Raw genomic sequence first — 144179 nt, 5'->3', positions numbered from 1 at the left:
TTATAATATTGCCTAACGGAAGCATATATAATGTGAACAAAATAGGTCTGAGCACTGAGCCCTGTGGCACTCCATGGCTAACTTTGGTTTGCGTGGAAGATTCATCGTTGACACGTACAAACTGAGAGCGTTCAGATAGACAGGACCTAAACCAGCCTAAAAAAGTTCCCTGTATGCCAACTAAGTGCTCTAATATTTTCAATAAGATATCATGGTCGATATCAAATGCAGCACTGAGATCGAACAAAACAAGAATAGAGACAAGTCCCTTGTCTGAGGCTATTAGAATGTCATTTTTGACTTTAACCAGAGATGTCTCTGTGCTATGATGTGTTCTAAAGCCAGACTAAAAATCTTCAAATAAATCATTGTTTTTTAAGTAATCACACAACTGTTTTGCGACTGCTTTCTCAATAATTTTTGAGAGGAACGGAAGATTAGAAATAGGTCTATAGTTGGCTAAAACCTCTAGACCGAGGTTGTGCTTTTTACGTCCCGACACTTCAAAATAGTGTCGGGAGGATACAAAATTATTTTGGTACGAATTTGGGACGAGGGTTAAAATAAAAATACCCTGCTAACTACAAACGGCGATGAAAATGAAACCGACTGCACGTTTTGTGTAGCACATTAAACCTCCTTGTCAACATAAACACACACGCACAAAACATTTAGAAACCCGCGAAATACACACACATGTAGCTACAGCTGTGCCGCTAGCTGTCAGCCAGCCGCCCAGCTGGCTGTGCCCGCGAATTCCTGGCCCGCAAATTCGCGGGTCTAGCTATGTACTGAGTGTGTATTTCGCGGGTTGAGTGATGTACAATGGCATCCCGTGGAGGAATTCTGAAATGTTTTACCGTTACATCACAAAAACGCACAGCAGAACCAGACCCTGGAGCGCCGGCCTCTTTATTTACTTACTCCTCTTCATCCCCTATGGGTAATAAGGCTGAGATGAGAACTCTCCATCGTATTCAGTCCTTAGCAATATGCTGCGCCTCTCCCCATGTAGGGATGGGTACTGAGCCCCGGTATTAAACGGGCCGGAATTATTAAAGACAGTGGTAACGTTAAGCTCTGACGTTATCGGACTTGTTATCGGTACTGGAGACATTTAAAAAATATATGTCATATGTATTATTGCTACATACACATTATATTGCAGTTTTAGTTTTACCAACTCCGTTTCTAATATGCAATAAGACTACAACATGCGTCTATGATGTATTTTCGAGCTTTCCAATCCAGACGAGATCTCTCTCTCCCGTCTGTGTGCGAGGGGGCAGTTTGTAAAGGTCTCCTGACTGTGTTACAGACTGTCATCCTTGTTAGTGGTTACTCTGGGTTCTGTCTTCAGGACAGTGTTGGATTTTTTGTTAATTGGATGGGACTTGATTGGATTCAATATTAGAGTAATTTTCTCGTTTGTGTGTTTGTTTAAATATATTTGGCCTTTGTTTATGTTATTGAATGATTTACTCAAATAAAAAGGTTGATGAATTATCATCTAATGATTTGTATGATGTTTTATTTATGTTAAAGGTCACTTTGAATGATTTTAACTAATGATCATGTAGAAAAACTAACATTTTATATTTGGGATGGTCCACATTAATTTCGGGACGGCTTAGATTGTATTTCGAGACGGTTCCGGGAGGATGGGGAAAAAAGTTAGTCGAGAGCCCTGGGCAAGCCCTGAAGGCTTTCACTCTCTCTGCTGACAGGCGGGCTGTAAAGAGCACCAAATGCAGGCGTAGGCCCAGGAAGAGTACAGTCTGGGCTGGGGACAACATGCTCTTTTCTGTGTTTATTACGAAACCCAGATCGAGTAGGTGTTTTACGAGGACATTCGTCTGCGTAATAGCCTCTTGCTCCGACTGTGCGAGAAGGAGCCAATCGTCCAGATAAGTTGCCAGGTGAATACCCTGTTGTCTTAACGGGGCTATCGCGGCTTCCGTACACCGTACAAACACTCGTGGGCTGAGAGACAGACCGAAGGGAAGTACTCTGTACTCGTAACAGACACGCTGAAAGGCGAACCTCAGATATTTCCTGTGTGGATAATATATTGGGATGTGGAAATACGCGTCTTTCAGGTCGACTGATGTGAACCAATCGTTTTGACACACGAGACGCAACAGAGATGTGTGAGTGAGCATTCTGAATTTGTATCTTTTGAGATATTTGTTGAGCCCTCAAATCTAGTATAGGCCGAATCCCGTTCCCTCCCCGTTTGGGAACGAGGAAATACTTGGAATAAAAGCCGCTCTGACTCTGTTCGGAGGGTATTATAGATATAGCCTTCTTGTCTAGGAGCGAGAGGATCTCCTGCTCTAGAATATTGGCCGACTCCCCGGGCTTGTGAATGCAGAATGCCCGAAAAGTGAGGGGGGGTGACAGCGAATTGGAGTCTGTAACCCCGTGTTATTGTCTTGAAAACCCAAGCAGATACTGTGAGCATCCTCCACTTTTCGCTTCTCAAAGCGAGTGGAGATGTCACATCCCTGTCATCTGCCCTCTGTGTCTTTATTTGTTGTGTTATGGGGCTCTCTAGTGTCTGAACACGGTGGTACCCCAGGTTGACAACCCCGGTCGACACTGCGCATGCGCGTGGCGGTGATGCCTTCACAGCCCCGTCCATCGTCCGCCTTCTGAGAGAGGTAGCAGCCACTCTTAGAAGGGGGGTTTATTGTTTATTTGTTGTACTGTCTTTCTTTTCATTTTAATTGACTGCGCCGTTGGCTTTAAGCCTGGAAACGACAGTGAAGAATGATTTATTAAAAGACAATAGTGATGACATGTGTTTGTGTGACTTAAACGAGCAGCGGAGCTTGCTGTCGTTGATGTTAAGTTCATTTCCCTCATGGCGCGAACTTGAGGATGACGTTCTGACATCACTCGAGGTGGCGGGAAGATGGGGGCATGGATGCACCCCGGAAACACGTAAGCATCTAACACTGGAACGTGTTCTGGAGCTGGAGAACAGGGAACTTCCAGCTCCTTTATCGAGGAGAGGAGAGGAGAGGAGGCTGTCAGGCCGCCCTCTTCTTCTTACTCGTCTGGTGGCTGAAAGTCTGGGCCGGCTGTGCCTGAGCGGCTGCTGCCGGAACCGGAGACTTTCTTGGCCAGCTCGTCCTCGCCTCGTGTCTTCTTCGAAGCTAGAGCGGAACCAAATATGCCATCGGGAACAATAGGCATGTCCAAGACGTCCTATTTTTCCCGGTCTGGAAGGTTCGTCAGGGTAAGCCACATGACTCTCTCCTGTACCACCATTACCCCCAGGGCTTTGCCCGTGGCTTGGACAGCACAGCGCTGCACACGGAGGCAAATTTCCGCGATCGCTGCGATTTCGTCCCACACGGCAGGCTCAGGTTTGATCGTCATGTCCTCGCAGAGCTCCGCCTGGTAGGCGGTCATCAGCGAGGAGACGTTGAGCGCCCTGGCGGACAAAGCTGCGGCTTTATAGGCTCGTTCGGTCATTGACTGGAAGCGGTCTGCCTTTGCCGGTAGCGTGGGGTTCCTGCTCGGTGCTGAAGCCAGACGCGGTTGGAGGTGGGCTGCCACCAGCGGTTCCATGGGCGGCATGCGGAGCAGGCCGAGCTTCTCCATGTCGACACAGTCCAAAGAGGAGGCACCCTGGATTGGGGCCTTGTTGCTGAAAGGGCGGTCTCTCCACGAGACCGACACCTCGCCCAGCATCTGCTTCCTCATCCTCGCTGCTTGGGGCAAGTTCTTCCCCTCATAGCGAGATCTGGAGGTCTCCTTGGCCACTTCAGGCCAGGGGATGTCCAGCCTGGATGCAGCGCGTTGGCACACGGTCTGCAAGTCCATACTGAGACAGGGCGAAGCTGGTGTGCTTTCGCCCGGGGGAGCGGACATCGCCTCCGGCTTGGCAGCCTGGGCAGATGAAACGAAGATGTCATCTTCGTGCTCATCCGAGTCGGATAAGAGGAACTCAGAGGCATCCTCTTCATCCTCCTCCATATAATCCAGCTGTAGGACATCCTCCGCGGGTGGAACCACGGTGAGGTCCAGTTGGGAGCCCCAGCTTGACACAGCGGGGGGCTCTGCTATTGCGGCTCTTGCCGCCACCGGGCCACAGCCTGACACCGCGCGGGGCTCCGATTCCGCGGCTCCTGCCGTTGTTGAGCCCCAGCCTGACACAGCGCGGGGCTCAATCTCCGCGGCAGTCGCCACCATGTCCCGATTGCCGGCCGGCGAATCAACGGACATGAAGGGGTCCTGTCCCGACAGGCTAGCTTGGCGCGCTAGCCGTCGGCGGAGGCTCTTGATGGTGATGCGGGCACAATGCTCGCACGAACCGGGGGTATCGATAGCTTGCTGGGCGTGGTCCAGCCCAAGGCAGGACGAGCAGACCTGGTGTGAGTCCGTGCCCGAGATCCTAAACCCGCAGCCTCCGAGCCGAGCCTCCGAGCCTCCGACTCCTCTGGTGTGAGGGAGAGAAGGGTCCATCCTCGTTTGCCGGGGTGTCGGCGCAGAGGGACAAGCTAGTAACAGGTATGTTACCGAAAAAAATCCAACCTTATCGTTATTCCGAAAGGAAAAAACAACCGGGTAGATTTTTCTTTAACAAATATTAACTGGTGTGTTAATATCTTTCTTATCTCCGTCTCCTCTGGTGTGAGGGAGAGAAGAGTCCGTCCCCGCTCGCCGTGGTGTCGGTGCGGAGAGATAAACTAGCAACAGGTATGTTACTGTTTGAAGAAAAAAATCAAACCTTACCGTTATTTCGAAAGAAAAAACGGCCAGATTACAATATTAACTGGTGTGTTAATATTTGTTCAATTCTTCTGCAAAGCAGAAAAGTAACCGGCAAGCGCCCGTCGACCGAATGTTAGCTTGGGTTCAGTCTGTGGACCGTTAAGCTAGCCCGGCTACTGATATTCGAGATGTGCTCTGAAGCGAGAAGAGGTGTTTGAATGATGCTGCGACCTAGCGCAAGCTACTTAAAGGGTGGGTGGATTCCCTGACGTAGACGTCAAGATCACCAGCCAATCAGGATTGGCGTAATGAGATTGATAATTATGTTTGCATACGCGTTGAGGCGCATCCCATAGTGAGACATCGAACGGAGTGTTATGAATGAGAACTTGCATTATTCTTATTCTCATCTATTAATGAAGAGTAGTAGGGTGCACTCGCTTTACGCAGTGCTTTCTTATATTCATTGAGAGTAATATGCCAAATTAAATGAGAATTTGTCTGTCATAATCAAAAGTTATTCCTAGGTTCTAATAAAGGCTTGATATAGTTTAAAAAGTTACATATAAAGTGTGTGCAGTGTGTGCCATTAACTCTAATATAACCCTACATGATGGGCCACTGCTCATCTTCATACTACCGGATTCATTTCATTTTTTGCACACTGTTTATTTCTGAACTTCAGCATCCTTATATGGCAACTATTAAAGCCATGGAATCTTTCTAATCAAGCACAGCTTTCAAGCAATTACTAACATATTATGGGATGCAGATTAAGTAACATGTAACTGCAATCCCCAAAGAACAGTCTGTACATACTGCACAGTAAATATGCAGCCTCCTGTGGTGCAGCTTCCCGCAGAGGATACCTCGAAGTCCCTGTTTTATTAAGAGGTTCCTTCCCAGCATGCTCTCTGCTGTCAGTCAGCTACTGCCTGAGGGTTCAGATTTATCTATTTAACTTTGCCAGCTCTGGTGGACAGCTGAAAGCGACTGGGAGCTCAAAATGGAGAGCAGCGCTGTGATTTGCCAGCAGATGTGAAAGATTCATGATCTTATCTACATAAATCAATCTAATCTCAATACTTGTCATGGCATGGTTTTAAAATACACTTACAGGCCTCACTTTGCCTTTTACTGTACCATCCCATGATTATATTGTCTTACATATTGCCATGCACCTATGTTCAGTAAAGCATCTGAGTTTTGCGTTCATGTTATTTTTTATTTATTTAGCATATTTCCATCCTCAGATCACAAACAAGTCAGTAACTCACTGCTCAGTGACAGGAAGTAGAGAATAGATCTCCATAGTGGTACCATTAGCATGCCTGAGCAATTACAGCATGTGTGTGTGTGAGTGTGTGTGTGTGTGTGTGTGTGTGTGTGTGTGTGTGTGTGTGTGTGTGTGTGTGTGTGTGTGTGTGTGTGTGTGTGTGTGTGTGTGTGTGTGTGTGTGTGTGTGTGTGTGTGTGTGTGCGCGCACAATTGTGTCCAGCACGGTTGATGTTCGTCAGAATCCCATTGGTGGTGATGTGGTTGTAGACTAAGTGATTTTTTCCCCTACTGTTTCAACTAAGTGCTTCTTACTGGTGCGATAGTCTCATTACTACCCCTTACTCTCTTTTTCAAAAATAGGGCTACATTTCCCCTATCCTCTTGTAATGAGCCCCCTAATAGAACATAGACGTATGTTTATCGTCTTTTCTCCCTTGCTTTGGGATCCTTTTTGACCTACCGTGTTTATTGAATCATGTTGAAAATTGCTGAAAGCTGACCTGGGGGTTCCAGAAAGAGTGATTTACACAAACTCTTACAAAAATCCCAAAAAAATAATTGATTCAGCCCATTTTCTTATGTAGACTCAAACATTTGAGTCTCTAAAGGTTGCTTGTGTCTGGTTTTCTGTTTCAGCTTTGCTTCCACCACGAGGCAAAAGTGACTAAATGTTTTTAATAAGGCCCTAGCTGGTTAAATGTTGTATCTTTAGTGATATGTTAAAATGGGGAGATAAGCAACACAAGGCAATAACGTGTGGGAGTGTATTCAAATCAAACTGAACACCTACACGTCTGCATAAGCAGAATCAATAACAAGCATTACTGTTACTGACAGCTTGTATGATGAGGGCATGCACATTTTTAATCGAAGCACATCAATTAAACTTGAATTTATTCATAATAAGAGATAACATTGTGAGTTTTGGTAAAAAGTAATTCTGGAGAAGTCCTGTTGAAGACGAATGGTCAAAGGTGTTAGAGGGCAGAGGTCTCCAGTGCGAGCCAGAAACCAAGAGCTGAAGAAGTGAGAGCACTGACGTATTCATGTCTTCATTAACTCCTACATGACTACAGAGTTCTGTTGAGATTTAAATATGTCTTAAAAACAGTCCGTCAGACGAGTAGGAAAGAAGAACAAGACATGCCGATTTTCATATGACCCTAACCATTATTTGAACGTTCCTCTGTCTACATCAACTATTACTTCCCTTTTGAAACACAACTAATATTATAGTCAGGGACAAGAGGAGAGTTGGTAGTCTACATATATTAACACATACACACACACAGACACACACACGTACGTACACACACACACACACACACACACACACACACACACACACACACACACACACCTGCAACAACGTTATCACACATTATTTCACTGATTAGTTGAAAACTTGATTCTTATTGGCCGATTTTTTAATTCAGAGAAACAGCTCTTTTCTTTTCGGATAGCAGGCCGTTGCTAAGGACGCCCTGATCATGGGTCCATGTGCAGTCATATCAATCGGCAGAAAGACGTCCAGTTAATTGAATGTCAGAGGTGGCCAGAAAAACACATACGTTTTCTTCTATCAGAAAACACAGAGGAATGCTGTTTGAATATTCATTGTTATATTTCTGGGGAGCATGGAATTTGGATTGATGGTGGCTAAACTGTCAACAGAATTTTTTTTAAAAGACAACTGTAAAAAACAGCGCAAGAGAAGTAAGAGGTTAAAAGAGTCAGAGAGCTGGACCACATAAATATGCAGAGGAAGAATACACAATAGGGCAAACCATTAGTCAGAATGGCTATTGGAACTTTTCCTCTAAACATTTCACGTATGTAAGTACATTTGTCCAACGAGTTCACCCAAACACACACACACACACACATTCATATGCAAACGACCAATAATGCATACTTTTTTTTCAATTGTATTCCCTATTTCGCAGTATGTGTTCTTGTACATGTTTTACATGTCCTTTAAAGACGTTATTACACAATAGAAAAAGAGAACAAAAGGTTAGTATTCGTTTGTGCATAAATAGCGTCTGTAAATACGTAATAAGTAGTGTCTAATATAATGTATATATTCTATTGTTGTCAGAAATGGACTTCAGATGAAAAGAGAAATGTGGAAGAGTGTTGAACCATTTGAGTCTTTAATAATAGATGTAAAGCATCTTTTCCAGGTTATTACATCCATGTTGTAAAGGATGCTTTCAGTTAGCATTTTTCATACATTGTTATTATCTTAAGCCTACAGTTTCTTGATGAATGGTTATCAATATGAAACAATAGTTTGACAAAATCAGCAAAACAACATGAAAATCCAGCATAAAATGTGGATGCCTGTAGTGAAAAGTGATTTCATTTTCAGAACTCAAATACCAGTCAAATTAGCACCTTGTTTGCCCTTAGTGTTTCTGTGGTTGCCATGGTTAGCTGCAGCAGCAAGTTGAAATAGAGTCATCATCATCTCATAGCAAAGACAAAGCAAAGAGCCACGTTTAAATGGTTTCATGAGGCTCGTCTCGCTCTATGAAGCCATCACAACAGATATCCACAGATTAACGCAACCTCTCAAAAAGTGCTCTGCAGCTGCTTTCTGCAAATTGCCTTTCGAGGCGGTTAAATCAGGTGGACAAATTGGCACCATATGCAGCCTGAAGGCGCCTCGCTGTGGGATAATGTGTAGCGCCTGTTGATACGTTGAATTACATCCAACATGCACTTTGTATTCGCTAATGCCCCTTAATTTTTAAACGCGGCCCAGATTCTTCGGTGATCTGTGGTAATGTGAATCGAAATGAATGATAATGATGTCATCATCGGCATAGAAACTGTCTCAGCATTCTGCCTCGCTGGTTTTATCTATAGCAGTCTCAGCATGGTGGCACTTCCCCTGGTGCCTTTGTACACCATGAAATTGAAGTGTCATCCCATTGTATTTGAAACTCAGGAGGCCTCAGACAGAATATTATTCCAAACATCACTCAGACCCCACTTCACTGCTCCTCTGTAGTGTTGGCTCCGATAGTCGTGTTCCTGTCCTCCCTGCATTGGCATATGTTCAACCACAAGACAACAAGGGAAATCTCGTTGAAAGGCTTCATTTATTATTTTCTCATCGCTGATTTGGCAAGGGTATGCAACGGGGGCATAATACCAGTGTGTGAGAGTTATAACAGGTCAAACAGCGAGGCTCCTCCTCAGCATGTCTGTTGAAGGCTGTGAAGGCAGAAGTTGTTATTTTTTCCGGAAATGTTCCAAAGCTATACATTCTATTAATATAATTCCCAGCAATAAGAAATGTGAAAACGTATCGGCACCACTGTGGCACAAATAGATTCATGGTGTCGATCGAGGTTGTACATGTTCCAACACGTACATCTGCAGCATGATAATTAACTTTCCTCTGGGGTCTAGGATCATGCTGGGATTTCTCTACATACTTATCAAACTCAATAAATAAGACGAAGACCTCACTTGAGTTTCAGTGTAACTTTTGTTGTCATACTGCATATATCTTAGCAACAGAAAACCTTGGCAATGATATAAATAACTGAACAGAACATGTCAGTCGGTGTCTCTCAGTTTCACTTTTGTTTAGCACTTAATAAGATTCAAAATGTACCTTTCATACTTATTTAAGCATATTTTGAATGTACAATATATGAATGTAATTAAAGTGTTATTTAGGTATTAATGTGTGCACATGTAAAAATGTGTCTTTGACTGTGTATATAGGCTACATATTTGCACACATATTTTACATATTTGTTTATGCACTTGTTATTATATTGGGGATTGTGGGAAACGGTATTTCGATCTCTCTGTCTGTACACAAACTGGAAGATTGACAATAAAGTTGACTTTGACTTTTGATTTCTTCCTAATATTACCTTACGGCAGGGGGGTCAAATTCAAATACACAGTGGGCCAACATTTAAAAATGGGTACTAGTCGAGGGCCGGACTGGTTCAATGTTTATTGCAAAACTTATTGAAATGAACTTATTGCACATATTAAACCTGGAACTAACAAAGCTTAAATGATTGCCCATAAAAACAACATTAAACATTAAATAATCAGTTGCATATATATATCTGTTGTAATTTATTGTCTTTTATTGTGATTGTAGTAATGTGTTTTTTACATGTACAGCACTTTGGCTCGACCAAAAATAGCTTTTAAATATGCTATATAAATGTGCTTTATAAATAACATTTTATTTGATTTAATTTCTTATGGCTCTATTTGCAGATTTTCCAGAGTCATTTCTTATGATCAAATTTTTCCACAGGCCAACAACAGCTTCAAAAAAACTATTTCCCTCTAAGAAAAAAACAATCATGCCCTGTTGTCGCAAGAAAGAAAGTGCAGAAGGAAACATCCATTGAAAGTCAGTTTGCTGCTCTGTGATGCTAATTCAAGCCAGATACTTGGCATCTCATCTTGGGTCATCAATGTTTGGGGTCAGGCTCTGAGCTGAGGAAACCCTCAGGATTGAGTGAAGGTGTGCGTGCAATATACCGGCGGGCCAGATCTAAAAGAAATTAAAAATTATCCTGCGGGCCGAAATTAAATCCACCAAGGGCCTGATTTGGCCCCGGGCCTTGAGTTTGACACATGTGCCTTACGGTAAGTCCATGCTGCTTGGACAAGCAAAACATGGTTAGGTGTTTTGTTTTGTTGTTCAGATTTCCAAGCAATATATTCAACTTTTACAAGAGAAATGGTTCATAGGTTGAGGACTAACCAGTTTTATTGGGCAAACCACACAACATCTTAGTAGAAGTGTGGTGGGAAAAGATGTACATTTACCCAAATCCAGTGAAGAGCTGGAAAAAGCTGCCAATGTTGCCATAAACTGCATTCAGGATCATGATTTACCAGCACTGTGAGATGGAAGGCTAGAGGGTATGTGTATCTTAATCTTAATCATGGCTTTCCTTTACCTAAAGTGTAACCCTACACAGTAATGTAGTTAGTAAGAGAAATGCTAACTCATTCCCTTGAAAGCGGTGGCGGCGCCAGAGATTTTCTCTAGGGGGTGCTGTGGGGTAGCTTGACGTTTCATAGAGGGTGCTCAACATTAAGGGTTTCCCATTAATGCACCAGCGCTAAAGTTGAATTTTCTACTGCAACACTCCCCACACACACACACACACAGTGTACCCGCAACTGTTACAATGAAGGCTTGATAATCAGCTCACGGCATATAGGTGTAATCAGGGGTAAAGTGCTATTTTTCAAGTGGGGAGTGGACCTCACGTCCTATAGGAGGGTCCTCACCTCCTCTAGTGGGGTCCGGAGGCATGCTCCCCCGGGAAGATTTTTAAATATTGAAGTTAAAAGCATCAATCTGGTGCACTTGGAGAGCAAAATTAAGAGATCTATGGATACATCTCTCAACACCCATGAAACAGAACTATGAACAGATTTTCTATTTCTTTATAGATATTTTAAAACAAACCGTTTGAGACCCACTGAGATAACTAGACTAAAGTGAACTATCTAAACACTGAGAGAGTCCTTTACTTCACCTGAGGCTATCTGAGACTCTCAGTCTGACAGGAGAGAGTTCTCCCTCCACCTTGTTGTTGAAAAAGCTCCTTATACCCATTAGCTTGGCTAGTTAGCACCAGATGCTAACCACAACGATCTCCGGTAGATAGTAGATACCCACACCGGTGCGTAGGGTTGCCAACCGTCCCGTATTAGCCGGGACGTCCCGTATTTGAGCCAAAATGGGTGTGTTGGGACATTGTTTGTCCCGGACTCCGGTGTAAAGGAAAAAAATATATATATTTTTCTGTTTGCGCGCAATTCAGTGTGTCTGGCTGCGTGCCTGTGTGTTTGTGTGCTGTATGAGAAGGGCACTAGGACCGCTCAGTTGACAGGGCAGGCACAATGCTTGCACGTGTGTGTGAGATTTTCTCCGGTAGGCCACGGGCGCGGCATCATTGTTTGTGTGGCATGTCAGCCTGTTCAGTGTGGGGAAATGAGCGCTGCCGGTGGAGGAGGTGATAATGAAAGAGGAGAAGAGAGAGAGGATGTGGTTCTGGGCCCTGGCCCTTCTAAAAAGAAAAGACCTGTGTCTTACAACAAACAGTGGAAGAAAAACACAGTTGGGTTAAGCCCGTGAGTGGAGATATGTCTCGGGTCTTCTGCGTGTGTGAGAGAGTCAGTCAGCTGATTGATGGGAAAATGCTGGGAAAATGGTTGGTTGAAGGATAACATTAAGTCTAATAATGATGTACCGTGCATGTTCACATCATGTATACTTTGCATTACTTAATACCATTTTTCAAATATTTATTTTTTAACATTTTGGACAAAATAGCCAATTGTACATCGAGGTGCCCAGATGTCCCTAGTGCCCACCTATCCGATTTGAACATGCTGATGTACAATGTGATGTAGTAGCCTAATGCAGCTGTAAGATCATTGTGTTTGTATTGTGTTATAGGTATGCATAGTTTTCTATGCATTTTGAGGGTTTTGGGGGGTTTGACCCCTCGAACCCTAGGAGGCTGGCTCCCCCAAAATAATTAAATAACATAACCCTAACACCGAAATAAAGTAACAAAAAAAAGTAACTAAATCCGCCAGAAACCCGAAAATCTTCGCGCGCGTGCAGGGGACACATGCATGTGTCCCGTTTCTCCATTTCTGGAAGTTGGCAACCCTACCGGTGCGCGAGCTCTCTCGCTCGCTCGCTCACTCGCGCACGCACACAAAATGGCTCGTGCCACACACACACACACACACACACACACACACACACACACACACACACACACACACACACACACACACACACACACACACACACACACACACACACACACACACACACACAGAGCAGAGCTTGAATGAAACCCAGAGACCCAGAAGTAAGCTACAGGGCTCTCAAGTTTTGAACAGAGTTCAGAGTGAGATTTTGGCAGCGGCGGGGCTTTGGGTGGGGACCGTGGTCTTATCTGATAAATGACACATAAATTCATACAAATAAAAACATATTTATTTCATTCTTAGTGAAGGGATGTGTGTGTGTGTGTGTGTGTGTGTGTGTGTGTGTGTGTGTGTGTGTGTGTGTGTGTGTGTGTGTGTGTGTGTGTGTGTGTGTGTGTGTGTGTGTGTGTGTGTGTGTGTGTGTGTGTGTGTGTGTGTGTGTGTGTGTGTGTGTGTGTGTGTCAGTGTTTTTTGTTGTAGGTGTTGGTGGCAGTTGTTGAGGCCTTCAGCACTGGGGTTGGTGGTTCCCATCTGAAACAGTTTGGTTACAGGCCTGCCATCTTCACTGTCATGATGGAGGACAGTGTTCCATCTAGGGCCAAGCTGTTACTAGTTTTTGTCTTGTTCAGTCCAACCATCGAGAAAACCCTCTCCGCGTCGGCATTAGAGTGAGGGAGCACTAGAAGAAGTTGAGCTATTTTAGTGAGCCTTTAAAAAAAGGAACCAAGAAACTATTACTCAAATGCTTTGCTTTTGATTTCAATTGATTATGTGTATGTCATGTGGTGCCAAATATTTCTTACCTTGCACTTGATTGAGGACATACTCCCCCAAAACTCCTCAACATTAAAGGTGGTGGGATCTTGGGGCATGGGGATATCCATCAGCTGATATTCCAGGAACTCCTCACACACCTTGTCCTGTTCCTCCGGCCCATGGAAAGGTAGTAGTTCCTGAAATCTAAAAAGAGCATCATGTGTAAATAACTGATTAATGTATTCAATCAAAGTATTGAAATCCTGGAAAATGTGGAAACCCTTACCTGTCTATAAAGTATAGGGCATCTTCCACCCCACACTCAGTCCTCTGCTGCACATCCACAAATCTTGTATGCCTCAGAAGAGCCTCCATCAGAGGGAGTGTATTGATGCCATACTCCACAGCCCTGACCAGAAATGCCAGTGCTGCCTGTTGGAATAGCTGCACCTCCTGAGGTGTGATGTCTCCAGCCTCAAGGAGCCTATTGAGGGTAGCTCTGGTGGTGAAGCCAACATGTAGTTGTTCTCCTACCAGACAGAGAACAGAACGAGATAGAGAAGCAAATTAAGTCCAGGTAGTTTCAACAATATGCATCAGGTAGAGACAGGGATTTCACTTGGCAATTTAACTCAAAACTAGATAAACAGTCAGTGTATAGATTCAGTCTGTCTAGTTTTGAGCACTATGTGCACAATAAGTGCAAGTGGTTGAAGGTATTCTTCCATGTAAGCATACAATGTTACCCATAAACTACACAAGCATGGTATGCCTACACACATTTATGCTTTTTAACAGCCATAACAGAGATATCACCCAACTCGCCCAATAACAACAATCTTCCCAAAAAGTATATTTGAGGTCAATGAGAATACAGGTGTATCTCCTTATATTAAACTTTTACCAGTTGGTTTAGTGGGTCCTTGTAGAGGATGTCATGGACTTGTCGGCCCTGTAGTGCTGACGGCTTCATGAACCTCGCACACAGTTTCTTGATGAACTTTGTCATCTGCAAATGTGTAGTTCATAAAACATTTCCATGTATTACTTGAAAAAGGACATATCAGCCAATTCAAGCAGACATACTGTATTTGGCAACAGGATGGCCTAACCCTTGCATTTTACCTCTCCGTGGAGCTGAAAGATGGAAGACCTTTCTCTCTGGAGGAGGAGGTTCAGTAGGGTGAACACTGGCAGCGTCGCTTGATAGAAGATTAGGTAGACTTCAGTCAGGGGGTTGGAAAATGCATCCACCAGCCTTCTAAATCTTGGTTGTTTCTCATCTGTAAATAAACACAGTCAGTGCTTAAAAGTACACATTTAGTCTGGTGTAATGCACCTGTATTACTGTCAATGAAACAAACAACATACTTAAAGACTTAAAATAGCTGGTGGTGGCCCATACTGTCGCAGAATTCGTGTGATGCACCTCTCCAGGCTTAACCATCGCACTGAAATGTGCAGCAGCATTTCCATGTACTCGCTCTCATGGAATTCACAAAATTCTGGAAAATATAAAACATAACATCAACAGTAAACAAATAAAAAAATTCTGCATTTTGTTGTATAACAGTAGAGCTGGTTGAATCACAAACCTGCCAGGTAACCTTTACGGTTGGTGCTTCCTTTAAACCAGTACCCAACATCCACGGTCAGATCCTCTGGATCAAATCCGGATATCTGCAATACATGAATTCAAGTATCTATTGCAACACTATCAGCAAACTGTATTACATTGGGCTTAACGGATTGGTAATATAGAGTGTACATGTTTGAACTTACTTCTATAAACTTCTGCCCCGCATGTTTGACAGTGGTGTGGATGATATGACAGGGGCAACCATGGATGTAAATACTGCCATTTTCCTTCAACATTCTGGCTGAGATTGAATTTCTGCCACCTGTATTTACAGGGGCATTGTCAATAGAGAGACCTACACCATTTCTCCAAAGGATGTCATGTTCCTGCAAGGTGTCATTGATTTTTGTGTAGATCACTTCAGCGGTGCCACAGCTCCGCCCACTGGTGGTGCACATATCAAGGAACCTGTGCACAACTTTGTTGGTGTCAAAAATGCTGACAGTGAGAGGATTCATCTTCTCTAGACCTGTAACAATAAGGACCTAACTAAAACAATATGTTGTTCAAATTGTATGAGTGCATGTAGAAATGGATACAAAATAAGTACTAATTACTGATAGAAGTTGTTAAGCACATACCAGTATCATTCGAGCCATCTGTGACAAGTGTGAAGGGATTCTCTCTCATCTTCATCACCAGTTCCTTCTTAAAATGAGGTGCCACTGCTTCATTTATGAGGCACGTTATTTTTGTGCTTGCGCTCTTAAAGCCCTGAGCTGTAGCGGAGTCTCTAAAACATTCTTTGTACACGGGGCTGAAATGGTCAGCAACGGCAAAGGGAACATTGTGCTGCACCATTGCAACAGCAACCTTCACCTCAGCCCTCCTGGTCTGCAACAGAAACAACTGATTACATACCTCATAAACTTAAATACGTTTTCAAGGTAATATGACCATCAATTTGAAGAGAAATGTAATTCATCAAATATTGCCGCCAGCTGTTTGTTTACAAAATTGCGGCGCAACTTGGTGGGCGGTACCCTGGAAAGAAATATCTGCGTGAGAAATACAAGGTGTGGCGTGTGAGCGTGTGAATGGAGTGAAATGCGTGTGTCTCACGCCAAATGCGTGAGACTTGAGAGCTCTGAAGCTACTTGTACTCACAAAGCATATTATGTGCAGAATCCCTCTCACTTTCAGGTGGTTTTGATGGAGTATCCACACATGGACGTTTAAGGACTAAAAAATTATACATTTTTCACTTTGCTGTTAGCAAATAATTTGGTGCTCTAGCTAGGAAGTCACTCAAGTGTCAAAAAGTAATTTAGCCTATGGATAGGTCAAAAATGTAATGGGTGCTGGCCATTGGCCTAATCCAGCGCCATATAGACTGAGAGTTACGTCATCTCCGTTCACTCCAATGGACCACTTTTTTACAGCAATGGCGGATCGTGGAGCCTCTCAATCGTTCCCCGGAAGTTAGCGCCAAGGCTAGCAGAGCTGTAGAGTTGCAGACTTTTAAAGATAAGAATAAGTTTAAAGATATATATTGCGGATATTATCAGGACATCTGATTCAAATTAACATGTGTATTAAAGAATGTCAGTGGATTATCCCTAAATTAGTAGATTTAGGGAACGTTTACAGATAACAGATTAAGCTAGCATACCGAAGCAAGTTAGCAACACACGTTGAACAGCCTTTTAATTGTAAATTCCGTTCTCTTAATGTCATTTCGTCCAACGTTGTTGAATTAGAGAAGAGGGTTTTCTAAACGGGATTGTATGCGGGGGTGGAGGGAGTTAAATATTAGATAAATATAACTTTGGTGCGTGTAGTGAGTGTTTTTAGCAGATCCATATTGTGTCCTTGTGATTATGTTGATTATTACCTGTCTGTATAATGTTGCAGCTCAGCTGATTTTGGATTGATGGCAAAGGGAGAGGGACTTAAGTGAGAGTGAAAACACAAGGTAAGTTTAATACTACTGTTTTATATAAGTAAGCATACTAAACATGTATTCTATCACTGTATTATATAAGTAATCTTGTTACATTATTACTAGGGCTGTCAAACGATTACAAATTTTAATCAGATTAATCACAACTTAAAAATTAATTAATCATGATTAATCACCATTCGAACTATGTCCAAAATATGCCATTTATTTATGTATATTGTTGTGGGAATGAAAAGATAAATGAAAGCAGGCGGATATATCCATTTAACATACAGTATGTATGTTTATTATAACATTTTTCTGCATGTCAAAATGAAAGACAACCCACACACCTATCGATCATCAAACCGTGGGGTCTTAATTCATTACGTGTTGATTTCTATCAACGGGGAGTACTTCAGGAAAGTCGACAGAGGGGGGGGGGCGCTAGTGGAGTACTTCGTGACCACAGAGTGTGAACGTTGTGATCAGCTGTTTTAGCGCAGTTCTCCAGTGATGGGGGAAGTCTCCCTCCGCAGCCGGTTGGCGTAGTTTTGGCACAGTTCCGTTGTACAGACCGACGTTAACAGCAGCCCTGTATTTGCACACGGAGACCGACTCTGTCGTCCGGTGATCTAACCGCCTTCTGGAAAAGCTTCACAAGTACGTCGGTACGCAAATGCGCTTTGTGACACAAGTGACGGTACGCATTTCAGATTACGCACATAACCTGCGTACCAGTTATGTGCACCCCTGTACCAGAGCCATATTATTACTATTATATGGCTCTGCCCTTTACTACAGCAAGGCCCTTTCTCATTTAATCAAATCCCCCTCCTCGACTCCTCGACTCCTCTGTCCTCCGGTAGTGACCCGGAAATGAATTTTAGCGCGCCATGTTGAAGGACATCCCATTTCTCTAAATGCACGTCGAGGACCGAGCATCGAGGAGGCTCTCTGGAGGAGCTCTAACCGAGGATACACTGATGAGTCCTCCATGGTCCTCCACAGCTCCTTCGCGGATGCATTCCCGGGAACAGAGATGTTTCAAAGAGTCGTGACGCACGGCCGGACTTATCTCAGCCAATGACAGCTCTGCATGCATCCCCTGGATATTATTTTAGAAACTGCTTTCATCGCGACGCGATGTTTACAGAGAGAACAGCTGTGAGGTCCTTGCAGAAAGCAGAGCAGTGTGTATAATATATATCGCTCAGTATAACAGGCCTACTCTCTTTATTTGCTTTAGTTTAGTAGTAGATATCTACAAACAAAGAGTCGATATTTTTCTAAAACCATTCAGTGCTTCACAATAAAATACACAACGGCTGTAGCCTGTTTTAGGAGCTGTATGTGCGTGCGTGTGTGTGTGTGTGTGTGTGTGTGTGTGTGTGTGTGTGTGTGTGTGTGTGTGGTACAGTGTGTAGGTGTGTGTGGTACAGTGTGTGCGTAGATGCAGCGGACAGACAGGTCTGTTGGTTTGGTGTCCTCTGCTTACTTTTAATACTTGTAAATACAACTTTTGGCCCGTAATTTATTTTCCTCATTGTAGCGACCAAAGGGGAGAGGGGGGGGATATATCCAGTCTCTGATAGTATTACGAGTTATGAGAGTGCTCTGTTTGATTCTGAAATTGTATGTATTTATATAAATATATACACATATATATGTGTGTGTATGTATCTGTAGCCTGTTATTGTCTCATTATACCGCACTGTGAATGAATCAAAGTAAATATATAAGTCATCATGAACACATCTGTCCATCAGACAGAGGCTGCTGTGCCTTCTGTCATCATTAATGGACGTCTCTTTAAAATGACCGCTCAGAGGAGAGGAGTTCTCATTTCTCTAACCGCCTGCTGCTTCCCCTCCTCTCTCCTCGGTTCCCCTCCTCGGCTCCTCCGCTCGCATCTCCTGTGAGCGGGACTAAGTATCGAGGATAGGAGTCGAGGAGGGGAGTCGAGGAGGGGAGTTCGAGAAATGAGAAAGGGCCCCAGAGTATTCTCCGTCGGGACTTCCTGCAACAACACCACGCCGTTATCAAAGATGTTCTATTGAGAAGACGATCACTACGTGACAAAAGTTTTCAAAACCGTGGCTACTGAAATCAATCTTACTAACTGCTGTCTGTGCAATTTACTCCGCGCGAGTTGGCAGACTTTATTTTGCTTACTTTAACATCATTTTTCATGGTGGGGCTAAGCCATTTCTTGGTATGGGTGTAGCCTATTCCAGCCATATCCTGGCGCGCCACTGGTGGCACGTATGGGGCGGGCCATTCTGCACATGCGTTAAATGCGTTAAATATTTTAACGCAATTAATTCAAAAAATTAATTACCGCTGTTAACGCGATAATTTTGACAGCACTAATTATTACATTACATTACATTGCATTTAGCTGACGCTTTTATCCAAAGCGACTTACAATAAGTACATTCGACCAGGAAGACACAACCTTGAAGAAAACAGAATCATATAAGTACATCAGGTTTCATAGAGCCAAACATTTCAAGTTCTACTCAACTGGCTATAAATAAGCCAGTCCTTTATTAGTATATAAGTGCTCTGTTAGCAGTTCTTTGTTAGTAATTATATCGCTCGAAGTGGAGTCGAAAGAGATGAGTTTTCAGTCTGCGCCGGAAGGTGTGTACGCTTTCTGCTGTCCTGATGTCAATGGGGAGTTCATTCCACCATTTTGGAGCCAGGATAGCAAACCCACGTGTTTTTGCTGATGGGAACTTGGGTCCCCCTCGCAGCGAGGGTGCAGCGAGTCGTTTGGCTGATGCAGAGCGTAGTGCACGCGCACTAGGTTAGTAACCTACTGTATGGCAGGTGGAGGGGCAGTAATGTTACAGGTGGAGGAGCAAAACTGCAAGACTGCAAACTCACAAGACAGAGAAATCAAAGTGTGTTCTCCAGAGAAGAGGTTGATTTCACTTCAATTTTTTATTTCATATTTTCTAAAGATGTGGAAATGGCAAAAAAAAAACTTGAGAGCTGTAACCAAGACAACTGTAACAACATGAGTAGAGAGCCACCAAGGTTTTTCAAGTCCCTCTCTTACTCCATTTTGCCAACCCAAACTTCCAGGTACATGACGGGACACCTTGCTTGTTTTTGTTGTTTGTGCTCCTCTGGCTGGGTGCTGGCAGGTGGAGGGCAGTGATCCCTTCCCTTCTTCCCTCAATCTTTGAGACTAATGTAAGTAGAAGACATGTTACTGTACATTTTCGAACATTTAAAATATTATACCACTTAAAAATAAGAAATATTACTTTTGTTACTAAGAGTTCATACTTATTATACCTGTGTCACCTTTCACTCTATAGCTGTGATCATCAGCTATGGGCTTTGTAGATACAGGGGCCCTTCTCTTTTTGACCACAGGGCGATGCACGAAGACGGTGGGTATAGCCTCTGCTCTCAGCCTAGTCTTGCCCTTTTTTGTCTTGACGAACTGGTCTGCATCAAAATGTGCCTGCGGAGTGACTTGAGTTACTTCACACACAGAACAACTCAGTTGTGTCTGCCCACATACATATTCCATAGTGGTTGAATACACAGTATTAGGAAACACTTTATACTTACTGGACATATTATACTCATTACATACTGTACATAAAATATGACCAAGAATGTGAGACAACTTTATAGAAATTCATATCACATCTGTTACTGATGCCATGTCATACTTTGTTAAACTCACAAATAATAAAGTTCCATAACAACAAAGACCACACCTTATCTCCCCAAGGCAATTTCCCATCCAATAGGTGTGCTATATAGGTGTGTATAACGGGCATCGGTCACGAGGACGTCCCGCACAAACATACGTGGACGTACTCAAGAACGACGCAGGAGCACAAAGTACCAATGAACTGGCCAGATGTATGGAGAACCGGGATGACTGGAAGCGACGATGGAGGGCTCGTCTGAGGACGACCTAGAGAGATAACCCTTTCTCCTGTCTGTTACTCCCTCTTTCAGCACAAGAACCAGAGGGGGATTCAATGGAGCCTGAATACCTGCACTGAGACCCTCACCCTGCACCCTGAGTCTCAACTCTGTGTTTTTCAAGCCTTTCCCTGTTTTTTTGTATTAAACAAATCATTAAGCTTTCCCAATGGTGTGGTTTTCGTTTTGTGAAAAAGTGCAAATGCAGTGTTTGTATATAATTAGATCACATATTTTTTTGCTGTTGGTCGTGAAATAGCTCCTGCTGACTTGAGCCAGCCATTTTTTCCTCCGCTCTGTGTCAGTGGGGAAGCCGTACATTCATACTCCTTTCTCGGAGCGATTTGAGCATCCCCAGGCAGCACAGCAAACCATGGTGGCGACTAGGAGGCAGCACAGCAAACCAGGACAACACAGAGGCAAAGGCACAGACAAACTGCATGATATGCTATTCAATGTTTATTGAATTCCATGTATTTGCAATGGATGTTCCTAAAACAACACATTTAACATCATCATCATCATGCTGCTGCTGCTGCTGCTAGTCCTTTGATAGTCACCTGTCGGTCTCCTGTCCTTTCTGAAAGCCATAAAGATGAGATTAGTCATTTAGATAACTTGTGTCCTCAATTACCATGGGATTACTGAAACTACCATGAATTGAAAAGAAAATGGTAGAAATTAATCTAATCTGAATTTTAAAGCATTACTTTAGATCCCCTCCCTCTAAATATATCAAACATTAGAAAGTGATGCTCCTGACGACCATACAAGTTTGAGAAGATAATATTGGTTCTATTTCATCCCTACTGACCGCCAGAGGCGGTGCTTTAAGCACTGGATATGTCCATCGCGCGCATGCGCAGCTCGAGTACCAATAACCACAAAGTCACCTGTGACCCACGTGACACCGGCTATATCAGCCGGTGTCGTCAGAGGATCTGTTCTTTTCATCTTCTCGCTGCGCGAGGGTACCGTGGCTACATTTTTGTAGCCTACAGCATTCAGGTTTGAACGTTTGATCCGAGGGATTTCTCTGCAAGCAGCTGGCCGCATGCAGCTTCGCGACTGACAGTCGGAGCTACGGGTCGTTAACGCGTCCTCCAGGAGCTGTGGCCGGCTGTGCGCTGTGCAGAGCCTCGACAGACAGGTTTGTGTCAGCTTGTTGCTGGTGATGGCTGTGTCCCCGCACCCTCTCCCAGCCAAGTTGTCCTGATTGCCGTCTTATTTTTTGTTTGGCTTAGACTTTCTGGTGACGACAGTGTTCCCGCTTCCTCTCCCATAAAGTTGCCCTTATGCTCTTTTGAAAGTTCTGCTTGTGGCGTTGTGCCCGAGCTATCATTAGCATTTGAGTCCCAGCTTTGGCTGCGTCCCTCATTCAATTTACTATGGAAAGCCCAGAGTGTCATACTTTAAACCCGTTTTCGTTTAGATGCAGAGAGTAAGGTAAGTACTTTCTATTTCTTAGAAGCTATTATCTGGTCTTAACATTTGTGTTCTGACTTGGTCGCTTGATTGTTAGCAGCAGCCGCTTGGCTAACACCTTGCTGTTGAGCTTAACTATTAACTCAGGGCAGTGCTCCCGCTCCCGGTAACGTAGGGTTTGATTGCAGTAGCACTAGATCGTTGTATTACTGCTCCTAGTACTAGACTCCTAGCACTAGGATGATATGCAGAGAACATCTTCACTGCGTGTGCTGTGTGCTCGGCATGTGCGGTTACTACTGTAACCATAGCCTACGGTTCTATGTGGGCTGTTCTCTTTCTTAGAAGCTAATTATCTGGTCTTAACATTGTGTTCCGACTTGGTTGCTTGATTGTTAGCAGCAACCGCTTGGCTAACACCTTGCATGTACTGTTAAGCTTCATTATTTAACTCAGCCGGTGAGGGCAGTGCTCTCGCTCCCGCTCCCGGTAAACGCATGGTATGGTTGCAGTAGTGCTATATCGTTGTATTTACTGCTCCTAGTACTAGACTCCTAGCACTAGGACGATATGCAGAGAACAATCTTCACTGTGTGTGCTGTGTGCTCTGCATGTATGGCCATTAAGGAGGATTTCATCCTCCCAATATTATATTGTCTAGTGGGCAGCCGTTTGGCTGACACTTTTAGGCACCGGCCACAGTTACTACTGTAACTAAGGTTCTAAGCCATAAGTACTGGCCATAATTACTACTGTAACTACGGTTCCAAGCCGTGTAAGTACTGGCCATAGTCAATACCGTAACTACGGCTCTAGGCTGTGTAAGTACTGGCCATAGTTACTACTGTAACTACGGTTCTAAGCCTTGTAAGTAATGGCCATAGTTACTACTGTAACTACGGTTCCAAGCCGTTCAAGTACCGGCCATAGTCAATACCGTAACTACGGCTCTATGCTGTGTAAGTACTGGCCATAGTTATGACTGTAACTACGGTTCTAAGCCGTGTAAGTACTGGCCATAGTTACTACTGTAACTACGGTTATATGCCGTGTGAGCCCTGGCCATGGTTACTGCTGTAACTACGGCTCTCTGCTGTTCTCTTCTTGAGAAGCTAGTTATCTGGTCTTAAACATGTGTGTTATTTGACTTGATCTCGCTTGATCGTTAGCAGCAGCCGCTCGGCTAACGTCTTGCGTATACTGTTAAGCTTCTTTATTTTACCCAGCTAGGTGAAGGCAGTGCTCTCGCTCCCGCTCCCTCTACCGATAATGCGGATGTAGCTACATCCCTTTTTCTGTTCGGCGAGTAGTAGCACCGCTCTACTCTTCCCGTTCAGCAGGTAGCTGGTGAAGGCTGTGTTCCCACACCCGCTCCCGGTTACGCTGCATCTGGCATTCGTCTCTAACTCAACCAGTGAAGGCAGTGTTCTCGCTCCCGCTCCTGGTAGACGCTGAACTGCCTCGTTTTTTCGTTAAGCAGGTAGCCGGTGAAGGCTGTGTTCCCGCACCCGCTCCCGGTTACACTGCATCTGGCATTCGACTCTAACTCAACCAGTGAAGGCAGTGTTTTCGCCCCCGCTCCTGGTAGACGCTGAACTGCCTCGTTTTTCCATTAAGCAGGTAGCTGGTGAAGGCTGTGTTCCCGCACCCGCTCCCGGTTATGCTGCATCTGGCATTCGTCTCTAACTTAACCAGTGAAGGCAGTGTTCACGCCCCCGCTCCTGGTAGGTGCTGAACTGCCTCGTTTTTCTGTTAAGCAGGTAGCTGGTGAAGGCTGTGTTCCCGCACCCGCTCCCGGTTACGCTGCATCTGGCATTCGTCTCTAAAGGCCCTGACACACCAAGCAGTCACCAGAGGACTAGCCGACGCTGAAGTCGGCTGTTGCCTGGCCGTGTTCTCCTGCGTTTTGGCCATGTGTCGCACGGGAACACACCGCACCGACTTCAGTGCATGAGTGGCAATAACTCTCCTTACCAGCAGGCGGCGGTAGTGTGTATTCGTCATTCAAAAGAGGCAACAACCGGAAGACAGAGAAGAAGAAGAGTATCTTTTCTCCGTAATATCATACAGAGCTGGCCTCTCCTGGATCAAGGTGATGAGCAGGTCTTCGTTTGCATCATTCCAGATCGCCATGATGAGATGAAAATGAATAGCAGTCTGTGTGTGCCTTCTTAAATCGTTTGTTTACGTCCCTCACTTCCGCTTCGCTTCTCATGCACTGATTTTCTAGCTGAACAGCCAATCAGAGTGATTATTTGGTCCGACTGCCAGACCCGATGCATGGCCGATTCAACATGTTGAATCGGCCATGCATCGGGTCTGGCAGTCCAAATAAGGCGTGTCACGGTCGACGGTGCGGGACACACCAACCTGACTACGGCGCCGCGAATGCCCGACAGCCTCTGACGGCCTCTGACTCCCAAAATCGGGTTGGTGTGTCAGGGCCTTAACTCAACCAGTGAAGGTAGTGTTCTCTCCCCCGCTCCTGGTAGACGTGGAACTGCCCTGTTTTTCCGTTAAGCAGGTAGCTGGTGCAGGCTGTGTTCCCGCACCCGCTCCCGGTTATGCTGCATCTGGCATTCGTCTCTAACTCAGCCGGCAGTGTTCTCGCCCCCGCTCCTGGTAGATGCTGAACTGCCGTGTTTATTAATCCAGCCAGGTGAAGGCAGTGCTCTCGCTCCCGCTCCCTCTGCCGGTAACGTGGGTGTAATTACATCCCTCTTTCTGTTCGGCGAGTAGCAGCAACGCTCTACTCTTTCCATTAAGCAGGTAGCTGGTGAAGGCTGTGTTCCCGCACCCACTACCGGCTACGCTGCATCTGGCTACCTACAGAATGGTTCATTCATGTCGCGCCTGTATGGCTTCTCTTGAGCCCGAGGACGGCCACAACCGCTGCCCCTCCTGCCTCGGCCGCCTCTGGCGGTCAGTGGGGACGAAATTCGAGCATCTGAGGGAAGTTCTCACGGTAAACGCCTGCATGAGCTGTAGCTTCATGCCTCGGGCGCTCAGAGTGGCTAGAATCACTGAGGTGGAACGTCTGGCAGCAGCCAACAGACACCTCTCCTTGTCACATCCTCCTCCAGATCAATTCGGCCGTTCCCGGCGACTTGAGGGAGCGATGGCTATGTGTGCTCCCCCCAATAGAAGGACTAGAAACAGGCTGTCCTCTAAAGTGGATCGGCTAGCTGCCGATAGGGGCATGATGAAGTCGCCTCTTGGCCCTTCAGCCTGAGCCCGGTATAGGGGCTGCTAGCGGGCCGCCTGTCCCCCCCCCCTCCTTCGGTTGGCGCCCCTCCTTTGGTTGGCGCACCTCCTTCGGCTGACGCACCTCCTTCGGTTGACGCACCTCTGTATGAGGACGCCTTGTCGCTGGTACAGACTCGTCGCCAGGTTTCGCTGGCCCAGTCACCACTAACTGAGGCATGTAGGAGAGTCCTCCGTAGCGTACCAGTCGAGCCAGGGGAGCTGTTTAGGTCAGCTGCCCTGGAGGCACTGGAGCATGCCGCCCAAGCCAGGCAGACCAGGCAGCAGTACTCGGGTCTTCGCAGACCTGTGCCAACACCCAGCAGGCCCAGAGGCCGCTCTAGCAGCCGCACTCAGCCGCCGGATTACAAGGGTGGTCTGCAGAGGTCTTAGCGGCCCACTCAACCGCCTCCCAATGACTTTTGTGCCCCAGGTCGCCCGCCTTCCAGGCGGCCTCGTGCCCAGAGCCCCAGAGCCCCCCAAGAGGCTCCGGGGTCCGGGGGGCTGGGCCCTGAAATCCCGGGGGCGGTCGTCGACTGCTTTCCCAGCAGCAGCTCAGTTACTGGGTGGTCTGTACTTCTGTCCCTTGGGTGGTTTTCACCTTAACCCAGGGGTACGGACTGCAGCTCCGGACCCTAGCCTTCGGCCGGGTCTAATTGACAGTTGTCAGCGATCTGGCAGGGGCCCTAGCTCTGGGACAAGAGTTGTCCGTCCTTCTGTCCAAGGATGCAATCATTCCAGTAAGACCCTCTGCTTATCCCAGGGGGTTCTACTCGGCGTTCTTTCTTGTGAGCAAGAAAGTCGGCGGATTTCGCCCGATCTTGGACCTCAGAGGAATCAACAGATTCCTGAAGGTGCTGCCATTCTATATGCTGACCACTGCATATGCACAGGTGGAGTGGTTCTCAACCGTGGACTTGAGGGATGCCTACTTCCACGTGGGCCGGGCAAGAGGGTGCCTTATATTCAGTTCCTCCGGCCCTTGGGCAGACTGGCAGCTGCCTCGGCCGCTGGGCCCTTAGGCCCGCTGTCGTTGCGCCCCATGCAGATGTGGCTGAACAGCCTTCACTTGGACGCCAAGTGGCACAGGCACAGGGAAGTCAGGGTGTCGCAGCATTGCCTCCACTCTCTGTCACGCTGGAGGGGCAGGGCCTATCTCCTGGTAGGCGTGCACATGGGCGCCATCCCATCCCGCCAGGAGACCATCACCATAGGTGCATGTCTCTCAGGGTGGGGTGCAGTGCGGCAGGGCAGGACCGTTCAGGGTCAGCGGTCTGCCCAGGAGAGTGCGCGCCAGGTCAACGTGCTAGAGCTTCGGGCTGTGCAGCTTGCACTCACGCTAGGGGTGTAACGGTTCACAGAAGTCACGGTTCGGTTCGTACCTCGGTTTGGAGGTCACGGTTCGGTACGGTTCGGTACAACAACAAAAAAGCAAAAAAAAGTCCCAAATGCATAATTCCAGGTTTGTTGTTATTTATTTTTTAACAGTAGTGCAAGTTTCAGTTTAAAAATAAAGAACTCTGACATTTTGAATAATTAACTGTATTAACAGTTAAAAACAAACCATACACAGTACACTCAGATGGCCATATTATCTATAATGGCTGATGTCAAACAAAAAGGTTTCATCAAGCTGTAAAACTAAAAAGGATGTCTTGAAAATATTACATCATAAATAATAAGAAAGTGTTTCCAGAGCGCAAAGTCGTTGAAAAACATATGCCAAAAGCTTCAATTATTTATTTTTGGTCTCTCGGCTCTCATGTCTATTGGCTTCTTAAAAACAGCGGGGATCAGCTGTTGAACTGCTGTTGTCTTCTGCCGGGCTCCGTGATTGGCAAATCTGGGTGATGCCTTCTGATATGATTTAGCATGTTTGGCGTGTGTTACCATTAGCATACCGCACCGCTGTAGAACAACGCCGACACACCGTCCTCGTCTGATCCATCACTCGCACACTTCATCGTTATTGTAGTCCACAGGGAACCCGAAATGTTCCCACCCAGCTGATTTAAAAGAAGCAGGTGGGTTCTAGCTCCTGTGTGTTATCTGAACTCACCATACTAACTTTTCTTCTTCTTGTATTTTGTTCGTTTTGTTGTTGTGTTTCTTCTTGTTCTTCATTTGTTGTTTAAGGGCGGCTGGCAAACAGCTTTTAGGCGCAATACCGCCCCCTGGATTATATATAGTGTAGTGGATACTGCCCTGAATTACTTTTTTCCCACTCGTAAAAAAAAAGGCGTATTCGCCGTGTGACTGCATGTGCCGAACCGTGACGGTACGGGACGAATACGGATACCGTTACACCCCTAACTCACGCACTTTGTACCCCAACTGGGGGGCAAGAATGTGTGTGTTCCTTGGGGACAGCATGTACGTTGTTGCTTAGACAACAGTCCCTTCTAGATAGTGGATGTTCTCACTCCACTCTGAATGTATGTGGCTGCGATTTCTGCCCGACATGTTCATTCGACGGCGCCACGGCGGGGTGCCACAGGTCGGTGTCCCTCATTATGAGAGGGGCTTACGGCAGCGTCCCCCGAGCACCCCGAGGGCTCCGGCTTGGGACCTGCCCCTGCTGCCAGATGCCCTATCATCTCCTCCCTTCGAGCCCCTGGCCCAGGTGGGGCTTAGGTGGCTGCCTACGAAGTTAGCAGGGAAGCGAGTCAGGGAGTTGCATGTCCTCTCCATAAACAATACATGCCCGAGGTCAGACTCTCAGGCGTTGCCCTTTGGGCAAATGTGGCATTCCCGTCCGGGGTCCTTCCACAAACCCACTTCAATCAGCCTGCCCAACTGCCACGCTTTGACATTCAGGAGTACGGCACATCGAAGTTGCTGTGCCCTGGGGGTGCCCAAAGGGCGTATATCAAGGCTACGGCCCTTATACGGCAGTAGGAGCAACTCTTGATTTTGCCCTGGCGGCACTAAAGGAGGTTATGCCCTCTAACCAGTGGCTGCCCCACTGGGTTGTCGATACAATCTCACAGGCTTACGGAGCCAGTGGCCGCCCCCTGCCATCAGGCTGAGATGCCACTCTACAAGGAGCATCTCAAAATATTGGGCTGCCCTGAGAGGGGTGCCCCTGGAGACCATCTGCGCTGCGGCGTCGTGGGCGTCTTCTGGCACATTCTGGTCCTTTTGCCGAGCTCCGCTGCTTCCAGTGGTGAGCAAGGGCTTGGATTCTTCATGACATTGTTGGTATAAGTCATCCAGTGCTTAAAGCACCTCCTCTGGCGGTCAGTAGGGACGAAATAGAACGATAGTTACAGCTGTAACTACGGTTCTATGAGTCCCGGATGACCGCCAGAGTTCCCCGTCACTCAGAATTCTTGTGTGCTCGCGAGAAGATCCTCTGATGACACTGGCTGATATAGCCGGTGTCACGTGGGTCACAGGTGACTTTGTTGTTATTGGTACTCGAGCTGCGCATGCGCGCGATGGACATATCCAGTGCTTAAAGCACCGCCTCTGGCGGTCATCCGGGACTCTTAGGACCGTAGTTACAGCCGTAACTATCGTTTTAAAGCATTCAAAGCTATAAATAAACAGCAACAGGCTCTTTAACCAAGACACTGTTAGCCTAACATGTAAACTAGTTGTTCACACTAATCCTAATATTATCACTTAATATTAGCAAATTCTATTTTATTTTTTAAAACATATTGATGTAAATACATACACATATCGATTTGTTGTATACATATTGGAAATCAAAACCTTAATTCACTAATAACTACCAAAAATCGTAGTTCTGTAGTCCTGTTATCAATGCATTCACATTGCCCGCCATGAACTTCCGGGGAACGATCCTCGTCTACATGAATCACGTGACGATAACCGTTTTTGGACTTCCGTTGTCGTAACTCTTCTATCTATATGGCGCTGGCCTAATCATATCACCTGAGTTGGCTTTATGTTTTTGGTCAAACATTTGTTTGTTTCACATTTGCATTGATGTAATCAATACTTTTTCTAATTTAATTTAATAAAAATAATAATAATAATTTTAAAAAAAAACATTTCTTGGGGGTCCTTAGGGGGTGCTTTGGCAATCCTGGGGGGTGCTTCAGCACCCCCTAGCTCCCCCCTGGCGCCATCCCTGCTTGAAAGTACCAGCATTGCTCTCTTATCAATGTAGGTTACAAGCAAGTTAGCCAAAACTGCTAAGGTTTCCTGAGTTTGTTAGAGCAGATGAACACACTGTTTTTCTTATCTTTTTCCTTGTGTTTTTCAAGAAAGCTGGTCCGGGTTGCGGGACCGCCAGTGTCCTCCTATAGTCCCGAGGGGACGTATCGTATACCAGTATGTATACAGGGGGGTACACGCCAGGCTCTGATGGACACGGGCTGTAATCAGACGATGATCCATCAGCGCTTGGTTCGGCCGGGGGCATTGGTTGAAGCATCGTGGGTGAAGGTGAGGTGTGTGCATGGGGATATTCACCAGTACCCAGAGGTGATGCTGGAAATATCTTATAAGGGAAAAAAGCATAGAGTCAGAGCTGGAGTTAGTACTCGCCTTACGCACCCTCTGATCTTGGGAACGAATTCGCCGGGGTACACCCGAACGCAGCACACACTCACCCACACTTTACTGTGATTAGGGATAGGCTGTATCATGTGAGCCGTGACACACAGACAGGAGAGTTAAATACCCAGTTGTTTGTACCAAAAAGCCGTCGGGAAATGGTTTTCGAGGCGGCTCATCATAACCCCATGTCAGGTCACATAGGCTAGGGTACGACAAATCACTACACCGGATAATGGCCGATTTTATTGGCCGGGCATTCACGCAGATGTGAAGCGGTGGAGCCATGACGGTGTAATCCATCTCTCTGAAACATTCACTCGTATTTCACACTTCCCATAAAACAGTCCGTGCTATATATAGAAATATTTATTAATAACATCTGAATAGACAATGTACACATTCGTCCTTAAGTTCGTAATATATCTTGTGTTAACAATTTGATGAGTATCTCAAAACAGAAGATAGATTTTAAAAATGATTTACAGAAACATTATCCATGCACTGTACCTACGAACACAGAATAAATTGTCATTGTTATTTGTGACAGTGTACAATATGTACATAAACAATACTGGCATTAATCTGAACTTTCAAAAAACAAACACTGGCTTATTAAAACAACTACAGGGTGTGGTCTAAATGAATTAGGTCCAATACCATTCGTTTAGGGCTGTTGGAAGTATTTTTTTCAGAATGGAAAACAACACAATCAATTATTTAAATGAAAATTAAATACTTGACAGGATTCTAAATAATCATCGGAATTGTTTTGAGTGGGGTTTAAACTTGTACAAAGCTTTCGTCAAAATAGGTATTTTCCTCACGTGTTAGGGTGCGTTCACACCTGCCTTGTATAGTCCGGTTGAATCGAACCCTGGTGCGTTTAGTCGCTTGGTGCGGTTCATTTGGGTCGATGTGAACGCAGTCCGAGACCTCTTAAGTGAACTAAACAACCCAACACACTCTCACTCCCTAAGCGTCCAATAGCGACGTTTGGTCAGTGTCCGTGGCGTCCAATTGTGACGCTCCTAGGCTCCTTCAGCGTCATAAAGGGACGCAAATAGCTTTCAACTGATTGCAATGTATTCCCATCTGCGTCGGGATTTGACGCTCATGGAAGCACGGCATTCGTTTATGTCGGCTGCCCTTAAAGGTAATGTGAGCGTCCATTCCCAGGAGTAAAGGATGGCAGAAGACACTACACTACCCAGAATCCCCAGCTATCGTTTGGACTACACCATGTGCTCTTGACAAACCCCGTGATAGTCCTCAAGCTCTGTGATTGGAGAGTGTGCTCCGAGGGTTAAGCCGATTCTCGAACAGCACTTGAAATGGGATGGAACCACGGCAGACTGTCCAAAACTGGATTTGAACGGGTCCACCGTGTTCTTTATTTATTGATTGTTCAATACCTGACAAGGCTGGAGATGAAATATCTACATACATCTTATAAGAGTAATACATTATGTATAATATCAGTTAAAATAAGTGCTTCAACATAGTTAACATTGCTGGAGGTATGCACACATATTGATAGATGTCTTGTAATGCACTATTGAGGAACCTGCAACCCAAGTTTTTCATTCAGTGCAGAACTACACCACAGTTGTTTAGGCCTATATGATATGTCAATAAACCTTAGAAAATCTTGAAATCTTGAACGGGATGTGCAAAATAGTCATTACATACAGTCTTTAATTAACAATTAGTAGAGAATAACGAGTAATGAATATACTTTATAGGGATCGTATTAATATCTAATAATAAAAATATTGAAATTCAATAACATGCTTTAACCACCAGGTGTCCCTTGATATCAGCTGTGCACCTTTATGGTGTAAATACAGCCTATCTACCAATTGGATCAAATATAAAAGTGAGCCGAATTAGTGTTGATACTGCAAGGAGACGTATTGTGTGAAAAGAAATGTAAGATGTTGTTTAATGGCTGATATATTTATGATCCACGTCACGTTTTCAGTTCCTCATGTTTGTCTTCTCATCAGGGCTCTATAAATACAGAACTACGGCAGATATGTAATATGTAATGCAGCCGAACCGTGTATTACAATGCCGTTATGTGATGACTTTCAAAGAGAAAAGCAAGCACACTCCGAATAAGGTATTATTATTATTTTGGTCTGTTTCCGGTATTTGTTAATGACGATGTGCTCTGAGATGTGAGACTGGAATTGCACAGGGGGGAAATAACGTAGGCTATCTTTAGATGCGGATTTTGTTAAACTAATATGTTTAGGCTGTGGACCAACACTATACATTGACGGGGAAGGGGGTAGCAATAAAGATAACACCATTAAACAGTTACACAACATAACAGAAATAATATCGATAGCAGCGTCCCTAGCAACCACCTTGGTAACAATGAAAACGTCGCGATTTCCTGAAGTAATCTTCGTAATAACTAGCAAACTAAAGATCATGTACATCCACTGCACACATAATCTGAAGTAACAACTCATATTTCTCGCATCAAATGACATCAAAACGTATTTTAATGGCCAAACTAACTTTAAAATAGCCATTTTCCACCTAGAATAAAACGAATTTCGGCCATGTTTTCTTTTTCTGCAGGGAGAAATTTGAAGATCACGTGACATAGACGCCAGCCATCGGAATGAATGGTGAAAAAAACGGGGTTTGTCAAACAGAGCACATGGTGTAGGCCAAACGATAGCTGGGGATTCTGGGTAGTGTAGTGTCTTCTGCCATCCTTTACTCAGAAAACATATTTGTTTCTCCGAATCGAAGGGGAAAAATACAAAAGCATTGCACACAATTTAAACCAATCAATATTGTGTAATTAACAAGGATAATCTGGTGTTTTTTAGTCGATGAGTAGTGCAGATATCACTGTAAAATCAATCGACAGTAAGAGGAGTACTTACTTCCGGGTGTAAAATTCTCCGTTATCCAATGGGAATGGATGCTCACATTGCCTTTAAGGGCAGCCGGCATAAACGAATGCCGTGCTTCCATGAGCGTCAAATCCCGACGCAGATGGGAATACATTGCAATCAGTTGAAAGCTATTTGCGTCCCTTTATGACGCTGAAGGAGACTAGGAGCGTCAAAATTGGACGCCACGGACACTGACCAAACGTCGCTATTGGACGCTTAGGGAGTGAGAGTGTGTTGAACAACCGGACTCTGGTCCTCTAAAATAGGTGGTCTCGGACTACTCGGAGCGCTTGCTTGTGAACTCTGGAGCGGTTCATTGCTGGTGTGAACGCAGTCCGCACCAAAACATAGGAAGCGCAGTATTTACGTGTCACAAGAACGCGGATATCTTCAAAAATCTTTAGCAAAAGAGTCTTTCAAGACATCCGCGGTTGTTTAGTTAAAGAGTAAAGCAGAATTAAGTGTTGAACAGTGTCATGTAAAGTAAAAATTCTCCGTCAGCTACATAAAAGTAAGAACACCTGTCGTCGGTGAAACGCCCCTCCTCTGCAGAACGTCTCTCATGGATAATGCTGCACATTTTCCCGCTTATTACATGGCCACATTCTCAACAACGTAACGACATGACTCCCAATATTAATTGAAATGCTTTTGTGGATTTAGAAAATGATTTTATTGGTTTAAAAAATAGTTGTATTTAAATTGACATGCATCCGCTAAGAAAAATAGTCCGTTGTTACTGTTTGAACTAACGTAGCAATGGCAGGAACTGCTTCGATAGCGTTTTTGAGGAGCTTTTTGATTACAGATTTGAAAAAATCGTTGCTTGCTTTAAAAGTAGCAAAATTCATTATGTCAAACCTTGGGAAGTATCTAGATATCCCTGCCCTAATGCCAAAGTAACTGGCAACTGAATATGTGTCGCCGTCTGACCTATGTCTGGACCGCTGCGTAAAAAGGAGGGTTTCTGCCCGTTACTTCTCCGCTGTTTTCTTGTCGCTCTTGTCTTGTCAATTAGTTTCAGCCAAACTGTATACAGTTAAATCGAACGGACTTCTTTGTGCAGATGTGAGCGTCCTTAACAACGGTCAATAAATCCTTGACAGCGGTCTGTCTGTTCTGGATTAAAAACGTGTCACGTGTTTTGAATTGACCAATCAGAATCGAGTATTCAACAAAGCCATGTAATAATGTTTTTTAACGGACGTTGTCTGATTATATAATCATATGCGCGGGCCGCTAGTGTCTGTTGATCTCCAGACTAACAGCAACATGAGAATAACCTGCCGAAAGTGCCGATGCTCCATGGCGGAGGCTCCGCTAGAAATTGCCGGGATTTGCGTTTGTACCCCCTTAATGTCTGACCAATGGTTGAACAGCATTTCCGAGCACATGACTTGTGTTTAAAGTTTATAGTCCGTTTGAGTTTTGCCCGTGTGAACGCAAACCGAACCTTCTGAAAAATTAAACAATGTAACAAACTGTCGTCTGGTGCGCACCAGAGGGCGGACTATTAGGTGTGAATGCACCCTTCTTGGTGTTAGTTCCTTAGATGTGTCCATAATATCTATCAGTTAAGTCACCAGAGTAATTCCCAATATCTAAAGTAGTCATGTGGGCTGAAGTAACAAACAGACTATCAGAGAAGCTAACACTTTAAACCTCGAAATCTAAGGTAACATTTTAACCGTTAACCATTTTAACTGTTTATAATTGACAGTTTAGGTTTAGGGTTTAACTTTTCTCTTAATCCCCTATCAACCCACTATATAATACCCAGTGCACAACAAACAGCTGACAAAGCTAGTGACTATCTAATGAACATAGTGAGCCATTTTGAGACAGACATTCTGCTTAAAAGTTGGTGGAGACCCAAAACAGAGCTCAAATAAAATCTTCCCCCTACCATTGGAAATAATATATATTATATTATTATAATATATAATAAGTCCAAAATTACAATTATACAGGTTTGGAAGTAACACATGCATACATCTACATTGTAACCCTAGAACCGATGTATGCTCAGGCTGCCAGCGTCTGTCTTTAGGGAAATCATTTATTGTACGATGGACATGAGGGCTTGGTGGTGTTTGATAGTGTGATGTTTTTCTGCTTTGTTTTGTTGGTTTTTTTCCACAGCAATATCCTCTTGCATTATCATGCAGCGAGAATCATGAGCACTTCCAGAACATGCCCCTATAACTGCCACCACCAAAACTTGTCCTTTATTTTGACCACACCCTGTTAACAAATAATGACAATTTAACATGCAGTTAATAACAAATGTTATGTTCCCTCTGTAAGCGACATTTCCCGTTCTTGGTGAAAATCCTCTTCAATTTATCTTTGCAGGAAGTGTTCTGTGAGAAAGTCGCCCATAGAGGTAAAACTAAGTCTTACACTAAGAATCTTCATTGTTAATTTCTTGAGTTTAAGCAATCCATGAGAAGTTTGAATGTTGGCCAAACTATTGTTCACAAGAGCTGAACATGTGTCGATCTTAACAGAAAGTGCACTCTTAGTCATTTCTAATTATGTCTAACTCTTACTGCATCTATGATCACACAAAGCACTAGTTAAATCTCACACATTGGCATATAAGTTAAAGATTTTGGTCCATTTACTGCAGTTTATTCAAAATAATAATAAAGCTGGACCTGTTAGATAATCTCAAAACGTTTAAATTGTGAGACACAACTTAAAGTAACACATGAAAGTACAGTAGTAGTACAGTTGGAATGTAGTTAAGTGATTTTTGGTTGTGAAGGTACAAAAGGAACTAAGTAGCGTTGGTTAGCTTGCGCAGCAGTCCTAGCACACTTTAGCCTTGTTTAATCTATTGACACAGCAGTGTGAGTATAAATGACGTTCCTACTGTTAGTTAGTCAAACGTTGTACTGTATGTTTCCACATTTCAATTGGACTATCTTCAAGTCCATCCCTATAGTTCTACCAACTTGAGGCCCTGTGTGTGTGTGTGTGTGTGTGTGTGTGTGGTGTGTGTGTGTGTGTGTGTGTGTGTGTGCGTGCGTGCGTGTGTGTGTGTGTGTGTGTGTGTGTGTGTGTGTGTGTGTGTGTGTGTGTGTGTGTGTGTGTGTGTGTGTGTGTGTGTGTGTGTGTGTGTGTGTGGGTGTGTGTGTGTTGTGTGTGTGGTCATGGTGATGGTGGTGTCTTCAGGGAATTGGTGGATCCTCTTTGGCTTCCACTCCCCGTCACTACCGTTCCGACCCACTGGACCACGTCAGGGAAGAAATAAAGAGGGAAGGAGAGAAAGAGGATGAGGTTAGAATTCAAACAGAGTAAAACAAAAAACTTAGAGTTGGTCTTATATGTAAATTGTTGTCCTAATATGAGAGCCAATAACATACTGTTCCATTATGCCTAAAAAAAAGTCTAAATTACTTAATTCTTTATTGACCCTATATTAGTTCTATGAGGGTCCAACCCAGTCTCATAAAAAAACGTGTAATAACTACGTTGGTCCACAACGTAGGACGTAGTATTTCTACGAAAACCCCTCTGAAATTGTAAAATGCCTACGTTTTTTTTCACCATTCATTTCAATGGTTGGCATCTATGTCACGTGATCTTCACATTTCTCCCTGCAGAAAAAAAAAACATGGCCGACATTCGTTTTATTCTCGGTGGAAAATGCCTATTTTAAGGTTAGTTTGGCGATTAAAATGCCCTTTGATGTCATTTGATGCGAGAAATATGAGTTGTTATTTCAGATTATGTGTGCAGTGAATGTACATGATCTTTAGTTTGCTGGTTATTACGAAGATTACTTCAAGAAATTGTGTCTATACAATGTTTTAATTGTTACCAAGGTGGTTGCTAGGGATGCTGCTATCGACATTATTTCTGTTATGTTGGGTAAAATGGTGTTATCTTTATTGCTACCCCCTTCCTCGTCAATGTATAGTGTTGGTCCACAGTGCAAACGTATTAGTTTAACAAAATCCGCATCTAAAATTGTGGCATAGTGTGGTGCCGAGAGATGGGAGTCGGAGGCGGGGTATCAAAGGTACAAGCTAGACTTTTATTTAGCATCTCAAAACACATGTAAACAGCTTCATGCCCGGGAAGCGAAGACCGGCGGAGACAGGAAGTCCGGCTCACTAAAATGTCCGTGCAGAACAATACCCTGTGAGACTGGAATTGTCCAGGGGAAAATAACGTTTCTGCACCATTTTAGATGCGGATTTTGTTAAACTAATACGTTTGCGCTGTGGACCAACACTATACTTTGACAGGGAAGGGGGTAGCAATAAAGATAACACCATTAAACAGTTACACAACATAACAGAAATAATATCGATAGCAGCGTCCCTAGCAACCACCTTGGTAACAATGAAAACGTTGTATAGACACCATTTCCTGAAGTAATCTTCGTAATAACTAGCAAACTAAAGATCATGTAAATCCACTGCACACATAATCTGAAATAACAACTCATATTTCTCGCATCAAATGACATCAAAACGCATTTTAATGGCCAAAGTAACTTTGGCATTTTACACCGAGAATAAAACGAATGTCGGCCATGTTTTTTTTTTCTGCAGGGAGAAATGTGAAGATCACGTGACATATATGCCAGCCATTGAAATGAATGGTGAAAAAAAACGTAGGCATTTTACAATTTCAGAGGCGTTTTCGTAGAAATACTACGTCCTACGTTGTGGACCAACGTAGTTATTACACGTTTTTTTGTGAGACTGGGTTGGAGGGTCCTGTCAAGGCTTGTAGAATGGGAATTAACTTTCCATCGACTTTGGCTTTTCACGGCATCATTCACCAAGAAAAATTGGTCCCAAAAAGCTGAATTTAAACACCATTGTTGTAAAATGTCAATTGTATTTGCACACTTGTTTCTTATTGCTAATGTCCAAAGCTTGAAGCTTTAAACACAATGAATAGGCTATTGGGATGGGAGAGGAGCCAATGTATATCTTGAGCTAAATCCAGTGGATTTAAAAAATCTTAAGAAAATGTCTTCCATTTGGAGATAGAATGCTTTTCTTCTATGTTTCCTGTTGGGGAATAATTTGCTTAGGTATTCAACCTTTGACACAGTTCATCATTTTCTCCTCTCACTGTCTCCTTTCCCATGGCATAGGTATACGGCCTTGGGTATTGCTGCTATCTCTCTTAAATTTGTTGGTGCTTGAAATGAACCGGATTCCGGAGCTAAGATGCTGCTCCGCTGCATTGTGAACAGGAAAAACTTTTCAAGCTCCAGCTCCGAACCGCCCCTGAAACACCGTTGGTGTGAATGAGGTATCAGAGTCCTGTTTCCAATTGCTTCAGAAGTTTCCCCCACATTTCCAATTTAGAATATATACTGGAATCAAGTGGTGACAAACCAATTAAAACCACTGAATAAGTAACCTGCATGTCCACTCATTAAATGTAAATCATGTCACAGTAATGTATATTTTGTAGAACAACAATGGGCACAATGGTAATTTATAGCTACCAGCTTTTAAACTAAATGTTAATAGATTTTTCGGTGTAGCCTACTTTCCAAGTTTGTTCTTGTTAATGTTGAAAGGGTCTAAAGACAAAGGGTTTTATTTGCTTATATTGGGCTGTAAAAAATAATATATTGATTGATAATATATTCTATTAATAGAAATGTTGTCAAATTAAATGACTGCTTTGTTCAATTGTGTGGGGTTGTAATCACAGATCATAACAACAATAAACATGAACAAATTATAAAAACTTAATTCCATATGTATTGCTCTGCTATTGTGCATGCTGGCCCACTGCAATAGTTTAGTAGGAAACTTACGCTGCTAGCACAAGTCACAATAATTCCCCAAGCATTTTTTTCTGTCCTCTCCCAATTTACATTTTGTTATAAGGACTGTTCATCATTTCATTCATTTAAGATGTTTTATTAAAGCTATCTGAGTTCCAGAGATGGAGTACTCGGACTCGAGTGTCGATTTTCGGAACTCGTGACTCGACTCGGACTCGCGCACTGATTGACGCGACTGGACTTGGACTCGTGAATTCTCGCGTACGCTGACTTGGACTCGGACTCGTGAATTTTCCCCCCCACGATGACTCGGACTCGACTTGTACATTGACGCTCTGACTTGGACTCGGACTCGTGAATTTCCCCCCCCACGATGACTAGGACTCGACTTGTACATTGACGCTCTGACTTGGACTCGGACTCGAGCAAGTTTTCTCTGGAGTGTCCTCTATCCTGGCATGCGCCAGGGCCCTGCTATTCCAGTCTAGAGATGTCTAGAGACACACCCCGCATCGTGCTGTATGCTTTCACACATTCTGCTTCCACATTGGAAAAGAGCAGTGCAAAATGCTCGTTATGTGGAAACAATATTGAAGAGAAGGCTCCGTAACACATTACTCTAAGGATCGAGTTCAGACATGGCTGTCTTTAACACTATCATCAGAGTAACGTGATCGAATCAATAAATAAAGATTCAGCCGATAACACGAAAGCACATGGCTGCTTAACATGCGGAATTATGTCATTTTGCATGCTCAGTAGCCATGTGCTTTCTGGGGCTAAATCGATGTAATGGTAAAAGTTCCTTCAAAATAAGAGTCCCGATCTTATTACTATCAAAATAAAAGTGCAAAACGAAAACTTTACCATAGGAAAATATTGGCATACAAATATAATCACTTCTCTAAAAGGTAACTCATTTTAAATATAGTTAGACATATTAAAGGTCATTTAGAATAATAATAATAATATTAATATTAGTAATAAGCTTTATATTTGTATAGCACCTATTACAAGAATTGTAGCCAAACTCGCTTCACAGCAGTTCAATAGACAGATTAGTATAACATGACAGGATAAAAGCAATGTAGAGGAGCAGCTACATTTCAACACATATGTCCACGAAGATTAATACATGAAGACTTGTGACTCGGACCTGACTTGGACTCTTCTTAGGTGACTCGGACTTCGACTCGGACTTGAACATAGGTAATGATGACTCGGACTGGACTCGGACACTCCTTGGGTGACTCGGACATGGACTCGGACTCGACCACGACTCTCCCTTGGTGACTCGGACTTGGACTCGGACTCCTAGAGTGGTGACTCAAGAGTGACTTGGACTCGTGATTTGGTGACTTGACTACAACACTGGAGTTAACAATATTGCTAAGTGCTTCTTAACTATCACCAGGGTATGGCTGGGGTAGGCTACAGCCATACCAAGAAATGGCTTAGCCCCACCATGAAAAAAAAGTCCGCCAACTCGCGCCGAGTAAATTGCACAGACAGCAGTTAGTAAGATTGATTTCAGTAGCCACTTGTCTGGAAATACCGAAGACTAGAAACTGTTTTGAAAACTGTTGTCACGTTGTGATCATCTTCTCAATAAAACATCTTTGCTAATGTCTTCTGGCCAATCAGAATCACGATAACGGCCTGGTGTTGCTGCCACACGCAGTCCCGACGGAGAATCATTTTGCGGTAGAACTTCTCTTTATACATCCATGGATACAACATTACGTGTTGATAGAAATCGAAATAAGACCCCACGGTTTGATGATTGATAGGTGTGTGGGCTGTCTTTCATTTTGACACACAGAACAATGGGGGCTATCCACCCTTATCCACAATGTAAAGTAATTCATTCAGCCTCTTCCCTCTTCTCTGTGTGAGGAGCAGCAGGTTCAGCTTTCAGAACAAAGTAACAAAACACAAAAATGGCATTCATTTTTTCTAAATATGTCGTGTAGTAATAGATTTTTTTCTTCTCAAGAGACAACCAGAAAGTTCATTTTTTTTGTTAGTATTTCAAAAAATCTTCTGGGGGAGAATCCCCCCAGACCCCCCTGCAGGGGTTGGGTTTTCAGCATGTCGACTTTTTCACTTGGGGGAAAATTGCAGGATTGGCTCCACGTCGCCCTTTGTATTTACTACAAGACAAATGTGCCTTTTTATTTCATACAGTTCAATTTTGATTGAGACCGGGAAGTAATCTAAACCTCACGCGTGGCGTTTCACTGTCAAGGGGGGCGATATAGTGTGTATTTAATTACATTGCAAATCCTGACTTGAGCCCCACCACTGTATGGGTTAGCCCTACCATAGATTACTCAACACAAATACTCTGGAGCCGCCACTGACCGTCACTTAGCAAGCTTGTCAGCTCAATTGTTAATGGGTCAACAAATTCCCAAGTTTACTCAAAAGTAGTATTTATTGTATTGATTGCTGCTTCATAACTGCCTGAAAGTGTTTATTTCTTGTACGGCAGTGGACAGAAAAGGTTTAAAAAAGTAAATAATGCCACACAGCTAAAAAGCTTCTTCCATTTCGGATTTTCCTTTGTTCCTGCAAAGCTCAGCTATGTCAAGTCAATTTGCTGTTGGTCAAACAGATTGCCATCAGCTCAAACTCCTGGGGCAAAGTTGATAAATTCAATTAATGCTTCCTTTCTGGTGTGGCAAGACGTTAAGACATTTTTTAAATATCAGAAATGATACCAAAAGTTGGCTTGCGAACAGACTACATGTCAGGCAAAATGGAGGCAACCAAGCTTTCTGCTTTTTTATTTTCCTTTGCTTTCCGCTCAATAGCATCAGCTTGATGCTTGCAATGACCCTGGGGAATTCAATAGCATTGTGTCGTTGGTGCTAGCCTTGTGTGGATGTGTTTACAGTCTTGTCTGAAGAAATCAAGTCGGAGAATTATTAATTCTGTCAGACTGTGTCAGAGGGTGAGTGAGGTTAACTCAATCTCGGCAGAAACGGCATAAAAGCCTCAAGCTGATAATAAGACTGCATGTGTATGTGAGCGCGAGGCATACAGTAGACTTGTTGTTGTGTCGGAATACTTTCTGTCTGCATATCACCAATATGCAGACCGAAAGTTTTTTAGAAATATTAGGGCTAGGAAAAAAGTGAATCAGATTCCAACATTTGACCCAGACTTTGTCCTGTAATTCCAGCCCAGATTTCTACCACGCCAAAATGGAAAATGGAAACTGCTCTTGTTTCTTAGGTGTGATGAAAATGGAGGAAAGGCATTCGGCTGAAGCATTTTATAGCCAGTTTCTTGAAGTTGCACAGGAGTGTGAGTGCACAAGATCACCAACGTAGGAACAGGTAGTGCTTGCAATATGATAAGGACAGCAAGAATACTATCATATAAGAATACGCCCTGTGTATCGCACATTATACGGAGGGCAATCACAGCAGCTCTCCATGACACCAGCTTAGTCTTCATGACAATAATTCAGAAATCATCAAAACTAAGCTGGGAGTTTATAATAAATGAAAGCTATGATTTCTCTCACCACTTTGTCATGTAGTTCTTTCTGTGTGTGTGTGTGTGTGTGTGTGTGTGTGTGTGTGTGTGTGTGTGTGTGTGTGTGTGTGTGTGTGTGTGTGGTGTGTGTGTGTGTGTGTGTGTGTGTGTGTGTGTGTGTGTGTGTGTGTGTGTGTGTGTGTGTGAGAGAGAGAGAGAGAGAGATAGATTAAGTGACATATCCCGATGGCCAGGTTCCCTCAGGACTTAAGGATCTTTTAAAGAAACATAAATAAGCCATTAGCCTGGATCTGAGAATCTGAGGCCCTGTTGTAGCCCAGTGCTGCTGCTAATGGCCTCAGATAAGACACGGCTACTGGAGAGTGTCTGACAGAACCTGTGTGTGTGTTTGTGTCTGCTTTAGTGCTATACAAATGGCCCTCGAGAGCACAAGAGAGCTCTTTTAGCTTCACCGTTAGTGGCGATATCAGGGTCACTGACCAACAACCAATACTGCAACTCCTCTGGTATTACAGTGTGAAAGCTAACATCCATTTACTTCTGCAGCTTGATGCACTCCTTAGTAAAACACACTGATGGGAAAATGGGAAAAATCATGGTCTCAGGTTGCAACTAAATGAGATAACCATGTGATGGGACTTAAAAAGAGCTTCAACTGCCTGTAAAACTTAAAATACTACTACATGTGCTTTGTTTCCTATTGCCTTCTCTTAAAGGTCCCATGTCATCCTTTTCTGGTTATTACCCGTCCCCTTGTGTGTTATGTAGCTTTGTCTGCATGTAAACGGTCTGCAAAGTCACAAACCCTCAAAGTACACCGTGTCGCGAGTAAAACTCTAAAACAGAAAATACCTGTCTATGCTGCCCCAGAACGCCTCGATGGAGATTTGTCTTTTTTCATTTTTTTCTCCCGGGAACCAAGTGACATAACGTTGACCCAAATGGACCAATCTGTGGAGCTCCTCACACACACACACTCTCAGCAGTGAAACTGTGGCGCGCTTTGGGGGTGCAGGTGCTAGTGGAGCGTCGCAGATGGGGGTGCTGCAGCCCCCTCAGCACCCCCCCCTTCCCTCGTCCATGGTGCTCAGGCTGAGTTTCGCGCTGTCTCGCTGTCTCGCTGTCTCGCAGACCCCACGCAGCAACCAGGAAACAACACCAGTAATACAGCTCACACTGTCCGCTCCTTTCAGATGAAAAATCCATTTGGTTCCCCCTTGTTCCACTCACTTTATATACAAGTTATCTTGTTTTACACAGCATGTCATTGTGTGTAATTTGTTTAGCTTTATAAGGAAGGGGCTTGCATACAATATCCCTGTCAAGATAATGATGTCTAAGTCAACAGTCTTCATGTTACCATCCAACAAGCTAGCCAATGTCTATTTCATTTACAAAGGAATGCTAAACACGCCTAACCTCTTAGCAAACCTGAAATTAATCTTCAAATTCTTTCAGATAAAGGACACATAAGAGACAGCGGATGCTAATGCGTGTTATAGCTCATGATAGACGTTACATTTACCCAAACACCCATTTTGAAGCATTTTATATTCTGAGTGCTTCGGCTGAATACCAATAGATTTAGCTTTGACAACCCGACATAAATTAACATGAATCAGTCCAGCATCTGTTTTAGCACGCTCTGTTTTTTTAATGAGTGTGGGCAGGGAATTCAAAAATAGAAACAGCTCACTGAATGTAGTGTGTGTGTGTGTGTGTGTGTGTGTGTGTGTGTGTGTGTGTGTGTGTGTGTGTGTGTGTGTGTGTGTGTGTGTGTGTGAGCTAGGTGCTTCTGTTTTGGCAATCCCAACTAAACAGGTCACGTATAAAGAGGGTTATGCAGTATTCTTGTTATGTAATTGACTATTTATGTGCTTCAAAATGTCTGTTTTGAATCAAGACAGTTCTCATTCATAACACTCCGTTCGATGTCTCACTATGGGATGCGCCTCATCGCGGAGCAAACAGAAGCATCAATCTCATTACGCCAATCCTGATTGGCTGGTGATCTTGACGTCAGCGTCAGGGGAATCCACCCCCTTTAAGTAGCTTGCGCTACGTCGCATGCGTCATTCAAACACCTCTTCTCGCTTCAGAGCACATCTCTATGGTAGCCGGGCAAGCTTAACAGTCCACAGACTGAACCCAAATCTAAATTTCGGTCGACGGGCGCTCGCCGGCTACCCTTCCTGCTTCGCAACAAGACTGCTAATACTAACACACCATTTAGTATTATAATCGACCTCACCGTTTCTTCCTCGGGAATTAAGGTAAGGTTTTGATTTTTTAAAGCTAGCAACACACCTGTCGCTAGTTTGCTTTCCCTCACTACCGACACCACAGTAGCAAGGATGTTTTTTCTTTTCTCTTTCTCACGGAGGAGGAAAGGATTAAAAGAATATTAACACTCCAGTTAATATTCTTTGAGAAAAAAGACCTACACCGTCCTCTTTTTCTCCGGATTAAAGACAGGTTGGTAACACTTTTTTCTCGACGACGTACCTGTTACGAGCGGGTCCTCTCCACGCCACGAACAAGATGGACGCCTCTCTCCCACACACCAGAGGAGTCAGGAACTCGGAGGTTCGACTCTGTGGCTGCAGGTTGAAAATATCAGGCACAGACTCACACCAGGTCTGCTCGTCCTGCCTCGGGCTGGAACACGCCCAGGAGGCTATTGACTCGTGCGGGTATTGTGCCCGTTTCACCATAAAGAGCCTCCGCCGACGGTTAGCAAACCAAGCTAGCTTGTCGGGACAGGACCCCCTCATGTCCGTTGATTTGCCGGCTGGCAACCAAGACGCGGGGGCGTCCGCCGAAGAGATTGAGCTTGTGGTCTGGCTACATACTGGGCTTTGCTCAAGGGTGTTTCCATCCAAGACTTTGTGCAGCAGCGAGCTGGTCCTCGCCGCTCACTTTTGTCCGCTTTTACAGGCTAGACGTCTCTGCTCCTAGTGTGGCCCGAGCAGTGCTGGGCACCTTGTTGAGTCAGAGCTCTACCTGTTGGTTGGTTTGGTGAATTTCGAGATAAGCTCGTCTGGCAATACGGGAGCTACAATATCCCATAGTGAGACATCAAATGGAGTGTTATGAATGAGAACTATAGGTTACTTACGTAACCCCAGTACTCAGAGTAACATGTAGTGAGATGTCTCACCAGAGAACTGGTGAAGCGTGAAGAGGTGCTTATTTTGAATGATGCATGCGACGTAGCGCAAGCTACTTTTAGGGGGTGGATTCCACTGACGCTGACGTCAAGATCACCAGCCAATCAGGATTGGTGTAATGAGATTGATGCTTCTGTTTGCTCCGCGATGAGGGGCATCCCATAGTGAGACATCTCACTACATGTTACTCTGAGAACTGGGGTTACGTAAGTAATCTATAGTTTTTGAATACTCAACTGTACGTTTTTTCCCATTTAAATGTTCACCTCGCCTGAACTTTTTGTGTATATATTCTTTAAATAAACCTACACAAGTAAGTCATGTTACTTGATAATTGTGCTAAATTAGCCTGGTAATGAGTGAATGGCTGTATTGTTTCGACAATGAGCCTGAGCACTTCAATTTTGATCCCTGTACATGAAATCAAACCTATAAGTGTCTTTACCTCTAAGCTATTGCATGGAACATCTTAAGACGTTTTCATTTGCACAGACATCCGGCAGTGAACGGTCACTCTAACATACCAGATTTTTAGTCATGCTAGTGGCCACTGGTTTATTTAGTCCACCACTTTTTTCCAGATTGAACAATCTATACAAATATGGCTGGATTGTCATACATTTAAACAGACATGTAGGTTCTTCAGAAGATGACAAATGACTACCATGAGACCTTCTAGTGAAATGTCTTGACAACTATAAGATGATAAGCACAAAAACGTTATTATACGTTCATAGTAGGGGTGTAACGGTATCCGTATTCGTCCCGTACCGTTACGGTTCGGACGTCACGGTTCGGCACATGCAGTCACATGGCGAATACGCCTTTTTTTTTACGAGTGGGAAAAAAGTCTGTCATTCAGGGCAGTATCCACTACACTATATATAATCCAGGGGGCGGTATTGCGCCTACAAGCTGCCAGCCGCCCTTAAACAACAAATGAAGAACAAGAAGAAACAACAACAAAACGAACTAAATACAAGAAGAAGAAAAGTTAGTATGGCGATTTCAGATAACACACAGGAGCTAGAACCCACCTGCTTCTTTTAAATCAGCTGTGTGGGAACATTTCGGGTTCCCTGTGGACTACAATAACGATGAAGTGTGCGAGTGGTGGATCGGACGAGGACGGTGTGTCGGCGTTGTTCGATAGCGGTGCGGTATGCTAATGGTAACACACGTCAAACATGCTAAATCATACCAGAAGGCATCACCCAGATTTGCCAATCACCGGAGTCCGGCAAAAGACAACAGCAGTTCAACAGCTGATCCCCGCTGTTTTTAAGAAGACATGAGAGCCGTGAAACCAAAATAAATAACGGAAGCTTTTGGCATAATGTTTTTCAACGACTTTGCGCTCTGGAAACACTTTCTTATTATTTATGATGTAATATTTTCAAGACATTCTTTTTAGTTTTACAGCTTGATGAAACCTTTTAGTTTGACATCAGCCATTATAGATAATATGGCCATCTGAGTGTGTGGTACTGTTTGTGGTTTGTTTTTAACTGTTTAATACAGTTAATTATTCAAAATGTCAGAGTTCCTTATTTTGAAACTGAAACTTGCACTACTGTTCAAAAATAAATAACAACAAACCTGGAATTACGCATTTGGGACTTTTTTTTGCTTTTTCTTGTTGTACCGAACCGTGACCCCCAAACCGAGGTACGAACCGAACCGTGACTTATGTGAACCGTTACACCCCTAGTTCATAGTCCCCAGAGGATGAATCCTAATGACTTTGTTGATAAAAGATATTGTCCTCTGGAACTACAGGGTTTACATTTGTGTGACATTACTAAGTTCCTAGTGGTAATACCTGGTTTAGACATTTCTTGTTCTTCGTAGGAGGAATTGTTATCACTTTGATGATTTGGCTTTCTTTAGATAGCGCCATTATCAGATCCAATATTTTTAAACCATCAACATGTCCATCAGCCTGAATTGTTGTCTTAGCTAATTGAAGCATGCTGACATGCTAAACTAAGATAGTGAACATGGTTAACATTATACCTGCTAAAGCATGTTAGCATTGTCATTTTAAGAATGTTGGTATGAAGCATTTAGCTCAAAGCACACCACTGTTCAGCCGTCCAAAGATGCTAGCATGGTTGTATCTAGATGATTGCATGAAGATGATCTTTACTTGACAATAGTTGCTTTGTTGTTACAGTGTTTCTAAGGGAATGTATTGTACTGATACACAAGTTGGCCCCGTACCTCTATGAGTGGGTGCCAGTGTGCAATGGGTTTCCGTGGGTATGACAGCATCTCACTCCAGTGGTCTCGCCCCAGGCTCTCTGCCTCATTACCCACCCTGCATACTCCGATCACTTCATTGTGTCCAACCCTGCGAAACAGAAAAGAAGAAGACATGGATACAATTGTTGCATCAATAAATCCTTCTAGATAATACACTCAGCTGGAGGGTGCATGTTGAAGGCCTGTGCTCTAGACTTCAACAGCAATTGTATTTCTTGCGTAGACTCTGGGCTTACGGAGTCGAGCAGAAGTTCATGTTACTGTTTTATCATGCAGTGTTGGAGAGCATCATAAGATATGGTATCACTGCCTGGTATGGTAACTTGACAGTGCAGTCAAAGTCACAGATCGCTCACCTGTTACAGACTGCTTTGAAAATTATGGGGGTCGAAAAACATCCATCTCTCCAAAACATATTCGAGCAGTCCATTATTAGAAAGGCAAACAAAATTGTGTCTGATCCCACCCACATACTCCACCCAGAATTCCAGCTCCTACCGTCTGGTAGAAGATTCAGGGTTCCCAAGAGCAGGCTGAACCGCTATAAGCACTCATTCCTCCATGTCCATTAAGCTTCTTAACAATAACATGTGATGTAATATACTTTTAAATGTTGGCCATGAGGGTTGTGCACCCCATTGTCAGTATGTGCGTCTGTATATGTGTATGTATTTTTATGTTTGTATACGTACATGTATGCGTAACTGCAGAATGGAGTCCAGAACAAATGTCCTTACAGGGACAATAAAGTATATCGTATTGTATGTGTGCTGTATATCAAACTAATATGTAGGTACAATAAGTTTTGGTGCTGCAAATTTGTATCATTATTCTACAACTTCTGTTCATAAAATAGTTTTAAAACAGTGTTTTTATTTCAATTTGTTCGAAAAGCCGCTATGTAGCTACATAGCCACATGCTCAAAATGTCAAATGCCCAGATAGTAAGAAACAATAATGGCGCTTTCAGGATCTCAAGTAACTTTTTGGGAGGAATACCAAACATGAACATCGGCACAATACAATTGAGTTTGCTCTGCCCAGCAATTGGGAATGAAGCATACAGTATAACAGCAAATTGCAAAGAACATGGAAAGGAAGTTGTTGCCCAACCATTTTATTAAACCTTAAATGGCTCTGTACCTAGGTTACTTACTAACCGATCATAGTCCATGACAGCTATGAGCAGGCTGATCTGGTCGATGTTCTCAGGAGGAACATCAAACACAATGGCTTCATTGTACACCGGGTTCAGAGTGTTGCGCTTGGTTGACGTCTTCCTCTTCTTTAGCCTCCGGCCTTCACACATCAAGGAGACTTTCACATATGGATCTGGGGAAAAGTAACACGCCAAGGTCAATAAAGATGCCAGAAAGTCTTGACATATAATGCGCAAATTATTATGAATCCACAAAAATAATAAAGCACTAGAATAACACATGTGTATATTTGTTTAAGTGGTAACATTGCTGTGTCAGTCAGCACCCACCTGAAGCTCCAGTGATGTCCATGGCTTTGAGATTTCTGGCTTTGATCATGGTGATAGTGAGCCTGCCCGCCGTGGGGAGATAGCACAATGAGAACATCAGTTCTCCTAGGTCCACATTGTCCTGTAAAGAAATATATTACATTTATATATTAGTACTGCTAAACCAAAAAAACACAAATAATTATGCCTATTATTTTATGGTGGTCCAAGTGGGAAATGGGGCTTGAGGGAATTTCATAGTTGAAGCTGCCAACAATTTCAGTTTTGTTATTTTGCCTTAAATATGTCTTCTGTGTCTCAATTTGGATACTTCCCCTAGTACACACTATGTCATGTACTGTGAACACATGTGCAGTGTGTGAATTTTGACCGTGTAGTTGTTGCACACGGCTGCCCTAACTGGAAGTGGAGATCGCCAATGATAGCTAACTAGCTAGCTAGCAAATTCACGGTAAACCAAATAATTTCGGACCACTAAATAAACCCCATAAAATTAACAGTGGCTTCTTTTTGACACCAGTAGAGTGGTTTGTTACTTAAATAGTGAACAAAAAAACACATGTCAAACTTTTATTTGTGTTAATGTTACGTAGCCAAGATGGCGTTTTATGTGAGTGTGAGAAGTGTCTACAATTGTGTTTAGTTTTTTACCATTACGAGTGCACCATCCGGGTACTCGTGTTTCATTTTGCAATACTTCACATTAGGACACAATACTGCACTCAAAACAGCATATGTAATTACAGAACTAGCAATATTTTGACACAGCAGAAGAAATCCCTTGTGATATCGCAAGAATCCAGCTGCCATGCCATGTAAGGGATTTGCATCTCCTGCCACAGTCTCAGCTGATGCCAAATGCAGACAGTCATTATTAGAATCAACCCACTTAGCTTTCAACGTTAGCAATGAGTTTAAGATTTTGGATTTAATGTCAAGCTTGACAATAACTTCTTTGTTAAGAGATTAAGGTTAAGCATTTTAATCAAAGGCAAAGAAAGCCCTGGAAATCGATGTGTAGATTCAACAGATGGCACATTATAATGTTACACAATTATATGGATCATGCCTGCAACACCTCCAGTAGAAAAACACATCTGCAACATTCAGTAACAGCATGACTCATCATTAATCTGCATGTCTCATATTACAAGTATGTCAAGATTTAAGCATTGAAATGATGTGCCAGCTGGACTTGAAACGTTATGCCCCTTGAAATTAGTATCTGGTTAAACTTGTGAAATATGCCATCAGGTAAAACTACTCCTGTGTGCCTATGAGAATATCCCTGCCTTCATAACGTATTCACAGTCATGCATATGCCAAGCTCATCTCCCAATTAACACATCTGAAAATAACGTGTGATGGTGTGAGAGTGATGGGTGCATTTTCTCACAAAGGGATACTCTGGTTCTCATGCATAACACTCCGTTCGATGTCTCACTATGGGATGCGCCTCATCGCGGAGCAAACAGAAGCATCAATCTCATTACGCCAATCCTGATTGGCTGGTGATCTTGACGTCAGCGTCAGGGGAAATCACCCCCTATAAGTAGCCTGCGCCACGACGCATGCGTCATTCAAACACCTCTTCTCGCTTCAGAGCACATCTCTAATGGTAGCTGGGCTAGCTTAACAGTCCACAGACTGAACCAAAAGCTAATTTTTGGTCGACGGGCGTTAGCCGGCTACCCTATTCTGCCTCGCAGAAGAGTATAGTACTAACACACCAGTTAGTATTATAATCAACCTCGCCATTCTTCCTCAGGAATTAAGCTAAGGTTTTGATTGTTCAAGCTAACAACACACCTGCTGCTAGCTTGTTTTTTCCCTCACTGCCGACACCACGGTAGCGAGGACGGATTTTTTACTTTTTTCTTCCACGAAGGAGAAAAAGGATTAAAAGGATATTACCACACCAGGTAATATTCTTTGAGAAAAAAGACCCACACCGTCCTTTTTCTACGGATTAAAGACAGGTTGGGAACTATTTTTTCTCTCGACGTACCTGTTACGAGCGGGTCCTCTTCACGCCACGCAGCGTATAAGATGGACGCCTCTCTCCCTCACACCAGAGGAGTCAGGAACTCGGAGGCTCGGCTCTGCGGCTGCGGGTTGAAAGTGTCAGGCACAGACTCACACCAGATCTGTTCGTCCTGCCTCAGGCTGGAACACGCCCAGGAGGCCATTGACAACCCCGGCTCGTGCGGGCATTGTGCCCGCTTCACTATGAAGAGCCTCCGCCGAAGGTTAGCACAACAAGCTAGCCTGTCGGGACGGGACTCCCTCATGTCCACTGGTTTGCCGGCTGGCAATCAAGACACGGGGGCGTCCGCCGCAGAGATGGAGCCCCTCACTGGGTCGGTCTGGGGCTCATCGACAGCGGCAGCCGCAGAACCGGAATCCCGCGCCATATCAGGCCGAGACCCGGTGCCGGCAAGAGACACGGGAACGGGGCCCCACACTTTACCAAGCTGGGGCTCCCGGCTGGACCTCACCATGATTTCACCCGCGGAAGATGTCCTAGAGATAGACTACATGGAGGACGAAGAGGATGCCTCTGAGTTCCTCCTGTCTGACTCGGATGAGCAGGAAGACGACATCTTCATGTCATCGGCTCAGGCTGCAAAGCCGGGAGCGATGGCTGCTCTCCCGGGCGATAGCACACCAGCTTCGCCCTGTCTAAGCATGGACCTGCAGGCCGTGTGTCAGCGTGCTGCGTCCAGGCTAGATATCCCGTGGCCCGAAATCGCCAAGGAGACCTCCAGGTCCCGTCAACGTCATCCTCAAGTCCGCATAAAACACATGTCACATTTTTGTTGTTTAAATAAACCATTTTCCGCTGACGCATCCAGGCTTCGGCCAAGGGCGCAGCTCAAGAAAATGAAAAGAAAAACAATAAACAGTCCGTTAACTATAAATCCCCTTCTGAGAGCAGCTACGGCCTCTCTCAAAAGGCGGATAATAAACGGGTCTGTGAAGGCACCACCACCACGCGCATGCGCAGTGCCGGTTGGGGCTTTAAGGGCACTACCGTCACGCGTATGCACAGTACCTGCTGGGGTCGTGAAGGCTCCACCGTCACGCGCATGCGCAGTGCCGGCTAGAGCTGTAAAGGCACCACCGGCACGCGCAGGCGCAGTGCCGACTGGAGATGTGAAGGCACCACCGTCACGCGCATGCGCAGTGCCGGCCGGAGCCGTAAGCGTGTCATCTCAGCTGCCTCTAAGGAGCATACAGCAGGAGATACTCACGACATCTGCCTGGGCTTCTCAAAACAGTTATACTTTATCTGTTTTCACATGCCCAGAGAGAGTCAACCCATATTCTGGAGAGAGAGGTTCTCTCTCTCCTAGAAAGAAGGGTTTTATCTATAATGCCCACCGAGCGGAGTCAGATTATGGGGAAAAATGTCCTCGTAAAGCACCCACTCAACATGGGCCTCATAATAAAACTAAACCCCGCGCGCCACGGCGTGCAGAGAGTTTTGGTTATTATGTAATGCGTAGTGGCACTACACCCGACTTTTCTGGTGCGGGACGCGCCTACGGGTGCTGTCCTTTCACGGAAGGTGGTCACCACGGACGCAGGTCAGACAGGCTGATAGGGTATTTACGAAGGTCGCCCGGTGAGAGGTCCCTAGAGCAGAGACCTACAGCGGGCACATGTAAACTACCCGGAGCTTTTAGCGGTGTTCCCCACCCTAAAACGCTTCCTGCCTTCTCTCAGAGGACACCATGTCCTCGTGAGGACAGACAACACGATATCGTGTATGAACCGCCAGGGGAGGTTGCGTTGTCTCCAGTCACACACACTGGCACACAAACTGATCCCTTGGAGCGGCAGACGTCTCCTCTCTCTGAGAGCGACACAGGTACCGGGAGTTATGCACCTCGGGACAGAATTACTGTCCAGAGGTGCACCACTCTATGCAGACTGGACTCCACATCCAAGGATCGGGAGTCCGCTGTGGGTGCGTTATGGCGGAGCCGCGTTAAGTCTGTTCGCAAGAGGAGAAAATGCTCAATGACAGCTGTTCTCTTTAATGCACGATTTAAACGCACCGTTAGGCGGGGACGCACTCGTACACGATCGATCTCCGGGTCCTCTGTACACGTTCCCACCCCTGGTTCTGTTCCCCTTAACTCCGGCCAGAGTGAAAGAGCAACGCCACACACTTACTCTGATGTGTCCGCCCTAGCCCGCAATGTACGGGCTGGCGGAGATATATCAGCTGTTGTGCGGGCAGCCATGGCAGCCCCCACCACGCAGGGACAGATTGTCTCAGGCGGGGGGGGTGATCCTTTACCCATGCCCAGAGCACGAGGCACTATGGGCCTGACCCGTGAGTGGTACAATCTGAATACAGTGGGACTCCCTCAGAAGGTGATAAACACTATTCAGAGTGCAAGAGCTTCCTCCACCAGGTCTCTTTACGACTGTAAGTGGAGGGTGTTTGAGGAGTGGTGCCTTCAAGAAGGACACATCTCTTTTCAATGTCCTGTCGGGGTGATGTTATCATTTCTACAGGACTTGATCGATAAACACAGAGCTTTCTCCACGATCAAGGTGTACCTGGCTGCTATTGCTGCATGCCATGTGGGCTTTGAGGGTAAGACGGCTAGCCAACATCCTTTGGTCTGCCGTTTTATGAAGGGAGCTCGCAGGCTCCTCCCTGTCTCCAGGTCGCTGGTGCCCTTATGGGACCTGGCAGTGGTTTTAAATGGGCTCAAAATGACCCCATTTGAACCCCTGGAAGGAGCTGACATGAAACATCTGTCACTCAAGACAGTGCTGTTACTGGCCCTGGCATCCGCCAAGCGGGTCAGCGATATCCATGCACTGTCTGTACATCCCTCATGCACTCAGTTCGCCCCAGGGCAAACGAGAGTGTTGCCCAACCCTGCCTTTACACCAAAGGTGGTTGGTTCGTGTACCCCGATTGACATTGAGGCATTTCCTCCGCAGCTGGTTTCCTCCGGGGAGCAGCAGCAGGATCTGTTGTGTCCAGTCCGGGCTTTACACACATATATGGACAGATCAAAATAGCTTCGTCTTAATGACCAACTCTTCGTGTCCTGGGCTAAACCTCACAAGGGTAAGCCTGTTACTAAGCAACGGCTCTCCCACTGGATCGTGGAGGCGATTGCTTTGGCCTATACGAGTCAGAATCTGCAAGCACCTTCGGGTCTGCGGGCTCACTCGACTCGGGGCCTGGCTACATCCTGGGCTTTGTTCAAGGGTGTTTCCATCCAAGACATCTGTGCAGCGGCAAGCTGGTCTTCGCCGCTCACTTTTGTCCGCTTTTACAGGATAGACGTCTCCGCTCCAAGCGTGGCCCGAGCAGTGCTGGGTACCTTGTTGAGTCGGGACTCCACCTGTTAAATTCTGGTTGATCGGTGATCTTCGAGATAAGCTCGTCTGGCAATACGGGAGCTATCCCATAGTGAGACATCGAACGGAGTGTTATGAATGAGAACTATAGGTTACTTACGTAACCCCAGGCCTCAGAGTAACATGAAGTGAGATGTCTCACCAGACGGCCCTCCTTGCTATGGTGAAGCGAGAAGAGGTGCTTATTTTGAATGACGCATGCGTCGTGGCGCAGGCTACACTGTAAAACCTAACATTGTGTTAAATAAGAATGAATAAGTAAGCCTTACTTATGTTTTATTAACTTGTTAACAACACTCAGTTTAAATAATTAAGCTGTAATGCGGGGTCGAAAAACCTAACTAACTCAATGTAATTGATGTGAGCTAATTTAGAAAAACTAAGTTAGTGGAAATGGGGAACATTATGACATGCGCAGATCACTCCTTGACCACTTGGCGCTCAAAGTTACGTTCTGGAACTTTCTGGAACATTGCCCTGCAGCAGATGAACGTTTCCTCAATGGCTAGCCGCTATGGTCATTGTCATTGTCGCATTACAGTGAATCTTGTGCTTAGCACACTGCTTTGGTGAGTACATATTAACATCCCAACCGTTTTGCTGTCTTGTTGTATTTAATCTCAAGGTTTATATGTTTGCTAGTTAAGATAACATTAGCTAACGTTAGCTAATGCTATCTTAACTATTGCAGACATAATGTGGCAAAATCGTGTCGCAGCTTGGCCCAGGAGATAGTCTTAAGAGTGTCAACATTTAATATACAGAGATAGACAAGGGCTGACTTGATTTATCTGCATAAACGTTTTTGTATGAGTTGAGGTTCTGTTTTGAACGCATTGAACACAGACTAGCACGTGAGTAACTTCATTATTAATGTCAGTGTTTTAGCCTAATGCCGTGACTTGTGGCTGTGTTTAGTTTTATATATATGAGCCTACAACAAAGTATAAAGTTACACTTCACAACGTGTGAGCGCCAATCAGTATATACTCCAAGTGGGTTGCGGTGCGGGATCGGGAGCTTGAGGAGGGACTCTCCCGCTAGGGGCGGCCGTTCCTGGGTGCAGACTGCGGGTGCAACCTCAAGCTCCGCGAAGCTGGCTTGGCCATATACCGGGCATTACTTCACCGCGACTCGCTCTTTTGGCGGGGAAACAGCTGGAGTGTAAATGTGTCTGGCGGCTATGTCTGTGGGCGTTACAATTCGCTGCAACGGGGAGTGGCGGGGGTTGTCAGGTTCCAACGTGAGGTGTAGATGTAACGTCCTTGCCGTCTGAACTCACTGTTGATAATTATACAATCAGTTTCTTTCTATTTTAATTGTTTACAAATGCACACAATTGTTACATGAGCACACACTATTTATATCCTATTTATGTTGCTCTCAAAGTGCATCAGATTAATGGGTTTCAATTTTCAAATATATCCTGAAATTGTCAACAAAAACCAAAAATCCCAAACAATGTGTGACAGTTGAATCATGTATTACACAGTAATAGTAGTCTATTACCTTTTAAGAGTTTATTTTACAATAATTATATGGAGATACCAACTGAAATGGTTGTTTCACTCCTGCATATGTTTAAAGTGCATTTGGTGAAACTTGATTTAAATTAGCATAGTTTAAAAGCTAACTGATATTAGTCTACATTTAAAAAGAGTATAGTGTTTACATTCAATGTAACCATAATCTGTTATAATAGTGAAGATGTTGGCTGGCATACTCAGTTGAATAATATGTATTTGATGGTTGTAATATCCAGGTATTTGTGATTTAAAGGCTCTGCCATATTAAAAAAATGTGGTGATGATTTGTCATGTTTGCAATCTTTGCTATAATTGATTAAATGTCTATGTTTTTGTTAGAAATATCTGCTTTCAAATGTTTTATTCTTCCCCATTCAGGCTTTAACAGATGATGGCAACTCCACACATTCCATGATCACAGCAGTAAAAGGTATTTTTACACACTACACAATTTCTCTCTGATCGTTTGTATTTTTTCTATGAGCAGCGGCGTAAGAGCTTTATGTTAAAGGCCCATGTCATGCTTTTCCGGTTCTTACCCGTCCCCTTGTGTGTTATGAAGGTGTTTCTGCATGTAAACTGTCTGCAGAGTCACAAACCCTTAAAGTACACCATGTAGCGAGTAAAACTCTAACACAGAAAATACCTCCCCAAAACGCCTCGTTGGAGATTTCTAATTTTCCAATTTTTTCTTCCTGGCCGTTATGATGTGTGAACACCCAGTTGCCCCACCCAGAGCCTTGACGTGCATAGAGCTCCATGAGCGCTGACAGACGAGTTGGAATCTCACAGCGTTTATCAACCTTTTTCTTACTCAATATCAAGCCACACTGTGAGTGTTTGTGTGTGCTCAGGATGAGTTTGGCTGTGTTTAGGTGTGTATCACCAATCAGAAAACCACATCGCCACGGAGCGCACACTGCCGCTCAGACTGCCGCTCAGACTGCAGCTGGGAGCTTCTCAACGTCCCGATCAATCAGAGCACACTGGGCTCACAGGGAGGGGGGGGGGGGGGGCTCCAACAAGGCGTTTAGGACAGAGTGAAATTCAGTGAATACACGTAGTATACAGAGATGCTGTTTGAGAAACCAATGTGATTTTGGAACATTGCACAATATAAATCTATTTTAGTAGACCTCAACAATGGAATTATGATCTGTGGAAATGGCCATGACATGGGCCCTTTAACATCACTAGAATTTGATCACAACAATAGCATGGATGCAATTTAGTCCTCTTCTCACTTTCACTTATTTCATAATACAAGTTTTGCATTCTAAATCAGGTAAATACAACACTGTAGTTTCTAAATTGCTGTATACGTGATGTTTGATTGTTTTTATTGGTTTGTCGTTCTTGATTTTCAGATTTGCCAAGCAGATCGAAAACCTTCGATGCAGTGGACCTGTAAGTTCTGGTCATTTTTCATTATCATAACATTTGGCAAATATTATTGTTCTAAGTTTTTGATCGACTAATCAATTAGTAAACAAAACGTTGCAGCAATAAATCAAAACAATTATATTAATTATAGAGGCCTGAAATCTCAGCATACAATATTATATTGTTGTGGGCTAGACGTGTACCCTTTCTATCTAAGCCATAGTGGTTGCCTGCTTGCACAATTGTTATGATTTAAACTAATGTCTTCCTAATGTGCTTCTCTACCTTTTCAGGTATTTGCCAAATGTAATCAGATTACCAGTCAGAACCTCGAGGCAGACTTCTTTGAGGCTCTGGACCAGCACACCCCACGTCCAACTGTTCAAGTCAAAAAAAGGATCGGTGGGACAGAAACTGCAGAGCATCAACTGGCCGGTAAGTAATATAACTTTTTAGACCCTCCAGAAAAACGCGATTCTGCGATCGCAGAATTTACCGCATAATCAGCAAAATGGCGCAGATTTTTAAAAGGCCGCATATTTATCAAAAGGCCGCATAATCCCTGCATTTTTCCACACAAAGTTGAGGGAAAAAAAAGTGAACTCCTCTTGACGTGAAGTGATGATGATGTTGACGCGACGTCATCAGCTCGCGCATCACACACAGACACACAGACACACAGAGAGAGAGAGAGAGAGAGAGAGAGAGAGAGATTGCTTTTACAATAAATAAACATTGAATGTATTTAATTGAATAGTAAAGAGGTTTAACGTTAGTGGCAGGTTGTGTGTGAGAGAGAATAAATAAATAAGACAGCCCAATATTTATTTTCTCCGCATATTTCGCAACTTTCCGCACATTTCGCAACTCCCCGCAATTTCACCGCATAAAATCACATAAAACCCCGCATGTTTGATCGCATAATCAAGGTTTTTGCCCGCGTTTTTCTGGAGGGTCTAACTTTTTGTCAGATACATTGATGACGATATGGTACTACTTCAAAAGCCTTCTAAAATAATTAAAACAACCCCTCAAAAAGATGGAAAAGGCCAAGATGTTTCATCTTGTGAGTTTGTCATTTAACCTTTATCTTCTTTATCTCTATCATTAGACACCAGACGTGACTGAACAGCGCTCTGTTGTCCTCAAAGGAATTCCGATTGTTCTTGGCGACGACTCCAAGGATTTCTTCAAGACATGCTTTGTAAGTACTTGAACACAAAAAAACTGTTTGGTTTGCATTTATTGAGAAGTCATATCCCCTATTTACACAAACTTGCAACCAAAAGATTTAATTTGGTGTCTTCAAAATACTGTACACTAAATTCCATGACCAGGAGTCTAGATTAGAAATGAGGTGTAAAATAAATGCACGTTCCTCGCTGTATATGCATCCATAGCATTAGTTTCCTCATACCACATTTACAGCACCTTTTTGGATATAATGTTACAGTTTGAGTGTGTACTTCAGCTACATTTTTTAGCAAAGACTTTAATACATATGCAACATGAATGTTTTCATAGGAAGACCTACTCTAATAGGTAGCGATGATAGTCTAAATAACGTGTTTTTCTTTGCAGGATACAACGAGAGATGAGGCCCTATCATCCGTCACTGTTGGTGTGCTGTTCTCAGCGAAGACAGTCCTCAGGAGGGTCCGAGCTCAATGCAACTCGAGCCCATCTCCACTGACATTGTGCTTGAGGGAGGTATTGTCATGGAAAAGATCAAAAACTTTCCACAGGCCTGTTATTTGGCCTGATATATGCTTTGCATTTAGATCACCCAAAATGCATGGCAAATACTCTGAGGTTCGTTCAAACAGTGATGCTTGGACTGGGAACCAAGGCTCTCTCACCTAAACTATTAACTTTGAGAAACGCCCTTAGTCAAGATAGTCCTCAGCTATCAGATAGAACTTGGCACTTAAAAAAGTTGCACCGTTAAATGTTATGACAAAAGTTTGTTACTCTGGGGAAACTGTTATAACTCTGTCAATTGTTGAGAGCAAAGTACAATGTACTCTTCTTCATAGTGGTCATTATATATTTTAATTTTTACAATTGGTGTGTTGTGTACTGCTGTTTTTATTAAGATAAGGGTTTTGAGTACTTAAAAAGCACTGTTTGTTGGCACTTGAAAATAAATGTTATATTGCAATTGAATCAATGTGTTTTTAATGCATTATTTTTTGAGATTACACAACGTGTTTAGAGATTTGTTGTAGTACAATTATCTTAGTTAGCAGGAATTAGTTTGTTTAATTTAATAGTAAACCTTAGAAATTACGAGTTAGTAGAATTTAAAAGGGTTAAGTTCTGGTGATTTGTATATTTAAGTAGGGGTTAATTTATTCATTGAGTTCACACAAATAAAAAAAAAATAGGTCAATGCAAAGCATGCCTTTTAAGTTGACATAACTTAGTTTACATAAGTTTACATAACTTAAAAGGTTTGTGTCAGCTGTACTTCTCAAATTAATTGAAGCACACTTAGAATACACAAGTTGTTCATACTCACCATTCTAAGTTAAGTTAACTTACTTATTGAGAGGCAACGAGTTTGCATACTTTTTCTAAGTTACCACAACTTATTAAGTTTTACAGTGTACTTATAGGGGGTGATTTCCCCTGACGTTGACGTCAAGATCACCAGCCAATCAGGATTGGCGTAATGAGATTGATGCTTCTGTTTGCTCCGTGATGAGGCGCATCCCATAGTGAGACATCTCACTTCATGTCACTCTGAGGCCTGGGGTTACGTAAGTAACCTATAGTTTCTAGTTGTATGCTCTCCCACACATTTGGTTGACACAAGCTCCCTTTTAAAAATAGCGATGAATAGGAAGTTAAAAGAGACAACAACAATTTGACTTGACATTTTAATTACTCAATTACGCCAAGCAGGTTAACACAACTATCCGAGGTTTCTTAAAGCATTCTGTCCAATCCGTGATTAAACACAGGATGTTAATGATTGTGTACTTAACCTTAAAAGCCACTGATTAGATAGAAAGCCTATGTCAGACGTTCTGGATATACTGTAAAATCAATATATCACATAGACATCAATATGTGCTTGGTATGAAGCTCAGTGCAGGTTCAATCAGGAACCCTTATCATGGTTGCACTATGTTAGGCCCCATTTACACGGGAACGCAAACAAACCGAATTCGATATAAAAAAAGTCTTCCGTTCAAACGGATACCGCTCAATAAACATGTCCCTACACGCGAGACCGCTCGACCCGCTGGAGACGCTGTAGTACATATGCCGGGCCTATAAGTGGCCACAAATTATCGGCGGTGGATTTAGCAACATGTAGTTCATGTGGTTCTCCATGTCCACTTGTTGCTGATGGTTGTGGTAGAGGAGCAGTATATTTTGCACTAACATCTGTAGCATGGTCAGTAGCAGTAGCAGTAGCTATACTGACAGTAGCTACTGACCATGCTACAGCAGTGAGCAGCAGAGGTGGGGAGAGGCGGGGCTATGGCTTCATCTTTATCAGGAAAATTATCTTACAGTTTTTTTTACCCCTCTGCCCAACCTGCTGCCTGTGGGAGTAGATGGGCCGCCAGGCTCTCATCAAGGGGGGGCACGCCGGGACATGCTGTGTCCGTGCAGCCCTGCACCCTTAGGATTCCCACCATACCAGCCACTGGAGCCCTCGTCTTCAGTTGGTGCCGCTGGCAACGGGTGCGAAACGAAGGCCGGCTGTGCCGGCTGACTCAGGCCATAGAACCCCTGATGGAGGCGGGTCACCGGCTTTGGTGGTAGTGTTGGGGGAGCGGTAGTCCCACACGCTCCGCCGCCATGGCCATCACCAACAGGAAATCCTGACGGGAAATCCTGACGGGAAATCCTGACGGGCAGACCTGCGCGGTGGACCATCATGGACGCTGGACCCAGAAGCACCCGACACCGAGAAGTCCTCGTCTTCTTCCTTCTCGACAAACGGGGCCGCCTGGCCCGCCGGAATGGCGAATATGAACGGCACCTCCCCGGCCACCTCCTGGTCCTCCATCTCCACCACATCGAGTTCCTCCTTGTCCTGCACCTCGTCCGGCGAGACATAGTGTGCCTGGAAGTGCTCCAGACGATGCTGGCGTCTGAGCCGCGGGAGCGAAAGGCATTGCAGGACGGGGAATGTTTTACGCCATCCACAGCGTGGTCAGGCCCCAAACACTCGAAACAAAGGCGGTGGGGAACAGCGTCCGCAATTAAGCCAGGACATGTAGGGCAAGGCCGGCGCTCAAGGAGTGGTGAATCCATTGTTTTTCTTATTCTTTCCTCTTCTCACGTTTAGCTTTTCACTTGTTTGTCCTGCAGCTGCTCGCTTAAGAGAAAAAGGATGACAGTCGGGAGGCATAGCCCCCTTATATACTGTGGGCCTGCGCGCGCATTCAGGTAGGCTCGCCCGAATTGGCCGGCTACGTGTATGCAACTCAGTATGTGAATGCTCGCATAGCATGGTAGAGAGTAGTACCTATAGAGTCCAGTAGAGGGCGGAGCCTGTGTGAGATATAACAAGTGGGTTTTCAATCTGCAAAGGATGTGTGTACTTGCTGCTGTACTACATACGAAGGCAAGCACACTATTAAAATGCTGTTGCTCTGGGGTCCCCTGCTGAAAATTGCTGAAAATCAAATTGCACAAAATGTGTTGATTCATCACAGATGTCAGCATCTACACACCTGCAAGCACAGAAACAAACCTACAGCATGAACCCAAGCAGAGTCCATGATGATGATGAATTGATGAATCATACGAGTTACTGAGGCACAATCCACCTCTGACAATGCACGATTATTGTAACTGCCTTGGGCGTTAATGATGTACAGCTTATCATGATTCCAAGCTTTAACACACAGGCCTTTGGGCAATTACGGGACATTGACATAACAAATAATTGTGGAAAACCCTTCATCTCTCAACAGATAACATTATATCATCCTCCCATCACACACTCTCATGCAGCACACTTAAGTTTTCAGACCATAGAGTGCTACTCACTGAGCACTTACATCAAGCCTGTGGTCAGGAGGGTGGTCACTTGTGAATGAAATTAGAAAGGTGCTCTAAAGCGCTCCACTATAGCATATAGAGAGTGTGGAGAGTCCATCTTCTCCAATTGTAATACTATCACCTTCACTTTCACTCCATCAGGAGGCCAAGGCTTTGTCTACAGCCTCTGTGTCTTTAATAATCACAGGCTCAGTCCAAATCAATCTTTTTGTTCCTCTTTCTTATTATGCCTTTTTCTGAGCTTACTGAAATAGTTGTTGCTTTAAGAAGTGTCACTATGAAATTGCGTGATACCTTTAACACATTATTAGACCATGGCAGGCACTTTGAAACACTGTCCCATAAATACTGATGATTACTCTCATAAACGCCGACTAGTCTTATGCCATAAAGTAATAATAAAAGAAAGAGCCAAGGCCCCAGGAGAAAAGATATATATGTTGTATTTGTATTATCATACTGAAATATTATACTCACAGCCTCATTTAAAAGTATGCAGTGTACAAAGAGGTATATGCTGTGGAAAAAACTGGAACGAGTAAGTAATAATGTGTTTTTTATTAAGTTTGAATAACAAAATAATTGAATCTGTCATGCCTACATTTTGTCCTCATATTGTAGTACAGTTTGTTCAGCTCACTTAGACACTGGAGATCCCGTTACACAGGGGTTAATGGACAGCACAATTCCTCTGCCTGGCTGAACATGGGGGAAGTAAATAAATCACAGCCCATGCTCAACACTAGCTGTATAGATGGATGTACCCTGGCAGAATCAGGTTAGGCTAAAGGACTCTACATAACTCTCAGTAAAGAATAGTAAGACATTACACAACTAAATGGGTAGCTGCTTTGAAGTATATACAGTACAATCATACAACTGTACAACATTTAAAAAGGCCCTCTCTAGAGTCAGCACCTGATTTGTCCATGCTGAGCTACTCTAGAAACCTGGTGATGCAACATGACAGGCTCTGTGAAGTACATATGAAAAAAAACAACAACAACATTTTAAGATTCAAACTCATTTATCTTTTCGTAAAGCCAACCACACCAAATGTGAAACATTTGGAATTTCTCCAAATGTAAGAGTCTGTTAAAAAAATACTTTTGCTAATGCAACACATATTCTTCAGATGTCAATGACATACAATAATTATATGTGTATATAAATATATATTATTACACAACAATACGGCTATTGATTGACTGATCTATTTAATCTAGTAAAGAAGTGTCCTATTTGACCAACAAGATGCTTTGTTGTCAAGGACACATATAGAGAACCATTCATTTCCAGGGGCAGCATTAGTTGATGTAAAAGCTAAAGAGATTACTGTACATGTGTCAGGAATTACATGTTGTCGTTGTCATAAGGTATATGGAGCTTTTAAAGAGTAGCAATTCAACTTACAATATAATTATTAGTATCTTGGCCAAGGAGGTGTTGTTTTTCGCTTGGGTTTGTTTGTCAGTAGAATTAAGGAAAAACCCCTGACTAGATTTTTAGAAAACGTTTTTGGAACTATGTTATATGGGCGAAGGAAGAAGAGAACCCATTAATTTTGGAGCAATTCTGGGTCAAATGGCAGTTACAAGCAATATTGGTTACTTTCGTTGAAGGTGCAACATGCATTTAAAGTCTGGCCAAGGATTGCCTGCACATGGAAACATGGAATAGCTGAGCCAAAATAGCGCTATAGCAACAATAGCAACACTGGTTACTTCCTTGCTCTAACATACACACTGCCGACCAAAACTAGAGCAGAGAAACTCAGATTACTTCATTAATCCTCTGTTTTGGGTGCAACTATTCCAATACATCTTTACATAGCAATTGTCTTTTATGCTATCGTTCTGAATGTTGTAAAGGAACTTTAGCGTTGCAAGGAATGCACACTGTATATAGACTCTTATTGTATATAGACTATTATTGCACTATTTCACTATTCTACTATTTTATTTTTTGTATTTACTTGCACTATTTTTTCAGTTTTTCCATTGTATTGTGTTGCACTGATGGTGGAGCCTGTGACCTAAGATTTTCATCGTCATAACTAAACTTTAGCTAATAATAATAATATTATTACCATCAAAGGCAACATATGGGCTCGCTGTCTTACCTTAAGAAATCCACAGAGCCACGAGTGTAAAAAAGGCTTTTACAAGGTGAGTTGATGTTGGGGGTGGTTACTTTTTCCACCCTGCTTCCAGTTTTTATGCTAGACTTAGCACCTCCTAGCTCTAGCGAACACAGTAGCCTACTTAGCATGAGCAATACTGGCAATCTTCATCTAACTCTTGCCAAGCAAGGGAAGACTAAGTAAAAACATGTTTTGTCTAATGGCTAAAATAGCAGAATAACGACAGCGGGTGTGAGTGCAAAACCGAAAAGCTAATAGGTATCAGATAAAATAAAGCAAATGTTAAATGCTTGACCTGTCTGTATATTGTTGCTCCTGTAACATGTTCAGGATCATAAGCATGTAGAGAATCATATTTCTCACTTATTCCCTAAGGGCACTTGGGAGGACATGTGCTTGTTATATTGAACCATTTGCCATTGTCGGGAAATGGGAACCTCCTTTAGTGAATTAATTACACACAGACACACTGCATATGGACATACAGTACTGACCCCATTTATCAAGTCCCTAATTGCAGACCGACCTGACTAGAGTCAATATTATCGAATGGCCATGGAGGAGCTGCAGTTTCTCTGAGCTCTTCTATGTCTTTGCCTCCAAATCATCTACTGCTGAGAATAAAGCAGACAAGCTGGGTAGACTCTTGAATCTCCTTTATATCTACACCAACAGAGGAAGTAATAAGGGAATTATCCATTGGCGTATATTCAATACACAAACTTAAATATCTCAGCAATCGAAGATTTTAAGTGGTAAATGGTAAATGGACTGTACTTATATAGCGCTTTATCCAGTCTTTAAGACCCCTCAAAGCGCTTTACATACTACATATCGTTCACCCATTCACACCCATTCATACAGAGCAGTGTTACTCTAGGACCTAACATGCATACACATTCACACACCGTTGGCCATGCCATCGGGAGCAACTCAGGGTTAAGTATCTTGCTCAAGGATACATCGACATGTTAACTGCATGGGCTGGGATCGAACCCACAACCTTCTGGTTGAAAGACGACCGCACTCCCTCACATCCACAGTCGCCCAAGTGGTCTGTTGATTGACTGCCCACTGAGCAAGAATAATCGATTATTATTCGCCTGGGCTGCCGAATAATCGATTTTGATCATGGTCAGTTTCTGGCAACCCTACTTCATAGCATAACTAGTAGTCATGTATAAGTTTACATTTATAAAGATAAAGTGTGAATATTTATGCTTTGATTGAACATGTTGCTATGTAAGCCCAGGATTGGCAGAGGTGTTCACAGACATCTTTAACAGGTCCCTGCTGCAGTCTGTAGTCCCCACATGTTTCAAACACTCCACCATCGTTCCTGTGCCCAAAAAGTCAAAAATCACCAGCCTCAACGACTGCCGCCCAATAGCACTCAAACTGAATTGTTTGTTGAATGATTATAACCCAGCCACCTATGAGGATGGTCCTCTGAATTCATGCTGGACATAGGTGTGTATAAGAATTGGTTTGTTGAATGAAAGTTTGAATGTGTTTTTTATCACCAAACTTTTATGAGGAGATGCCTCTAAATTCTGTCGGGAGATTTTAATATCACAACTGAATTGGGCAGTTGAAGTTATAATTTAGTGTGATAAATGTAAGACTGTGAATTGAGTTCTCATTCATAACACTCCGTTCAATGTCTCACTATGGAATGCGCCTCAACGCGTATGCAAACAGAAGCATCAATCTCATTACGCCAATCCTGATTGGCTGGTGATCTTGACATCTACGTCAGGGAATCCACCCACCCTTTAAGTAGCTTGCGCTAGGTCGCAGCATCATTCAAACACCTCTTCTCGCTTCAGAGCACATCTCGAATATCAGTAGCCGGGCTAGCTTAACGGTCCACAGACTGAACCTAAGCTAACATTCGGTCGACGGGCGCTTGCCGGTTACTTTATTTGCTTTGCAGAAGAATTGAACAAATATTAACACACCAGTTAATATTGTAATCTGCCCCGCCGTTTTTTCTTTCGAAATAACGGTAAGGTTTGATTTTTTTCTTCAAACAGTAACATACCTGTTGCTAGTTTATCCCTCCGCACCGACACCACGGCGAGCGGGGACGGACTCTTCTCTCCCTCTCTTCTCTCCCTTAATATTTTTTAAAGAAAAATCTACCCTGTCGTTTTTTCCTTTCGGAATAACGATAAGGTTGGATTTTTTTCGGTAACATACCTGTTACTAGCTTGTCCCTCCGCGCGACACCCCGGCAAACGAGGATTGACCCTTCTCTCCCTCACACCAGAGGAGTCGGAGGCTCGGAGGCTCGGCTCGGAGGCTCGGCTCGGAGGCTGCGGGTTTAGGATCTCGGGCACGGACTCACACCAGGTCTGCTCGTCCTGCCTTGGGCTGGAACACGCCCAGGAAGCTATCGATACCGATCGATACCGCTCCCAACTGGACCTCACCGTGGTTCCACCCGCGGAGGATGTCCTACTGGATTATATGGAGGAGGATGAAGAGGATGCCTCTGAGTTCCTCTTATCTGACTCGGATGAGCACGAAGATGACATCTTCGTTTCATCTGCCCAGGCTGCTAAGCCGGAGTCAATGTCCGCTCCCCCGGACGAAAGCACACCAGCTTCGCCCTGCCTCAGTATGGACTTGCAGACCGCAGCGAGGATGAGGAAGCAGCTTCTCCCAGTCTTTCCAGAGATGCTGGACAAGGTGTCGGTCTCGTGGAGAGACCACCCTTTCAGCAACAAGGCCCCAATCCAGGGTGCCTCCTCTTTGGACTGTGTCGACATGGAGCCCCACGCAGACCGCTTCCAATAAAAACAATAAACAATCTGACGTCTACCCCCCTTCTAAGAGTGGCTGCTACCTCTCTCAGAAGGCGGACGATGGACGGGGCTGTGAAGGCATCACCGCCACGCGCATGCGCAGTGTCGACCGGGGTTGTCAACCTGCGGTACCACCGTGTTCAGACACTAGAGGGCCCCATAACACAACAAATAAAGACACAGAGGGCAGACGACAGGGATGTGACATCTCCACTCGCTTTGAGAAGCGAAAAGTGGAGGATGCTCACAGTATCTGCTTGGGTTATCAAGACAATAACACGGGGTTACAGACTCCAATTCGCTGTCACCCCCCCTCACTTTTCGGGCATTCTGCATTCACAAGCCCGGGGAGTCGGCCCATATTCTAGAGCAAGAGATCCTCTCGCTACTAGACAAGAAGGCTATATCTATAATACCCTCCGAACAGAGTCAGAGCGGCTTTTATTCCAAGTATTTTCTCATTCTCAAACGGGGAGGGAACGGGATTCGGCCTATACTAGATTTGATGGCTCTGAACAAATATCTCAAAAGTACAAATTCAGAATGCTCACTCACACATCTCTGTTGCGTCTCGTTCGCCAAAACGATTGGTTCACATCAGTCGACCTCAAAGACGCGTATTTCCACATCCCAGTATATTATCCACACAGGAAATATCTGAGGTTCGCCTTTCAGCGTGTCTGTTACGAGTACAGAGTACTTCCCTTCGGTCTGTCTCTCATCCCACGAGTGTTTGTACGGTGTACGGAAGCCGCGATAGCCCCGTTAAGACAACAGGGTATTCGCCTGGCAACTTATCTGGACGATTGGCTCCTTCTCGCACAGTCGGAGCAAGAGGCTATTACGCAGACAAATGTCCTCGTAAAACACCTGCTTGACCTGGGTTTCGTAATAAACACAGAAAAGAGCATGTTGTCCCCAGCCCAGACTGTATTCTTCCTGGGCCTACGCCTGAATTTGGTGCCCTTTACAGCCCGCCTGTCAGCAGAGAGAGTGAAAGCCTTCAGGGCTTGCCTCGCTCATTTCCAGCCACGCAAATATGTTCTCTTCAGATCATGTCTGCGGTTACTGGGGCTCATGACGTCAGCCATCCTGGTGGTACGACTGGGATGCTTTCACATGAGCGGGTAGCTGCCCTCAGACTGGACCCCGTGCGCCATGGCGCGCGGAGAGTGATGGTCACTATGAAATGCATAATGGCACTACGCCACTGGCTGCACCCGACTTTTCTAGTACGGGGCGTGCCTATGGGTGCTGTCCTATCGCGGAAGGTGGTCACCACAGACGCATGTCTGACGGGCTCGGGGGGTATATACGAAGGTCGACCTGTGAGGGGTCTCTGGAGCAGAGACCTCCAACGGTCACACATAAATTATCTGGAGCTTGTAGCGGTGTTCCTCACCCTGAAACGCTTTCTGCCTTTTCTCAGAGGACATCATGTCCTCGTGAGGACAGACAACACGACCACAATATCGTATATAAACCGCCAAGGGGGTTTGCGTTCTCTCCAGTTACACATGCTGGCACGCAAACTGATCTTATGGAGCTGCGGACATCTCCTCTCTCTGAGAGCGACGCACGTACCAGGAGTGATGAACCTCGGGGCAGATCTACTGTCCAGAGGTGCACCACTATATGCAGACTGGACTCTACATCCAATAATTGTGAGTCAGCTGTGGGTGCGTTACGGCCGGGCCGCGGTGGATCTGTTCGCATCAAAAGAAAACGCTCAATGTCAGCTGTTCTTTTCAATGCGCGATTTAAACGCACCGTTAGGCGTGGACGCGCTCACTCACGTTTGGCCTCCGGTCCTTCTGTACGTGTTCCCACCCCTGGCTCTGATACCCCCAACTCTGACCAGAGTGAGAGAACAACGCCACACACTGATCCTAATAGCTCCACACTGGCCTGCAATGTACTGGCTGGCGGAGATATATCAGCTGCTGTGCGGGCAGCCGTGGCAGCTCCCGCTACGCAGGGACATACTGTCTCAGGCGGGGGGGACGATTTTTCACCCACACCCAGAGCGCTTGGCACTATGGGCCTGGCCCGTGAGTGGTATAACCTGAATACAGTGGGACTCCCTCAGAAGGTGATAAACACTATTCAGAGTGCAAGAGCTTCCTCCACCAGGTCCCTCTATGACTGTAAGTGGAGGGTGTTTGAGGAGTGGTGCCTTCAAAAAGGACACATCTCTTTTCAATGTCCTGTCGGGGTGATTCTATCATTCCTACAGGACTTGATCGATAAACACAGAGCTTTCTCTACGATCAAAGTGTACCTGGCTGCTATTGCTGCATGCCATGTGGGCTTTGAGGGAAAGACGGCTAGCCAACATCCCTTGGTCTGCCGTTTTATGAAAGGGGCTCGCAGGTTCCTCCCTGTTTCCAGATCACTGGTGCCCTTATGGGACTTGGCAGTGGTTTTAAATGGGCTCACTCGACCTCCATTTGAACCCCTGGAAGAAGCTGACATGAAACACCTGTCACTGGCTCTGGCATCTGCCAAGCGAGTCAGTGACATTCATGTGCTCTCTGTACATCCGTCATGCACTCAGTTTGCCCTGGGGAAAACGAGAGTGTTGCTGAAGCCCAACCCTGCCTTTGTACCTAAGGTGGTTGGCTCATGTAATTGACATTGAGGCATTTCCTCCGCCACTGTGTTCCTCTGAGGAACAGCGGCCAAATTTCCTGTGCCCAGTCCGTGCTTTACGCACCTATATGGACAGGTCAAAAGAGTTTCGATGCAATTACCAACTCTTTGTATCCTGGGCTAACCCTCATAAGGGCAAGCCCGTTACCAGGCAACGGCTCTCCCACTGGATTGTGGAAGCGATTGCTCTGGCTTATACGAGTCAGGGTTTGTAGGCACCAACGGGCCTGCGTGCTCATTCTACTTGTGGACTGGCTACATCCTGGGCTTTGTTCAAGGGTGTTTCCATCCAATACATTTGGAGACATAACGAGAGAAGGTAAAAACCCTGTACAAGTGTGGACCAATTTTTCTTCAAATAAACTGATCCCACCCTTTGGATTGGGACAACTTAAAAGAAATCTGCGCTCTCCTCTCCTGCTTGAAAGGTAAGAAATGCACATCTGCCACACTGCCACTTAGGTAGGGCCACATCTCATTACTGATATAAAAAATCCTTCGGGATCGCTTAAACAGATTTTGCGGGTTATCTGAATTGAAACAGCAGTTCATTGAACCTGGTTCTTCAGGAGTAGGTAGAAGTGAGATCTTGCTGACGTTGGTGGATCTGAGCCAAGCAGTAAACTTACATGGACGCAATAGCTTCTGTTAGGTCAATTAGTAGGTCTGAGTAATTTGCCGGAATAAGTTAACAGGCCTCCCGACTCCCACACAAGTTCATTGTCGATTAGCAAGCTTGTTAGTGGGGTTGCTAATGTGACAATAGTTGCACAATAGTACAAACTATAGCTTCATCCATGTTGGACTGTCTGGTTCATCTTTCTATTTCACTGCATAGATTTACTCTGGTAATTCAATTTTTTTTTTTAAAGAATTATACCCCCAAATTTGGCCAATTTCATTGCTAATGTGAACAGCGCTTAACATGGAACTTGAATAGCCTAAAATATAATTTATTTTCTCCAGGTTTGCAAAATGATGTGATGTGGCAGTAAACTTGGTAATTCATAATGACAGGACAGCACACACTCCATTATGAAGGCAATGGTCAGCCAGAGAACTATGATCCCAATTATTAAAAAAGGATAATTTGTGAGCAATGCAGTCTAATTGTTAATGCCACAACCCCGAGTTCAAAGAAAGTTGAAGTATCCTTGGACAAGATACTGAACACCGAATTGTTCCCAATGGCATTGCCTAAAGTGTGGGAGTGCATGACAATGTGTATTGCTCCTGATGAGCAGGTGGCACCATGTTTGGAAGCCTCTGCTGACAGGTTATGAATGTTTTAATGGGTGATACAAAGACTAGAAAAAAGCGCTACATAAATGAAGTCAATTTAAAAAATGTTCCAGTAATGAATGGTCTCTTACGCAGCGTCCATACGGCGGTGTGCTTTGAACCAACAACCAATCACATGAATCTCCCGCCCCGGACACACAAGCACGCGGTTTGATTGGCTATAGCTTGGACTGGAATATGATTTGATTGGCTGACGCTTCCGTGGAAGCTTCAAAAGTAGAACATTGCTCTACTTTGAACCGAACAAAGTGAGCAAAGCGAGCAAAGCGAACAAAGCGAAGCGACGGAACCACAATGCAGTTCGGCAAAGCGTGACGTCACCCCATTCAAAGTGAATGGGCAGAAGCGTTGAAGCTTCAACGCACGCCGCCGTGTGGACGGGCCGTTAACAGTGAGGTGCTTTGGTTTTACCATACATCTACAAATAAGATGAGTCTGGCCATGGCAGGCTTGAGGTTGGAGTTAATTAAACCCAACAAAAGGGATGTGCCATTTTTCATCATGAAAAAACAAAGTACAGACTAACAGGTTCAGGTCCTCTACACTGTTAGGCCAGTCTGAGTTCTCTGATGACTGACATTTCACTTTAGGAATCATTTATTTTAAGGCTTCAGCCCGGATATATGTGTACATTACAGTCCAGTGCGAATGGTCAGGGCCGGCTAGAGGCTCGCTCTGTACCAGGAGCCATGATTAATGCAGCAGTTAACCCAAGGGAGGTAACCTAGTTCTGCTGGGGAGAGAGAGAGAGAGAGAAATCAAAGCCTAGTTCAACTTTTTCAACATGCAGATATTGTGCGTGCAGAAAATTCACGACCGTATTTTGAGCATTGGTCTGCACACAGACAAACAGAGCGGAGCAGAGACAGAAACATTATCTAGGGAAAACACCGGTGTCCAATGGGGAATATTTTTAAAACACACAACAAACAATGCCAGACTCTATATTAGAGCTGATTTTTTTTCCAAACTATGGACGATATGGAATATTAAAAACGCTTGAAATGTTATGTGAATGTTTTTGGTTGTTGGTTTAATTGGACTGTCAACCTAGTTTTAGGAAATGTTGAGGCGATCGTAGAGACCAGGGGTGGGGAACCTTTTTTCTCTCAAGGGCCATTTCATTTTTTACAAAATCCACGAGGGCCGTACAAATTATTGAACTCAACGTCTGCTAAAAAAAAACTAAAATCACAGGCCATTCATTTCGCCTTTCTTTCATGCTGTGCAAAGAAAAAGCAACCTCTTAATCCAGATATTTTACCATGACAAGATTTATTTTTTAATGTTGATATTAAAAGCATCAATCTGGTGCACTTTGACAGAAAAATTAAGAGATCTATGGATACATCTCTCAACAGGGTGTGTGTGTGTGTGTGTGTGTGTGTGTGTGTGTGTGTGTGTGTGTGTGTGTGTGTGTGTGTGTGTGTGTGTGTGTGTGTGTGTGTGTGTGTGTGTGTGTGTGTGTGTGTGTGCAACACGTTCTCACTCCCATCCCGTCACATATTGACGGACGGTCAGGGCCCCTCCCCGTCGCTATATTACGTACAGGGTACCCCTTTCCCGTCATTTTCTACGGGCAGGGCGTCCCATAGACCTTCATTGCGGACAGCGGACCCCTTGACCGTCAGGTTTCTACGGGAAGGGCGTCCCATAGACCTTCATTGCGGACAGCGGACCCCTTGCCCGTCAGGCTTCTACGGGAAGGGCGTCCCATAGACCTTCATAATGCCTATTTTAAGGTTCATTTGGCCATTAAAATGCGTTTTGATGTCATTTTATACGAGTAATGAGTTTTTATTTCTGATTATTTGTGCAGTACATGTACATGATGTTTAGTTTGCTAGTTATGACGAAGATTACTTCATGAATGTGTACACATTCATGGTTGCTAAGGTGGTTGCTATGGACGCTGCAACAGCTCCCAGACCACGTGATCAACAACAATGGCTGTCCTTTGTGTTATTCTCGGTGGAAAAATGCCTATTTTATGGTTCATTTGGCCATTAAAATGCGTTTTGATGTCATTGTATGCGAATAATGAGTTTTTATTTCTGATTATTTGTGCAGTACATGTACATGATGTTTAGTTTGCTAGTTATGACGAAGATTACCTTACGTCTGTGAGGAAAATGCATGGGGCTCAGAGCCTCGTATTTTTAAAATCTTTTTTTCCTTCTAATTTGTTATTCTTTTCAAAATAACACACTGTTATTTACTCACCAATAACACACAATTATCCTTGCTTTTATTTATTGGTTTAATTCCATAATCTCGGTCTTTTTTGGCGTTCGTCAGGAACTGAATTTAAAAATAAAAATAACCGGAAACAGACGTGGGCATTTCGAGCGATTACCCAAGATTCTCAGCTACGCTGATTGGATGTTTTAGCCGCAATGCATGCTGGGATTTGGTGTTTATATTATATGAAATCCGGAAAACATTTGAAAAGACTAAAATAATACTTAATTCCGAGTGCTCTTGCTTTTCTCTTTGAAAGTCATCACATAACGGCATTGTAATACACGGTTCGGCTGCATTAAACATTACAGATCTGCCGTAGTTCTTTATTTATAGCGCCCTGATGATAAGACCTTTGGAAAAACTGAAGAAATGCCGCCGAAACTGAATACTTGACGTGGATCATAAATATATCAACAATTAAAAAACTTCTCAATTTCTCTTCACACAATACGTCTCCTTGCAGTATCAACACTAATTCGGCTGACTTTTACATTTGATGTAATTCATAGATAGGTTATATTTACACCATACGGTGCACAGCTGATAAAAAAGGACTGTAGTTTTTAAAGATATTACTGATTTGAATTGGATTGCATTTTGAATGTAAGAATGTAAATACTGATTCTGAAATAGTATAGCAATATGCTGTAAAATTATGTGAAAGCATGAATAAAACTACACATCTTCAGATGTTGTACATAAGTGTCTGTGTGTACCTTGTGTGCCTAGTGGTTAAAGCACGTTATTGAATTATTGTTTTTATGTGTTATATTTGATTAAAAAAATATTAAGAGTACATATACTTTCATAGGGGGAAAGTAGAAGGTCTGTGATAGAAATATAGAATATAAAAAATCAAGAAGATACTATAAGTGATCTCTTCAATAAAACAGTTTAGTGCAGGATGTACAAAGATATTAATAGGAGGAGGTGCAAAACAGAAAAACGAATTAACCTTTATTTAAACATTAAATAACAGATTACGGTCTTCTTTTAAATAAGAAAAAAACGTTGGGGGTATCTATCTACAGATAAATACAAAGTACTTAACGTCTAATATATTGCTTTCCTGCAATGTTAACTATGTTGAAGCACTTATTTTAACTGATATTATACATATGGATTATACTCTTATGTATGTAGATAGAATAAGAAATGTGCAGAATATGACAGTTTAATGGTGGAGGTACACACATATTGATAGATGTCTTGTACTGCACTGTTGAGGGACCTGTGACCCAAGTTTTTCATTCATTTCATAACTACACCGTAAGTTGTGTAAATGATATGTCAATACACCTTTAAAATCTTGAAATCTTGAAAGGGATGTGCAAAATAGCCATAATATATAGTCTTTAATTAACTATTAGTAGAGAATAACGAGTAATTAATATACTTTATTACTCGTTTCCATTAATGTCAATTGCAGATACATGTTTAGTCTTCTCAAGCACAAGTATCAAATATCTCTCCTGATTGTTGGCACTTGACAATCACCTTATCTGAATTTTACTCAGGTGTAACTAAAGTCTGATTTAAGGGTTGTTTATATTTCACATCATTAATCAGAATCTGCAAAGTAACTCAAATAAATGCAGTGGAGTAAAAATACCAGGTTAACCTCTGAATTGTAGTGGAGTAGAATTACAAAGTATCAATGAGCTTTCATGTGGGTATATTAATGCTATATATTGATGCTGCGCATTATGGACAGCGATTTTTATCCATTTATTAATTATATGTTTTACATTTGATAACACCAATGTGTTTAATACTGGCAACTTCTAATTGTGGGAAAACGAAAAAGTTCAGTAGAGACGTCCCATAGAACATTTTGCGAAACACAATAGTGTAGTGTGTAGTTCTGGGGGGGCGTTCGATTCCAGTTTTGGATAGTATGGCGTGGTTTCGTTCCATTTCACACAGCTGTTTGACGCTGTAACCTTGGCGCACTGCCACTCCAACATCCAATCCCAGACCTAGAAGAGTAATCACGGGGACTGTAGTCCTAAACGATAGCTGGGGATTCTGGGTAGTGTAGTGTCTTCGGCCATCCTAACTCAAACATTTTGACAATCGCAATGATGCTCGAACTGTCCCTTATAGGCCTACGTCTGTTTCCGGTTATTTTTATTTTGAAATTCAGTTCCTGACGAACACCAAAAAAGACCGAGATTATGGAATTAAACCAATAAATAAAAGCAAGGATAATTGTATGTTATTGGTGAGTAAATAACAGTGTGTTATTTTGAAAAGAATAACAAATTAGAAGGAAAAAAAGATTTTAAAAATACCCATGTATTTTCCTCACAGACGTAAGGTAATCTTCGTCATAACTAGCAAACTAAACATCATGTACATGTACTGCACAACTAATCAGAAATAAAAACTCATTACTCGCATACAATGACATCAAAACGCATTTTAACGGCCAAATTAACCTTAAAATAGGCATTTTTCCACCGAGAATAACACGAAGGACAGCCATTGTTGTTGATCACGTGGTCTGGGAGCTGTTGCAGCGTCCATAGCAACCAACTTAGCAACCATGAATGTGTACACATTCATGAAGTAATCTTCGTCATAACTAGCAAACTAAACATCATGTACATGTACTGCACAAATAATCCGAAATAAAAACTCATTACTCGCATAAAATGAGATCAAAACGCATTTTAATGGCCAAATGAACCTTAAAATAGGCATTATGAAGGTCCATGGGACGCCCTGCCCGTAGAAGCCTGACGGGCAAGGGGTCCGCTGTGTCCGCAATGAAGGTCTATGGGACGCCCTGCCCGTAGAAAATGACGGGAAAGGGGTACCCTGTACGTAATATAGCGACGGGGAGGGGCGCTGACCGTCCGTCAATATGTGACGGGATGAGAGTGAGAACGTGTTGGTGTGTGTGTGTGTGTGTGTGTGTGTGTGTGTGTGTGTGTGTGTGTGTGTGTGTGTGTGTGTGTGTGTGTGTGTGTGTGTGAGTATACGTGTGTGTGAGTATACGTGTGTGTGTGTAATTTTGCGTTTGTGTGTATTGTGTTTTTTTCCCGGGGAAAACCCTCACGAGAAACACCGGCTGTTGTTATGCCTGCAGTGACGTTAAGTTACTCCGTTCTCCGCTTGTAATTATGCCGTTACAAGCTTCAAAGTTGTATTTATCATCTGAATTTGCCAAAACAAGTTTAATATTCTGAAAGCCAAGACTTTGTTTATTTGAAACCAGATGAAAACAAACTGTAACGGACCCGGCCGTGTTATTTATGATTACTCTACGCCAGTGTTTCTCAAACTTGTTCATACCAAGGACCACTTAACCAATAAAAAAACACTCGCGGACCACCTAACTCCACAAATATCCAAAAACACATAGTGTTTTACAAATCGCCTGAAAATGGTACAAACAAGTGGCCACATGTGGGATGAAGGTGTTTATCTGGGCTATATCATGCAATCAAAAGTGAAACTTAAGCTCGCTCCATTGCGGAGATATTCTCGCGAGAGTGCGGAAAACTTAAATGTATTTATTTATTTCAAATGTGAAATGTTACCAATATACTCACGGACCATTAGGGGGCGCTCACGGACCACCAGTGGTCCGCGGACCACACTTTGAGAAGCACTGCGCTTACATTCATAATGTCAGCCGGAGGGAGGGGGGGGCGGCGCTGCGGAAGAGCAGATTGCCTATCATCATCCCTTTACAAGCTTCAAAAATGTATTTATCGTGTGATTTTGGAAATAAAAGTTTCATATTCTGAAAGCTAAGACTTTGTTTATTTAAAATCAAACAAAACACCCGAACCCTGGAAAAAAATTTGTTTACGCAAATCCACGTTTATTTTGAAATGAGCCGTTGCAACTTCCGACTGATTTCGATAGAGCGGATCACATATAGGTATGGCCCATTAGTGTAGGAACCCAGGACCCAACGTGTGGTTAAAGGCACTTATAGAGTGGCGAAGTCCATCCCCTTCCGGTGGACCTCCATGGGACCTTATTTCGAAAAAATTATGTATTGAAGTCAATGGAGAGAGAAGATTATCTTTCGATCCCGTTTTAATTGTGCCACGAAGTACACATATGATGTTTGTAAATTTAAAAGATAATTTTGCAAGTAAAAAAAAAAAAAAGTGTCGTAAAACTGTGAAGTAACACATTTGTTTGTGTGAAACGCTCAATGAACTACATCTCTGGTCTCGCAGAACAACACACGTCACCAAGATGGCCATCACTACTGTCTTGTCAACCAAACGATTGACTACACTCACTATCACCATAAGGAAACACGTCCAGAAGAATGTCATGCAAAGCTGCCTGCCTAGTAGAAAAGATCGGCGATCGGTGATCGCCGATGCTAGCGTTAGCATTTCTCCCCCGGGCTTAAATTGTGTATTATAGAATGATCACACCGATGACAGTACTCTTCAAAGGGTTCACGAAATATGACTACTACTCTTACTGTTTAACATTTTGGGTTACTTAATGTTACTTCATATTAAGGCTAATACAAATGACAAGGCTGTAATGCTAACTAACGTGCTAGCTACTAGCTAGGTAGCTAACTTGATCCAGCCATGTGTAATTCATGGCACCATTCAAACAAGATCGAAAGATACGTTTTCTCTCTCCATTTACTTCAATACATTATTTTTACGAAATAAGGTCCCATGGACCGGAAGTAGATGGCCGTGACTTTGCCACTCTATACGGCCCAAGCCGGCAGGAAGTGCGCCAGGAGTTGAAGCAAATGTTCATAGTGGAAACATTTTGGGATAGCATGAAGTAATGCAACGTCAATTAGGCCACATTTATACGACCAAATAGGTTGATTGTTCAGACCCTCTAATACACGGGGCCAAATCAGGCCCGTGTTGGATTTAATTTCGGCCCGCAGGATAATTTTTAATTTCTATTAGATCTGGCCCGCCGGTATATTGCACGCCAGTGGCGGCGCTAGGGGGTGGCTACCTGGGCTCAAGCCCCGGATGTTTCACTTAAAAAAAAATGTTTTAAAAAGATTATTTTTTTTTATTTAAATGTCTCAGGAGTAATGTGCTGTACCGGAGTCCACCAGAGAGGCAGCCGCTGCGGGATATTAGCCTGCGTACTGCGTAGCCTTCCCTGCCCTGAAGAAGAAGTGATCCTTCCTGTGCCTGACGAGTTTTAAGCTAATAGCCTATAAAGTTATGGATATTAGAAAGTTATTTTCATCGAAGCAGGCGCCACAAGCTGCAGCAGCAGCAGCAGCAGTATCAGCAGCTGACAACAATGTCATCACCAGCAGTGAAGAAATGGATGATGAGACTAGTGTTAATTTCGTCAGCTATTTTTTTATTTAGTTTTAGTCTTAGTCCTGTGTTAAATTTTCTTTTTAGTTTTAGTCATATTTAGTCACCTTCATCCTGTTTTTATTTAGTCAAGTTTTAGTCGACTAAATGTCTGAGCATTTTAGTCTTATTTTAGTCGACTAAGACAGTAAACATTTTAGTCAAGATTTAGTCGACTAAAAGTCTGAGCATTTTAGTCTTATTTTAGTCAAAGAAAACTAATTATTTTAGTCTACTTTTTGTCAATGAAAACTGTTGAGTCTTTTTTAGTCATCAGATTATATAGAACATTTCAGTCAAACTAGTCTAGCCAAAACCAATAATTTGTCATTTTAGTATATATAAATAAATAGGATTATATCTTGTCCTTATTTGATGAAAAACACAGGTTGAATGATTAAGAATGCAGCTTTGCAGAGAGTATCTGGTCAGGTTTGTGATGTGTTATGGCCGCATTGCTTCCCTTCTGATAAAACAATGCATTCTCTTTTTTTCTCCGCCTCATTGTAGCGAAAATGGGCCCAAATATCACATTGTATCCCAAGCAGTGGTGGCTTTAGACTTTTTCGTTGTCAGTCATTTTGAGGGACAGGATTGTAACATTTCCGTCATAATCCATTATTATCTGTCGAGTGCACAATTTATCACTCACTCGCGCTGACGGGGGGGTTTTCGGTTAACGCGAGTGCGACCACTGATCCCAAGCCCTGTTGTTGCCATTTTATTTTCTGTTAAATAAGGTTAGTTAGACCATGAGTTAGACCCGAGTCTTTCACGTTAACAATGTGCCGCTGCCCGGTGTAATTCAAATCTACCGCCGCGCGCAGCACAGACACACACAGCTGCTGCCCTGCCAGTGCCGCAGCACTGGAAATGGAACTGCTGGGAGTAAAACTAACTATCAGAGATGTAACGTTATCTTTGATAATATTTCGTCTCCTCATTTTTCGTCAACGATAGCAAAGAGAGATTTTGGCATAGTTTTTATTTAGTAAACTACATTTCCGTCTCGTCACTTTTCGTCAACGATATTGCATGATGATTTCGTTACAGTTATTGTTTACTGCCGTCGGTGCCGTCTCGTCATCGTCTCGTTTTTTTCGGAAAAAAAAGTCGTTGACGAACATATTTCGTCATAGTTTTAGTCAACGAAATTAACACTAGGTGAGACTATCCGCATCCTTTAAAACTCTACGCACATTCGTTTCACTGAAATAAGTAAACGACTGTATTTGAGTGAGTTAAGGCATTAGTTTGCTTCATTAAAGGGTGTTAATGAATAAGTGTTCTCCAGTGCCTTTTGTCCGCTTTAAAGGGGACCTATCATGCAAAATAAACGTTTGTACGTCTTGTATACATGAATATGTGTCCCTGGTGTTCCAGGGAACTCACCAAGTGTCAGAAAACACAACCCTCTCTCTTTTCCTCCATACCCAAATCTCTAAAAACGGAGCTGCAACAGATCTGATACAGACTGATCCAGATTTGAATTATTTTCTACGTCACAGAAGTGGTGCTCCGCTTAGTGGTCAATTCTCCACCTATCAGGGGAATGTGGGGTTGGGCCACGGCCGGCCATTGCCGCTCGAAAGCACTGGAGACGCTGTAGTACATATGCCAGGCCTGTAAGTGGCGCTGTAGTCTGCCACAAAAGCAGCGAAGAAGACTTCCCGCGCATGGTTGACATGGTTGCCCTTCTGTTTATTCTCCGCTGTGGCTCTTTTTCTCCCTCCCCGAGACAAGCGTTTGCTCCCGCTGCTGTAATTCAATGCAATCCCTCCCTCGCTGTAATTCTCTCCGGTAGTCCACCAGCAGATGACAAACACCCACCTCTCCGCCTCTTACAAGGAACGAGGGGACCGTGCGGCAGAATTTCAGTTAGTTTTTTTTCGCCGGTCAACATGTCCGTTAAAGTTTAAATCTTCCGGACAAAATTAGAAAAGTGCCGGTCCAAGGTCTTCTTTGTTATTTATTGAGCTTTAAAACAAATGAATAATGATATAAGAATACAATACGGAGGACGGAGATCTCTTTTTCTCCCCCTCTTCTCCCCGCTGCAGCCCAGCAGCTGATCTCAAAGCACGCTCCCCTCTCCTGCAGGGGGGCGTGGTGTAGCTCACAGAATCAGCCCCCTGCAAAAAACAGGGCTGGAAAGAGCAAATAGAGTGAAATGAGGCATTGGCTAAAATGCAGGATCTGTTTGGTATTTTGAAAGAAAAACTATTTATATACTTTATATAGGTATGGCCCTACAATATATTGTTCAAATATAGCATGATATGTCCCCTTTAAGGTATTATTAAGGTAGGGTTAATGTTGCTCTCAAAGTGCACCAGATTGATGCTTTTAACTTCAATATTGAAAAAAAAATCTTGCCCCCGGACGAAAGGATGTTCGGTCCACCCCCCACTTGTAAAAAAATTGCACTTTACACCTGCACCCCCCCCAACAATTCTTGGGCTAAGCCACAGATCTCCTACAATCCTAAATCCACCACTGTTGCATGCACACCTTCACTCAATCCTGAGGATTTCCTCAGCTCAGAGCCTGACCCCAAACATTGATGAACTTGCACCCAAGATGAGATGCCAAGTATCTGGCTTGAACTAGCGTCACAGAGCAGCACACTCTGTTTCAATGGATGTTTCCTTCTGCACTTTTTTTCTTGCGACAACAGGGCATGTTTGGTTTTTTCTTTGAGGGAAATTGTTTTTTTTAAGCTATTATTGGCCTTTGGAAAAATGTAACCATAAGAAATGAAGCTGCAGATAGAGCCATAAGAAATGACTCTGCAGATAGAGCCATAAGAAATTAATGCAACTGATTATTTAATGTTTAATATTGTTTTTAAAGGCAATAATTTAAGCTTTGTTAGTTCCAGGTTTAATATGTGCAATAAGTTCATTCCAATAAGTTTTGCAATAAACATTGAACCAGTCCGGCCCTCGACTAGTACCCATTTTTTAATTTTGGCCCACTGTGTATTTGAGTTTGACACCCCTGCTCTAATACAACCGACTGAGTTGTTTGTTGGAAGCGATCAGTCTGTTTAAGTTTCACCTTCAACTGCATGTTATGGATTGGATGGTCTTCCCTCACCACTTCTAGACTAAACCATTGGCATATCCTTATTTATAAGGATATTATTAGTATATTCCCACTTTATCTATGGAATTATATATTTCTGAGAAGTACGGGAACTCATTGGCTTCGCTCAGAGGACTTGTTTTTAATTACTGTTAAAGTTCACACTGAACTGGAGAAAAGGGTCTTCAGTAATGCAGCTCCATTTGTTTGGAACTGCAACAAGAGCTGAAAATCAGGCTGCTGGTCTCAGTTTTAAAGAGCTTCTTACAGTAGCAAAATGAAAAGCAGACAACTGTCTCAGATGCTTATTATGAAGACGTTTCTGATTGTGACCATCATATGTTCTCTGTATAATATTTGTTGTCTGTAACTGTACTCGTGCCTGTGTTGAACGAGAGATTTTTAATCTCAATGAGATTTCACATGGATAAATACAAAAAAACAATAGTACTAGTTTGTTTCCTACCGTACAATGCACACATATTTTAAAATCTATTATTGAATCTTATTACAAAAGTAAAATGTTGCTCCAGATTCTCTTGCTTTGAAAGAGAAAGTAGTTCCAAAGGTTGGCCAAGATAAACACGTATGCATGTTGAATGGTTGGATCATTAATAAGGGATTATATAACATAAATGAAGTGAACTCCTCAGACTTGAACAGCTGTTAGTTCACAAGTTGGAAGCAATAGAAGGTTCAACAAATTTAAACTGACCTTACTTAACCATGATGCTGTTAAAGTCTGGAAGGTGTTAAAACAATATGGCGCACCAACAAGATGAAAGAGTGTTGTGTCTGTCTGTTACTTTTTCAAGTGTTATGAGCCAGCATCAATGAAGTTGGCGATGCAATCACAGGGCAGAGCTGGTTGAGTGCTGACCCGGCTAATGATCCTTTTCTGGCTTTGAACTTAATTACGTGATGAGGGGCAGAGCTGTGTTTTCTGTGTTTTAAAAAAAATGTCTCCCAAATATAACTCTCTCCCAAAAATCAGGCTAGTAGTATTCATACTCCAGATACAGGGATAGGATCCTGAAACACTATAGGCGATTTCACACCAAGTACTTTGCCGTACTTAGTTCCCAGTACTTAGTTAATCAGAACTCTTTAGTTCTGATGAACTAAAGAGCAGATCGCGTTCACACCGGAATAAGTCAGCAGCATTTAATACTATGGTATAATGATAAAATAGGTGGTGATATTTGATGAAAAGCAGGCAAAATATAAAAAAATACTTAAGCTTTACTTTTATAATGTGAATATAAAACTCATATAACAAACAGCTCATTTTAAGTACATGTTATTATCAATGGGAGCAGCCTGGTGACAATTCATGTAAAATTAGCACAGCAATCTAGCAGTAGCTAGTATCTGCCTTGAAAATATAAATTAGAAACTTAATATAGCTTTTTTCTAGTTATGTAAATGCATAATTAAACCTGCGATGCAGTCTTATATTACTATATGCAATGTTGTGATGCTGTAGCATCACAACATTGCAATGACAGCGCCGACTATGGCAAGCCATTTTAGTATGTATTCTATATCCTTGATATCAGGCTGCAGCTGCCTACACTAGTTGGCTCTTTGATTTCACTTGTTAGATATATGGTCAAACTAGTTTGGCACTCTGCTTTACTAGTTAAATAAAACATTATACTAGTCACTCTTTTTCAGCAACTAGTGGCACTTTTATCCAACTACAGTAGTTACCACATAAGCCTTACTAGTGACGCCAGGAGCAGCACTTCTAGCACCAAAGTCCCAACTTGTAAGCTTTTTTATGAAATAGTGACCCTTTGACCATACTAGTGATGCTAAAAGTCTTACAAGTTAACTAGTGTGCTGCAAAAGCTCTGACATGTTAACTAGTTACAAAAAAGAAGCAGAACTAGTTAACTAGTGGCATACCTTTTTCTGCACTAGTTAACATAGCACCCAGAATCACTCACTAGTTAACTAGTAAAGGCAAAAGGTTCACTAGTTAACTAGTTGACGCCTCTTTGGACCTTACTAGTTAACTAGTGGGGCTCAAAATGTATACATGTTAACTAGTGAACCCTTTGCCATTTACTAGTTAACTAGTGAGATCAATTGAAATTCAACTAGTGAACTAGTGAGGCATAAAATGTTCACTAGTAGTACTAGTGGGTCCCAAATGTGCACTAGTCACACTAGTTGCACAGAATGCTAATGAGGAGGAGGGGAAAGAACGCATCGAGGTCTCCTATTGGCCCTAAGCCAGGGATGGGCAAATGGCGGCCCGCGGCCCCCACCTTCTCTTTTTGCGGCCCTCAGATTAATTTATAAACAACGTAATTAATAAAAAAAAAAAAAAAAAATGGTTTTATTTGTTTTACTTGTAGTACTGATACCGTCCACTAGACTCCTAGTTACGTCGCGAGCTGCATAGATGATTTCAAATACCGCGAAATAATCTGTGACGCATTTGTGTGTATTGTGTTTGTTTCCCGGGGAAACCCTCACAAGAAACACCGGCTGTTGTTATGCCTGCTGTGACGTTAAGTTGCCTCTTGTAATTATGCCTTTACAAGCTTAAAAGTTGTTTTTATCATCTGAATTTGGCAAAACAAGTTTAATATTCTTAAAAGCAAGACTTTGTTTATTTGAAATCAGATGAAAACAAACTGTCACGGACCCTGCCGTGTTATCTATGATTACTATGAAGGTAGATATGGTGCAAAATGCGAGAGCGTGAAAACCTGATGTTAGCACACAGAAAAAAAATCTGAGCTTGTGTGCATACATTTACACTTGTATAAAATATCCACGTAACTGTGAACCAAATGTACACTTGTATAAAATATCCACGTAACTGTGAACCAAATTTACACACTTATAAAAAATATCCACGTAACTGTGAACCAAATTTGAAGTCACAGAAGAAAAAAAAAAGTTTTGTAGCTTGTAGAAAAAAAATGAACTTGGAGATGAAATGTTCAGCTGCAGAAAAATACATATTTTAAAATATATTTTCCATTACAACTGCAACTTTGTTTATTACAACCTCTCAAATCAGTCATTACAACTTGACGAATCTGCTCTGTGGCAGTATAAATCGACGAATCTGCGGTCTTGACTTTTGCTACACTTCTTGCGATAAATGTGTTGCAAAAGTAATTTTCACCTGTAGATGTGGGGGAGGGAGGGGGGTTGGAGCGAAGGGGCGGAGCTATCAGAAGGACGAGGCTCGGTTGACTGGAGACTACGGGGCTACCAGTCCGCTGACATGGCGCATCAATCAACGGTAAATATTGCCCATTACTTGCCCAGTATTACTTTGAATATTATTATTGTGATTGAGGATTAAATCCGTTTTGAAGACCACCATTTTATATCGTGCAGTTTAGCGGCAAAATAACGTCAGTTAGCCAGCTAACGATAGCTTTGTTGAGTTTATGCTAGCTAAACAAGTAGTGATTGTAGTTTATACAGCAGTAATTCATATATTATAGCCTACTGCTTTGGCACTAACGGTTGATAACCGTTTATGAAAATAAAACCAATTGAAATGTACTGAAATAATGACAAGTTTTATAATTGCCTTGGGCTCCCGCTCTGTTTTTAAAGCCTTTGTAAATTATCCATGCTATTTTCTATTTAGAACGAAGACTTCAGAATCTTAAAATCCCTTAACGTTTGTATGCAATTGTGCTAAATTCAACTCTGGAATCAAGCAAATATTAATATGTTTGCATGACATTAGTTATTTATATTTTGCCATCACTGAACTATACGTTTAATACATTTAAGTCAAGCTAAGGTACATGTGTTACATGTGTACAGCTAGTTAGTGCTCTTACCGATGCCTCCTCCAAACAGCATAATAACCAGACTGTATCATTAAAACTAAGTACCAGTTCTAGATCCTTGACTTTAGAAAAACAATTCAAAAGACAACATGTATTTAAAGACCAATCTTTATTTGAAGGTGCCTCTTATAACATGAGATATTAGTTATACATTAATAGTATTGACAATCTAAAAAAACTGAGCAACTCAACAGTCAACTTTATATTTCTTATTGTCTAAAGCATTTATTATTTTCATTTTCCCCCTCTCATATTCAGTGTGGACGGATTGAGACAGCGTGGTGTCCAGAGAGCAGCAGAGACTTCAGGGAGAAACCTCCGTGTGATGGACGTCCTGTCTGTTGGTTTGGAGATTACTGAGGGTCTTTCCTCTGCGAGGAGGACCAGGGCTGATGAAGGAGCCCATGCTGGGCAAAGCTGATACCAACTGCACAGGCCTAGTCTGTCAAGTTATTTGACTAAATGTGTTTACTTATACATTTAATAGGTTTACACCTTCTGTCCATATGTGCTTTTTATTTAAAACATTTGATTAACTTTTGGTTCACATTTCAATAAATTGTATTTGTATTTGCACTCCTTTTGTCCATTATTCTTACTGAAAATGTTAGATTACACATTCACATCTGACTGAAGATTGGCCCCATTTATTTGTGACGTTGCAAACTCTGCGATGTGAAGCGCATAAAGCGAGGCAAATAGAAATAATCAGCTGATGGAGTGTAGATGTGGAAAAAGGTGCATTCGATCAGCTGACTGTTTTTTATAAGCCTGACTATAACCACCCCTTCTCTGAGGTGCAGGCAGCGTCACAAACAAATGATGGTCCTGATAGACTACAAAAATATTCAGTGTGCAGATCTTTGTTTTCACAATAAAAGTAGTTTCTTAGTGAATGTCCTGTACTGGTCTTACAATCTCATAACATCAGCTTTTAATGTTCCTCTTGGATGTTCTTCTTGACCCTCAGAGAAGGAGAAGATGTCGTGTCATATCATGTCCTTTCCCAACAAATTACAGGAAACATAAAACATTATTGCAGAACAAGTGTGTTATTTATGAAAGAGTTGTGTTTGTGTGTTTAGGGGCTGTAGATATAATTATTTTTGAATTGTAATCAGATTATGAATGAACAGTATGAAATTCATCAACATTGAAATATATGTTATTATCAAAATAATATTTAACTGTTATCAAAACGTAGTGCAACTGTAGAAGCTTGCTCTGTTGTCTCACTGAAAGAATAACTTTTACCACGTTTTTTACAGACAATATTAAGAGATAAATAGTAGCAGTTCTCACTATGTGTTAAATATCTTTGCCTTCAATACATTAAATTAGAAAGCTGACAAAGTCATATTGCTTGTTAACATCTAAATGTAACTTTGTGCATGGAAAAACCCCTCAACTTCACTGATGTGTACGTGATCTAGTATTTAGTATTGTTTAATGGAATGTATATCAGTGTATTCAAGTCAATACTTCATTCATTTAAACCAATATCTTTCTTGATTCTTTGTACAGTATGAAAAAAGAGTCTTAGTACCTGTGCTGAAGTTCACTGCTGTGAGGAGTCCAGTTCTGTCTCTCACTCTCTGGTCCAGCCTGTCTGCATCACCTGGACACTTTAAACAAACAGATATATATATATATATGTAAAGTACCATGTGTACAAACAATATAACTGATTCTCTTCTGTTGAACATGTTGGATTGTGTATTGTCCGAGTCAGGGTCCTTTTTATTTTACTGTAACTTTGGAAATTGTGTTACCAATGCTTACTGTTTATTTGATATCAATTTGTAATACAATTAATAAAAACAAGGTTTGGGTTTGTTATTCAGATGACTGTGACGTTAACTTGTAAGCTCAATAATGAACTCCAGCTCAACCAACCATATTGTAATATCTAAGTAATCATCTTGAAATATGAAATTAATAATTGTAATATACACACATCTTATTGTGAGGTTGATTTCACATACACTACTTCGACGTTAGCTAAATAGAAAATAGCATGGATAATTTACAAAGGCTTTAAAAACACAGCAGGAGCCCAAGACAATTATAAAACTTGTCATTATTTCAGTACAGTTCAATTGGTTTTATTTTCATAAACGGTTATCAACCGTTAGTGCCAAAGCAGTAGGCTATAATATATGAATTACTGCTGTATAGACTACAACCACTAATTGTTTAGCTAGCATAAACTCAACAAAGCTAGCGTTAGCTGGCTGACTGACGTTATTTCGCCGCTAAACTGCACGATATAAAACGGTGGTCTTCAAAGCGGATTTAATCCTCAATCACAATAGTAATATTCAAAGTAATACTGGGCAAGTAATGGGCAAAACTTACCGTTGATTGACGCGCCATGTCAGCGGACTAGTAGCGACACGAACAGTTAGCGAACAGTTAGCCCCGCTGTCATCCGGTTCGACCTGACTGTGACTGTGACTGACCCAAGCCTCGTTGTTCTGATAGCTCCGCCCCTTCGCTCCAACCCCCCTCCCTCCCCCACATCTACAGGTGAAAATTACTTTTGCGACACATTTATCGCAAGAAGTGTAGCAAAAGTCAAGACCGCAGATTCGTCGATTTATACTGCCACAGAGCAAATTCGTCAAGTTGTAATGACTGATTTGAGAGGTTGTAATAAATAAAGTTGCAGTTGTAATGGAAAATATATTTAAAAAAATATGTATTTTTCTGCAAGTGAACATTTCATCTCCAAGTTAATTTTTTTTCTACAAGCTACACAACTTTTTTTTTTCTTCTGTGACTTCAAATTTGGTTCACAGTTACGTGGATATTTTATACAAGTGTACATTTGGTTCACAGTTACGTGGATATTTTATACATAAAAAATATACGTAAATGTATGCACACAAGCTCAGATTTTTTTTCTGCAAGTGCTCACATCAGGTTTTCACGCTCTCGCATTTTGCACCATATCTACAGTACCTTCATAGATTACTACGCTTTTCATTCATAATTTCAGCGGGAGGGAGGGGGAGTGGTGCTGAGGAACAGCAAAGTGCGGGCTGACAGGTGTCTGTGTTGACATTCCCCTTATTGTGGAATAAGGGGAATGCAGAGACTGGCTACAAGTGTTTTAGGTTCAAGTTAGACAACTAATGTCTGGGTTAGTGTTCATGACTTCATGTTTATGTCATCTAATGGTTAATCTCAATACACACACATTTTCCGTGCTTTCTAATAGTTTAAAATAGCTTTATTCCACTGTTTAATAACCTGTTCAATACAAACATGCCACTTGTAAAAATGAAATAAAATGTCTGTGAACTGATATTTGTTTAGTGAGCTTATTAGAGGATGTTCCCATTTTTTGGGGATGTTCCCTTTGATTGTAAAATGTCAATGAAGATGTCAGACTTAGTATATTTGTTAATACTATAAACACATGGAATTTGTGTGTGTGTGTGTTCCAAGTGAATCTGCGGCCCCATGGTGGCCAGTACATCAATGATGTGGCCCCCACCACCATCAAAGTTGCCCATCCCTGCCCTAAGCTATAGAGTGCTACCCAACCCAATGTGTTTCTTTAAGAGCTTAAATATAGTGTTTTTAAATACAGTCATATGACCATATTTACAAAAATATAAAACAAAAGTATTGATCATATGACTGTATATCAAATTAGGTAAGAACATTGAAGACTTTGTTAAAATTAGAAATTTGCTTTAGGACTGCAGACAGAAATATAGATCCTCTTTAAAACATGTCAGTAGCTGCAATTTGAAAGGTGCTTGGATTAGAATAGCACTGTAATAACAGAGGGACATTAGTGATGGATAGAAAGAGAGGAAGTAACCCTCTTCGGATCACAGCTTTCCTCAGAGGCTGAGAAATCGCGGTGACTTCCATAAATATTAGGAGGCAAATATGGAGAGGTTGTTTATCTTCATACGGATCTATCGTTACCCTGATTTTAAGATCTGTCCAGTGTTTCAGCTTTATTCATTTTATGAGCACCGCTGATAAAATGTCCCACGATCATATCCGCTACTTTTGTGTCTCGAGTGCCGGTGAGGCACGGGAGAGGGTGGGTGTTACGTGTTAACATGCCATCAATTGGGTTCTTGGCTCAGATAGAAAATGTTTCACAATATCCATACATAGCTGAGTTGCTTGCTGCTACGCTAATGCTCTGTATGTTAATTTGAGAACATTCATATTTTTCAAGTATTCTAAGACTAATTAAAATGATGATATATTTTAGTGTTTCATTTGTTACCTAGAATAAATTATACATGTGAGTTCCTGTTAATTTGTTCTCTTAATGTACCTTAACCGCCTCACCATTTTTTTCAATTGAATTTCCTTTTAATTCCAGTCTTTTTCAGTCTGTGCAAGCTTTATAAAATGTACTGTTTACAAAAAAGTTATGCGTGAATTGTCTTGTCAAATTATACAGATTAGTCTGTTTATATCTTAGTGAGGACATTTTCCCAGTCTAGTGCTACCATATCGGAAAATGTTACCAGTTATATCTTTTGGGGTAAATCTAACCTATGAATTAAAAATTGTTAACCGGGACTTTTGCTCTTTGATGTATTGTAATTTGATAAACTGGTTATATGTGATCAAACTGTCCACTGTTTGGTCATTTACCAGAGAAGAATCGTCTCAATTTCCAACACACTGTAGTCCTCAATCTATAAGACCGGCTAACCATGAGGAATTCCCTGTCAGGAGGATCTAACTTTCTTACTGAGTTACTCAGTGTACCAACCCTGTAGATGTATCCCGGTGAATAATGTAATAGAGACAGTGTCACTTATCTCTGTCAAACCAACCCCGGTCTTATGTCAGTGTAGATCTGGGTCACTACCCCCATGTGTTTCCTACTGCTTTCATTAAACATTCAATGTGTCTAAGTATATTTCTATGTATCTGCCTCTTGAAGACACAGATGAGTTCTATTTGGAGAGGAAATTAGATACAAGTCAATTAATATATCTCCTTCCCCTTTTTGTTTTAAGAGGGTTTTTACAAGGGGTTGCTTCAGTCTATTAGACCTACAAATGTATCCAACGTCAAACATGCTGCAAAGTTGTTGTCAGTTGTTTGTTATAAACAAGTTCAAATGTGAAGCTTTACCATGGAAATGAAACAGTGGAGCAGTTGTGTAAATAGCGAGAAGAAGAAAATAGTAGTGATAGAATTTAAGCAAAAGGATAGGAATTGGTAACTCACCGAGGTTACATATTGTATGTCCCGGCACAGTTTTGTCTCCCTTGGAAAGTCAGCAAGATCCAGGAAGTTGTCCACCACCACTTGGCCAATCAAGTCATGGCGAGAGAACCTGTCAAAGTCGTAGACGCTGAAGTGCAACTTACGACTCGACAGCTCGGCGTACGCCACCGGAAAGAGAAACACCTCATCGAACACTGGGTTGAGTGTCTTGCGGTGCACCTTAGTCTGGTGCTTGGTTTTGCGGTCAGGCAGCAGGTAGATCTTGACATAAGGGTCAGATGTCCCTGAGAAGTCTTTAGCAGGAAGATCATGGGCCTTGTGGATCTTCACAATCAGCTGCTCCAGGTCAAAGTCAAACTTCAGGACGAACAGAAGACGCCCGCAGCTGTCAGTGGGACGACCATCTTCTGCGTCCACCGACCGCTGCTTGTAGAGTTCTGGTTTGATTCGGCCCAAACCAGACAGTGACTCTTGGCGCTGGAACTGAGCAGGGTTAAAGTCCGGATTGGACAAATTCATCTGACGACGGATGGAGTTGTGCCTGTAACAAAGTGTACCATTTGACATATAAGAACATTCAAACCATTTCAATTGACTAATCAGTATTGAGTCTTTGATGCTTTAAGGCAACAGCTGAATTGACGGTATCTCTGAACCCAGAGGTATAGGTTTATGTGACTGTGTAACTGTTTGTATCTGTGTTCAATCTGTCAACTAAAAAAGTTGGGCAGCAGCTTTGGGGATTGATTGGTACTGACCGTACAGATGAAGTAGGCTCAGTAATCTGTCTCTGCACCCGCTCCCTGGCCAGAGTGTGGACCTGGTTTTTCTCCAGCTTGGCCTGAGTCTCCAATGGTATGTCAGGCGACGTGTGGCTTATTTTCAGACCAGACTCCGGGACAACCACACTGGAGGGGGGCCCCAAAGACTCCTTCATACAGCCATCTTCGCTGTACTCCCTTTCGTCCCCGTCCACCTGTACAGCAGACAAATGTGTTTACAGTGTGAATCCCATTAAAGGAATTTCAATAAGGGACAGAGAAAGTAGGATAGGTGCCTCGAGGAGTTGTACAAACTAAACGTTTCTTTCAATTAAACCTTTACACTCAAAATGGCAAGTGAACCTTAATTCCCATTTATCACAAAGACAATAAAATATCACTATGAATTGCAGTCTAGACCTGGATCAAGTGACAGTTCTATCCAGATGTGTGACACATATTTGATCAATTGAGTAAAATAGTCTTAACCCTAGTCTTCACAAAGTGATTATTTTCAAAGGGTCACGGTTATAGAATACGAGTGCAACATATCTCATGAATGCAGCAAAGGGTTCACTCACTTGAACCTCATGACCTAGCACCTGTACATGTGCATGGGAATGGCACTAACTTAATGTCACGGTTTTAAGTTTGTGTGTCTGGTAGTGGGTGTTTTTCTGTTCTCCTTGTCATGTTTTCCTCCCTGTATTTTGCCTGGTCTTTTTTCCCTGTGTTTTCCTGTCTGTCGTTAGTTTCCCTGGTGTGTCTAAATTCCTGATTGTTTTCACCTGTCACTCCTTCTGTGTCTCCTGTGCTCATCAGCGTCAGTCCCGCCCTGATTATTCCCACCTGTGTCTAGTTACCCTGTGTTTAAATTCCCCTGTCTCCCCGTGTTCAGTGTCAGTTCGTCTGTGTCTCTTGTCATGTTCAGGTCTATGTGTATTGTCTCTTGCTATGGTCAGGTCTATGCTCCTCTTGAAAAGTTTGATTCCTCACTACGTGAGCGCTTTCATTTGTTGTTCTCTATTTTTGTCATCTCGGCTAGAGATGTGATAGTTACCTTTTTTGTTGTTCAATGCTGTATTTGGAAAATAAAGTATCTTACAAATACTTTACCTCCGTCTCCCGGGTCGTGCAATTGGGTCCTACATCCTAAGTGTCTGAGTTCGTAACAGAACAAACTGACCATTATGGACCCAGCAGACCTTTTAATGCTACAGGCGGAACGTCTTGAGTACTCTCTGGAGTCCCTTTTTTATACGAGGGACGGCGCCTCATCTTGGCGGGGTAGAGAGGCTGCGTTGAAGGAGGCACGTCAGGAGGTTGCTCGCAAGCCCTGGCTCTGGAGCTTGTTGCCCGAGAGGCTCAAGAATTTTACAAGTAGCCCTGAGTGCCAGCCTCAAACCCCTTCTTGGGATCCCGCCTTGCCTTAGGAGGTCCACGGAGCCTCCAAAAGGTCTCTAGGAGACACAAGGCCAGGATTCCAGTCATGGCCCCATCAGTCATTGTTCCGGCTCCAGAACCGGCCCACAAGGTCATGGATCCGTGCACCAGTACCGGCCCACGCAGCTTTGCTTCCGTGCTTCCGTGCTTACACAGCCAGGGTCCAGGCTTCTGCTCCGTGCCCAACAGCCATGGTTCCGGCTCCAGTGCCGGCCCCAGCAGCCATGGTCCCTGCTTCAGTACCGGTCCACACAGCCATGGTTCCGTGCTCCAGTGCCGGCCCACACAGCCATGGTACCGTGCTCCAGTACCATCCCACACAGCCATGGTTCCGGCTCCAGTGCCGGCCCCAGCAGCCATGGTCCCTGCTCCAGAACCGGCCCACACAGCCATGTTTCCGGCTCAAGAACCGGCCCATACAGCCATGATCCAGGCTTCAGTCCCGGTTCCCACAGCCATCGTCCCTGCTCCAGAACCGGACCTTACAGCCATGTTTCCGGCTTCAAAACTAGCCCACACAGCCATGATCCAGGTTTCAGTTCCGGCTCCAGAACCGGCCCATGCAGCCATGGTCCCTGCTCCAGAACCGGCCCATACAGCCATGGTTCCGGCCCCAGTTTCAGCCATGGTTCCGGCTCAAGTACCCAGCCCAGCAGCCATGGTCCCGACTCCGGCTTCTCGTCACCTGTTGACTCTCCAGCTGACGCCTGCTCCCCGAGTCCTGTCGGCGTACCGGCCGACTCCAGCACCTCGTCTCCTACGCCTGCTCCCCGAGTCCTGTCGGCGTACCGGCCGACTCCAGCACCTCGTCTCCTGTCGACGTACCGGCCGACTCCAGCACCTCGTCTCCTGTTGGCTCTCCAGCCGACGCCAGCTCCCCGTGTCCTGTCGGCGTACCGACCGTTTCAAGTCACCTCTCCAGTTCCCTCTCAAGTCTCCTCTCAAGTCACCCCTCTAGTTCCCTCTCGAGTCCCCTCTCGAGTCCCCTCTCGAGTCCCCTCCCGAGTCCCTTCTCGAGTCATCTCTCCTGTTCCCTCTCGAGTCCCCTCTCAAGTCTCCTCTCGAGTCTCCCCTCAAGTCTCCTCTCGAGTTCCCTCTCGAGTCCCCTCTCGAGTTCCCTCTCGAGTTCCCTCTCGAGTCCCGCTCACTAAGTGAGCGCTTTCATTTTTTGTTCTCTATTTTTGTCATCTCGGCTAGAGATTTGATAGTTCCTTTTTTTGTTGTTCAATGCTGTATTTGGAAAATAAAGTATCTTACAAATACTTTACCTCTGTCTCCCGGGTCGTGCAATTGGGCGCTACTGTACATCCTAAGTGTCTGAGTTTGTAACACTTAAAAAATTAAGGTTGCTGTTTTTTACTCAAAAGGATACACTTTTTATTTTTTTATTCAGAGATTCTCAACGTCTTTGTCTTGTTTGCTTTTTGTTTAATTGTAGGCGTTAACTTTATTGCACTAGGACACATTTTATTTTTGGTAACAATATATATTTGTCTTACATTGTTAAATGCCTTTGTTGATACATACTACTTAACCATAAAATGTACAGTAAATATGGTTGAAATTATTTGAAAGTGTATGATGTTTTTGATTTGATATGTAGGTGTAGATAGGACACAATAAATCATACATTCTTACTTAACCCTAAGCCCAGCCCTATCACTTGGTAATAAAGTGAATTGACATTGTGGTAATGGCTTAATGTAGGTATGTCCTATTTAAGGTAATTATGCTTCATGTCAACAGGGAAAAGTTGGTGCATGTTTATATATATAGTACAAATATTGAACCTGATAAACACTTTTTCATTGTGCTTATTGAGTTAAAATGTGTCTCAAAGTCTGTGCGTCCATCAAATAGGCTACAATGAAAGTTTGCGGACACAGTTACTTGGACAGCCCCCCTTGTAGGCTCTTGATTGGCTACTCAGCCAAATATCTGATTCTGTGTTTTATTTACTTTTGTTAGATAAAGGCGCGATCAACAGCAAGCTGGTGTTTAATTTGTTTGTATTGTATGACTGTGCCAACTAGAGATTTCAAGGATTATATCTTTCAGCAGTTTGAGTCATAAAGGAAACTTAATGTATCTCACTTTACCAATATTTTCACTTTTGAATGTGAGCCTCTCCTCCTTACCTCTGTGAGGACAGGCTGTTGGTCTCCCCCCAGGAAGTGGGCCCCCTTGAGGACATCTGGGAGGAAGCGGCCGCTCAGTGGTACCCAGCATATCTTCCATGAGACAAAGAGGGAGACGCTGAAGAGAGCCAGACCACAGGTGGTCACCAGCAGGGACAACAGGCTCACCGATACATCTAGATAAAAGAGAGAGGGGGGGCTCAGTGAACAGTGAACACAGCTTTGCCAGTGATGAATGCTGGCCCAGACAAACCCATCTCCCAAAAGGCAGCCTGTGTTTATTCAGAATGCTAGATGAGAAGGAGAAACTATTTAATCTTCACTGTAGGCACAAATACAAGCAAATTAGATTTGATTCATTTCCTGCATGTTGCCCGGTACACATTATATAAACTGCATAACATCAAAACCCAACTTTTAAAACCTAAATAAATTCTGTATAAGTAGGGACCTTACATAATAGTCTTACACTGTCTCACCTTGTCTACATTCCCATGCCTCTTCCTGCACCTTGCCCTAACTCTAAAACGTTGCTTTATTTTACAAACAAGATAGATTGCTGCTATGTATTTTACTGTATTGCACATGGTTAAGTGGTTTTACATGCTAAAAGGCGTAGGTGGCGGGTGAGACTCAGGATAGGGAAGTCTTGAACTTGACCAACTACCAGACTTGTATTATACACCACATAAGTTGTTATGTTTAGAGAAGCAATACGCTTGTTTGCCCCTACTGACCAACAGTAATGCACAGCACAGGAGCTAATTAATTTTAACACAACAAACATCAACATTAGCTTACTAGGTTACACTAAAAACTAGAATCAACTATGTCGTGCTAATATGCTAATGTGAAATGAATGAAATACGGGTTATTACAGGTTTAGCAGCAGTATACAACAAAGCAAACACACACGTTAAGTGAATATATATGTAAATGACCCAATTTGTGTTCTTTGAACCTGAAAAGGAGATTGCTTTGTTTTTGTTACTTTCATTGCAATTTAAACTTCCTGTTTTATTTAGACATGCATTCATTTTGAGTTTTCAATAAATTGGAAATCATCAGTCAAGTGTACCACCTAGGAGGGATATGCTACAGTATGTGTACACATGAAATCCATAGTACACTAGACGTATAACATAAAGTGCAATCTAAATCATAGTCACCACAGAAAGTATCTGTGCATTTACTACATACTGTTGCTGTGAGCTAAAACAATGCTAACGAAGAGCAACAAAACAGGAAACATAACATACATAACTCCTGCTAGCTTAGCCTGAGGCACACCGCACACGACACATGGCCTAAGTAGAACTAGAAGCACTAATTGACAATATTTGATGCAGCTTGACATGAAGTGTTTCAGTTTCGACTATAAGACGTTTAGCGAACATCAGTAGATTGTGTTGTTGATAGTCTGTTTATGTAGGCCAAGTGCCCAATAGTGTATTGACCAAAGATTTAAAAATCACACACGCAAAATCCACTTTTTCATGTCTATTATACATAAATATCTTTCCCCTCTGTGTTGAGAGATTCTTAAAGGTTCAAGAAAAAATTATCTTTCTTTTTATCCTGATCCATTTATATAAAAACCTGTCTGAACAGATGTTGGCCACTTCATGATGTCACAATGTTTTTTTGGCTTGTGCAACCAGTAAGCAACCAAGTTAACACCCGCCCAACTTATCACCTGAATCTCCTCCTATAGCACCAATAGGCGCTTTCACACCAAGTACTTTTCCCAGGAATAGTTCCCTGGAACTTTTTTTCCCTGAAACTATCTAGTAAATCGCGTGCACGCCGGAATAAGTCCCTGAGGGAGCCGCTGACGTCACTTCTTCTTCTGCTTTGGGTTTACTGGCAGGCCACAAACAACTTCACAGCCAGGGGCGCCGTAAGGGGGTGAAAAGTTAGGATGATTCTAAGGGCCCGTGACTGACAGGGGCCCCAAAAAATGTTAGAATATTAAGAAAAAAATGTTAAATAACCTTTCATCAATCATTAATAATTAACATTAATATAACGTGATATTGATGATGTACTCACTAAACTTATGATTAATTTAAATGATTTTCTTCCAAAAGTTAATTATCCAAAGCATCGAACACCCCCCTCTATTTACATGTAATGGTTTGGTCCTGCCTCCAAACGCTGTGCAGCACTGGCCCTTTCTAGCAGAGAGACTAGTGAGAGCATGTGAGGAGGGATGCTAGTACTTACGTGTGTACGATGTCTCAACGACTAACAAAGACAGGCTTTCAAGAAAGAAAATAAAGGAGAGAAAGACAAGCGAGAGGGACTAAAGGGCAACAGTACGTCACCCAGTTTTTCCAAAGAAAAGGTGGGTGTGGTCCATGAGTGGTGGAAATGAGTCTGTTAGCTATGCGTAGTCCATTGTAAATAATAATTGTAATGTTTTGCTGACATTAAAGGTGGGGTAGGTAAGTTTGAGAAACCGGCTCGAGGTGCACTTGTTGTTATATTGCATGGAATGCTCTTAACATCCCGATAGCAATGAATATCTTAAGTGCTTTGACAAAAAATCCATAAAAAATAAATTCATCTGTGGAAGCTGAGGCGCTGTAAAAAGCACGACCAATCATTTTAGCCGGCCCGGCTAAAAAGGGGTGAAAAGGTTCGCAAAAAAAAGTTCTATTTCCAGATATTTTTGGTGTGAACGCAAAATCCCAGGAACTATTCCTGGGAAAAGTACTCCGTTGTGAAAGCGCCTATTGCGTTTCATTAAACCAGACACTCTGCAGAGGGTAGTGGCCAGCAGCAGCTCATTTGCATTTAAAGCTACAGACACAGAATCAGCACTTGTGAAACAGGGCTAACAAAAAGCCCTGCTGAAAAAACCAGCATAGACCAGCTTAAGATGGTTGCTGGTTTTAGCTGGTTTTAGCTGGTGTAAGGCTGGTTTAGTTGGTTTTTGCTGGTTCAAGACCAGCATGGTCAGCTAAACCAGCATAGGCCAGCATGGATGTCATGCTGGTCTATGCTGGTTTTAGCTGGTATTTTAGCTGGTCTATGCTGGTGAAGCTGGTATTTATGCTGGTCTAACAGCAGTCTTGCTGGTGAAACTGAGACAGACACAAACAGAGAGAGAGGGCGGGACATGGGGGAACGGCGACACAGCAGTGGTTGAAAGAAAGCGGTATGTTTTGACTGGCACTAACGGCCCCTACACACGGCGGCGTGCGTTGCCGCTTCAACGCTTCTGCCCATTCAGTATATTTAGCCAAAAATCGTTTGGCGGTGGGCGTGTCTTGAGCTTGGGGAGTCAACGCGAGCAACCCGACCAACAACCAATCACATGAATGTCCCGCCCCGGACATACAAAGCAAAGCATTCATGCTACATCCATGCTGGCTAAATATACTGTCTATGCTTGCTAGCTGTCCATTCAAACGAAGTACACTGGATATAAACTCCCCAAACAGGCGAAAACCTACCAGTTTCCCCCACTGTCTCTGCCACCTCCCCCCATGCCTGGCTCCTCCGGTTTGTATCCCTGTATGTAAAGAGGGACTGGTCATAGAGTACCGGGTGATTCCCTACCGCCCCGATAATTTTCTCCTCCATTTTTTGACATATGGGAAATAACTGCGGTCTGGCTCTCCCAACATACACACGGTTTGATTGGCTAGCGCTTATACTGTCAGATTTGCATACGCGGGATTTGATTGGCTGACGCCTCCGTCGAGGCGGCAAAAGTAGAACATTGCTCTACTTTTGCAGCGAGCACCGCGAGAGAAGCTACGCTTTGCTCCCACAATGCAGTTCGGCGAATCGTGATGTCACCCCATTCAAAGTGAATGGGCAGAACGGCCCGTCCACACAGCGGCGTGCGCTGACGCTTGCCGGCGGGCGTGTCTGAAACTCGACCAACAACCAATCACATGAATCTCCCGCCCCTGACACACAAGCAGCGGTTTGATTGGCTTGAGCTTGTACTGGCATATGATTCGATTTGCTGACGCTTCTGCCGAGGCGTCAAAAGTTGAACATTGCTCAACTTTTCCAGCGAGCCACGCCAGCTACGCTCCGCGTCGCTTCCCACGATGCATTTCGGCTAAAAGTGACGTCACCCCATTCAAAGTGAATGGTGAAGCGTCAACGCACGCCGCTGTGTGGACGGGCCGGAAGCGTTGAAGCGGCAACGCACGCCGCCGTGCACATGTGTAGGGGCCATAACGGTCGGGAAGTGAAGATCAGTTGAGCGTTTCTGTGACTCCGCCCAGCGGCTGCTCTTCTGGGAGGCACCTTTCAGCTCTGTCTACTGGGAAACGCGCTAAAACTCCTTCTGGAGGGAAGCAACACTACACAATTTCACCAAGTCTGAGAGTAAAGGCTTTCTTGAAGGTTCGTTTTGCTTTCTTACAACGTTACGTTAATGTTAACTTAACCTTACGTTTGCTAGGAGGCTAGCTGTCGTAGCTAACAACAGTTAGCAGCTAATGTTTTCTGCAGTTTGCGTTTCCCCTGAAAAACGTGATGTAGTTATTTAAGGGTAAGTTAACTTAACGTTATCTTACAAGTTGAGAGAGTAACGTTTTGTTTAAAATCGTCAATGTAATGCCATTAGAGGTTTTGTGTTGAACATGAAGTTAGCTAAGTTAGTTAGCTCACTCTACCAAAGGTTAGCATGTTAAGCTGTACTTTCTGTGGCAGCTCGCTTAATACAAAGAGGGTTTTTGTGCTTCATTGTAAACCTTTCTTACAAATGTGTGTTAATCTACCAGAAAATGTAGGGACAGTTTTTTTCTACTCAATGATACGGACCATTGTTGAGGAGATGCACAACATACTGTAAATGAGTTGGGTCCGGCATATACTTGTTACTTTGCTGCTAAAAAATTAAACCTTATCAGATGAGGACATCACCAAAGTGTGTGAGTCTGTCAAGGGATTTGATCTGTTCTTTGCATGTCGTATACACACTGCTCTGGTATTAATTACAAATATTATTGTAAAATGTAAGTCTCCTGCTCTTGTCGTCGTTCAGGCTTTGCATTTGAACTCCTATGACTGGTTGCGGACTTGAAGGGAATGACTTCCTGGCCTTCCTGACATCCTGGAAAAAGGTGAGATTCTAATCCATTTCAATGCCAAAAGCAAGTTATTGTTTTTAACTTTTTTAATAGGATTTTTTGGGGAATTTCAGTTGTATTGGACAGTAGAGATCTACTGGAAACAGTGGAGAGGGAGGAGATGATATGCAGCAAAAGGCCAAGCCGGATGGTTGCTGCTCCGTGTGGAACGTGTTCTATCAGGTAAAGCACTTTGGTACCCAGTTATGTATGGTATTGAGTTTGAATTTAGCTTTTGGAATGTAATTTCCAACAGTGCATTGTAAGGCAAGGCAAGGCAAGGCAAGTTTATTTATATAGCACTTTTCAACGCAAGGCAATTCAAAGTGCTTTACAAAAAAAAATGAAAGACATTAAGCATTAAAAAAGAAAAGCTAATCAAATAAACATTGAGGAAAAATACATGGATAAAAGTTACAGTGCAGTCTAAAATATGAATAGTTCAATTAAACATTACAAGAAAAAGTACATGGATAAAAGTTACAGTGCAGACTGAAAAAACAGGCTCATGTTAAAGCTTGACATGATTTGGTCTTTTACTTAAGAAAATGTTTGTCCTCCTGTCTTCTCTTATGTCCTTATCTTTCTTTCAGGTGTAACATCTACCAATTGTTGTACATGACATAGACCTCCTCCACCACTTTGCTGTCCTACTAGTCAACCCTTTTGATCAGAACCTTTCCTAAATAGTGGTAAGTTGTTTTACAGTTCAGTGTACGTTAATTTAGCAACGTAATGCTTTACTGCTGTTGTATAAAACCTATATTGCTAATTATTTTATTAAAACTATGATTTGCAATCTTTTTGATTCCAATTACAATAATATTTTTGTTATAATTGTAAAACACATCTTAACATCCATCAGCAATAAATAAAACAAATCATCCAACAAAATAGAAGAAATCTGGACCTATTATTTTTCTTTTTATACAACAGCATGTGTTGGGACTGCTCATTGATGTCATCAAGAGCCATTGAGTCTACCTTTTGTAGTCGGCCTCTCAGAATGTTTATAATTTCTTTGTCTCTTAACATTCCTATAATCATTAGTTTTTTTATTGTTGATATTGTTTTGTTCTTTATTTTTGTTGTGAGAATCACAACTGTGTAAGTGCTATATAAATAGTTATACTAATATTATTGTTGTTACCATCATTACTATTATTAATAATGTTTTCTTTGTTTTCTTTATTTATCGCTGCAGAAAGGTGCCAGCCCACATCAAACACCTGATCAAGAACTTCAGGCAGAAAAGATGAAAACACCTGTTCAAAGTTCCAGTTCGCTGTACATGGAACCATGCCTGTCCTCTGTTCCACATGTCATTAGAGGTAAGCAGTGGTAGCAGAGTGGAGTTATCTTTGTATTTAGGCTGCAAGTCGACAAGAATAGATTACAAATTGCTTAAAAAATTGTTCAGACAAGAGGCACCATGTGTTACGCAGGTGTGGCGCTGATATAATTTATATAATATGCGGTTGAACTTTAAAATTAAATTATTTCTGGTGCAGAGACAATCACTCGAGGTGGATGTATAAGGTACATACTGGTGTTAATCAAATATAGCGTATATCCCTCAATGTATCGACAATAAGAAAGGTGTGTCATAGCTAGTGTGTTGCACTTCGTTCATTCAGCTGGACATTGTGTCAATGTTCTTCTTACAGTTATTTAGGTTTAGTATTCTGAGGTCCTGGTTGCTGTAAAATATTTATACATTTGTTTTATTTGTTTTAGCTGCGGCAATATTATAAATGTCTGTGCAACTTTCTGTCACTTTCCAAGGCGTTAGCGTGCCATGTAGGAACATGACATCCCCATTCTCCATCCTCAAGAGAAAGTGAGTAACAGAAAGGTGACAGTGTTCTCTGTATGTCTCTCCACAACAACTTTCTTTCTAGTTCTCTTTTGTGTTGCTAGTTGTTCTGAATCAGACTCAACAGAGAGAAACAATTAAGTGTTTTTTGGGTGTCCTTGTTTGGTACAATGCCCAGAAGACTCTGTGATACGCAGACAATAATAGTGTTACTCTGAGAATTGGCCAAGTTAGGATATACTCGTATGAGATGGTGTCACAAAATCAAAAATATGCTTTAATAGCTGCTAGATGTCATATTTATATTACATTGCAAATGAGTTGAACTGTCATTTCCTTTATAGCGTTTGCTTCCTGCTAAAAGACCTGAGAGCATCTCTTAATGGAACAGCGGAGAGTGCTCAGGCAGCCTGAGATGTGTGTATGAGCTCATGTGTGGCGGTAATTAGAGTCCAGTCCACAAGTTCAAAGAGGAAAGCGTTCCACTCATTATAAAAGGGCATAGAGTTACTTGAAGCTAAATGAATATCAATGAAAATAAGCATATATCTTTGAACTTCATTATTTTTCTTAAACTTGCATTCGCTAGACTTTTGTCCACAACTGGACTTATTCTAGATGCATTGTTGGTTAAAGAGTATTACATTATTATAAAGTAATATACACTACAGCAAGATATCTTTAGATAAAGGAAGGAGGGAAGGAAGGAAGGAAAGAAAGAAAGAAAAAGTGAGAGATACGAGAAATGAAAGTAGGAAATAAAGCAAAGAATCAAATAAAAAAGAGCTGCAGTAAGAAAGGACAGACACAATAAGGTGGGTGATAAGGAATAAAGAAAAAAGAAGGGTAAGGAGGAATGTAAAAAGTGAAATAGGAAGGAGTGTAAAGAATAAATGAAAGGTAAGAAACAAAGCAAGGAAGGTATCAATGAAGAAAAGGAAGAAGGAAGGAAAGAAACAATAATCTGATGTATGATATTACAACATGACGCCTCATTTCCTGATTTTAATTCCAATTAAATGTTGTTACCTAAACATTTATAATGAATAGAAAAGAAGATATGTTCTGCTAATGTGAACAGCATTACATACTATGTTTAGAGGTGGCGATGAAGTATTGCTTGAGTGCATGTTGTAATAATAAGATAACACATGTGCAGAATGATTAATGCATGCACACATAGTGTATAGAATACAGAAATCAATCACATAATAAATACCTCTTGATAAGTAAATATTCTGAAATGCACACAATGTTGTGTCTTCTCAAATATGTTAGTTATGTTTATGCATTTTGTCTGTCATTTCCTGTTTTATTTTGTATTTACCTCTTGCCTTTCATTTCAGGCCCTGGCTGCAGTCGGATAGTTTAAAAATCAGCTCCTAAGTTCTAACCCTATCGTCTATTCCTTGACCTCTGAGTGAAACGTCACGGGGTTAAGGGATAGTGGATAGGAGAATTCAAAAGGACTTAGGAGAAGAGACTGCGGTACTTTAGAGAATCCGAATGCACTTTCACTATCCGACGTGTTTATGATGCGCCAGCGGACGTCATGAATGTGCGTCTGCTGCTGTGGGGAAACCATGGAAACCACAGTTTTCTATAGCGGACTACAACATGGATGTTCAATAAGAACGAGGGACTGCTGTAAACTCATCTAGAGACTCTGCTCCGTGCTCTGATGCTGCTGCTTTGCTTTATGAACGTGGACAACAGAGAAACATATTCTTCAGGACCAAAGTTGGAATTGAAATAAAAAAGGAAAGTGAAACTTATGCTCGTCACCCTCTCCCTCCGGTCCACATTAATACCAATGATCCCAATACGTATGATTGTATGAACTAAAGATCTTAAAATCAATACAGATTTATTTATTATAAACATTAGTCTTTAACATCTATCAGTGTGTATATCACCATTCAAACATCTTTTAAAAGTTGAACAAACCCCACACAGCTCAGTAAAGACTGTGAAATGTTGACTTTATTTGATAATTTCAGTGAAAACTAACGTTCATATTTCTCTTTGATTATAATACTGATGAACGTTCAAAACAAAGCACTTTGGCAACTTACCACCTATGTTTTAAAATGCTTAATAAGCACCGTAACTTTCATGATATCATTTCTCCGTCATAATCGTTTGTTTCCGTGAACGGCCGACTGTTGAGTGACGCCAAATGCTGCGGCTGCAAGGCATTGTGGGGCAGCATGTTCGCTTAGGGAGGTCCAGTGGTTCCTAAGCTAAAGGAGGTTATAAAGGAAGTTTGAAACCTCCTTTCCTATCATTCTCATCATTCTAGAGAATTCGAACGGCACTTATCATGGCTGCCACTGAGGGACTTCCGGGTCATTTCACTCCTTTAGGAAGGTTCCTTAGCTAAATGGACTATTCGACTTCAGCCCAAGTTTCTTCCTCCCCTTGTGTGTTTTTCCCGCCATCATCAGTGTCTGCCCCGCCCCTGATTGTTTCCACCTGTTCCCACTCCCCTCATGTTTAAATAGTCCTGTCTCTCCCCTGTCCTGTGTCAGTTCGTCTTGTTTGTTTCCCAGAATGGTCGTACCAAGCCTCAGCTCAGAAAGGATCGCTTTCACTCATGTCAGGTTTTGTTGTTAATTGTGTAGGCTTAAGTTTTCGTTAAGTTCTCTTTTTGTTGTGCTTAGTTTTTTCCTCCTTGCGAGTGCTTTTTGTTATTTCCAGTACCTACTCTGTTAAGAGGGATTATCTGATCAGTGAAATTAAAATTACATTTTTTTACATTGAAGACTTTGTCTCTGGGTCGTGCATTTGGGTTCATCAGTTTGTGTCCTGACACATACTAACATTTTATTAAAGGTTGTAATCCTTTCTGACAACCCTATATCAACATGTTTGCCGCCTCTTGCTCATTTTGAATGCTATACAACCAATGTGAAGTTATGCCAGAGACATGCCACCTACACCCAATCAAGAACATGCAATTACATTTAATAAGATGTGATCATTACAGTGTCGATCCATAGTTACCATTACCACTGGCTTCTCCAGCACAGCTGAGTGTGAACATGGATGGATGGTCAATGTGTATTTCTGTCCATTTAATGTATGACATTTATGCTGCACTGCTGGCCAAAGTGATTTCACGCCACAATATCATTAGCTGTCAAAAGCAAAAGAGGTGTCCAAGGCTAACCAATTTCCATTCAACCACCGTTATTTCAGAATATTTGAGTCAACAATGTTTGTATATAACATTCCAAACCCTTTGCATACTGCTTTTGAAATGAATGAAAAGGCCTGTGGATTCATTTAAAATCCTTTGAGCCTTTTCTAAAGGCTCCGGCTGCTTTTCATGTACCCTAGCAATCAAGGCCTGACCCCCGTACAGCTGTTGGTGGTTAATTGGATTCAGGAGCTCCAATAATCAATACGCTAAAGGAAGTCAACAATTATAATTAAAAAGGTTAGACATGTTTTGATTAGTGTAACCGCATGTGGTTGGCTTGTTGAGTTCAAAACTATAAAGTGTGTGATTATTAAGAGGAAGCTTACACAGTGTATGTGGACTATTTGGCAGTAAAATCTCTTGAGTGGTAAATTGTTACCTTTTTATTAAGACCATAAATGTCCAATTTAACTATAATTTAAAAACCTTTACTTGTATATTCTGCAATACATCAAATATGTAATTATCATGCTTTGGAGATATATTTGAGTGCTGTTACTGTGAACTTTGAGACAGTGAAATATTAAATGATCTGAATGGATTGCTTAAGCCTATCCCCGTTGAAGCAGAAGTCATGAGGTTGCAGTTAGAATGCTCTTTGTCCAACATGTGTTGGGGTCTTCTTTCAGTTTTTTCCACCCATAAAAAAACACACAAAATGGTAAGGGATGGATAACACAGGAATGTCTGCTAACCCTAACTTTAGAGGCGCAACCAATTAGAGGACAATCGTATGTGATGTAGCCACATTTTGATGACGTATACCTGCGTGTTGCTCCTGCAGTACGCTCTGCCCTCTCAGGGCTACTCTCTATTCTGCTTTATATCAAGAGGGCTTTGTATCAATTTGCTTTTTACTGCAATCTGACAGCTGGCTGAGATCTGTGGAGCATGTTGCTGCGTAACAACGTCCTTTGGAGACAACAAAGTGGTGAATATAATCATTAGAATTCATGAATTCACATACAGTGATTATCATGTTGTAATCTACTTGCTGCAGGTCTCCCTCAATGGGACCTAGCTGGTTAAATAAAGATTTGAAATGAAATGAAATGTAGTTTTACAATAACTTGCCAGTGGATGGAAATAAAACAATAAACACTTTTCGATGAAAGACACCTTGCCAATGCTAATGCCGTTGAGCTTCTAGCTGTGACAAGATCCTTTGGAGACCACAATGCAGTGAATTTCAAGAATAATTGTTAGATGGAACCTGTTCCAGGCACATTCCTAAATAAACATGCAGTGAGTGAAAATCAGATGTACTGCCAAGTAGGTTTAAACATGTGCTGTGTTGTATAGTGGCGCATACATAAACCCAGTAAGAGGATTGACGTTGTAAAAAAAAGAAAATAACAATATAGAGCCATTATAAAGCATATTATGTATGTATATAATACTAATTTAAAGTAAATACCAAAATAAATGTAATATATCTGTGATGTTGATTCAAAAACAATTGACACTTAATGTTGGGTAGTAATGCTTTATGTGACCTAGTAAAATCCTATTAGTATTACTGCTCACTAATGAGAAGCACATCAGAGGAAGAGATCAGTCAGATTTCCCTCCAACAATGTGAATGGATGTTTCCTGATAGAAGCCTTGGCAAGAGGCTGCCTCTGAATCGAATCAAGCTTAAACCCCCAAATTGGACAGAAACACGGATGGCTGCTTTAATTGATTTAGACTAAATCTCCCTTTGATGAGTCGTGTGAATCAGCAGCACGCTCTAGGACGTCTGACTATCCAGCTATGCTGCAGAAAGGTTACTTTGTGTGGAACTTCAGAATAGGTAGCACATGAAACAGGAAGAGAGCCAACATCACTACATTTGAAACCTAAATACACCTGGCAGTCCTCATGTTTAATTAAGCATGTGTGTTATTGTTACCTGCACAGGAATATGGATTCATTAACCTTTAAATGTGTGTCTATCAGGCTAAAAGGTGCTTCTTCTCACACAGTTAAATCAAAACGCATATACGCTCTGATGGAACTAAGAGTAGCTTGTATCAGATGACATAAACATCCATAAAGCTGTTTAGGAATCATTAAAAAAGAATAATTAGATGCTCTTTATAACTTGCTGTATAATCGTGTTGCATAATCTTCACCTTAAGTGATTTTCTTCAATATGAAAAATGTGGGAAAGGTGCACACAATAATGTCTTGTATCTTATTTAGCGTTGTTTTCTCTGACTTCCTGTCTCTGTCACAGCTGGCAGATGCCACAGAAAACCCACCAGGGAGAAATGGTGTCCTATGTCATAATGGAAGATGAGGGAGGAGGCTTAAAGAGTGGAATGATTAAAGCCTAGGACAACAGCAAACATGTATTGATTGAGTTGGTATCCTCATGGATGATTGCACCTATATCATGTTGCTTTGGATAAAAGCATCAGCTAAATTAAATGAAAGGGAAAAAGGGTCATGTGAAGGAAGACCTTCCATCTCTCAGCTGACGTACCAGTCCTCATGTGTTTTTGTTTGTTCATGGAAGCTACAAGGTTAAATCAAGTGGCCCATTGTGTTGAGAATGACAGGAGAGAATATCTCTGAACAAGGGCCTCTTTAATGACTGCATTGTACTGCACTGTCTATGCTGCAGAAAGACAACATACACCCTTGTAGCTGTACCTGTCTCAATCTGCAATCTACAATAATGGAAAACCTGTAATTTTGTAAGAATACTTGGACGTCCAATTGAACAAATTCAGAATTTCTATACAAATCGTCCATTGATAATTACCCGAAGTTTGAAAGGCAATAACATAGGTATGGGTAAGATCAGACACCTACAACACTGTGATGGGGAGCATTTGACACTATCATGCATGAAGAGTAAGGAAATAATAAAATAATAGCAATAAGTATATTTAGGTTTCGGATGTACTGTTGAAAGATAATGTGCATGCATGTGTTTCTATGGTTACACTAGGTGTTAGAATTAGAAACACATGTGTAAAATAAATGAACACCGTTATTCCTCCCACATCCTACTTCTCTTCTCCTCTGATCTTTTTTCAGAATCAGAAATCCTTTATTCATCCCACAAAGAGGACATTTATACCGAACAGCAGACTAGTAGATAAACATTAAATAAAGAGGAAAACACACATTGAAAAAATGTAACAACACATAGGTACACATCCACGGCAAATAGATCCCAGCATTTTAGAAAGTGACCATATACATGTGTGCTTTTGCATGAGCATACTCCTTGTACTGCATTGCTGTTTTATTGTTGTGTCTGTCTTGAAAAATATAAAATAACAAAATAAAAATGAATAAAAGTCATCTAAAACCCTTAAAGCTTGGAAGAAGTTTAGATTTTTTTTTTTTAAAACACCATTTATTGTTGTGACGAGACAAACTGTGGTTAACAGCATAGAAAGTCTCTTTATTTATTTTATTAAATCTATAGGTCATAATTGTGAGGGAAACTTCTGAAGCAATTGGAGTCAGGACTCAGAGAGACACGAGGAGAGCTGGAGCTTTGATGGCAAACACTGACGGTTTATTTGGAGCTTCGGCCGGAGAGTTGACAAGACATGTCACGGGCCACGAGTTGACCACACGGTTGAGATGCCACAATCAATTCTGAAGAACTCTACCCCAGACCCGCGTATTTAGCTAGTTCTCAGAGAATAATCAACATTGTGCATAACAAGATAGAATCATAACACCTCTGTCAGCTGACGCCAACAGGCAGGAACAGGGAGACAACACACTGAGAGCACAGCAGCCAAGGTTGCAGGTGCCTGTGCTCAGTCAGGACAGCATGAACTGATCAACTGGGTCAAAGTTATGAGCCTTGGAAAATATTTCCCCAACAATAATAATATCCATGCACTCTAAACGCTGCTAATATTTAAATTATATAAGCCTTCCGTGCAATACGAGGGGAATCGTGCAATTTAATTTATATATTATTTATGTACATATTCCCTATCATGTCTTTTTTAAGTCCCATTTATTGTTTTTATTGTTTTTATAGTGTCTTGTTGTTTTTATATTGTCTTGTTGTTTTTATATTCTCTTGTTGTTGCGTGTTGGCACCTTGAGTTTATTGTAATTTCGTTGTACCTGTACAATGACAAAATAAAGATCTATCTATATCTATGATTAGTGACTTTATGGCCTGTTTTATTGTTGGTTTTATTTTTGTGGAGCTTTAGTGCTGATGAGTCAACCGTCATTGACGAGTCATTTCTCACTGTCATACTGATATTTTGTACAAACTGTGAAGTCCACTGAGACAAATGTAACATTTGTGATATTGGGCTATATAAATAAACATTGATTGATTGATTTTGTGTAATAGTCACAAAATAAATGTAATCTATTGATTCGTGTTCACTAACATGATTTTCCCATTTTTTTCGTGTCACACAGAACAATTTTAAAAGCGATGTATTTCTATTATCTATTTCTAGTATAGAAATACACATTGTACATAGTGGTGCCTGCAGCACGTCTTTTTGTCCAGTCGAGCGGGTCTTGGAAGACCGGAAGCTGTGTGGTTCATAAAAACATCTTCTTACTCAATATCAAGCCACGATTATTGTTTTTATTTTAAATTGTATAATGTCGGACTTTTCTTGTGAGGAAAATAAATGTGGCTCAGAGCCTCAGAATACTGAAATCTGTATTTTTTTCAATCTTTTGTTCCTTCTAATTTGTTATTATTTGGTGCAGGCACGAAACATACTACCAATAGAAATACATTGCTTCTAAAATCGTTCTGTGCAGGAAAGACGGGCAGCAATATATCGCCAACATGTAAATTCCTAGAATATCACTGCCCATCTTCAGAATGATCTGACTATTACATTTGAGGTACGCTTAGATGAACGTTTAATAAACTATACGATGTCTTTAAGATATCAAAATAAGCCTGGTTACTGCGGTAAATTATGTTATTCTAATATTTTTGGGGATATATGATATCTTCTATTCCACAAACATTTATTTTAAACAACACATTCACTTGACGAAACACTCTAATGTGATTAAAGGCAGATCCACTTGTAGATGGGGCAGTGATATCATAAAACTGTTCATTCAAGTTTAACTCCTTCATATTTATCTAACATGATCGTTTACTTTTCGTTCATGAAGTATGACGCTCTGCTGTCAGTACGCTTCTCTGTGTTTTGTTTGATTTACCGAGTTGATAACCAGCATCGTAGGACCGCTTAAGCCCCTGTCACACTGTCCCGAAATGTACACCCGATGGACACACGAATATTGAATTGTGAATTTCGCACGAAGATGGCCCCGTACCACACACGAAGGCAACATTTACATTACATTTAAGACATACAACTGCAACGAAAGTAACACAAACAATTATGTTAAAGTACTATGATACAGTACTGATATTTCCGACTTTGTTCTTTACTTTCTCCGTCTTTATATGTCGAAGAAATTAAGTTTTCTCCGTCATGTTGTTTCCATAGCAACTACAACTTCCTGTCAACTCGCCTTCAAAATAATATATTATATCCTTTTTAGTTTCACAGAACACAAATTGGGTTATTTACATAATATGTTTACATGATTTTGTTGTGCAATAAAACAACCCGATGGACACACGATAAAGGAAATGTTAAAATTCGGCTCTGATCGTAGCAACATCGGGCCATTCGTGAGGGCATCTTAAGCCATCGTGTGATCGCTGGTGGAGTTTCTCAGGCTCCGGCAGCAACTTCGTGAGAGGTGGCAACATCTTTGGCATGTCAAAAAATTGCCGAAGGACCTTGCGAAGGTTCATTTTCGTGTTGAATTCGTGTGTCAATTTCGTACACACGATAAAGGAAATGTTAAAATTCGGCTCTGATCGTAGCAACATCGGGCCATTCGTAAGGCCATCGTGAGGGCATCTTGTTATCATCGGTGCCATCGGGCATTCGCCCCGATCAGAGTGAGGGTGAATGCACCGATGATAACACGAAGATGACACGATTTGACAAGATGCCCTCACAAAGTTGCTGCCGGAGCCTGAGAAACTCCACCGGCGGTCATACGATGGCTTACTGTAGATGCCCTCACGAATGGCCCGATGTGGCTACGATCACAGCCGAATTTGAACATTTCCTTTATCGTGTGTCCATCGGGTGTCAATTTCGGGACAGTGTGACAGGGGCTTTAGCGAGATCACGTTTGTTCGGGTTAGTTAAGCCAGATAACTCAAACATATCCAGGGTCTGTTGAACTGGCTTCGTAGTACAGTCCTCTGGTTTCCTGTGTTTGTTTGTTGGATCCTTGTTTAATGTTTCCAGAGAGTTCAGTTATCGTTGTTAAGCATTGACTTGCCTAAAAAAGATTAAAGGGTTTTTCTGTGTACGTCCTGCTTTTGGGTCCACCCTTCATTGCCCTCACGGTTTACATTTTAATATATCCAAAACGATGGTACCTAAGGGGTTAATACAGTATTAAATGTAAAGTGCCAATGATTATGACTGTTTTATGGTTCCAATGCCTGCTACTGACAGAGAGTAGGCCTCGGGTTATAGCCATCTCATTAAACTCTTAGATGTACACAATATATTCAGTCTATGATAGTAGTCTCTCCTCCAGGGAGAGCAGCACTGAGTACAGTTCAATAAGCTGCAACAGCCAACTCAACAGTGACAATAAGAGACAATAACTGAGGTGAAAGGGCATGGGAATGTAGTTGCAGAGGGTAAGCATGGGGATAATGTCTTGGAAATGACTTGTTACTGTGCTAAGTGGAAACAAGGGAATAGCTGTTTATTGATAACACCTGAAGGAAAGTAATTCTAGGCAGTTTAAATGAGCGTTGTCGATTGGTTGATTTCCAATTAGGGGAAGAGAATAAAGGATGAGAGCCATTAACTTTATTGAGCTCATATGTGAATATCACCAGGGGTTCAAAGATTTCTAATCCTAAAATCCAATAATGTTATGTTGCCTAGATACAACACCTCAAAAATGCAATCAAGGTTGTAATGAAACCTAACCTATTTTCCTCATCATTCAATCAATCCCACATCTCGGGAGCAAGGAGTGAATGTACTTCCTGTTCCCTTACATTTCCATTGGGGTTATTGTTGTTGACTTGAATCAGGTGTAACAATACGAAAGGATAATTTCCATTCAGCAGCACACTGTTTTCTTGTACCAAAAATAGATCAAAAAAGATCCTTGCATGCTGTGAGCTACACATTTGAGCACGAGAAGGTTAGAGATAGAAGGAAATGTAGTTTTCTTCTTAAAAAAGCTTTGAGAACAGGAGCCGGTTGCACCAGCTTAAATACATTTTAGCCTACAGTAAAGTAAAGTGTGTGTTTGGAAGTGGTGGCGTATGTATTATTAAACAGGTTACACAACACAAACTACGCTTCAAGTACAAATAAGTTACAGAATACTTGCACCCTGTAACCACCAATGGGAACACTTTACACAGCTCACTGACTAAACATCAGCTAGCTTGCTAATACATGACCTTGTAGAGATATGCAATATACTTCAAACTACAAAACATTTCAGAATAGCATTTAGTTTATGTCGCTTGAGTTTTATATTGCACCTTGTTAAGCTACATTTACATTTTGATTCAAATGTATTGCTTTTTTGATGAGAAAATGAAATGATTACAAGCTTGGACAGCCACGGTGGCAGAATATCAGTGTTAGTATTATTAGATCTCAGCGCTACGTTTGATACTGTTGACCACAACATATTGTTAGACCGACTAGAAAACTGGGTGGGAGTTTCAGCAACAGCTCTAAACTGGTTTGGTTCCTACTTAAAGGACAGAAAAAACATTGTCTCTATAGGCAACTAAACATCAGCATTGACAAATATGACATGAGGTCCTCAAGGCTCCATCTTGGGACCTTTGCTTTTTAATATCTATACGCTACCACTGGCTCAAATTATGAAAAACAACTACCTAAGTTATCATATCTATGCAGATGAAACCCAGATTTATTTAAAAATTACACCAGGAGACTATTCTCATATTTGTTGAATATTTGCAGTTTATGTATTGAAAAAAACTCATCCGCTCAGACGGTTTATTTCATATAGGGTGAGACTACGAATGAGGCCAAGAAAAAGGCTTTGCAATTGCAATACCAATTTATCCTCACAGCTGGTGCAATCGTAGAGGTCCATTGAGGAGCAGGCTGTTCACTCCAAAATAGAAGTACAGGTGATACATTTGTGTTCCAAGGAGTTCTTTTTTCACAAAGGGACTAAAACGAAGTCGTTTCAGGGGGGTCAGGGAACAGTTTTAGAGGCATGATGTTCTTTAATTTAGTCTTTTGATCTCAGTTTGGTGAGAATAATACTATGCCATAAGGTAAATAGCTCAGTAAACATAAAGAACTATTAAAAGACTTCCGGTTATGGCGCGGTGTTTATCAGACGTAGTTCAGTCATCGCTCTGCCCTAATATTGTAAATTAACTATTTTGAACGCAGGAGGTAAAAGGAAAACGCATTTTACACAATCATAACGGTGTTACTAATGCCTCCACGCAAGAAAACAACTAAAAAGGACAACGTTTTGGAAACTTTATCCGAAGAAGATTGGCCACCGCTGTCTCAACCTGGCCTTACTCCCGACATGGAACACGAGGCGGGAGAAGAGCTGTCGCAGGATAAATCCTCAGGTGCAATTCTGAGTGCAATCAACAATTTAAAGAAAGACCTGAAGGAAGACTTTGCAGCAAAATGTAATACGGTGATACACTCAATACAATCTATCGAAGGCGAACTAAAACAATACTCTGGCCGATTAACGGAGGCTGAGGAGCGGCTTGGAGCGGTGGAAGACGATACCTCAGCGCTGAATAAAACAACGAAACATCTGAGACAACAGGTGGAAAGCTTGGAGGCAAAAATGGAAGATCTGGAAAATCGTAGCCGCAGATCTAATGTGCGACTGATAGGCTTGCCCGAAAACGCTGAAGGGAAGGATGCATGCACCTTTCTGGAAAAATGGATCCCTGAAATTCTGGGTGCCGGTTCGTTTGCAGCACCGCTCGCTATTGAAAGGGCGCACAGAGTTCCATCTGGCAGACCGAAGCCAAACGCACCGCCTCGAGCACTTCTGATTAAGTTCTTAAACTACAAGGACAAAACCAAAGTGATGTCGGCTGCACATGAAAAGGGTAAAATCCACTTTGACAAACATCATATCATGTTTTTCCATGACGTCGCTAAGGAGACGGATAAAAAGCGCAGGGCCTACGATGGAGTTAAAACGAGGTGCAGAGACATGGGTCTACGGTATGGAATACAATATCCATCCTCTTTCCGAGTGACACATGACGGCAACTCTCACCTCTTCACCTCTCCTACGGATGTACACACGTTCCTGGAAAAGATCAAGGAGAGGCCCAGAGATTGAACAGTTCTGTGAAAGCACCTGGTGAGATTACCATAAAGAATGGCCTGCAGTATATTACTTGTTACTGTAAAAGGACTAAATCTACTGTATACACTGTCAAAGTAAAGGTTTGTCTTTGCAGTATTTAGCAGTAATAATATGTATGTAGCCTATACACTGGTATAGCTGTTGAAGAAGTGTGTTTTCTGTTATTGATACTGTTAAGAATTGAATAAGTGCTGTCCTTGAACGGTTAAATCTAAGTTATGCCTTTACACTCCCAAATTCACATTTTATATAATTTTCATTAGATATAAAACAAATTAATAATCCACAATTTAGATCCTAACAATGGCAGCTAAACTCTGTGTTTACTTATGAATACATTTTATTTTAAGAGCTTTAAACTTGCTGCCTAGTGAATGAAAACATCGACAAAAAGTGAAATATTTTATAGAAGTGTTTTGTTTTATTCATTCCCTTTGTTAACATTTCTATAATTTGTATGGAAATTAGGGCGGAGCGACACTTTAGGGACTTGTTTGTGGACATTTATTCTGTTCCTCAGTTTGGTGGACCAGATAGCTCCATGATTAGAGTCTTTAGGAGGGAAAGGGATGCTCATCGTTTGAGCAAAGGGAGGGGTGAGCTTCGTTTGGGGAATTTCACATGGGGTGTTTTGTTTTATTTGTTTTATGTCATGGTGTGTTTATTTTCTGTTCATATTGCGGTCAGCAAATGGGGTCGTGTTAAGCAGTCTGATAGGCAGTTTTATTTCAGTCAGGTGTTTATGGAATTGTGTTACTTTCTGTTTCTTCTAAATACTGTGGTATTTTTGTTTAGATAACAGAATATGACTTCCAATACAGAATTTAAGATAACTTCATGGAATGTACGTGGGCTCAATAATTTATCGAAACTCAAGCAAGTGTTAAATAGAGCTAAGAGGTTGAATTCCAAAATACTGCTTTTACAGGAATCGCATTTGCCACAATGTGATATTCATAAGATCCAGAAAATATGGAATGGTCAGGTCATCGCAGCCTCCTATTCTTCCCATGCTAGAGGGGTGTTAACTCTTAGACATACATCCATTCCTTTTAACATAATTAGGACTATACTGACCCAAGAGGCAGATATTCCATCATTCACGGCACCCTTCTTACAGAAACCTTGAATATTGTCAATATAGACGGCCCTAATGAGGATGTTCCCTTATTCTTCAAAAACATTTTTCTAACTTTATCCTCCCTCCCAGGCCATTATATCATAGGGGGAGACTTCAACTGCGCACTAGAGCCCAGTATAGACAGATCAAGGGGGACAGACCTGTCTCACACCCAAACAAGGAAAACCCTTAAACAACTGATCCAGGATTTTAATTTGTGTGAAGTTTGGAGGCCATTTAAAGCAGCTTCCAGAGAATATTCTTGTTTTCTGCCACTCACCAAACACACTCACGTATAGACTATTTCCTGGTTTCTATGGGTCTTGTGTCAAGGATTACAACATGTTGGTATGACAGTAGGGTCCTCTCTGACCATTCACCAATTTCATTATTGTTTAATAACTCTGATCTTGTTATGAATCCACCTAGGTGGCGTTTTCAATCCAGATGGCTACAGGATAGAACATTTGTTGAATTTGTAGGAATACATATTGACCTCTATTTTAGCATGAATACTAACGAAACCTCTCCAACTGTACGCTGGGAAGCGTTTAAGGCATACATTAGGGGCATGATTATTAGCTATTCTAGCTCGCAGAACAAAGCCTTTAAATCCAAATTAAATTGACTGGAGATTAAAGATTTGGAGGATAGGATTGTTACCCAAGATTGCCCAGAACTGCAAGCAAAACTTTTGGTCCTAAGGACTCAATATAGTGAATTATCGAGTAACCAGACAGCTGCTAGCTTACTAAGATTAAAACGAAGCTACTACGATCAGGGAGAAAAGGCGGGCAAAATATTGGCTTGGCGTATTAAAAAATTGCAATCTGAAAGGGCTATCAACAGCATTAAAACAAATGGTAAATTAACAAATGACCCTGCAGAAATAAATAGTGCTTTTAAAATGTTTTATGAAAGACTTTATACATCCGAACATGAAGATTCAGGCCAACAGGAACATTTTCTAAGTTCATTAGTTTTCCCCACTATTTCAACTGATTCAAAAGGAAAACTAGACCATATCATAGGAACTGACGAGCTTTCAGAAGCCATAACCAGCATGACGGGGGGAAAGGCGGCTGGTCCAGATGGTCTTCCTATAGAAATCTATAAACGATTTAAAGATAAGCTACTACAACCTCTTTTGGATATGCTGTTGGAGTCATACGAAAAGGAGGACCTACCACCATCTCTTAGAGGGGCACTAATCACCCTGATGCTAAAACCAGGAAAGGACCCCACTGACTGTGCATCGTGCAGACCAATCTCACTGCTTAATACAGATAGCAACATTTTATGCAAGACGTTGTCGAGACGCCTAAACAAACTACTGCCTTCCATGATTAAAGATGATCAAAATGGTTTTATTCAGGGAAGGAAAGCTTTTCATAATGTTAGAAGGGTACTAAATATTCTTTATGAAAAAAGAGGGTCACCTAACATGGCACTGCTGTCCTTAGACGCAGAGAAGGCCTTCGACCGAATTGAGTGGAAGTATTTATTTGAAGTGTTGGAGAGGTTTGGAATAGGCGAAGGCTTTCTCAAATGGATCAGGACGATATATAAGAACCCAACAGCTGAAGTGGTGACAAATAATATTACTTCTACATCCTTCTCATTGTACAGATCTACACGTCAGGGCTGCCCCCTCTCCCCATTGCTGTTTGTGTTAGCAATGGAGCCATTTGCCATGGCTATTAGAGACTCTCCATCTACATCTGGGATCTCAGTGGGTGACTTGGACCATCGAATATCACTTTATGCGGACGATGTTGTTCTTTTGTTATCAAATCTTGAGTATTCTATACCATCTCTGTTAGAACTAATTACGACCTTTGGGGAATTCTCAGGCTACAAAATAAATATGCATAAATCCTCAATACTTTATCTAAATGAACAAGAGAGGCAGCAACCTAGAATACAAACTCCCTTTTCAGCTCATAGGGAAGGATTCACCTATTTAGGAATAAGAATCACACCTGAAATGAATGATCTGGTTCCAGCCAACTATAACCCTGCTGTAGACTCTGTGGTAGAATCGCTTAACAGATGGACCTTAATGCCTTAATCTCCTTAATCGGTCGTGTTAACATCTTAAAAATGAATACATTACCCAAATTGCTCTATTTGTTTCAATCAATCCCCTTACCCCCACCTGAGTCATTTTTTCAAAAATTTAAGAAAATATTTACCCACTTTATCTGGAATAATAGACGCTCTAGGCTCCGTTTTACCCTACTTGACTTGCCTTATGACAGAGGGGGTCTAAAACTGCCCAACCTACGCTGGTACTATTGGGCAGCACAACTGAGAGCAGCCATGTGCTACTTCTCCCCAGAGGAAGCTCCAGCGTGGGTCAAGATTGAAGCATGCTCAGCTCAAGGGTTATCGCTTAGTAGCTATCTTTATTCTTCTGAGCCAAAGAAGCTAGGGAAAAACACAAAAAACCCCTTTCTAAGAAATCCCATACACATCTGGCATGAGGTCCAAAGATATATAGGGGACACCCCCCCACTGTCAGGTTTCACCCCCATATGGGGCAATAGTCAATTTATACCTGCAGAAGATGCTGGTTTTAAGACTTGGGCGAACAAGGGATTAAGCAGGATTACCGATTTGTACAATGATGGAAAATTCAAGTCATTTACTGAAATACAAGAAAAGTATGATATTCCTTCTAAGCACTTCTTTAAGTTTTTACAAATAAGACATTTTATCTCTGCATCTCAATACCGCTCACTTACTCAGCCACCTCTCTCAATACTGGAAGACATTACAGTTAAACACGTGGTTGGTAGAGGCCAGCTGTCGCTGCTCTATAAAATCTTTGTAGACAAGTCACCTGAATCTTCAGAAGATAAATTTAAAAGCTGGAGGCTTGATTTACAAGAGGACATCTCTGAAAAAGAATGGTCTGAAGTGTGCCTGATGTCTCAAACACAAACAATCAACACACGGCTTAAGTTGATACAATACAATTGGATTTTAAGAACATATATAACGCCGTCAAAACGACATCACTTTAATCCCAATACCCCAGACACCTGCTTTAAATGTAACGATGCTAAAGGATCACTCTTTCACTGTTTGTGGGAATGTAATGTGGTCAATCGTTTTTGGAAGGAGGCTCTTAACAGGATTAACCAGAGAACAAAACTGAAAATCCCTTGTCAGCCAAAGTTGTGCATCCTGGGTATTTATCCAAAAGACTTTGTTTCTAAGAAGAGTGAGCGTGCACTTATAGACTTGTGTCTTTTACAAGCTAAGAGGGCAATAGCTATAGAATGGAAAAATGTGAACAAACCTAGTATGAATACATATTTTAAGGATCTGTCAGCATGTGTCGCTTTAGAAAAACTAACATACATTACTAAAGGAAAGCTGGCAGTTTTCGAAAATATCTGGGGGAGCTTCATGGACTTTCTTACAAATAATGTTTGTTATGATTAATAACACCAAAGACCGGGGCGGGAAAGAGGGCAACGGGAATACGATTCTACAGTGTAGTAGCCCACGTCATATTCTGGTTCTGTATCATCTGTATACTGACCTGTGTTTATTTACATGCCTATTCATTTGATGTTATACTGTATCTGCCACCTAGACTGACCATGTATGTGTAATGTTCGTTATTTTATTTTATGTATGCGTAATGTCCGTTATTGTATGTATGTGTAACGTCCATATTTGAAAACTTCAATAAAAATATTGTTTAAAAAAAAAAGAACTATTAAAAGGAATATCACATATGATTGTTAATGTGTATTTTGCAGTGGTTCCGATGACCAGGAAGTGGAATTGTTGAAATCACCTGAGCTGACAGTTTAAGGAACCATTGAAGGTTAGTGAATAAGTCATTGAAACGTACACTATTACAGTATGATTGATGTACTTCAACTTTATGGTTCATTTGTTTACATACAGGATGGTCGGCCAGGTGGACCAAGACTTCATCACATAACATCTGCCTAAGTTGATTGTGAATGTATGTGACCATGGATTTTGATACGAACAAAGCATTTGTGGAATAAAATAGATTGATTTTTAAGTTGTTATTTTAAAGCATCTCCTCCAATGAAATGTGCTACATACAACATCCATGATCATACAGTCGTCACATTTCAATATAATGGCTTACTGTTAGCAATATATTGCAATGTCATACATGTTAGGAGCACAACACCAGCTGTATAGCAATTGACACTAAAAAAGGAGACTTTATCAGTGAACCCAATCAGAACCTGGATTTGTATGCACATTTTAACAGTCCCAGAAACATCTGATATCAAAACCAAATACAAAAGAAAAGGTCTGCTAAAACAATATTATGCAATTATTATTATTTAAAAATCAGTATATTGTGTTTCAGAATCGATACACTAAGCAGAATATTGCGATATTCAAGTGGTTTTCTTAGACCCCTAGTCGCACCAACTGTATGTCAATGTTGTTGTTAAACTTGTGTTTTCTTTGCATATAATCATAAATAGAAAAAACAGAAGCAATAATTATTGATGAATGCTGTATACTATAACACTTCCAACATGCTAAATAATTGCATGTTTAATTGACTGATATACATTTATACCTGATTTGACCAATAACTATTTAGCGATAGATAGAAAAGGGTACATAATGGTATCACATGGCCCATTATAAGCCTGTTAATTAGAAAGTAAAATCATTTACTGCCAGTGTGGCATTATCTTTGAGCGCAAAACCACTTGTTTGGATGGAGGCGTTTTGAAATCCCTGAAACGTCACGTATCAGAAAACCGTAGCCAGGCTCTCCGCTCGCAGGGAAACTGTTGTTTTGGTACTGTTTGTTACTGTGTGTGTGTGTGTGTGTGCGTGCGTGCGTGCGTGTGTGTGTGTGTGTGTGCGTGCGTGCGTGCGTGTGTGTGCGTGCGTGCGCGTGCTGTGCGTGCGTGCGTGCGTGGTGTGTGTGTGTGTGTGTGTGTGTGTGTGTGTGTGTGTGTGTGTGTGTGTGTGTGTGTGTGTGTGTGCATTTAGAGCAGTCTGATACAAGAGGAAGTGGGTCACAGCTCCTCAGGGGAACCACTCTGCTAGCTTGAACTTCCTCTTGATCATACATGTTTAATGATGAATTGTAACATGTTTAAAGGCAGCGGCCCAGCCACAGCTGATATATAGAAAATCCTACCGTACAAGTAAACACACTCACGCTCACAAAGAAGAAGAGAAATACAGTGAATGAACAAACAAGCCCACTGTACGGTAGACCATATGAAAAGGAAATCAATCAATCAAATAGCTTACGTGCACACCCAAACCACACACGCACACACTGTACTGAACACGTGATCACAGTTCATTAAAGAATACTTTATGTCGTGTATGGGTTATGTGGAACCCATTAAAGGAGCCCTGGTATGCTTCCTGTAGTGTGTGTTATAGGTTTGTGTGCATGTCAATGGTCTGTAAAGGATACAATCCCAGAGTTCCCTCCAGAGAGAGTTTATCTCCCACACACTCCAGTCCTGATTGAAACGTCTCCATTGGACTCTTTTGTTTATTTCCATAACATAGTGACATCCCTATTCAACACTCAAGCCTCTATTGGCGAGCGCTTCAACACACAGTGATAGACTAAGGGGCGGGACACTTCCAACATTTCTCTAAACGGTTAACCAGTCCAAACAGAGCCGGCCAGCTAACCAATCAGAGCAGACTGGGCTCTGGTTTCAGACAGAGGGTGAAAAGAGGTGCTGCAGCACAGGCAGTATGAGAAACACAAAGAGATGTTTGAACATTAAAGCATGGAGACATGTCCCAGTAGAGACACTACATACAAATATGAACCTGGAAATTAGTATAATATCTCCTATTTAAGTAAATAACTCAAATGTTATGATATTTAGGGAACATACCTAAGTGGTTTCGCTCTGATATTCCAATAGTTTTAACATGTTGTGACAGTGTAGACATAAAGTAATATGTAAAGTATATCATTGAGCTACTAAGTACTTTTCTCAATGTGGCATAGTGTTGGTGTCCTCCTGATTGATTAGAATATTGTTTTTATGGATTTAAATCCATGTAATTTTTGTATTGGATTACACTTGTATTATGAACCCAGAGACATGCACTTCCTCACCATATGACAGGGATTGTTTAATATAGACCCCTCCTTTATTTAATCTTGGTTAGAAAACTCATGTTCCTTTTGCCAATGAAGTGGAGCCACTGGTTAAGTGTTATAACTCTTGAGTTAACAGATGTTTTAGTTGTGTCAGAAGTGTAGCTCAATGTATCATCTTATCACTATTAAAAAAATATATATATTGTTTCTAAAGTCAATATTGAAAATCCAGCCAACTCCTCCATGCAGGAGTCTTACATCACTGGATTAGATCTTCATTGTTTTCTTGACCTATGTCTAAGTGCTGGGAGCTTTATGGGACATGTCGGGTGGGGCTCCACAGTGAAGGAGAGAGCAACACTCACTCAGTCTGTTGGAGAAAGGGTGGATGATGTAGTGGATTGGCAAACAAACAAACATGGTTCTGCTGATGCAATCAACAAGTTCACAGATGATATTCTTTATATTATTTGCATTTTATTGTCACAACACCATTTGCTGTATGTATCTGACTTTTTTCAACTATTCAATCTTTTTCATTTAGTAATGAAAGAAAAACACTGAAAGACCTGTTTTGCTACTTTCTAATTACATCAAAGCATTTTGTGTAGCTTTTAGACTGACCACTGATCTGAAATGATCAGTTTGTGAAGACCATGCACACACCCTTTTAGTAAGACTTGAATCTGTGAGTTAAGGTGTCAATTTTCAAATCATTAGGATACATTGCATGTAAAAACTGAACAATTACATTTAATATGTTGTTATTTTTATCTTTGATACGAGTGTTCTTTTTTTCATCAAAAAGCTATGTGTGATTATTACCTGGAAGGGGGGTTAGTATTGTTTTTATTGGTTAATTGTTTATGTGTTTTGTTTGTGAAGCACTTTGAGTTACCTTTATGTATGAAAAGTGCTATATAAATAAAGTTTGATTTGCTTATTTAAAGCTCATACTTAAACTATTCTTGATTCTTTGGTTTCTTTTTCATGTTTTTCTCATGGCTTTAATGCACTTACAATAGCCAAATTAAACGTAATAAAGATTTAACACAAGCTGTATAAAGGAAAAGTGTCTGCTAATTGCTCTTCTGAAATCAAATGAAAAATCTTAAACTCGTGCTGAAATCGAACGATCAATTTAACCATAAATCCCCAGATATGAGATGCTTTTTACGACAGATGCAGGTTATTACAACTATTTAAACTGTCAGAGAGGAGATTGTGGAGCCTGACCTGAGTCCGTGTATCTCGGTCTGGCCAGGTCCCTGAAGTAGTAAATGAAGTCCAGGCAGTGATCGTCCTGCACCTCTCCCTTGGAGCACAGGTCGGACAGCAGTTCCAGCGCCTTTCGACAAATCTCATCCTCTCTTTCTGCAGGCATTGCCCTCCAGCATCCTTCTGTCTGGACGGCCACTCCGGCTGACCCTCCTCCACCACCACCTCTCTCTCAGTCAAACACACACGCTTACACAGCCTCCACCGGCGTAAAGACGCACCACGGCTAAACGCCTGGAGAAGTCCGGGGCTTGCGACGCATCCACGAGTATCCCAATTAATTTGAGTTTTGGTGAAGATTGAGTAAAAGCAGAAGGTTTAAGTTAAAAAAATATTAGTTTTCATTGGTTAAAAAGATTAAAAATCGCAGGGTTTTGTTGAAAAAAATTCTCAAATCGAGCGCGCTCTTCTTCTCTTTAAAACAATTCCTTTTCTTTACTTTTCCGCTGTTGTCTCCTCTCCTCTCCTTGTCTCCTCTCCTCTGTGATCACCGCTGAGCCTCCAGGCTTCAGCAGCGTCAGTCAAGGTCCTTGAATGAATGCTCGGCTTTCTCTGCGTTCAATTATTTCTCAATACACTGTGATGCACTGACAGACAGGAAGTTCTGCCCCCATAAAGCACCCCCGCCCCCTCCAACACCATCATCACCATCTATCCAAGCAGCAGCACACAGAGAGGTCTTCTGAGGAACAGCCAGTAAGGATTTCTGTGCACCTCCAACTATAGGGTTAACAATGAAATAGTTACAATTAATAATTGACTGTACAACAAATGTTGAATATAATTGAAATACCCCAACATAAAAATCCAATAAATATGAAAGAAAATAACAATCAGTATCATGTTGTTTACCTAGGTGTATTATGTAAGACAACCGAACAATTCGACCTTATAAAAGAAGAAACCAAGATATTTAAAATGTGTCAATAAGAGATTTTATTTATAGGAAAACCTGCCAGCAAATTCATTTTAGTTTAATACACACAGTTAAGGTTGCACACTATTTTAGGAACATAAAGGTTTGCCTACTGAATTAAAAACAGAACAAATGAACCAAAGAAAGTGGAAACCATAAAGCAGATTCAGGCAGTAGGCGTATAGATTCAAAGTATTAGCTTATAATCTTGATTTGTTGTTGATTTGTCTCAGTGGTCTTCACAGTGTGTACAGAATATCAGTATGACAATACGACACCCTTTGTCCTTAGACCCTCACATCATACAAGGAAAAACTTCCGGAGAAAACCCACAGTTTAAAGGGGACATGGGAGAAACCTCAGGGAGAGCAACAGAGGAGGGATCCCTCTCCCAGGACGGACAGACGTGCAATAGATGCCGTGTGTAAATCGAAGAGATAATACATTTAATTTACAGCGTAGGTAGTCCAAATGTTAGGAAATGCATGTGTCTGTAATAAGAAGATGAATCCACTAGGATGTCAGCAATCTTGTGGGAGCCATCAGGGAAGCAGTGTGGTGAGAGTCTGGCAGGACCGCAGAGACAGGTTCAGGCCCGACTCGAATTCCAGGACTCAGATCCAGTACTCAGGACTCAAATCCAGAACTCAGGATAGAGGATCCAGGACACAGGACCACAGCAACAGGATTAGCCTCGACTCAGGATCCCGGCGTAGATATGGACACAAAAAAGAGATTTGGGGGAAGCTGGGTTAATCGGAACATGAGAGTACACAGGTACAAACAGCCAGAAAGACGGAGTAAGGTGCCCCCCCTCAACAGTCCAAGCCTATAGCAGCTGAACTAACGTGTCTACATACATGCACTCCCTTGGGATAGGTTGAGGGAAAAGGGTATTAAGTAAGAAGGAAGAAGCAGAGGTGGAGAGGCACACAGGGAGAGAGGTCCCCACTGGAACCTGAATTTGTCAGAGGTAAGGAGTGGGTCAGTGACTACGTTCCACACTCCCCGGCCGGGCTAGGCGTTCTCTGCAACCTGTTACCTCTAATAAACCTCGAGAGGTCATAGAGGGGACAGGTTTGGATAAAGTTTTAAATATAAGATCTAAGTTTTTAGGATTTAAGTGAAAGAGTAACGTATCTACGTATGTATCTAACGTATCTATCACAATGTATCTACGTCAATGCACTCTTATTAGATTATTTTTATTTTATCACTATAAGCTTTATCAAAAAGGAATGTCTTAAGCGCACTCTTAAAAACGGATAGGCTGTCTGCCGCCCGAACACAAACTGGAAGCTGATTCCACAAATGTGGAGCTTGATAAGAAAAGGCTCTGGCTCCCATTGTACTTTTAGAGACTCTAGGAACAACCAACAACCCTGCATTCTTGGAACGCAATGCCCTAGTAGGACAGTAGGGTATAATGAGTTCTTTAAGGTAAGATGGCGCCTGCCCATTAAGGGCTTTGTAGGCGAGAAGAAGAATTTTAAATTCTATCCTGTGTTCTATAGGGAGCCAGTGTAAGGCAGCCAGAACAGGAGTAATGTGGTCCCTTTTCCTAACTCTGGTTAGTACACGAGCTGCAGCATTTTGAATCAGCTGAAGCGACTTGACTGACTTCTTGGTACACCCTGATAATAAAGAGTTACAATAATCCAGCCTAGAAGTAACAAATGCATGGACTAGTTTCTCTGCATCATTTTGAGGCAAGATATGCCTGATTTTTGCAATGTTACGTAGATGGAAGTAGGCGGTCCTTGAAATTGATTTTATGTGGGCGTTAAAGGATAAATCCTGATCAAATATAACAACAAGATTCCTTACAGTCTCACTGGAGGCCAATTTAATGCCATCCATAACTAGTATATATTTAGATAGTTTGTTTCGTAGATTCTTTGGGCCAAGTACAATAACTTCGTTTTGGTCGTGTTTAACATTAAAAAATGTAAGGACATCCACGTTTTTAAGTCCTTGAGGAAGTCCTGAATTTTATTTAGGTGATTGGTTTCATCAGGCTTGATGGATAAATATAGTTGAGTATCATCCACATTTACAGAATGATTCCTTATAATATTGCCTAGCGGAAGCATATATAGTGTGAACAAAATAGGACCAAGCACTGAGCCACAGTGATGGAAAGTAACAAAGAGGATTTCCTCAGGTACTGATCCAAAGTACACATTTAAATCATATGTGGACTTAACTTTAGTTTGTCTTTCTTTGCACTTCACTACTAGCCTACTCCACTACAAATCAAAGGAAAATTGTAATCCTTTTAAAAAATGTTTTTAACTTAAGTCACGCAGGGGTGGGGAACCTCCGGCCCCCGGGCCGTATACGGCCTGCGAGACCATTTGGTATGGCCCTCGAGGTAATTTATAAACACAAGCAAAAAAGAAAAAAAATTAAGAAATCTAGACCGCAAAATAATTAAACAAGCGAGTACCTGTTTTTCCTGGGTCCTTGAACACAACACGAGCCTAACGTGTCATCACGTGGTATATGTCTCGTCTGACCATAGCGTCTGACAGGGGTGCAGTTCTAACGGAGAGCACCAGAACGCCGCTCCGGGACTTTAAAAATTGCAGCACCCATAAGGAGCCGTACACATGCCGCAGTTTTTGCGTGGCTGTGTCTTTAGTTGAAAGCCCAGTGGAGATCTGTTCATCCAACCCAGTCTCACGGCATTTCGTGTTCACCAACACAATTTTTAATCTATTGATTCGTGTTCACCAACACGATTTGCCCTTTTTTTTTTTCGTGTTGCACAGCACGATTTTAAAAGCAATGTATTTCTACTGCCTGCAGCACGTCTTTTTCTCCGGTCGGGTCGTGGGAGACGAAGCTGTGTGGTTCATAAAAACATGTTCTTACTCAATATCAAGCCACAATTATTGCTTTTATTTTAAATCGTATAATTTCGGACTTTTGTTGCCGTCTGTGAGGAAAATAAATGGGGCTCATAGCCTCAGGATACTGAAATCTGTATTTTTTAAATCTTTTTTTCCTTCTAATTCGTTATTCTTTTCAAAATAACACACAATTATCCTTGCTTTTATTTATTGGTTTAATTCCATAATCTCGGGCTTTGTTGGCGTCCGTCAGGAACTGAATTTCAAAATAAAAATAACCGGAAACAGACGTAGGCCTATAAGGGACATTTCGAGCATCATTGCGATTGTCAACATTTCTGAGTTTAGGATGGCCGAAGACACTACACTACCCATAATCCCCAGCTATCGTTTAGGACTACAGTCCCCGTAAGGTTACGCAGAGCGTCAAACAGCTGTGTGAAATGGAACGAAACCACGCCAGACTATCCAAAACTGGAATCAAACGCCCCCCCCCAGAACTACACATGCTGGCTATTGTGTTTCGCAAAATGTTCTATGGGACGTCTCTACTGAACGTTTTCGTTTTTCCCACAATTAGAAGTTGCCATTATTAAACACATTGGTGTTATCAAATGTAAAACATATAATTAATAAATGGGTGAAAATCGCTTGTGTCCATAATGCGCAGCATTAATATATACCCACATGACAGCTCATTGCTACTTTGTAATTCTACTCCACGACAATTCAGAGGGTAACCTGGTATTTTTACTCCACTACATTTATTTGAATTACTTTGCAGATTCTGATTAATTATGTGAAATATAAACAACCCTTAAATCAGACTTTAGTTACACCTGAGTAAAATTCAGGTAAGGTGATTGTCAAGTGCCAACAATCAGGAGAGATATTTGATAGTTGGTGCTTGAGAAGACTAAACATTTATCTGCAATTAACATGAATGGAAACAAGTAATAATGTATATTCATTACTCGTTATTCTCTACTAATAGTTAATTAAAGACTGTATATTATGGCTATTTTGCACATCCCTTTCAAGATTTTCAAAGGTTTATTGACATATCATACACACAACTACGGTGTAGTTATGCAATGAATGAAACACTTGAGTCACAGGTTCCTCAACAGTGCATTACAAGACATCTATCAATATGTGTGTACCTCCACCATTAAACTGTCATATTCTGCACATTTCTTATTCTATCTACATACATAAGAGTATAATCCATATGTATAATATCAGTTAAAATAAGTGCTTCAACATAGTTAACATTGCAGGAAAGCAATATATTACACGTTAAGTACTTTGTCAGGCTTAATATTTATCTGTAGATAGATATTCGTTTTTCTGTTTTGCACCTCCTCCTATTAATATCTTTGTACATCCTGCACTAAACTGTTTTATTGTAGAGATCACTTATAGTATCTTCTTGATTTTTTATATTCTATATTTTCCCCCTATGAAAGTATTTGATGAAAAAAATATTAAGAGTACATTATTGTTTTTATGTGTTATATATAACACATAAAAACAATAATTCAATAACGTGCTTTACCCACTAGGCGGTGCACACAAGGTACACACAGCCATAATAACTTTGTATTATTAGTGTAGGACAAGTTTTATTCATGCTTTCACATAATTTTACAGCATATTGCTATACTATTTCAGACTCAGTATTTACATTCTTACATTCAAAGAAAATCAGTAATATCTTTAAAAACTACAGTCCTTTTCTATCAGCTGTGCACCGTTATGGTGTAAATATAACCTATCTATTAATTAGATCAAATGTAAAAGTCAGCCGAATTAGTGTTGATACTGCAAGGAGACGTATTGTGTGAAGAGAAATTGAAGATGTTGTTTAATTGTTGAATATATTTATGATCCACGTCAAGTATTCAGTTTCGGCGGCATTTTCTCAGTTTTTCCAAAGGTCTTCTCATCAGGGCTCTCTAAATAAAGAACTACGGCAGATCTGTAATATGTAATGCAGCCGAACCGTGTATTACAATGCCGTTATGTGATGACTTTCAAAGAGAAAAGCAAGAACACTCGGAATTAAGTATTATTTTATTCTTTTAAAATGTTTTCCGGATTTCATATCATATAAACACCAAATCCCAGCATACATTGTGGCTAAAACATCCAATAAACGTGCTTTAAACCATAGCTGAGGATCTTGGGTAATCGCTCTAAATGCCTATGTCTGTTTCCGGTTATTTTTATTTTTAAATTCAGTTCCTGACGGACGCCAAAAAAGCCCGAGATTATGGAATTAAACCAATAAATAAAAGCAAGGATAATTGAGTGTTATTGGTGAGTAAATAACAGTGTGTTATTTTGAAAAGAATAACAAATTAGAAGGAAAAAAAGATTTAAAAAATACAGATTTCAGTATCCTGAGGCTCTGAGCCCCATTTATTTTCCTCACAGACGGCAACAAAAGTCCGAAATTATACGATTTAAAATAAAAGCAATAACTGTGGCTTGATATTGAGTAAGAACATGTTTTATGAACCACACAGCTTCCGGTCTTCCTCGACCCGACCGGAGAAAAAGACGTGCTGCAGGGAGTAGAAATACATTGCTTTTAAAATCGTGCTGTGCAACAACCAAAAAAAGGGGCAAATCGTGTTGGTGAACACGAATCAATAGATCAAAAATCGTGTTGGTGAACACGAAATGCCGTGAGACTGGGTTGCAACATCTGTCATACTGAGCATACAGTCAATACCTTCTTTGTTATTAGCATCTGGTTAGTACTAACGAATATAAGAAGCTTTTTCTCCAACCAGTGAGGTAAAGGCACATCTTTATATGATCATTATAGTTATACAAAAAAACCAGGTATAAAATACTATGACAGTAAAAACAAGTTGAAAGAATACAGTTTAAAAGGAGAGTGATTTGGAAAATATTTATAAAGAAAAAGTAAATCTGTTTCCAGTTCTGTTTCATATGGGTGTTGAGATGTATCCATAGATCTCTTAATTTTGCTCCCAAATGGCGCGTTTCCACTGCAGCGGGTAGCTCGCTTTAAGCGTGCCGAGCCGTGCAGGACCCATTTTTGGTTGCGTTTCCACTTGGCCTAGTACCGGCTAGCGGGTCCTAATTCACAGTTTTTCTGGCCCCATAAAATCGTGGTTCTAGGGCCAGGAACAACCAGGCTGAGTCGGGCTGAGTATGCTAAACTAGAGAGAGAATCGCTGGCAAGGGGGCTACAACAACAACAAGATGAACATATTTGACCGTGATTTAATTGTAATACACATTTCAAAATGATGCCGAAGCAACAACATACTGATACCGGTTAGTAAACACCATGAATTAATGCTTTGACAAGTCTCCAGACAGACGGCAGGCGAAAATCCTTTTAAAATGCGTGTTTTCTAAATGGAGCTTGGCTAAGCTAACGTTATATATGCTCCAACCGTCCACACTCACAACAACGGCCTATACATACATAAATAAACCAGCGACTGTATTCGCCATGACACAGGCAGTCTGTGGTTTGTACTTGTTTAACTTTTGTCCAGTTTCTGAACAGATATGAAGAGCTGTGAGCTCTGAGTGCTAAGAGCTAACGGCTGTGTTGTTTTTCTGGGGCTCTCATTGAAGATGACATCACGGCTCCGCCTACACTGCGTTACTATAGTAACTATCCCAGTTCCTAAACTGTAATGGAAGTGCAGCATTAAAGTGAGCCGGGCCTAATAAGGCCTAACCAAACCGAGCGAGGCCTGCAGTGGAAAAGTGTACCAGATTGATGCTTTCAACTTCCTGGAGCATGCCCCCCCGGACCCCCCTAGAGGAGGTTAGGTCCCCCACCACTTAAATCATGTTCACATGGATAGGAAACTAAATGCATTTGCACACATCTTGTGTCCATATCTTTCTGTTTGGTGGTGATGCCACAACCATGTACGTGCATGCATACGCGAGTCATGGCAAGATATCTGGATTCAGAGGTTGCTTTTTCTTTGCACAGCATGAAAAAAAGGCCAAATGAATGGGCTGTGATTTTTAAGCAGAGGTCAATCATTTGTACGGCCCTCGGAGGATGTTGAACAAATTGAAATGGCCCTTGAGAGGAAAAGGTTCTCCACCCCTGCTTTATAGACTCAGATTCTGGCACAAAAACATATGAATATATTTCAAAATATGGTGTTTTGAATTAGATTCCACTATCCAACGTTATAAGTACACCTATAACACATCGACAGCTATTTTACTTATTGGTTACGTTTTTTGTGTCCAATATGTAAAGAATTGCTCCTTTTTTATATTATGTTGTAATAATGTTGAGTTTTGCATTTTCTGCAAGGAGTTTTTAACTTCCAATACTTTAATTACATTTTCCTGAACATTATCAAATACTCTCAATGCAGTACTTTTATTGTAATGGAGTGTTTTTACCATGTAAAATTAGTACTTTTACTCAGTCGAAGGACCTGAATATTTATTCCACCCCTGCTCACCTTTTAGTCTAATTCTGTACATTTAAAGGTGTGATTACTCAGGTAAACACATGAGTAATGAAGTAATATCCCCATGCGCTCCTGGGTAGCAGATGTAGATTAAAGAAAGATTAACACCTAAGTGGGCCCACATGTGCAGCTTGACCTTTACTGACGGAGGAAATACAGGGCGAGAACGACAGATAAATGTCACATTAAAGCCCTGGTGATGAAGGCCTCCCTGCCTCAGTCTGTCTGTTTATCTGTGTGTGTGTTGTTGTGAGGTATTAGGTAAAGATATTACAGTGCATCAACAAGCTGAAAGCATGGAAAAATCACTTCACTGTGACGCTTTTGTGATATGCGTTTGCTATGATTCTGCTGCATACAGTATATTGAGGCTGATTAACACACTGATGACAAGTTACTGGAAGAGGATTCTACCTCATGCCTTCAGACCCTAAAACCGTGGGAAGGAAGTTTAAAGTGGTGCAGGAATCATAAAGTCATATAACTAGAAAATGAATGAGGGTTTATCCACTTCCAGGTCCTTCGTCTCAAAGTCAACGTTATTAATGTATTTTTGGTTAGATTCCTTGAAATAAAGTCTGTGGTAAATACAAGCAGAAGATATTTTTGACATTAAATATTTCAGTCAATAATCCACTGGTGAATGTCCAAAGCTTCTCTGTGTCATTAAAACAGTGGTTGCTGAAAAGTGACCAAATAAGGCTACTAAACGTCATTTTTTTTTTCTGGAAAAATCCCATTGCTAACTTATGATGCTAACCCAGCTCTGGGCCGGCCTACATAAATACAGTACGTCAACACTGCACCACTCTGTCAGGTACATTTAAAACACTTTTTTTCACTCTAAGAACTTTATTTAAAGATTCAATGATCAATATTTCTGTACAAAGTGATCAAATAAACATGAAACGTGGCTTGTAGTGACAAACCTAATAAACCTGCTAGTTTTTCCGCAGCGAGCTTACATTTCGATTGCATGTTATAGCCCAACGCAACACCTTCGTCAAACCATGTTGCCACTTGTTTGTACCATTTTCAGGCGATTTGTAATCTGTTCTAGAAAAACTGTTTTTTAGGATTTCAAGAAGCAACAAACAATGGATGTATTATATGTGTCACGGCTAGGCAAAGCAGTATGAACCCAAAAGCACGACTCGACAAACAAAGTACAAAAGAAAGTCTTTACTGAAAAAAGTGGCACTGTGAGCTCTCCGTAGGGGCAGTGGCGGCCGGCCCATAGGGGCGCTAGGGGCGCCGGCCCACCTCTTGCCAGATAAAAAATAAAATAAAATAAAAAATAAAATAAAATAAAAAAAAATAACTTTAAAAAAAATATATTAAAAAAATATATATATTTTATATTTAAATTTGTAATGAACAAGGTAAATATCATACAATTAGTATCACAAAAATGTATAATCTACAATACAATCTCGTTTAAAATTGTGTTACGATGTCCAAAGTTACTGATAAAGTCACCTGTTTCCTGCCTGGCCTTGCCCATGGCATTAGTTTATCATTACGGGGCAGAGCCCCCGAGCGAAACAGCAGCAACCAGCAGGTTGCAAAAGTCTCAATAGTAAACTGTGCCGCCGAAACATAATTTCAGCCAATCAGCTCCGTCAAATATTTTGGTCACGTGGGCGCTCACGTTAGCGCCCATGTTGCTTACGTGCGTTGACGTGAGGAGTTGTTTTTTAGACTCGTGAGTGACCAAGGTGACGCAGTATTTGGATGAGAATGGTGAGCAGGTGGAGTCGCCGGAGCCTCGGTCCGCCCAAGAGCTACTCTCCAATCCTTTTGAAAGGAGAAGTTTGGGAGATAAATTGATACTTAAAGACCTTGGACCGGAACAACCCGATTTGTATATATCACAGCAGGCTCGTGAAAAAGACAATGCTATCTTTTGTTTCACATGCTTGCTCTTCAAACAGCCGGGGACAGATACGATCTGTTCAGAAACTAGACAAAAGTTAAACAAGTACAAACCACAGACTGCCTGTGTCATGGAGAATACAGTCGCTGGTTTATTTACGTCTGTAGGCCGTTGTCGTGAGTGTGGATGGTCGGAGCATATATAACGTTAGCTTAGCCAAGCTCCATTTAGAAAACAAGCATTCTAAAAGGTTTTTCGCCTGCCGTCTGTCTGCAGACTTGTCAAAGCATTAATTCATGGTTTTTACTAACCGGTATCAGTATGTTGTTACGTCGGCATCATTTTGAAACGTGTATTATAATTAAATCACGGTCAAATATGTTACTCTTGTTGTAGCTGTAGCTCCCGAGCCAGCGCGTCTTGTTTGAATGATGCGAGTAAACACAGCTGGCAGCTGCGGTGAAACTCGAGCCACTAGAGCATTGCGATAGGAGCGTTTAGAGCGAAGCGAATATTCGCATCGCGTCCGGTCTGAACGCAGCATTAAAGCGAGCTCCGCGCTGCACTGGAAACGCGCCATTACATCACCAGAAGTCGTAATTTAAGGGGTCATTTCTCCCCAAAAATCTTTTTTACTCACTCTATCAATAGCCCCACCACAAATATTTTCCACCAGCCGCCACTGCGTAGGGGTAACAGGTCAAGGTAACAAAAAACACTTGCGAGGAAAAGGTTAACATAGTATCAAAAAATGCAAAGGATGAAGTAAATTCCAAAACTCGGTTCTTAGCTCTTAGCAGAAAAAACATGGACTTCACGCTGGCAGTCAGGCACATGGGACAAAACGAACTGGCAACAAGACAAGGGAGACAGAATCTATATAGGCAGGCTAAGGGGGAACAGGTGCAGACAATTAGGGCGGAGTCGACAATCGCAGTGGCGGGAAAACACACAAAGGGAGGAAGTGAGGTAATCTGCAGCAAGAAGGAAAGGTTACTACAAAATAAAACAGGATACAAGACTGAACTAAAAACATTAACTTAACAGATTTTACGAGACATAACAATATGAACATTTATCCATGCTGAAAGTAGATTTAAATGTGTTAGGAGTGAAATAGACATTATTATCTAATATGCATCCGATGAAGCATTGCATGATGTCTGTTGTTGGGGCTGCAAAAACGTTTTTTTATTTTTGTTTTGTAGGCAGACCATGCAGGCCAGCCCAATGGTCACCAAGGTTCATGTTTTAATAGCATTTCTACAAAAAAAGCCCAGACAAGCCTAACATGTGAAAAAAGGGCTTAAACTTGGGCCTGCGACCATAGTTTTACTGTATTTTGTTTTGAAAATCCACAGCGGAGGTTTGTGTCGTACTACATGCGGTGTATTTTGCATATGTCTCAGTAGCCAACAATCTGTGAGTCTGTTGGCTCGGACATAAACTCCGTAATAACGGTAGTCTGCATTTTATAAGAGGTGTAAAACCTGAGCATTTTAAATCGCATTTGAACTAAATGCTTATATAATCTGTAGTTGTATTTGTATTGTTGATTTATTTTGTGAACGAGGCGATATAGAGAAGGTTAAGCTGTCATTATTAGGCTGTTATGTACTGTTGGAGTGGTGAGCAGGCCTATTGTTTTTGAATATTTGTGGAGTCAGGTGGTCAGTGAGTGTTTTTTTAGTGGTTAAGTGGTTCTTGGTATGAAAAAGTTTGAGAAACACTGCGCTAGTGGATTGTCAATGGGGGTAGCCTCGCTGCGGGGAAATTATACAGATGGCCAGTCCGCACATTTTCAATTTTTGCTTTGTAATCATCTCGCAACCCCCACTTTGGGAACCCCTGGTTTAACACATAGATTCAAAATGTACACATTAGCTTCTTAAAAAGCACAACCTCGATCCAGAGGTTTTAGCCAACTATAGACCTATTTCTAATCTTCCGTTCCTCTCAAAAATTCTTGAGAAAGCGGTCGCAAAACAGCTGTGTGATTACTTAAAAAACAATGATTTATTTGAAGATTTTCAGTCTGGCTTTAGAACACATCATAGCACAGAGACAGCTCTGGTTAAAGTCACAAATGACATTCTAATAGCCTCAGACAAGGGACTTGTCTCTATTCTTGTTTTGCTCGATCTCAGTGCTGCATGTGATACTATCGACCATGATATCCTATTGCAAAGACTAGAGAACTTAGTTGGCATACAGGGAACTGCTTTAGGCTGGTTTAGGTCCTATCTATCTGAACGCTCTCAGTTTGTACGTGTTAACGATGAATCTTACACGCAAACCAAAGTTAGCCATGGAGTGCCACAGGGCTTAGTGCTCGGACCTATTTTGTTCACATTATATATGCTTCCGTTAGGCAATATTATAAGGAATCATTCTGTAAACTTTCATTGTTATGCGGATGATACTCAACTATATTTATCAATCAAGCCTGATGAAATTAATCATCTAAATAAAATGCAAGACTGCCTTAAGGACTTAAAAACGTGGATGACCTTAAACTTTTTGATGTTAAACACGACCAAAACTGAAGTTATTGTACTTGGCCCGAAGAATCTACGAAACAAATTATCTAAAGATATACTAACTATGGATGGCATTAATTTTGCCTCCAGTGAGACTGGAAGGAATCTTGGTGTTATATTTGATCAAGATTTATCCTTTAACGCCCACATAAAATCAATTTCAAGGACCGCCTACTTCCATCTACGTAACATTGCAAAAATCAGGCATATCTTGCCTCAAACGATGCAGAGAAACTAGTCCATGCATTTGTTTACTTCTAGGCTGGATTATTGTAACTCTTATTATCAGGGTGTACCAAGAAGTCAGTCAAGTCGCTTCAGCTGATTCAAAATGCTGCAGCTCGTGTACTAACCAGAGTTAGGAAAAGGGACCACATTACTCCTGTTCTGGCTGCCTTACACTGGCTCCCTATAGAACACAGGATATCATTTTAAATTCGTCTTCTCGCCTACAAAGCCCTTAATGGGCAGGCGCCATCTTACCTTAAAGAACTCATTATACCCTACTGTCCTACTAGGGCATTGCGTTCCAAGAATGCAGGGTTGTTGGTTGTTCCTAGAGTCTCTAAAAGTACAATGGGAGCCAGAGCCTTTTCTTATCAAGCTCCACATTTGTGGAATCAGCTTCCAGTTTGTGTTCGGGGCGGCAGACACCCTATCTGTTTTTAAGAGTGCGCTTAAGACCTTCCTTTTTGATAAAGCTTATAGTTAGGGCTGATTAGATTCAGCCCCTAGTTTTTCTGATATAGGCTTAGTTTGTCGGGGGACATCTTACTTCTTCCTTCTCTCTGTCTATACCTGTGTACTCTCATGTTCCGATTAACCCAGCTTCCCCAAATGTCTTTCTTTTTGGTGTCTATATACGTCGGGATCCGGAGTCATGGATGATCCTGCGGTCCTGTGTCCTGGATTGCGAGCCCTGGATCTCGAGTCGTGGCTGTGGTCCTGGATCATCGGTCCTGGATGGATATCCTCGTGTATTCATCTTCCTATTATACACACATGCATTTCCAAACATTTGGACTACCTATGTTGCAAATGTATTATCTTTTCAATTTACACACGGCATCTATTGCACGTCTGTCCGTCCTGGGAGAGGGATCCCTCCTCTGTTGCTCTCCCTAAGGTTTCTCCCATTTTCCCTTTAAACTGTGGGTTTTCTTCGGAAGTTTTTCCTTGTACGATGTGAGGGTCTAAGGACAGAGGGTGTCGTATTGTCATACTGATATTCTGTACACACTGTGAAGACCACTGAGACAAATGTAACATTTGTGATATTGGGCTATATTGGTATTGATATTGGCAATCAATAAACATTGATTGATTGATTAGCTTTTCTTCTAAAAAACGGACTCAAATATGAATAGAAATGTGGTCGTAATACTGTATATCCCGGTTGGGGTGGTCAAAAAAAGGTTTAATACTGATGTAATGCTGCGGCTTTCTTGCAGATGGGATAATTTTCATTCATGACTTGTGTTTTTGCACAGAGGTTACGGTACTGTCACCTTTTTAGTAAATTGGCGAGCCGGACCGCTAAATGATGATGAAACTCACTAAAAGCCTTGGAGAGATTCAGGTGATGTACAAAGGAACCCCTTTCACATTATCCCATTTTTCATCCTGTGACTTGACCCATTGTTTTATATTGATTGTATAGACGCTATGTCCCTACAGATTCAGTATAAACCAGCCTATACTGTATGCAATGCAAATAAGACATACAGAGGACTTAAATAAAGAACTAAGAAATATCTTCAAGTTTATTAGAATTATTTTACATGAGTTACCGGATCTGTCAGGGCATTTTTCTAGCTAATGCAATTGATGTATTACCAAGAGGACACATGCCAAATATTGCTGTTAGATCAGAAAAAGTATGTGCTGTTCTCCAGCTGACACTGACCACCCTCACTGATGTACTACTTACAATCTCAGAGTAGTAAAAGGTCAGACAAGGCTCTGAGGGGAGCTCTGTATCGCTCCAGGTTTTGAAGGTTCAATACTTTGGTGTCGACCTTGGGTTTTCAAAGGCTGACACCAAGGCTGACCTTCTGCAAAATCGAGACAACTGCGCCTCAATACCTCCGAGCTCAAGTTGTGGAAACAGAACTACAGTTCTTCCTCTGGTTTGGGGATGTGAACAAAAAGTGTATTGCTTCCATGAATTCATTGAGATTTACTGTGGGCAACGACTGTTTTATTAACCTTTATAAGTTTACATTTTGGCAATTAGCCATTAATGAAAGCTTAAAGGGTTAGGGTTTGACGATTATCAGGCACATTTTAGAGCAGTGTCTTTTTAATTTTTCTAATATATATTTGACATGACTTTCTGCCGAAATAAATGTAGTTCCTGTTCCAGTTTGGGGATGTTAACAACAAGTTTAATGCTGTCATCGATTCATTGAGTGTAGCTGTGTGCAACAGCAATCACGGTTTATTAACCTTTATTTGTTTACATTTTGGCAAATTGCCTATATTAAACAATATGCTCAATAAGCGTTAGGGTTAGATACGATTCAACTATTGTCATTGCACATAGAAATGCAGGTTGCATCCAAACAGAAGTGAGTGGGTGGGGGGTTAGATTAGATAAAGTGCAGATGAGGTTACAGTATAATTACATATATGGGTAATTTACAGCATATACAAAGACGTTCTGACAAATGAGATACATGGTTCTATATGAAATATATAGATATGTGTTTCAGAGACTGTTGGGCTTTATGAACGTGGACAACATTGAAAAATATATTCTTCATTAGGTTGAAACTGAAGTAAGGTGAAACTTATTGTCCTCACTCTCCGGTCCACATGTATTCACATGCATCCCAATATGTATGATTGTGTGAAAAATATAAAAAAAGAAATACAACTGTATTTATTATAAACTTGTTAGCCCTAATCTATCACTGTGTATATCACCGTTCAAAACAAAGCACTTTAGTAAGTTACAGTGTAAGTTATAAAATGCTGAATCAGCACCGTAACTTTCATGATACGCATTTCTCGATCACAATGGGTTGTTTCCGTGAACGGCCAAATGTTGTTTCACGGTAAATGTTGCGGCAAATGTTGATCAGACGTGTTAGTCAGACCAAGGGTTTGAAGAAAAAGTTCAGTTCAGAAACAGGAGTTCCACAGGAGTAAAAGTATCATATTGTTTCAAATATCTAGAGTGTTGAATGAGGAATCACCCTTGCGTAAATAGTTTCAGATTGATTTAATTAAAGTTGATTAGAATGTTAAAATACTCATCTGACGCTCACATTTCAGCTTTGGACAACACTAGTAATTTGCTAATTTTGTTTTTCCTTTCAGTAAACATTCAAGCTGCCCTTGGTAAAGTTGCTTGAGCTGACTGATGCTTGTGAAGAAGCCTCCAAACAGCAATCAGGGGTGAAACAATTCCCCCTTACTTCCAGTCTGAAAATAACAGCATTGGTGCAATTACTTCAGCATTTACCACCTCTCTGTATCATATTAATCAGAGAGGAGAGAGGATTCATTTCCAGCTCTGAATGAATCTCACCATCTGAGGAGGCCTTTGTGATTAAACTGAACTATGTTTTCACTGCTTCAAATTAAATGTTTTATTTTCAAAGCTCAATGGACACATTATATTAGAAATGGAATAAGAGTGCAGTTACGTTTGCTATTGCTTCCATGTGGATCCTCTATATCTTAGACTTTTTTGCAAAGGAATAGGTTTCAAGGAATTTTTTTCAATATGAAATACCTCAGCATGAAGACAGCAGCACACACACAGGCATTCTTGACCCTGCTTCGTGACAGCTCCAGTACTTCCTGGAGGAAGCTCACACTTTGGCTTACTGTTGGATGACGTGACTAATCACGTAAACCAAAGTGTGAGCTTCCTCCAGGAAGTACCGGAGCTGGGGGACTACAGTTATGCACGTCTATCATTGTAAATTGACAGTAAATTACTGGCAACTCCTACATGCTTTCACAATAGAAATGTAAAAGTACAGGCCCTTGTTGTAATGCATGTACAAGTAAATGATGTAATTTCCCAGTAACATACTGTAATATCACAGTAATTCATTAGTCATTGAAGCTGTGAATTTACAGTGTACAGTTTTACCTTTACAACAATGCATTGTAATATGGATTGTGAAATTACAATACACTGCTGTGAAGACATTCACAGTAATATATTGTAATATCATGGATGTGAAATTACAATACACTGCTGTGAAGGACATTCACAGTAATATATTGTAATATCATGGATTTGAAATTACAATAACACTGCTGTGAAGACATTCACAGTAATATATTTTAATATCATGGATTTGAAATTACAATACACTGCTGTGAAGACATCACAGTAATATATTGTAATATCATGGATGTGAAATTACAATACATTGCTGTGAAGATTATCCACTTCCAGGTCCTTCGTCTCAAAGTCAACGTTATTAATGTATTTTTGGTTAGATTCCTTGAAATAAAGTCTGTGGTAATACAAGCAGAAGATATTTTTGACATTAAATATTTCAGTCAATAATCCACTGGTGAATGTCCAAAGCTTCTCTGTGTCATTAAAACAGTGGTTGCTGAAAAGTGACCAAATAAGGCTACTAAACGTCATTTTTTTTTTCTGGAAAATCCCATTGCTAACTTATGATGCTAACCCAGCTCTGGGCCGGCCTACATAAATACAGTACGTCAACACTGCACCACTCTGTCAGGTACATTTAAAACACTTTTTTTCACTCTAAGAACTTTATTTAAAGATTCAATGATCAATATTTCTGTACAAAGTGATCAAATAAACATGAAACGTGGCTTGTAGTGACAAACCTAATAAACCTGCTAGTTTTTCCGCAGCGAGCTTACATTTCGATTGCATGTTATAGCCCAACGCAACACCTTCGTCAAACCATGTTGCCACTTGTTTGTACCATTTTCAGGCGATTTGTAATCTGTCTAGAAAAACTGTTTTTTAGGATTTCAAGAAGCAACAAACAATGGATGTATTATATGTGTCACGGCTAGGCAAAGCAGTATGAACCCAAAAGCACGACTCGACAAACAAAGTACAAAAGAAAGTCTTTACTGAAAAAAGTGGCACTGTGAGCTCTCCGTAGGGGCAGTGGCGGCCGGCCCATAGGGGCGCTAGGGGCGCCGGCCCACCTCTTGCCAGATAAAAAATAAATAAAATAAAAAATAAATAAAATAAAAAAAAATAACTTTAAAAAAAATATATTAAAAAAAAATATATATTTTATATTTAAATTTTTAATGAACAAGGTAAATATCATACAATTAGTATCACAAAAATGTATAATCTACAATACAATCTCGTTTAAAATTGTGTTACGATGTCCAAAGTTACTGATAAAGTCACCTGTTTCCTGCCTGGCCTTGCCCATGGCATTAGTTTATCATTACGGGGCAGAGCCCCCGAGCGAAACAGCAGCAACCAGCAGGTTGCAAAAGTCTCAATAGTAAACTGTGCCGCCGAAACATAATTTCAGCCAATCAGCTCCGTCAAATATTTTGGTCACGTGGGCGCTCACGTTAGCGCCCATGTTGCTTACGTGCGTTGACGTGAGGAGTTGTTTTTTAGACTCGTGAGTGACCAAGGTGACGCAGTATTTGGATGAGAATGGTGAGCAGGTGGAGTCGCCGGAGCCTCGGTCCGCCCAAGAGCTACTCTCCAATCCTTTGAAAGGAGAAGTTTGGGAGATAAATTGATACTTAAAGACCTTGGACCGGAACAACCCGATTTGTATATATCACAGCAGGCTCGTGAAAAAGACAATGCTATCTTTTGTTTCACATGCTTGCTCTTCAAACAGCCGGGGACAGATACGATCTGTTCAGAAACTAGACAAAGTTAAACAAGTACAAACCACAGACTGCCTGTGTCATGGAGAATACAGTCGCTGGTTTATTTACGTCTGTAGGCCGTTGTCGTGAGTGTGGATGGTCGGAGCATATATAACGTTAGCTTAGCCAAGCTCCATTTAGAAAACAAGCATTCTAAAAGGTTTTTTCGCCTGCCGTCTGTCTGCAGACTTGTCAAAGCATTAATTCATGGTTTTTACTAACCGGTATCAGTATGTTGTTACGTCGGCATCATTTTGAAACGTGTATTATAATTAAATCACGGTCAAATATGTTACTCTTGTTGTAGCTGTAGCTCCCGAGCCAGCGCGTCTTGTTTGAATGATGCGAGTAAACACAGCTGGCAGCTGCGGTGAAACTCGAGCCACTAGAGCATTGCGATAGGAGCGTTTAGAGCGAAGCGAATATTCGCATCGCGTCCGGTCTGAACGCAGCATTAAAGCGAGCTCCGCGCTGCACTGGAAACGCGCCATTACATCACCAGAAGTCGTAATTTAAGGGGTCATTTCTCCCCAAAAATCTTTTTTACTCACTCTATCAATAGCCCCACCACAAATATTTTCCACCAGCCGCCACTGCGTAGGGGTAACAGGTCAAGGTAACAAAAAACACTTGCGAGGAAAAGGTTAACATAGTATCAAAAAATGCAAAGGATGAAGTAAATTCCAAAACTCGGTTCTTAGCTCTTAGCAGAAAAACCATGGACTTCACGCTGGCAGTCAGGCACATGGGACAAAACGAACTGGCAACAAGACAAGGGAGACAGAATCTATATAGGCAGGCTAAGGGGGAACAGGTGCAGACAATTAGGGCGGAGTCGACAATCGCAGTGGCGGGAAAACACACAAAGGGAGGAAGTGAGGTAATCTGCAGCAAGAAGGAAAGGTTACTACAAAATAAAACAGGATACAAGACTGAACTAAAAACATTAACTTAACAGATTTTACGAGACATAACAATATGAACATTTATCCATGCTGAAAGTAGATTTAAATGTGTTAGGAGTGAAATAGACATTATTATCTAATATGCATCCGATGAAGCATTGCATGATGTCTGTTGTTGGGGCTGCAAAAACGTTTTTTATTTTTGTTTTGTAGGCAGACCATGCAGGCCAGCCCAATGGTCACCAAGGTTCATGTTTTAATAGCATTTCTACAAAAAAAGCCCAGACAAGCCTAACATGTGAAAAAAAGGGCTTAAACTTGGGCCTGCGACCATAGTTTTACTGTATTTTGTTTTGAAAATCCACAGCGGAGGTTTGTGTCGTACTACATGCGGTGTATTTTGCATATGTCTCAGTAGCCAACAATCTGTGAGTCTGTTGGCTCGGACATAAACTCCGTAATAACGGTAGTCTGCATTTTATAAGAGGTGTAAAACCTGAGCATTTTAAATCGCATTTGAACTAAATGCTTATATAATCTGTAGTTGTATTTGTATTGTTGATTTATTTTGTGAACGAGGCGATATAGAGAAGGTTAAGCTGTCATTATTAGGCTGTTATGTACTGTTGGAGTGGTGAGCAGGCCTATTGTTTTTGAATATTTGTGGAGTCAGGTGGTCAGTGAGTGTTTTTTAGTGGTTAAGTGGTTCTTGGTATGAAAAAGTTTGAGAAACACTGCGCTAGTGGATTGTCAATGGGGGTAGCCTCGCTGCGGGGAAATTATACAGATGGCCAGTCCGCACATTTTCAATTTTTGCTTTGTAATCATCTCGCAACCCCCACTTTGGGAACCCCTGGTTTAACACATAGATTCAAAATGTACACATTAGCTTCTTAAAAAGCACAACCTCGATCCAGAGGTTTTAGCCAACTATAGACCTATTTCTAATCTTCCGTTCCTCTCAAAAATTCTTGAGAAAGCGGTCGCAAAACAGCTGTGTGATTACTTAAAAAACAATGATTTATTTGAAGATTTTCAGTCTGGCTTTAGAACACATCATAGCACAGAGACAGCTCTGGTTAAAGTCACAAATGACATTCTAATAGCCTCA

The 144179-nt window shown here is 41.9% G+C and overlaps 1 protein-coding gene and 1 long non-coding RNA gene across 2 annotated transcripts; one reads left to right on the top strand and one right to left on the bottom strand.

The window, feature by feature from the left end:
- Window positions 1-36224: 36224 nt before the first annotated feature.
- Window positions 36225-124151, bottom strand: syt9b (synaptotagmin IXb). Its single transcript, XM_034084376.2, has 8 exons — window positions 123580-124151; window positions 95584-95759; window positions 92000-92217; window positions 91242-91782; window positions 49293-49413; window positions 48964-49135; window positions 47762-47891; window positions 36225-36325 (listed from the first exon to the last, which is right to left on the bottom strand). The coding sequence occupies exons 1-8, from the start codon at window positions 123725-123727 to the stop codon at window positions 36248-36250; spliced, it is 1584 nt and encodes a 527-aa protein (XP_033940267.1). The 5' UTR covers window positions 123728-124151; the 3' UTR covers window positions 36225-36247.
- On the top strand, window positions 97797-120247 carry LOC139433960 (uncharacterized). Its single transcript, XR_011643354.1, has 3 exons — window positions 97797-97930; window positions 120014-120081; window positions 120165-120247. It is a non-coding gene; the product is annotated as an uncharacterized lncRNA (long non-coding RNA).
- Window positions 124152-144179: the final 20028 nt, after the last annotated feature.

Source organism: Pseudochaenichthys georgianus, chromosome 6, assembly GCF_902827115.2.
Source record: "Pseudochaenichthys georgianus chromosome 6, fPseGeo1.2, whole genome shotgun sequence".
In the NCBI taxonomy this organism is placed as follows: Eukaryota; Metazoa; Chordata; class Actinopteri; order Perciformes; family Channichthyidae; genus Pseudochaenichthys; species Pseudochaenichthys georgianus.
Note: the sequence above shows the minus strand (reverse complement) of the source record. Positions and strands in the feature narration are given on the sequence as shown.

Coding starts and splice junctions, on each gene's coding strand:
- syt9b (XM_034084376.2), bottom strand. CDS start 123,727: ATGCCTGCAGAAAGAGAGGATGAGATTTGTCGAAAGGCGCTGGAACTG. Junction 91,783..91,999: donor GAGCCTACTTCATCTGTACG/GTCAGTACCAAT, acceptor ACTTTGTTACAG/GCACAACTCCATCCGTCGTC. Junction 47,892..48,963: donor GCTGTCATGGACTATGATCG/GTTAGTAAGTAA, acceptor TCTGTTTCGCAG/GGTTGGACACAATGAAGTGA.